The sequence below is a fragment of the Zea mays genome, chromosome 5 (assembly GCF_902167145.1).
Source record: "Zea mays cultivar B73 chromosome 5, Zm-B73-REFERENCE-NAM-5.0, whole genome shotgun sequence".
NCBI lineage: Eukaryota > Viridiplantae > Streptophyta > Magnoliopsida > Poales > Poaceae > Zea > Zea mays.
The window spans coordinates 88,461,974-88,606,152 of NC_050100.1; positions in this window are offsets into that span (position 1 = coordinate 88,461,974).

Sequence of the window (144,179 nt, forward strand, 5' to 3'; positions counted from 1 at the left end):
TAGGGTTATTTAAAAATATATTTTGAAATAGAAAAGAAATAGAAAAAGGGAAACCCTAACCTAGTCGGCCCACTAGGGGCCCATTAAGCCCCACCCGCGCCCTCCTCCCCTTCCCTCCCAACCGCCGCCGCCAGGCACTGCTTGCGCGCACGCCAGCGCATGGAGCCGCCGCCACGCCATGCGCTTGGCACCGCTCGCCACGGCCGCCCCGTGCTCGACCGCACCGACCCGGCTGCCCGCACCCTCGACGCCAACCAAAAATTGTCGTCCCCTTCTCTCTCCCTTCCCCCATTCCTCTCCATTGATGCCATTAGAAACGGCCGACGCCATTAATCCGAGTAATGGAGCCACCGGCGTCTCTCCCTCTCCCCTCGACGTCTCTCCCTCTCCCCTCCCTCTCTCTATAAAGGCCGGCCACGCCATGGAGGTCTCCCTCCCCTACCCGAGCTCTCTCTCACTCCTCGCACTCTATCTCCCTCGCCGTTCATTGCCGGAGCTCGCCATTCATCGCCGGAGCCACGCCATCTTGCCGAGCTCGAGCCCCGCCAACCCCACGCCCCTTCCCCACTCGGCCGACCCCCCTGTCGAGTTCCTCCCTGCACAAGCGAGAACCCAAGGTTGAAGACAACCCAAAAAAATTTGAATTTATTTTTGAAATTATGTTTGAATTAATTTATGAATTTTGTGAATTATCGTTGTAATATTGGGATGATGTGATTTGGCGATTCATGTGTATGTGAATCGTTGAGTATATGTGTATGAATTATTATTAGACATGTTATTTGTGTGCAATGGTTTTGGATTAGAAAGAATGACGAAATTCGGTAGACATGTGGTACAAATACTAAATAAGTGATTTTATAACTAATTCTGTTTAGGATGAATTTTAATGTTTATTTAGAAGTTATAATCAAAAGATTCATTTAGACACTAATATATAATGAAAATTCTTGAGCACGAAATTAGTAGGTGGTGTAGAATTTATCTCGGTGCCAAAATTAGAGGTTAATCATCGGTCTAAGTTATTTATTAGATGTTTTGACTTCTGATTATTATTGATACTATCTTTTAGAAAGAAAAGAGAAAACTAAAAGAATATCACTAGTCGTAATGAAAATAGGTTTTTACTGGCCAAAATAAATGTGTCCATTTGTATAGCCCTTAAATTCTTAAAATTAGTAAAACACTTGTTTATGTCATAATAATCATGAATATGTTATTAAAAAGGTCTAATTAGTGATTTCTATTGATTCTTAGAATATTAATGTTAGAAGAATCATAAATAAGCAATTTTAGCTATACACATAAGTTCTGTTTAGAAATAAAAGGAATAAAATCTATTAGTTTATTATTAGTAATAAAGAAAAAAATTAGCCTTTATTTTTATAAAGAATGTTAATACATATTATACTAGATAAAACTAGTATTATGGCCACCTACTCATAATTTCATCAATAATGACTCGCAGTAATAGTCATAATGAATTAATAAATATTTACGCTTTAAGACGTATTTATGAGTGTGATAAGTGTGATGTATGAATGTGAATGTAATGGTGAATGATTACACTTGTACTGGTGTATGTTTATTTATTTGGCGTAAATATTCTTTTGTATGTGCAATACGCAAATCGATGCTAGAAGAGGACTGTGAGGTAGACGAGCCAAATGCGTTCGAGGACGACCCACAGGAAACTTTCGAGCAAGGCAAGTGGATTCTCCTTCTACATATTCTATTTGTACCCAATTAATGCATATAATAATGTTTACTATTTGGATATATTGCATAATTTGATGGGATATGCCTAATTAAGGATTTCCTAGATTTACCAACAGTATTCCTTGATTACCCTGGGAAAATACTATGCTTTACAAATTTGTGCTACAGCTTAACTTGATGATTTTGATGTCACTCTTTATTTGATATTAATGTTCCAGAAATGAAATTGGCATTATGGTGTTAACCCGATGGTTAAACAAGATTATTTTATATTAATTGGAACATGGAGTGACCACCCAGAATAACAGTGCAACCACGAGTGCTATCATGGCTCTGGCTTTGGTAATTAGCTTTATATGCTTAGTACCTAGCAACCTTACCTGAAATATGGGAAAGAGGGGGAGCGGCAGTGGTGGTAGCTCACGTTAACATGGGGACGTATTCTTGGCTAAGGTACCTCGCCTAGAGGGCCTCCACACCGACTTGGAAACCTTAACAGGTTGCTTTGTATTAAGTGTATTTTGTGAAAGCCTCATAATGGATCCCTAGCTATTCACCCCGGCTGTGTTTACGGGTCCGATCAACCCAGGCTAGATGGGATACATGGCTTATGGGTAAAGTTGTACCACCTCTGCAGAGTGTAAAACTGATATGTCAGTCGTGCTCATGGTTAAGAGCAACCTGGACCCTCACATGATAATTGAACTTAAAGATGGATAATAAATCGAGATCTGATGATATGCCAATGGTTTTCTTAAGTGGTTTCACTTAAGTGTTTTTGTTATACTCTTATACTTTTGTTTAATTGGGATACTTGGGATACACACTTATTAGTAAGACAGGTGTTCCTAATAAAATATTGACTAACTAAAATGCTTACCGCTTAACCTTAGCCTTACCTTGTTAAACTTGCATTAATTTTCCCCCCACTTGCTGAGCCCCGACCATAAGTGAGCTCACCCTTGCTAATATTTTGATCAGAGGGTGATGAAGAAGACCTTGATGGAGATTTTGGTGAATACTGAGTCTAATGATGCGCCAGTCATCTTCCTGTGGGAGATTACCCATGTTATTTCCGCTTTACTTTGATGATACATTTTAAGATACTATTATCTAGATGTTGTAATAAAGACTATTCTACTCTCTTTATGCCTTTATTGTATTGTCTTTTGATATACTACACTTGTGATGTCAACATATGTGTGGAAAATGGATCTTGGCACACATATGCCATGCATTCGGTTTTGCCCCCAGAACCGGGTGTGACAAAGAGCTCAATAACTTCAAGAGAAATGAAGTGTGGAGCCTGGTACCACGTCCAAAGCAAATGTTGTGGGAACCAAGTGGGTGTTCCGCAACAAGCAAGATGAGCACGGTGTGGTGACAAGAAACAAGGCTCGACTTGTGGCAAAAGGTTATGCCCAAGTCGCAAGTTTGAATTTCGAGGAGACTTTTGGTCCTGTAGCTAGGCTCAAGTTAATTCGTATATTATTGGCCTATGCTACTCACCACTCTTTTAAGTTGTTCCAAATGGATGTGAGGAGCGCCTTCTTCAACGAACCAATCAAGGAGGAAGTGTACGTGGAACAACCGCATGGCTTCAAGGATGACAGGTATCCCAACCATGTCGACAAGCTCTCTAAGGTGCTCTATGGACTTAAGCAAGCTCCAAGAGCATGGTATGAATGCCTTAGAGATTTTCTTATTTCTATTGCTTTCAAGGTTGGGAAAGTTGATCCTACTCTTTTTACTACGACTTGTAATGGTGATTTGTTTGTATGCCAAATATATGTCGATGACATAATATTTAATTCTACTAATCAAAAGTCTTATGAAGAGTTTAGCAGGGTAATGATGTAGAAATTTGAGATGTCAATTATGGGCGAGTTGAACTACTTCCTTGGATTTCAAGTAAAGCAAATCAAGGAAGGAACCTTCATCTCCCAAATGAAGTACACTCAAGACTTGCTCAAAAGGTTTGGGATGAAGGACGCAAAGCTCGCTAAGACGCCAATGAAATCGACGGACACTTGGACCTCAACAAGGGAGGTAAGTCCGTTGATCAAAAGGCATGCCGGTCTATGATAGGTTCTTTACTTTATCTTTGTGCAAGTAGACCGGATATAATGCTTAGCATATGCATGTGTGCTAGATTTCAATCTGATCCCAAGGAATGTCATCTTGTGGCTGTGAAGCGAATTCTTAGAAATTTAGTTCATACGCCTTGCTTCGGGATCTAGTATCCAAAGGGGTCTACCTTTGACTTAATCAGATATTTAGATTCCGACTATGCCGGGTGCAAGGTTGATAGGAAGATAACGTCAGGGACTTGTTAGTTTCTAGGAGGGTCACTGGTGTCTTGGAGCTCTAAAAAATAAACATCAGTTGCCCTATCCACTGCTGAGGCCGAGTATGTTGCCACAGGCCAGTGTTGCGCGCAACTTGTTTGGATGAGGCAAACCCTCCAGGACTTTGGCTACAATCTGAGCAAAGTCCTACTCCTATGTGATAATGAGAGTGCCATCCGCTTGGCGGATAATCCTGTTGAACACAGCCGCACTAAGCACATAGACATTCGACATCACTTTCTGAGAGACCACTAGCAAAGGGGAGATATCGATGTTTGCCATATTAGCACTGAGAACCAGCTAGCCGATATCTTCACCAAGCCTTTAGATGAGAAAAGGTTTTGCAGGTTGCGTAGTGAGCTAAATGTCTTAGATTCGTGGAACTTGGATTGATCTTTAGCACACATGTGTTTTATGCCCTTGATCAATGGTCTTTTAAGCATTTCTATCTTTACTTATTGTGGTGCTCAAGTTGTATATGTCATCCCCGGACCTCATAAGTTCTTATGCAAATGGTGGTCTCAACTTGACCCCTTTGAGACTAACGTGTTTGCTTGAGTGACTTTGATACAGTCTCAAAGCTAGTTTGAAAGGGAAAAAGTGGACTTGGACAAAGAAGAGGCTTCCACTGCATTCTGGTATCAATGTATCTTGGTCCAAGTCCCTATCTATGTTTTCTCATTGCCCTTGGTTTTACTTGGAATTTTTGTGAGGCAATGAGGTGAACCAGGACAAATAGTTCTTCTGCTTTGGTGCTTAATGCCAAAGGGGGAGAAATTAAGGCCAAAGCAGCTGGATCAGCTACCACCTATGTATAAGCTTCCACGTACCAGTGTATTTTTCAAAAAAAAATAGTACGAGAATACTTGGTTTTCGATCAACCTGTGTATTTTTCAAAATGTTAGTATGAGAATACTTGGTTCTCGATCAAAACCCTCTTATTGCAAAAAATTGCGCTCTTGTAGGGGAGAAATTTGATTAAGGGAAAAAGGGGGAGTTTTGGTATTTGATCAAATCTAGTCTTCAAAGATGTTTTGATTTTCCAAAACAAGTGTTTTTGACATAAAGATAGAAAAATGAAGTTGTTTTGCGAAAACAAACCAAGTGGTAGCAAAAGTGATCCAAATATGCCAAATCCTATTTAAATTAATTGGTTTTCAATTTGATATCAATTTGCACTCTTTAGCTCACACTTGAAAATGTTGTTGCATTTTGAGTTGCTTTTATTGTCTTGGCATGAATCACTAAAAAGGGGGAGATTGAAAGGGAAATGTGCCCTTGGGCCTTTTCTATTAGGTTTTGGTGATTAGATGCTCAACACATATTGTTTTGTCTAAATATGAGCAAAGAGTTAAAGAGATGCAAATGGAAAAGCAAGGTATAATTCTAGCCTTAGTAAATTGTTTTTGGTATTAACATTATTCTACTAAGTGCTAGGAATCTTCTCAAAGAGAGGGAAATCAAATTGGAGAACTTGCACTAGCCTGCGGTGCACAGGACTGTCCGGTGCCCAGGCAGGCGCCCTGGCGAACTGGCTGCTCTCGGGAAAAGCAAAGGGTGCCGAGGCTAAAATTCACCGAACTGTCCGGTGTGCCAGTCGTGTGGCCAGCCAACGGTCGAGCACGCGATCAGTGGACGACACATGGCTCAACCAACGGTCAGCAGGCAGCACCGGACTATCTGGTGTGCCATGAGAGCAGTGGCTGGCAACGGTCAGCTTCGCCAGAAAAGGAAGGAAATCAGGCATTGTTCACTGTCCGGTGGTGCACCGGACTGTCCGGTGCGCCGATGGACAGAAGGCCATCAAAGTCTACCAAATGGAGCTCCAATGGCTCCTAGCTCCTTTGGGGCTATAAAAGGGACCCCTAGGCACATGGAGCAGAACACCAACCATCCATTGAACATCCTACAACGCCTAGACTTCGCAAGCACGCATTCGATTCATTGTGATTGAGATTTGAGCACGACTTTGAGCTGTGACTTTGTTGCGTTGTTTCGTGTGCTCGTTTCTTGACTTGTGTGCGTGTTGTTGCTACGACTATAATTCTTGTGTGTGTTTCTATTCCCTCCCTTACTCTTGTGGTTCTTGTGATCAATCTTGTAAGGGTGAGAGACTCCAACTTGTGGAGATTCCTCACAAAGGGAATACTTGAGAAAAGGAAGGAAATTGTGGTACTCAAGTTTGATCTTTGAATCACTTGAGAGGGATTGAGTGTGATCCTTGATCGAAGGAGGTCACCACAACGTGGAGTAGGCATTGGCCGAACCACGAGATAAAATCACCGTGTCACTTGTGCAACTTTCTATCATGATTGTTTTCTTCCATAGAGTTCTCACTTATTCACTTGTGTTATTGTTCGTAAGTTTTTAATACATATCCTAAAGGAACAATCAAGTGAAGAGTTCTCTTCTCTCTACTCATATCACCTTGGTTTTGATCCCACTAACATTTTTTATAAACCAAGTTTGTGTTGTTTAGACTTGATTTTTATAGAATCACCTATTCACCCCCTCTGGGTGCTCTCACATATGTCTAAGGACGCCATGGTAGAGGCTTTGGTTCCCACATCTCTAGCGGACCACAATTTCCTTCTTCAGAAAATTCCCTGCATGCCATTAGATTTTATACTCATTCCTTGTGTGCCACTGAGTGGCATATAGGTAATTTTGTGTGTGTATAACATGTGGGGACAGTGGCACACAAGGAATGAGTATATTTTCTGATGGTATAGATGGAATTGCCCCTCTTTGTGGTGATCGCTACCCCCTATCGGCCTGGGGATGTTTTGTGTTTCTCCTAACACTTTTTAGGTGCAACTGCCACAACACTGGTATCCTTCATAGTTTGCTAACCCCCATGTTTTGCTATTTGCTCACTCCGTGTCTTTCTATTGATGTTGGACGAAGGTCTGGAGACCACATGGATCATGGATTCCAGTTATTCACGTTACAAAACCAGAAGTTCTAGATGGTTCTCCAGCCTTGACCCCATGATTGGTAAGGAATACATCACATTCGGGGATAAGTTGATAGGTAAAGTTATCTCTCGTGGCACCATTCGGGTGAATGAGAACTTTGTGCTTACAGATGTTGCTTTGGTTTCTAAATTGCATTTCAATCCGCTTTCTATTTCGCAACTCCTTGAGGACGAATATGAAGTGCGCTTTAAGAGGGGCCTTTCTTGTGTTTTGGATGCTTAGGAGACCTTGTTTGTTGGATCTCCAAATTTGGTCAGGTTTTTCGAGTTGATTTTCCCATTTTCTGCCCCTCTCGATATCTTTTGACAAGATCTTCCTCCATAATTTGGAAATGGCATAGGAGGCTAGGTCATTTGAGCTTTGATCTTTTGTGTTTATTAAGCTCACTTGATCTCATCCAAGGATTGTCCAAATTGAAATTTGAGAAAGATCTTATTTGTCACCCTTGTCGTCATGGCAAGATGGTTGTTGCTTCCCATTCCCCGGTCACCAAAGTGATGACCAAGCAACTGAAAGGGAAATGTGCCCTTGAGCCATTTCTAAGTATTTTGGTGATTAAGTGTCCAACACAAATGATTATGTGTTAATTTATGCCAAATGGTGGACAAAGTGCAAATCAATACAAAGGTATGATTCTAGACTTAGTACATTGGTTTTTGTGTACTAACATATTTGTCTAAGTGCTACAATCGGAGAAAAAGACAAATGGAAAAGACTTGGCTCGAGCAGCCAAGACTCTGCTCAGTCTGGGTGCACCGGACAGTGTCCGGTGCGCCAGGCTGGCTCTGGTGAAAAGGTTGCTCTCGGGAACTAAACAGCGGCGTACGGCTAAAATTCACCGGACTGTCCGGTGAGCCAACGGTCGGTCGCGCAATCCGCGCGTGACGCTTGGCCAAGCCAAACGTCAGAAGGGGGCACCGGACTGTCCGGTGTGCACCGGACTGTGTCCGGTGCGCCAACGGCTCCAAACTTCAACGGTCGGCTACGCCAGAATAGGAAAGGAATCAGCACCGGACAGTGTCCGGTGGTGCACCGGACTGTCCGGTGCACCACCCGACAGAAGGCAAGGATAGCCTTCCCGGATTGCTCTCAACGGCTCCTAGCTGCCTTGGGGCTATAAAAAGGACCCCTAGGCGCATGGAGGAGTACACAAAGCATTCTTTGAGCATCCCTAAGCACCAAGACTCCATTTCCGCGCTTTTGATTCTTTGTGATAGCAACTAGAGCTCCATTTGAGTAGAGAACTCTTCGAGTTGTGTTGCGAGCTCAAGTTGTGACTTGTGTGCGTGTTTGTGCTCTGATTTTGTGTCTTGTGTGTGTTGCTCATCCCATCCTTACTTCCGTGCTTGTTTGTGATTATCAAATTGTAAGGGCGAGAGACTCCAAGTTGTGGACATTCCTCGCAAACGGGATATAGTGAAAGGAAGAGAAACACAGTGGTATTCAAGTGGGTCTTTGGACCGCTTGAAAGGGGTTGAGTGCAACCCTCATCCGTTGGGACGCCACAACGTGGAGTAGGCAAGTGTTGGACTTGGCCGAACCACGGGATAAACCACTATGCCTCTCTGTGTTGATCTCTTTGTGGTTATTGTGTTTCACAAGAACTCCTCTCTCTAGCCACTTGGCTTTATTGCTCTAACACCTAATCAAGTTTGTGGCTTTAAGTTTCAAGTTTTTACAGGATCACCTATTCACCCCCCTCTAGGTGCTCTCAATTGGTATCGGAGTCGTTCTCTTCAAGCAAGGGACTAATCGCCCGAATAGATGGATCCTAAGGGAAAGGGGGTGGTGGTCAACGACAATGAGAAGGAATCCATCTTCAACGAGCCAAGGGACGACAAAGTCAATGACTCCGGCTCGAGTCAAAAGAAGAAGGATGGAAAGAAGAAGAGGCGCATCAGGAAGGTTGTCTACTACGACAGCGACGAATCTTCCTCTTCTCAAAAGGATGACGAATACGAGGAGAAAAAGAAAACGGTTAACTTGAACTTTTCTTTTGATTATTCTCGTATTCCGCATAATTCCAATACTCATTTGCTTTCCATTCCACTTGGTAAACCCCCACACTTTGATGGAGAGGACTACGGATTTTGGAGTCACAAAATGCGTAGCCACTTGTTCTCTCTTCATCCAAGTATATGGGAGATAGTATAAAATGGAATGCAATTTGATAGTTCAGATAATTCTATGTTTATCAATGAACAAATTTATAAAAATGCACAAGCTACTACTGTTCTTTTAGCGTCCTTGTGCAGGGAAGAATACAATAAGGTGAGCGGCTTGGATAATGCCAAGCAAATCTGGGACACCCTCAAGATCTCGCACGAGGGGAACGACGCCACCATGCTCACCAAGATGGAGTTGGTGGAAGGCGAACTAGGAAGGTTCGCCATGATCAGGGAGAGGAGCCAACTCAAACGTACAATAGGCTCAAGACCCTGGTTAACAAGATAAGGAGCTATGGGAGCACGAGATGGACGGACCACGACGTCGTCCGACTTATGCTAAGGTCCTTCACCGTCCTTGATCCTCATCTTGTAAACTCTATTCGTGAGAATCCTAGGTACATCAAGATGACGCCCGAGGAAATACTCGGAAAGTTTGTGAGCGGGCGGATGATGATCAAGGAGGCAAGATATGTTGATGATGCACTGAATGGCCCAATCCACGAGCCTCAAACCATTGCTCTAAAAGCAACAAGTAGCAGGGAGGCGCTACCTAGCAAGGTGGCGCAAGTTGAGGCGGCCGGGCTAAATGAAGATGAAATGGCCCTCATCATCAAGTGCTTCAAGACGGCGCTCAAAGGTCGCAAGGAGCATCCCAACAAGAGCAAGACGAAGGGGAAGCGCTCCTGCTTCAAGTGTGGTAAGGTTGGTCACTTTATTCCTAACTGTCCTAATAATGATAGTGACCAGGATCAAGAAAAGAAAAGGGAAAAGAAGAAGACTTACAAGAAAGCGAAGGGCGAGGCACACCTTAGCAAAGAGTGGGACTCGGATTGCTCTTCATCCGACGACGAAGGACTTGCCGCCTCGGCCTTCAACAAATCATCCCTCTTCCCCAACGAGTATCACACCTGCCTCATGGCAAAGGAAAAGAAGGTATGCACTAGGAATACTACTACATATGCTTCTTCAAGTGATGATGAATCTAGCGATGATGAAATAGACTCTGCAAGTTTATTCAAAGGTTTAAATAGAACTAAAATTGATAAAATCAATGAATTAATTGATGCCTTGAATGACAAGAATAGATTGTTAGAAAAGCAAGAGGATCTTTTGTATGAAGAGCATGATAAATTTGTAGATGTCCAAAAATCTCTTGCTTTAGAAGTTAAAAGGAATGAAATGCTTTCTTATGAATTATCTACTTGCCATGAGACTATTTCTAGTTTAAAAAGTATTAATGATGATTTAAATGCTAAGCTAGAAGTAGCAAATAAATATAATTCTTGTGTAGAACATGTAGTGATTTGCAATAGGTGTAAGGACTTTGATGTTGATGCATGTGTTGAGCACCTTACTTCTATTGCAAAACTAAATGATGAAGTGGCTAGACTTAATGCCCAACTTAAGACTAGCAAAAATGAATTTGATAAACTAAAATTTGCAAGGGATGCCTACACTGTTGGTAGATACCCCTCAATTAAGGATGGGCTTGGCTTCAAGAGGGAAGCCAAGAACTTAACAAGTCATAAGACTCCCATCTCCGTCAAGGAGAAAGGGAAGGCCCCTATGGCTAATAGTGTTCAAAAGAATCATGCTTTCATTTATAGTGATAGAAAATTCTCTAGAAATGCTTATAGGAATTATTCTTATGATGCATATGCTATGCCTGCTTCTAGTTCTTCTATTGTGCATGATATGCCTAGTAAAAATGTTATTCATTATATGCCTAGGAGAAATGTTGATCATGTACCTAGGAAAGCAAGTAATGAACCTTCTACAATTTATCATGATTGCAATGCTTCCTTTGCAATTTGTAGAAAGGATAAGAAAGTGGTTGCTAGGAAATTAGGGGCAAAATGCAAGGGAGATAAAACTTGCATTTGGGTCCCTAAGGCTATTGTCACTAACCTTGTAGGACCCAACAAGAGTTAGGTACCTAAGACCCAAGCCTAAATTGTCTTGCAGGTTTATGCATCCGGGGGCTCAAGCTAGATTATCGACAGCGGATGCACAAACCACATGATGGGGGAGAAGAAGATGTTCACCTCCTACGTCAAGAACAAAGATTCCTAAGATTCAATCATATTTGGTGACGGGAATCAAGGCAAGGTTAAAGGACTAGGAAAGATTGCTATTTCATCCGAGCACTCCATTTCTAATGTGTTTTTAGTTGAGTCGCTCGGGTATAACTTGTTGTCAGTTAGTCAACTTTGTAATATGGGCTATAATTGCTTATTCACAAATGTAGATGTGTCTGTCTTTAGAAGAAGTGATGGTTCATTAGCTTTTAAGGGTGTACTAGACGGCAAACTTTATTTAGTTGATTTTGCAAAAGAGGAGGCCGGTCTAGATGCATGCTTAATTGCTAAGACTAGCATGGGCTGGCTGTGGCATTGCCGTTTAGCACATGTTGGGATGAAGAACCTTCACAAACTTCTAAAGGGAGAACATGTGTTAGGTCTAACAAATGTGACTTTCGAAAAAGATAGACCTTGTGCAGCTTGTCAAGCAGGTAAACAAGTAGGAAATGCTCATCACAGCAAGAATGTAATGACCACATCAAGACCTCTGGAGTTACTTCATATGGACCTCTTCGGACCCGTCGCCTACCTAAGCATAGGAGGAAGTAAGTATGGTCTTGTTATAATTGATGATTTTCCCGCTTCACTTGGGTATTCTTTTTGCAGGATAAAACAGAAACCCAAGGGACCCTCAAGCGCTTCCTAAGGAGAGCTCAAAATGAGTTTGAGCTCAAGGTGAAGAAGATAAGGAGCGACAACGGGTCCGAGTTCAAGAACCTTCAAGTGGAGGAGTACCTTGAGGAGGAAGGAATCAAGCACGAGTTCTCCGCTCCCTACACACCTCAGCAAAATGGTGTGGTACAAAGGAAGAACAGGACGCTCATTGACATGGCAAGGACGATGCTTGGAGAGTTCAAGACCCCCGAGCGGTTTTGGTTGGAAGCTGTGAACACGGCTTGCCACGCCATAAACCGGGTCTACCTTCATCGCCTCCTCAAGAAGACGTCGTACGAACTCCTAACCGGTAACAAACCCAATGTGTCATACTTTCATGTTTTTGGGAGCAAATGTTATATTCTAGTGAAGAAAGGTAGAAATTCTAAGTTTGCTCCCAAAACTGTAGAAGGGTTTTTGTTAGGTTATGACTCAAATACAAAAGCGTATAGAGTCTTCAACAAATCATCGGGTTTGGTTGAAGTCTCTAGCGATGTTGTATTTGATGAGACTAATGGCTCTCCAAAAGAGCAAGTTATTGATCTTGATGATGTAGATGAATAAGATGTTCCAACGACCGCAATACGCACAATGGCAATTGGAGATGTGCGGCCACAGGAACAAAAGGAGCAAGATCAACCTTCTTCCTCAACAATGATGCAACCCCCAACTCAAGACGATGAACAGGTTCATCAAGAAGAGGTGTGTGATCAAGGGGGAGCACAAGATGATCATGTTATGGAGGAAGAAGCACAACATGCCCCTCCGACTCAAGTTCGAGCGACGATTCAAAGGAATCATCCCGTCGACCAGATATTGGGTGATATTAGCAAGGGAGTAACTACTCGCTCTAGATTAGTTAATTTTTGTGAGCATTACTCTTTTGTTTCTTCTATTGAGCCTTTCAGGGTAGAAGAGGCCTTTCTAGATCCGGACTGGGTGTTGGCCATGCAGGAGGAGCTCAACAACTTCAAGAGAAATGAAGTTTGGACACTGGTGCCACGTCCCAAGCAAAACGTTGTGGGAACCAAGTGGGTGTTCCGCAACAAACAGGACGAGCACGGGGTGGTGACAAGGAACAAGGCACGACTTGTGGCAAAAGGTTATGCCCAAGTCGCAGGTTTGGACTTTGAGGAGACTTTTGCTCCTGTGGCTAGGCTAGAGTCAATTCGCATATTGTTAGCCTATGCCGCTCACCATTCTTTCAGGTTGTTCCAAATGGATGTGAAGAGCGCTTTCCTCAACGGGCCAATCAAGGAGGAGGTGTACGTAGAGCAACCCCCTGGCTTTGAGGATGAACGGTACCTCGACCACGTGTGTAAGCTCTCTAAGGCGCTCTATGGACTTAAGCAAGCCCCAAGAGCATGCTATGAATGCCTTAGAGACTTTTTAATTGCTAATTCTTTCAAGGTTGGGAAAGTCGATCCAACTTTATTCACTAAGACTTGTGATGGTGAGTTATTTGTGTGCCAAATTTATGTCGATGACATAATATTTGGTTCTACTAACCAAAAGTCTTGTGAAGAGTTTAGCAGGGTGATGACTCAAAAGTTTGAAATGTCGATGATGGGCGAGTTGAACTACTTCCTTGGGTTCCAAGTGAAGCAACTCAAGGACGACACTTTCATCTCCCAAACAAAGTACACGCAAGACTTGATCAAGCGGTTTGGGATGAAGGACGCTAAGCCCGCAAAGACTCCAATGGAAACTGACGGACACGTCGACCTCAACAAAGGAGGTAAGTCCGTTGATCAAAAAACATACCGGTCTATGATAGGTTCCTTACTTTACTTATGTGCTAGTAGATCGGATATTATGCTTAGTGTATGCATGTGTGCTAGATTTCAATCCGATCCAAGGGAGTGTCACTTAGTGGCCGTGAAGCGAATTCTTAGATATTTAGTCGCTACGCCTTGCTTCGGGATCTGGTATCCAAAGGGGTCTACCTTTGACTTAATTGGATATTTAGACTCCGATTATGCTGGATGTAAGGTTTATAGGAAGAGTACATCAGGGACGTGCCAATTCTTAGGAAGGTCCCTGGTGTCTTGGAGTTCTAAGAAACAAACTTTCGTTGCCCTATCCACCGCTGAGGCCGAGTACTTTGCAGCAGGACAGTGTTGCGCGCAACTACTTTGGATGAGGCAAACCCTCAGGGACTTTGGCTACAATCTGAGCAAAGTCCCACTCCTATGTGATAATGAGAGTGCAATCCGCATGGCGGATAATCCTGTTGAACACAGCCGCACTAAGCACATAGACATCCGGCATCACTTTTTGAGAGACCACCAGCAAAAGGGAGATATCGAAGTGTTTTATGTTAGCACCGAGAACCAGCTAGCCGATATCTTTACCAAGCCTCTAGATGAGTCAACCTTTTGCAGGCTGCATAGTGAGCTAAATGTCTTAGATTCGCGGAACTTGGATTGATATATAGCATACATGTGTTTTATGCCTTTGATCATGTTCCTTTATGCATATTGTTGTTATTTATGGTGTTCAAGTTGTACAAACACTCCCCGGACCACAAAAGTCCATGTGTGAGTGATGCACATATTTAGGGGGAGATGTGCTACAACTTGACCCTTTGAGACTAATCGTGTGCTTGAGTTTACTTGATTTAGTCTCAAAGGTGGATTGAAAGGAAAATGTGAACTTGGATCATGAAAGACTTCCACTTCACTCCGATGAGAGGGTAACTTACTCCAAGTTCATCTCCATACTCTTATTGCCTTTTACTCTTATTTGAAGATTTTGGTGAGGCAATGGGGTTTAAGGGCCAAGATTGATCCCATTTTGGTGCTTGATGCCAAAGGGGGAGAAAATAAGGCCAAAGCAAGAAATGGATCAGCTACCACTTGAGAATTTTGAAAAAGTAGAGTTAGAGCTTTTGTTTTGTCAAAATACTCTAAGTGTCTCTTTTGTCAAAAATTGATCTCTTGTGGGGAGAATGTTTAATTATGGGAAATAGGGGGAGTTTTTGAATCTTTGATCAATTTCTCTTGGAATACCTCTCTCTATGCCTCAACAAGTGAATTTGACTTAGAGATAGGAAATTGAGTTTGATTTGCAAAAACAAACCAAGTGGTGGCAAAGAATGATCCAAATATGCCAAATTTGAATCAAAACAAATTCTTGTTCTCATTTGCATTGATGTTGCACTTCTATATGTTGCTTTTTGTTGTGTTGGCATAAATCACCAAAAAGGGGGAGATTGAAAGGGAAATGTGCCCTTGGGGCATTTCTAAGTATTTTGGTGATTAAGTGTCCAACACAAATGATTATGTGTTAATCTATGCCAAATGGTGGACAAAGTGCAAATCAATACAAAGGTATGATTCTAGACTTAGTACATTGGTTTTTGTGTACTAACATATTTGTCTAAGTGCTAGAATCAGAGAAAAAGACAAATGGAAAAGACTTGGCTCGAGCAGCCAAGACTCTGCTCAGTCTGGGTATACCGGACTGTCCGGTGGTGCACCGGACAGTGTCCAGTGGTGCACTGGACAATGTCCGGTGCGCCAGGCTGGCTCTGGTGAAAAGGCTGCTCTCGGGAACTGAACGGCGGCGTACGGCTAAAATTCACCGGACTGTCCGGTGGTGCACCGGACTGTCCGATGAGCCAACGGTCGGCCAAGCCAACGGTCGGCCGCGCAATCCGCGTGTGATGCGTGGCCAAGCCAAACGTCAGAAGGGGGCACCGGACAGTGTCCGGTGCGCCAACGGCTCCAAATCTTCAACGGTCGGCTGCGCTAGAATAGGAAAGGAATCAGCACCGGACAGTGTCCGGTGGTGCACCGGACTGTCCGGTGCACCACCCGACAGAAGGCAAGGATAGCCTTCCCGGATTGCTCTCAACGGCTCCTAGCTGCCTTGGGGCTATAAAAAGGACCCCTAGGCGCATGGAGGAGTACACCAAGCATTCTTTGAGCATCCCTAAGCACCAAGACTCCATTTCCGCGCTTTTGATTCTTTGTGATAGCAACTAGAGCTCCATTTGAGTAGAGAACTCTTCGAGTTGTGTTGCGAGCTCAAGTTGTGACTTGTGTGCGTGTTTGTGCTCTGATTTTGTGTCTTGTGTGTGTTGCTCATCCCATCCTTACTTCCGTGCTTGTTTGTGATTATCAAATTGTAAGGGCGAGAGACTCCAAGTTGTGGAGATTCCTCGCAAACGGGATATAGTGAAAGGAAGAGAAACACAGTGGTATTCAAGTGGGTCTTTGGACCGCTTGAAAGGGGTTGAGTGCAACCCTCATCCGTTGGGACGCCACAACGTGGAGTAGGCAAGTGTTGGACTTGGCCGAACCACGGGATAAACCACTGTGCCTCTCTGTGTTGATCTCTTTGTGGTTATTGTGTTTCACAAGAACTCCTCTCTCTAGCCACTTGGCTTTATTGCTCTAACACCTAATCAAGTTTGTGGCTTTAAGTTTCAAGTTTTTACAGGATCACCTATTCACCCCCCCTCTAGGTGCTCTTAGCAACCCGATGAGTTGCTTCACATGGACACAGTTGGTATAGCTCATGTTCACTCTATTAGGGGAAGTGGTATATTTTGGTCATTGTTGATGACTTTTCTCGCTATTCTTGGGTGTTCTTCATAGAGGCGAAGGATGAGGCTTTTGCTCATGCTCGAGATATGATTCTTCGGTTGCAAAATGAGTTTACTAAGAATGTCATGAGAGAAATTCACAGTGATAATGGCACATAATTCAAAAACACACATTTTGAAATTTTGTGAAGTAAAAGCACATGAGTTTGTGAAGTTTCTAAAACATAGATGCCACTAGGATGAGTTCATTACAAGGCATGCGAAGAGGGCCAGGACAAGGCATTCATAAATAAAAAAGCATCGGTGAGAAAGAGTACATCCACAAACTAGGGCCTATAGGTTATAAAAAAGTTATGACAAAGTGGACAAAGATGGAACTTGACCTCAAGCAGAGATGTGTCATCCCCAAAAAACTTGAATGATATTAACGCTTAATACATTGGTAACATGGCCACGAGGCAAGTGTCTCTAAAGATGGCAACCTACAGAAGTCATAGGAAAGATAATCAATGATGTCAATAAGACGTCAAAAGGAAAATTGTCCTAGATAGAGAAAAGAATGAGCTAACACTTGCCCACAATAAACTAGAACACCCAAGCTGTGCAAGAGGATACATGAGTTTATCATGGAAGTTCGAATTTGATTAGAACATTAACACCTATAGAAGTTGGCAAAGAAGCAAATTCAATGAGGAGGACAGGGTGCAAAATATTGAGGATGAACTAGTTAGTGCAAAATATTCTATTCCCAATGAGGTTCATCACCAAGTGACAATTAGTGTTAGGTAGCTAATACTCAGTAAGGGTTGATGCCTCCTCCTACCGACATGGTCAACTCGAGAAGCCGATGAAGTAGTTGTGCTTCCACGAAACTCCACCAAAACCAATGATACCCAGTGGATGATATTCAGCATCCAATACCTTGTGAGCTACATATATCCATTATAAACCTTGTCGCTAAAGTGGTTTATGATATGGCTTCTCCACCTCACACGAGGACAACATACCACAATGCCAAAATCCTAAACGAGAAATCAGTTGTTAGCATTAACAAGATATGTAATGGGTATAAAGAGTTCGAGATGGACATATAAAGTGGTGATAATGAAACAATACTTGCATAGGCCTTACATGGTTATATTTTATGTAGAAAAAGTATATTGTAATACTCGATGCCTAGCAATGACAAACTGTTGGTGGGGCTCTCTCACTACCATACTCTCCACATAGAAGGCCTTCACCTGCTCTAGCACCTAGTAAAAGGAGTCCTTCACCTATGGCACCACCTCCTAAAAGGGTAATGCACATAACGCCAAGCCAAACAAAAAGCAAGAGCACAAACAATGACTCATTAGCTAAGTCTACATCAAAGAAGCTAGCATTAGACATGATCGACGAGGAGTTGAATGATGTCGTCGGCGTGGAAAGTGAATGAACATTTCAAGAAGATAATACCCAAGAATGAAGCGCTAATAGCTGCATGCAAAATCCTTATTTGTTAATATGAGTGAGAAAAAAAGAAGCAATATATCTCTCACTATGAGCACATGTTGAGTAAAACACATAAAAATGTCCATAAAAATGTACCATCAGAAGAGCTCGTATGGACATAACAACATGGCAAGTCTCTAGTACGGCCAGAAGAAGTGCAAGAATTATCAACACAGATGCACATATTCCATGATTGGTACATGAACGAGTCAACCATTGTTAGGACATATTTTGGTGTGCTTATATAATAATATCACTTCTATAATGACCTAGCTAGATTCCAAAGATATATTTGAGATATACTAGTGGAATATGCTAGACGTCTCTCTCCTCAGTTGTTGGGTTTTATAAGTGTTTACCATCTCTCTTGTACACGATTGAATAATATATTCAGTGCTACCTTACATTCCCTTACACCTACTTCATTTCATGAAGGATGGAAATCCAAAGATGTCGTAAAGAAACTTTTCAATATCGACTTTATTGACCTAGTGGTTATTCACCAAAAAACTATTACATACTTTCGTGTGGACGTCCTAAACTATTTCTCAAGTTTTTCTATAAGTAACATTATATGCAATACATACTTTTTTCTTACAATTTTATGTTAGTGTCCACTATCTTTTCATAGTTGTACATTTTGTAACTATGTTGTCTAATTTTCTATATTTGTTTATAACATTCTACAACTTTCAATATATACTTCTGGTGATCTCAATGGATCAAGGGTATTATACATATCTTTGACTCTATGAAAAAGCCTATCACATAGTTACAAAAAATAGTGGACATTCTTAATGGGTAATTCTTACCATTCGAACTTAACTCTCTAAACCTTTGAATAATTGAATCATACATGAACCAATGACTTATTATTTTTGTTATGTAGGGCATGGAGGCGGCTATGCAAAAAGTAGTCCAGTCCTAAAGAAATTCTTAAGCTTAGACTCAACTTTCCTGTATGTATGAAGCTTGAACATCTCACATGTTATTTTCCAATTTTGTTCCAGTTTTAGTGTTTGACATTTGTTCCAGTTTTAGTGTTTGACACAAGAAAAGGCAAACAACCTTTGTGGATATTATGTTTGTGAATTTATTCACCTTCATAGGTAACAAGTTAATGGCAAAAGATATCGATGTACATCAATATGGTCTACTAATTAATGTTAATTTCACGATAAGAAAGTGTCTCAGCTTTCAATCTAATATATTAATACTTTTTATTAATCCTTTTGGAAAACAACAACTGATAAAGATGAAGGAAGAACTACTTCCTTTAGAGAAGAACAATTCGTAGTATTCTAGATCGTATCCAAAACTAAGAGTTCTATTATAACGGATGAGATCTTCCGGCCTCATTAGAAGACGTAGATGATGCATATTGAGAATATATAAATGAATATATATTTAGTAGTTAGGAGACTTCATAGTACTTGCTTGTATATTTGTGTATGTTACTATTAATATTCATTTTAATGTACACATATTGTTGTTACTACTTATTTATATATTAATGTACATACATTAACTAATGCACTCATGTATATAGATTTATATATAAATTTATCAATATACACATGTACATATATATTAGTAATTATACCCAAGTACACATATACCATTCATGATTTTGCGGATGGCACCAATTTGCTCGAGGTCATGCTCCATCTTTGTCCACTCCTACATACCTCTTTTATAACTTTTAGGCCCTACTTTGTGAAAGTACCCCATCTTATCATCATTTTATTTATTTATCGATGTCTTGGCCCGAGGCTCTTCGAAAGCCTTGTAACGAAGGAACTCATACTAGTGACTTCTGTACTTTGGAAACTTTACAAAGTTAGGTGTCTTCCCTATTGCTTGAAGCCCTAGTTTAGCCTCATTTTTTGGTTCTAGAATAAGACAATCATTTTTTTCATGATCCATTGTTTAACTCCATCCTTACATCCATTGTTGATTGTGAACTTTTCTTTCACTTCTATCCACAACATTTCCTTCTGCTCTTTAGGGACTATGTGCTCATCAATGATGTTATTCGATTAGGCTATAGGTTGCAATAATAGCTCTATTTGGATGGTGCAAAAAAACATAGTTGAATGCTAGCGTAATCAATGATCACTACCGAAATCCGGTTCTTTGTCGAGTGCCCAGTGGTTTGTCAAATGATTTTCTTCAGACACTTGACAAAGAAGCTCTTTGCCGAGTACCAAACAAAAAACTCTAGACAAAAAACACTTGGTAAAGAGTTTATTTACCGAGTGCTTTTTTACAGTAGGCAAAGAGCTTATTTGTTGATTGATTTTTTTCCAACAGTAGGCAAGAGCTTCTTTGACGAGTGTTTTTTGAAACTAGGCAAAGTAAATTTTCAAGTCATATTTTGAAACAATAAATTAATTAAAATGGAAAAGTTTTCTAGTACAAAGTTGTATAATTCATCATGATGTACAACTTTTGTTTTGGTTATTTCTTCATATGGCAAAGTAAAAGTAAAATTTGTTGACAATATATATATATATATATATTTTAGTTTATGAAACTACAAGAAAGATGTATAAGATTTATGACAATATTAGAACCACCATGTTGAATGAACAAATGATCAAAATAAACTTTGTAGATCTTTAGAAGTTAGAGTTTTGTAGTTTTGCAACTTTTGATTTGAAGTCATTTTGTCAATGAAAACTATGTCTGAATTCAAAAATTTAAAATTAGATTTTTGAAACGATCTCGGATGGAAAAATCAACAAAATGATATTTGTAGGTCTTGAAACATTATGAAATTTTATAGTTGACAACCTTTTTATTTAAAACCATCTTGTCATGCAAACCTATGTTTGAATTTTAAATTATTTTTAAGCAACCTTGTATGAAAAAACCACCAAAATGAAAGTTATAGGCCTCAGAAAATTTATTTAAATTTGTTGTTGACAACTTTTGATTTGAAATCATCTTATCATAGAAAAATATATTTAAATTTTCAAATTTAGAATTCAACTTTTGTAAACAACCTTGGATGAAGAAACTACCAAAATGAAAGTTGTAGATCTCGAAAATTTATGCAAATTTGTAATTGACAATCTTTTCATTTGAGTTTATTTAGTGCCTCAAACAATCAATTTACTCTTAATTTGTTATAATATATGGTGAAGCAAAATGTAATATAGACACAAGTGAGATAGAGGTGGAGTGGTACCTGAGGTCGTGCGTGAGAGGAAGGTAAGAGCACACGGATTTAGCACAAAATGGCCAAAAATAGCAAAAAAAACATTGGCTGGTACATGTGCTTCCTTTGATTAAAAAATGGCTTTGCCGAGTGCTCGATAAAAAACACTCGGAATTTATACATGGCCTACAATTTTTTACTATATATTTTTTTACTAAGTACAACATTTGACAAATGCTTATTGAATATAAAAAGACTTTTGCCGAGTGTCTACGGCAATAGGTAAATTAGGTCGAGTCCTGGTAGTAAGTAATTCCTCTCTAACTTCATAAATAAGTTAGAAACCAGAGTGTTTGGAGCTCAAAAAAAAGTGGAACTGCCTGATTCAGTCACTTTTCATTTTACAGGCCTGAGAGCACGGAGCTACCATGTTTGGTTTAATTGTGGTTTTGAAAACGAAGTTGAAAATAGTCAATCAGAGCAGTCTTAAACAGGCCTTAAAACCTCTAAATCTTCCCTCCATAGATATTGATTCTGTATGACAGAATCAAAGAGAGCACATGTTCAGATCTTGGCTGCAACATCACTTTCCTCTGATATACGCATGTCCATCACTCAACATGTGCAATGCATGCTTACGTCACCGCCAAAGAATTCCCAATAACGGCTCCAAGCCCAAACAAGAACGTAAAGTTTGTGAGAGGTCAAACTGGGGTTCAGTTTCAAGCTCCAGCCCGGGCTGGGGCCCTATTTTAGGAGGAGAGAAAAGTAGCTAGACATGATGAGTAAGAACATTGTAAAGCTCTCATGGGCTACCCCTCCCTGCCATTTTCTTTATCCGCAAGGGAATAGATGCTTCCTTCTTTGACAATTAAGCAAAGATTCTTCTCAAACATTCTCCAAATGCGGTTCATTTGATCTATTGTTATAGCTCTCTCTAGCTATGGCGGCTTTCCTTAAGCAATAAGAAATCGATAAAAAAAAGGATGAAGTATGGAAAATGAGTTACACCTGCTTGCTATATATATGGTCTCAATGGAAAATAATGCAAATATTTTTAACTTAATTTTAATTTCTTATCTGTTCCATGTATACTTATTTTTATTCTGTGAAACATTGAGTGGTAAATTAGGGATGCCAGTGTGTTGAGATCAAACAATTCTAGCTAGATCTAGTGATGAAAAGGTTGAAAACAGATACTTATGTGGATACCAATTTTTTTTGTTTTGTATTGCAAACAAATTTGTATTCTTGTTTTTAGCATTGAGCTTATATAAGATTTATAAAACGTAAACATTAAATTCATCGTATTTTTCTCAAATGATAGATATACAATTTGGATACGAATTCGAATATTTATTCACTTTTTGTTATACAAAGCAAATAATACATAAAACAATTTACAAAATTTTATTTTTATTTGTAATAATGTGCTTGATAACATATAAAAAATCAGCATCAAATTTTATACATATATGTTTTAACATATTAAATTTGTCTGAATAATTTGGATATCCACTTTCATCTCTCTCAAGCTACCATGATCTTGAGTTCGAGACCGGCCGATCTCTAACCTCAGCCATAACAAGTTATATCAAGCTATCTGTCGGGGACCATAATTAGGGGTACCCTCAAGACGCCTAATTCTCAGCTGGTAACCCCCATCAGCATAAAGCTGCAGAGGCCTGATGGGTGCGATTAAGTCAGGGATCAGTCCATACGAGTGACTCGATCACGCTTCACCCGAGCCTAGCCTCGGACTCGGGCAGCCGACCTCGAGGGACTTCCGTCTCGCCCGAGGGCCCCCTTTTAACGGCGGACACATCTCCGGCTCGCCCGAGGCCTTGGCTTCGCTAAGAAGCAACCCTGACTAAATCGCCGCACCGACTGACCGAGTTGCAGGGGCATTTAACGCAAAGGTGGCCTGACACCTCTATCCTGACGCGCGCCCCCCGGCAGAGCCGAAGTGACCGCCGTCACTCCGCTGCTCCACTGACCGGTCTGACAGAAGGACAGCGCCGCCTGCGCCACTCCGACTGCAGTGCCACTCGATAGAGTGAGTCTGACAGGCAGTCAGGCCTCGCCAGGGGCGCCAAAGAGAACTCCGCTCCGCCCGACCCCAGGGCTCGGACTCGGGCTAAGACCCGGAAGACGGTGAACTCCGCTCCGCCCGACCCCAGGGCTCGGACTCGGGCTAAGACCCGGAAGACGGCGAACTCCGCTCCGCCCGACTCCAGGGCTCGGACTCGGGCTAAGACCCGGAAGACGGCGAACTCCGCTCCGCCCGACCCCAGGGCTCGGACTCGGGCTAAGACCCGGAAGACGGCGAACTCCGCTCCGCCCGACCCCAGGGCTCGGACTCGGGCTAAGACCCGGAAGACGGCAAACTCCGCTCCGCCCGACCCCAGGGCTCGGACTCGGGCTAAGACCCGGAAGACGGCGAACTCCGCTCCGCCCGACCCCAGGGCTCGGACTCGGGCTCAGCCCCGGAAGACGACGAACTCCGCCTCGCCCGACCCCAGGGCTCGGACTCCGCCCTGGCCTCTGCCGAATGACTTCCGCCTCGCCCGACCCAGGGGCTCGGACTCGGCCTCGGCAACGGAAGACAGATTCGACCCCAGCTTCGGAGGAGCCCCCACGTCGCCCGGCCTCGGGCGCGGGCCCGCCACGTCAACAGGGAGCGCCATCACCACTCTACCCCGAGCCGACTCGGGCTGCAGAGAACAAGACCGGTGTCCCATCTGACCAGCTCCGCCAGATAGGCAATGATGGCGCCTCCCAAGCTCCATGACGGCGGCAGCTCTCAGCTCTCTTACGAAAGCAGGTGGACGTCAGCAAGGACTCGACCGCTCCGACATCTGTCCTTCCGCCAAGCTCCGTTGCTCCTCCGACAGCCACGACATCACGCCAGCAGGGTGCCAAGATCTCTCCGGCTGCCACATTGGCATGTACTTAGGGCGCTAGCTCTCCCTTCGCTAGACACGTAGCACTCTGCTACACCCCTCATTGTACACCTGGATCCTCTCCTTACGACTATAAAAGGAAGGACCAGGGCCTTCTTAGAGAAGGTTGGCCGCGCGGGACCGAGGACGGGACAGGCGCTCTCTTGGGGCCGCTCGCTTCCCTCACCCGCGTGGACGCTTGTAACCCCCCTACTGCAAGCGCACCTGACCTGGGCGCGGGACGAACACGAAGGCCGCGGGACTTCCACCTCTCTCACGCCCGTCTCCGGCCACCTCGCCTCTCCCCCCTTCGCGCTCGCCCACGCGCTCGACCCATCTGGGCTGGGGCACGCAGCACACTCACTCGTCGGCTTAGGGACCCCCCGGTCTCGAAACGCCGACAGTTGGCGCGCCAGGTAGGGGCCTGCTGCGTGCTGACGAACAGCTTCCCGTCAAGCTCCAGATGGGCAGTCTCGAGCAACCTCTCCGGCCCGGGACAGTGCTCCGTTTCGGGAGTCTTGAGTTCATGTCCTTCGACGGCAGCTACGACATGATACTCCTTCCACCGCCGTGCGACAACGACAATGGCGGCCGACAACCCGCCCGCCGGTGGAGGAACCGACGACATCTCCCCCGCATGGTGGAAGAACAACCTTCGAGCTCGCTCCGTCCTCTCCCCCGCCAACGGAGGAGGAGGCGGGGCAACCAAGGCCAAGCGGGAGGCCGCGCTTCGTAGGCCGTCGAGCGAATCGACGCCCCCGACGCCCCGACGGAAGGCACGCCGGGCGTCGACCTCGCGTTCGAGACGAAGGCAAGCGCCGTCCCCCCGCGACACGCCGATCCCGAGCGAGAAGACGACGCCAGCGCGCTCGCGGAGAGCTTGCAGGACGTCGCCCTTGTACCTGAGATGACGGCGCAACCAGTCCCCGATGTGACTACGTCGCTCCGCGTCGACCAAAAGGTACTGACTAACTCCCATCTTAAGTCATTTCGACTCGGCCTCAACCCGCCTAGAAACCTTGCTTTGACGGGCGCTCTCATTGAGGCGAGTGCAACCCCACTGGGGTTTCATATGCGGTCGCCTTGGGACCGGTTGACGGACGTCTCGACCTACGGGCCCTCTGGGTCCGAGGAAGATGACGATCCCAGCATCTGTTGGGATTTCTCTGGACTTGGCAACCCCAGTGCCATGCGGGACTTCATGACCGCATGTAACTACTGCCTCTCCGACTGTTCCGACGGAAGCCGCAGCCTTGACAACGAGGGCTGCGGCCCAAGCCGCGAATGTTTCCACATCGAGCTAGGGGATCCCTCCTAAGGCAACCATCTCGGCATGCCGGAGGACGGTGATCTTCCTAGGCCGGCGCCTCGCGCCGACATCCCGCGGGAGCTAGCTGTGGTCCCCGTTCCGGCGGGGGGTTACGACCCACAACTCGAGCAAGTCCGCGAGGCGCAGGCCAGGCTCGACGAGGGAACAGGAGCGCTTGAGCCGATCCGTCGGGACGTCGGACGGGTATGGGCGGGCCAACCCCCGGCCGGAGAAATACGTCACCTGCCCCAAGGTCTCCAGCACCGCGTCGCCAACGATGTTAGGGTCAGGCCGCCACCCGCATCTAGTGGGGTCGGTCAGAACCTGGCAGCCGCAGCGATGCTCCTCCGCGCGATGCCGGAACCATCAACTACCGAGGGTCGGCGGATCCAGGGAGAGCTCAAGAATCTCCTGGAAGGCGCTGCGGCCCGACGGGCCGAGAGCACTGCCTCCCGAAGGCAGGAATACCCCTCGGAACCTCATGGCGCGACTTCCCGATTCATGCGGGAAGCCTCGGTCTACACCGGACGCACGCACAACACCGCGCCTGCGGCCCCGGGCCACCTCGGCAACGAGCACCATCGACGCGACCGTCGGGCCCACCTCGACGAAAGGGTGCGCCGAGGCTACCACCCCAGGCGTGGGGGGCGCTATGACAGCGGGGAGGATCGGAGTCCCTCGCCCGAACCGCCCGGTCCGCAGGCCTTCAGTCGGGCCATCCGACGGGCGCCGTTCCCGACCCGGTTCCGACCCCCGACTACTATCACGAAGTACTCGGGGGAAACGAGACCGGAACTGTGGCTCGCGGACTACCGCCTGGCCTGCCAACTGGGTGGAACGGACGACGACAACCTCATCATCCGAAACCTCCCCCTGTTCCTCTCCGACACTGCTCGCGCCTGGTTGGAGCATCTGCCTCCGGGGCAGATCTCCAGCTGGGACGACTTGGTCCGAGCCTTCGCCGGCAATTTCCAGGGCACATACGTGCGCCCCGGGAATTCCTGGGACCTTCGGAGCTGCCGGCAGCAGCCGGGAGAGTCGCTCCGGGACTACATCCGGCGATTCTCGAAGCAGCGCACCGAGCTGCCCAACATCACCAACTCGGATGTCATCGGCGCGTTCCTCGCCGGCACCACCTGCCGCGACCTGGTGAGTAAGTTGGGTCGCAAGACCCCCACCAGGGCGAGCGAGCTGATGGACGTCGCCACCAAGTTCGCCTCTGGCCAGGAGGCGGTCGAGGCTATCTTCCGAAAGGACAAGCAGCCCCAGGGCCGCCCATCGGAAGAGGCTCCTGAGGCGTCTACTCCGCGCGGCGCCAAGAAGAAGGGCAGGAAGAAGTCGCAATCGAAACGCGACGCCACCGACGCGGACCTTGTCGCCGCCGCCGAGTACAAGAACCCTCGGAAGCCCCCCGGAGGTGCAAACCTCTTCGACAAGATGCTCAAGGAGCCATGCCCCTACCATCAGGGGCCCGTCAAGCACACTCTCGAGGAGTGCGCCATGCTCCGGCTCCACTTCCACAGGGTCGGGCCACCCGCGGAGGGTGGCAGGGCCCACGACAACGACAAGAAAGAAGATCACCAAGCAGGAGAATACCCCGAGGTCCGCGACTGCTTCATGATCTACGGTGGGCATGCGGCGAATGCCTCGGCTCGGCATCGCAAGCAAGAGCGCCGGGAGGTCTGCTCGGTGAAGGTGGCGGCGCCAGTCTACCTAGACTGGTCCGACAAGCCCATCACCTTCGACCAGGCTGACCACCCCGACCACGTGCCGAGCCCGGGGAAATACCCGCTCGTCGTCGACCCCATCATCGGCGACGTCAGGCTCACCAAGGTCCTGATGGATGGGGGCAGCTGCCTCAACATCATCTACGCCGAGACCCTCTAGCTCCTGCGCGTCGATCTGTCCTCCGTCCGAGCAGGCGCTGCGCCCTTCCACGGGATCATCCCTGGGAAGCGCGTCCAGCCCCTCGGACAACTCGACCTCCCCGTCTGCTTCGGAACACCCTCCAACTTCCGAAGGGAGACCTTGACGTTCGAGGTGGTCGGGTTCCGAGGAACCTACCACGCGGTACTGGGAAGGCCATGCTACGTGAAGTTCATGGCCGTCCCCAACTACACCTACCTGAAGCTGAAGATGCCGGGCCCCAACGGGGTCATCACCGTCGGCCCCACTTACAAACACGCATTCGAATGCGACGTGGAGTGCGTGGAGTACGCCGAGGCCCTCGCCGAGTCCGAGGCCCTCATCGCCGACCTGGAGAACCTCTCCAAAGAGGTGCCAGATGTGAAGCGTCATGCCGGCAACTTCGAGCCAGCGGAGACGGTTAAGGCTGTCCCACTCGACCCCAGTGGCGACGCCTCCAAGCAGATCCGGATCGGTTCCGGGCTCGACCCCAAATAGGAAGCAGTGCTCGTCGACTTTCTCCGCGCAAACGCCGACGTCTTTGCGTGGAGTCCCTCGGACATGCCCGGCATACCGAGGGATGTCGCCGAGCACTCGCTGGATATTCGGGCCGGAGCCTGACCCGTCAGGCAGCCTCTGCGCCGATTCGACGAGGAGAAGCGCAGAGTGATTGGCGAAGAGATCCACAAGCTGATGGCAGCGGGGTTCATCAAAGAGGTATTCCATCCCGAATGGCTTGCCAACCCTGTGCTTGTGAGGAAGAAAGGGGGGAAATGGCGGATGTGTGTAGACTACACTGGTCTCAACAAAGCATGTCCGAAGGTTCCCTACCCTCTGCCTCGCATCGATCAAATCGTGGATTCCACTGCTGGGTGCGAAACCCTGTCCTTCCTCGATGCCTACTCAGGGTATCACCAAATCCGGATGAAAGAGTCCGACCAGCTCGCGACTTCTTTCATCACGCCGTTCGGCATGTACTGCTATGTCACCATGCCGTTCGGTTTGAGGAATGCGGGCGCGACGTACCAGCGGTGCATGAACCATGTGTTCGGCGAACACATCGGTCGCACAGTCGAGGCCTACGTCGATGACATCGTAGTCAAGACAAGGAAGGCTTCCGACCTCCTCTCCGACCTTGAAGTGACATTCCGATGTCTCAAGGCGAAAGGAGTCAAGCTCAATCCTGAGAAGTGTGTCTTCGGGGTGCCCCGAGGCATGCTCCTGGGGTTCATCGCCTCCGAGCGTGGCATCGAAGCCAACCCGGAGAAGATCGCAGCCATCACCAGCATGGGACCCATCAAGGACTTAAAAGGCGTACAGAGGGTCATGGGATGTCTTGCGGCCCTGAGCCGCTTCATCTCACGCCTCGGCGAAAGAGGTCTGCCTCTGTACCGCCTCTTAAGGAAGGCCGAGTGTTTCGCTTGGACCCTTGAGGCCGAGGAAGCCCTCGGGAACCTGAAGGCGCTCCTTACGAAGGCGCCTGTCTTGGTGCCCTCAGCTGATGGAGAAGCCCTCTTGGTCTACGTCGCCGCAACCACTCAGGTGGTTAGCGCCGCGATTGTGGTCGAGAGGCAAGAGGAAGGGCATGCATTGCCCGTTCAGAGGCCAGTCTACTTCGTCAGCGAAGTACTGTCCGAGACCAAGATCCGCTACCCACAAGTTCCGAAGCTGCTGTATGCTGTGATCCTAACAAGGCGGAAGTTACGACACTACTTCGAGTCGCATCCGGTAACTGTGGTGTCATCCTTCCCCCTGGGGGAGATCATCCAGTGCCGAGAGGCCTCGGGCAGGATCGCAAAGTGGGCGGTGGAAATCATGGGCGAAACAATCTCGTTCGCCCCTCGGAAGGCCATCAAGTCCCAGTTGTTGGCGGACTTCGTGGTCGAATGGGTCGACACCCAGCTGCCGACAGCTCCGATCCAACCGGAGCTCTGGACCATGTTTTTCGACGGGTCGCTGATGAAGACGGGAGCCGGCGCGGGCCTGCTCTTCATCTCGCCCCTCGGGAAGCACCTACGCTACGTGCTACGCCTCCATTTCCCGGCATCCAACAATGTGGCCGATTACGAAGCTCTGGTCAACGGGTTGCGGATCGCCATCGAGCTAGGGGTCAGACGCCTCGACGCCCGCGGTGACTCGCAGCTCGTCATCGACCAAGTCATGAAGAACTCCCACTACCGCGACCCGAAGATGGAGGCCTACTGCGATGAGGTTCGGCGCCTGGAAGACAAGTTCTTCGGGCTCGAGCTCAACCACATCGCTCGGCGCTACAACGAGACTGCAGACGAGCTGGCTAAAATAGCCTCGGGGCGAACGACAGTCCCCCCAGACGTCTTCTCCCGGGATCTGCATCAACCCTCTGTCAAGATCGACGACGCTCCCGAGCCCGAGGCACCCTCGGCACAGCGCGAGGCACCCTCGGCACAGCCCGAGGCACCCTCGGCCCCCGAGGGCGAGGCACTGGACGTCGAGGAAGGGCAGAGCTGGGCCACGCCTGATCAAGATTGGCAGGCCCCGTACCTGCAATATCTCCGCCGAGGAGAGCTACCCCTCGACCAAGCCGAGGCTCGGCGGGTAGCGCGACGCGCCAAGTCGTTCGTCTTACTGGGCGATGAGGAGGAGCTCTACCACCGCAGCCCCTCAGGCGTCCTCCAGCGATGCATCTCCATCGCCAAAGGTCAGGAACTCCTGCAAGAAATACACTCGGGGGCTTGCGGCCATCATGCAGCACCCCGAGCCCTTGTCGGGAATGCTTTCCGGCAAGGCTTCTACTGGCCAACGGCGGTGGCTGACGCCACTAGAATTGTCCGCACCTGCGAAGGGTGCCAATTCTATGCGAAGCAGACCCACCTGCCCGCTCAGGCTCTGCAGACGATACCCATCACCTGGCCCTTCGCTGTGTGGGGTCTGGACCTCGTCGGTCCCTTGCAGAAGGCGCCCGGGGGCTACACGCACCTGCTGGTCGCCATCGACAAATTCTCCAAGTGGATCGAGGTCCGACCCCTGAACAGCATCAGGTCTGAGCAGACGGTGGCGTTTTTCACCAACATCATCCATCGCTTCGGGGTCCCAAACTCCATCATCACCGACAACGGTACCCAGTTCACTGGCAAAAAATTCTTGGATTTCTGCGAAGACCACCACATCCGGGTGGACTGGGCTGCCGTGGCTCATCCCATGACGAATGGGCAAGTAGAGCGTGCCAACGGCATGATTCTACAAGGGCTCAAGCCCCGGATCTACAACGGCCTCAACAAGTTCGGCAAGCGATGGATGAAGGAACTCCCCTCGGTGGTCTGGAGCCTGAGGACAACGCCGAGCCGAGCCACGGGTTTCACGCCGTTCTTCCTGGTCTATGGGGCCGAGGCCATCTTGCCCACTGACCTGGAATACGGCTCCCCGAGGGCGAGGGCCTACAACGAACAAAGCAACCAAGCTAGCCGAGAAGACTCACTGGACCAGCTGGAGGAGGCTCGGGACAAGGCCTTACTACACTCGGCGCGGTACCAGCAGTCCCTGCAACGCTACCACGCCCGAGGGGTCCGGTCCCGAGACCTCCAGGTGGGCGATCTGGTGCTTCGGCTGCGGCAGGACGCCCGAGGGAGGCACAAGCTCACGCCCCCCTGGGAGGGGCCATTCGTCATCGCCAAAGTCCTGAAGCCCGGAACATACAAGCTGGCCAACAATCAAGGCGAGGTCTACGGCAACGCTTGGAACATCAAACAGCTACGTCGCTTCTACCCTTAAGATGTTTTCAAGTTGTTCATATACCTCGCACCCACGCAAAAGTTTAGTCATCAAGGAAGGGTCGGCCTCGCCTCGGCAAAGCCCGACCCTCCCTCGGGGGCTAAAAGGGGGGAGACCCCCTCTGCGTCGAATTTTTCCTCGAAAAAAGATCTCTTTTTAGCAGAATTTCTTTCGTGCTTTTTGACTACTTCGAAAAGCGGATCCTGGAAACGACGGAGTACACGTAAGCAGCCAAGGCTGACCGAGCCGAGGGATTCCTACGCCTCCGGGATACGGATACCTCACTCATCACCTTCTGCGATAAGTAACTCGCGTTCGGATAAAGCGACTCCGTGGACCGGACAAGTCTTCACGTTCGGAAGCTCTTCTGCCAAAGTGGTCCTTCAAGCTTCCTCGACTAAGTCGGAGACAGGGCCTCATGGACGGGTGAAGGTACGCGTAAGCGGCAAGGCCGACCGAGCCGAGGGACTCCTACACCTCCGGGATACGGATACCTCACTCATCACCTTCCGCGAGAAGCAACTCTCGCCCGCACAAACATCCCTGTTACCGACGGAAAGTCCAGATGCTCGGAATAAGGGGAAAAGAGACGCAGCTTTACAAGCGCAGCGAGGGTGTGTTTTCTGGCCTCAACGGCCGCAGAAGGCACGCGCTACAAGACGATCTGATCCTGCAGGCTCGGGTCTTCACGCTGAAGGGGGCCGTAGCACCTTCGGCATCGACGACGTCTTCAGCAAGGTCCGACCCAGCCTCGGACGGCGGCGCGGTCCAGGGACTTCTCCGGGAATCCGGCCCGAGTAGGCGGCTCGGCCGGCTACCCCTGGGGCCTCGGCCAACCATCTTCCAAGGGCGCTAGCCCGACCCGAGGCCTCGGCTGATCGACTCCGGCGTCGGATCCGCTGACGGACAACCCGGCTAGGCTCCGGCCAACTAGGTTCCCATTTTCGAGCCAACTCCACCTCTGTTCGTACTGATATCGCTACCCCTGGCCTCGGCTCGTCGAAGAGCGGCCGAGGGGTCTCTTTAACTAAGCTAGAGGAGCCTCAGACAACAAGGCCGATCGAGCCGAGGGATTCCTACGCCTCCGGGATACGGATACCTCACTCGTCACCTTGACACGGGGCGACTCATGCTTGGTGAAGCGGTACAGATAATAAACAGGCGAGACTTAGTGCTCGAAAATGAGGAAAAAACACGGCTCCGTGCCGAAATTACATACATGTTCAGGCCTCGACAACCACAATGAACAAAAAACCCTGGCAATCGAAATGCCATTACAAACGGGACTCCGGTTCCCCCTCCGCAGGTACGAACAACCCCACTCCGAGGGGGAAGGCCTGCGGAGCAACGGAAGGCCGACGAACGGCGCGCCGTCACCTGCTCCAGCAGCGGCGACGACGATGACTTCTGCTCCGGGGGGCCGAACAGCGGCAACGCTGACCTCAGGGTGGATGCCGCTGCCAGGAGGCCCCCGCCCGTGCCAAAACTCATGAGGCAAGGTCGGGCAGGCCACTCACGTCTGAAGACCGGGCACGCTGCAGCTGCCAGCGCCACGGGCGACACCTGCTCCTCCCCCCATCACTGAGTGAAGGAGCGTGCCGTCGCCCGCGCGGGGGCCGACCCCAACTCGGCACTCTCCCCTCCCCAGCCTTGGTGATGAAAATCCTTGAGGCTGAGGGAGGGGCAGAGGCCGCAGCCCGGCTCGCTTTCCCCCACCATCAGGCCGGAGGTCGCCATCTCAGGTGACCGCCGGTCGAGGGGTGCGGCCGGGCTGCGTGATGAAAATCCTTGAAGCCGAACGATGGCTGAAAGGTACCAACTCCCACGGAGTTGTGTTCCTCCAACGAGGAGGCGGAAATACGGTGGGTACCCCCCATCCGGGGGCTTGGAAGATGGAAAGACACGACGCATGAGGGAGGAAGAAGGCGTGGTCGCCTTCCGAAAGGGGTCGCCCTCCTTTTAAAGGCAACTCTCCCTACGTGCGCCCCCAAACGCCGCGGGCTGAGTCTTCTCCAACACGCTCCAAGGCCCACCCCTGCAACTCGGGGGCTGGGTCCCGCATGTCATGCAGACCGGCTCCGAGCAGAAGAAGCCAAACCGCCGCGCGTGGTGCGCACAACCGCCCAGCGGTTACAAGCGACCCCCCACTTTTGCCCAGACCAACGGGCGGGAGGGGCGGGCAGCCATGCAGGCGGCATGCAACCGCGCCAGGTGGACGCGCTTCTCCGACTTCTGACACGCCAGCTTGGAGGCCCAGGCCCACGCGTCACGCAACCAGCGCGCCAGTTGCTGCATGCAAGCAGCCGCGCCGCCACTTGTGCCACCGTCGCACCTCTTCGGTTGCGGAGCCTATGCCGCGACTTGAGGCGACCCAGCGCACGACCCAGCGGCGCCAGCCTGGCGCGACGGTCAATGCGGCCGAAAGTGGGCCGGCAGTAATGACGATGGCAGGCGGACGGGAGCAGCAGCCACGTCGTCAGCCAGGCTCACGTCCCATCCAGGGACAGCAAGAGAGCCTCCTCCCACGGCGTGAAGACGGTGCGCCCGTGATCCGTTCCTCGAACGGCTCGCGCACGCGCAACGGCCGCCCCGCCAACCACTCGCCCCGTCGCATTAACTCCGCGGCGGGACAGGCGGCACTTCTGGCAGGAGAAGCGGACGACGCTTCGCCTTCGCCGTAATAACCGCGCCAAAAAAGGTACGCCACGTCGTTCGATTTCGTATCCTTTTCCCTTTTTCCTCTTTCTCTATCTCTTGCAACAGGGACCGGGAAAGGGGGATACCCCGAAAAGGATCCTTCCCTGTGAAGGAACCGGGCTCCGAGCCCCCCTACTGATCAGAGGTTCGAAGGCTGGCCCTCCGAAGGGTTCAACAGTCGCCTCAGATCGCGTGGGCCCGACACCCACTACTGGTCAGGGGTTCGAAGGCCGGCCCCCCGAAGGGCTCCATGGCCGCCTCAGGCTACTCGGGCTCCGCGCCCATTACTGATCAGAGGTTCGAAGGCTGGCCCCCGAAGGGTTCACAGTCGCCTCAGACGCCGAGCGAGGGATGACCAGGGGTACGTTCGATACATAACCGAGGCTCGGGCTGCGCTCCCGAGGTACCCTAGGACATTTCCGAGACCAGCGGGAGCGATCTTGTAACGGAATCCCATCGGAGGGAGGCATCGAGCCCTCGGACCCCGTCGCCAGGGGACCGGGTCCGGCAGATCACCCGCAGGTACTTTTGGGCGTGCCTCTGGGCCCCTAGCCGACCCCAACGAACGGGGCACGGACGTCCACTCGGATTACCCGCTTGCAGCTCACCGGAGACACCATGTTCGGTGCCCATCGAGGGTAACATGGCGCACTCCCCCCCTCCTCCTTGCGGAAAGGCGACGTAGGGGCGTATGTAAAAAGTCGAGTCTGTCCCTGATCGTCCTCTCGCCCTGTGCGGAGGCTCGGGGGCTGCTCTCGCAAACCCGACTCCGGCCGAACCGTTGACAGCGTCAACATACCAGCCCGAGAACTTGGGCCCCGACCGTGCACCCGGGCTACGGCCAGTTTGCATGAGGGAACGACCAGACCAGCCGAAGCGTTACGCAAGGCATTAAGACCTCGAAGGAGTGAAACCACTCCTCCGAGGCCTTGGGGGCTACACCCGGCGGGTGCGCTCGCGCGCACCCACCGGAATAAAATGCAACCGAGGAAGGCTGGTCCCCTTGCAAAAAAGTGCGACGAAAGCCTCCAAGCGAGTGCTAACACTCCCTTCGAGGCTCGGGGGCTACTGTCGGGGACCATAATTAGGGGTACCCTCAAGACGCCTAATTCTCAGCTGGTAACCCCCATCAGCATAAAGCTGCAGAGGCCTGATGGGTGCGATTAAGTCAGGGATCAGTCCATACGAGTGACTCGATCACGCTTCACCCGAGCCTAGCCTCGGACTCGGGCAGCCGACCTCGAGGAACTTCCGTCTCGCCCGAGGCCCCCCTTTTAACGGCGGACACATCTCCGGATCGCCCGAGGCCTTGGCTTCGCTAAGAAGCAACCCTGACTAAATCGCCGCACCGACTGACCGAGTTGCAGGGGCATTTAACGCAAAGGTGGCCTGACACCTCTATCCTGACGCGCGCCCCCCGGCAGAGCCGAAGTGACCGCCGTCACTCCGCTGCTCCACTGACCGGTCTGACAGAAGGACAGCGTCGCCTGCGCCACTCCGACTGCAGTGCCACTCGATAGAGTGAGTCTGACAGGCAGTCAGGCCTCGCCAGGGGCGCCAAAGAGAACTCCGCTCCGCCCGACCCCAGGGCTCGGACTCGGGCTAAGACCCGGAAGACGGCGAACTCCGCTCCGCCCGACCCCAGCGCTCGGACTCGGGCTAAGACCCGGAAGACGGCGAACTCCGCTCCGCCCGACCCCAGGGCTCGGACTCAGGCTAAGACCCAGAAGACGGCGAACTCCGCTCCGCCCGACCCCAGGGCTCGGACTCGGGCTAAGACCCGGAAGACGGCGAACTCCGCTCCGCCCGACCCCAGGGCTCGGACTCGGGCTAAGACCCGGAAGACGGCGAACTCCGCTCCGCCCGACCCCAGGGCTCGGACTCGGGCTAAGACCCGGAAGACGGCGAACTCCGCTCCGCCCGACCCCAGGGCTCGGACTCGGGCTAAGACCCGGAAGACGGCGAACTCCGCTCCGCCCAACCCCAGGGCTCGGACTCGGGCTCGGCCCCGGAAGACGACGAACTCCGCCTCGCCCGACCCCAGGGCTCGGACTCCGCCCTGGCCTCTGCCGAACGACTTCCGCCTCGCCCGACCCAGGGGCTCGGACTCGGCCTCGGCAACGGAAGACAGATTCGACCCCAGCTTCGGAGGAGCCCCCACGTCGCCCGGCCTCGGGCGCGGGCCCGCCACGTCAACAGGGAGCGCCATCACCACTCTACCCCGAGCCGACTCGGGCTGCAGAGAACAAGACCGGTGTCCCATCTGACCAGCTCCGCCAGATAGGCAATGATGGCGCCTCCCAAGCTCCATGACGGCGGCGGCTCTCAGCTCTCTTACGGAAGCAGGTGGACGTCAGCAAGGACTCGACCGCTCCGACAGCTGTCCTTCCGCCAAGCTCCGTTGCTCCTCCGACAGCCATGACATCACGCCAGCAGGGTGCCAAGATCTCTCCGGCTGCCACATTGGCATGTACTTAGGGCGCTAGCTCTCCCTCCGCTAGACACGTAGCACTCTGCTACACCCCTCATTGTACACCTGGATCCTCTCCTTACGACTATAAAAGGAAGGACCAGGGCCTTCTTAGAGAAGGTTGGCCGCGCGGGACCGAGGACGGGACAGGCGCTCTCTTGGCGCCGCTCGCTTCCCTCACCCGCGTGGACGCTTGTAACCCCCCTACTGCAAGCGCACCCGACCTGGGCGCGGGACGAACACGAAGGCCGCGGGACTTCCACCTCTCTCACGCCCGTCTCCGGCCACCTCGCCTCTCCCCCCTTCGCGCTCGCCCACGCGCTCGACCCATCTGGGCTGGGGCACGCAGCACACTCACTCGTCGGCTTAGGGACCCCCCGGTCTCGAAACGCCGACACTATCAGTCTATAAGACTTGGTATTTCTACGAACATGCCCATAAATATATAGGCTCAAAGTGAATTGACCTTGCTTATATATGTGAAATGCTAGGTGTATTTATATAACTTTTAGGGTTAGTTTAGAAACTCAAATCCTCTGAGATCCCTGTCTTTTTTTAGGTGAACAACCACACAAGATTTCATTTGATAAGACAATTAGTTATTTATGGGAGCTTTTCTCTCCCTGGTTTGCCCCCTTCTTCCAAACTAGACCTTTATGTATTTTTATGTTTTACTAGTCCAACGCTCATGCCTTGCAAGCACACAATCATATTTTATACCCATAAAAATTAAATTTAATATCAAAGTGAACATACGATTCATATATCAAATATTAAACTGATAAGAGTAAATATTAAACTTTATCTTAGTTAAAAGGTCGAGAAAGTATGCGTTAAAAAGAAGCTCGACTTTTTTATAGCCCATTAGATCGATCGTACTTATTCAGCTAGCGAGGTGATACTATGTGAGAGTCTGTTAATAGACGAGAAGAAAGGAGAGGAACACCCTACATGTTCCATATGTGACGGATGACACACAATGCACGAAATTGTTGATTTAAAAGAGTAGAGAAGTTTAATCGGGCCAAGCCTAAGCTCAATAATGATCTGTATGTTTCCACCTCGCTAGCACTCTTGTAATAAATTACTCTAGTTAAATAAAAAAGGCGCCGAGCTAATATTCATATGTTAACTTTATTACTACTTCATTTATGACATTTTTATTAATGTATTCATATATGGGCTTTAGAAAAAAGTATTAGGTTTCTCTTGAAAAATATGTTTCTATTTTTTAAATGGGGCACAATATTTATTAGATTGAACAAAGCACTATATCATGACCTAAATTCATGGTTAGCAAAGAAATGCTCTACAGACCATGTTTAGTATTATTACAATGCTGATTCTTATTAAGTTAGCAATAGTAGCCTGCCTTTTTGTGTTCTGTCATTCTGCAATCTCAGCCGTCCATTCTACCGTTCTACAATCTCAGCCGTCCAATCCCGCACACCAGTTTTCCGCGCGCAGAAAAAAAATCAAACAGTGGCTGCCTAGGGATCGAACCTTGGATCTATTTTGAGCAGAATGCCTAGCCTTCAACCCTCTAGCCAACATGACTCATGTTGAATTGTGTACAACATCAAATAAAACGTCTTTTGTGTTTAACCCACCGTCCACTCTGTATGCTAACTGAGTCTAGAAAAACATTTATAGCTTGGCCCCTGATCCTTCTGGAATTTGGGACACAGTCCAGGAAATAAAGAAAATAGGGAAAATGAGTTTAGAAATTGATTTTTAGTTTAAATATAATTGCAGAAACCCATTTAATTCATAGAAATTTCATATTAAATCCAAATGAGTTCATTCCAATTTCTATAATTCTATAATATTATTTTTATCACATAATACCTCTGTTTTGTCATGAAAACAACAATAAAATTGATTTCCTAATTAATCCTATATCAAATACATAGAAACTTTGGAAATTCGTAACTTCCCCATTTTAATTCCAAATTGAATCGTTCCAGTTGTGTTAGTCTCGTATGAATATTTACTACGCAGTAACAACATTGATTATACCATGTTTCATACTTTTATAATTAGATATTTATTTATCCTATGTTAATTGGGTTAATCTATGTCTATTGGATTAATTTATTTAATATATTAATATAGTATTCTAACTTTGTGGTTATACGATGTTTGACCATTAGTCTTGCAAACACACATTTACCTTTTTGTTTAAGCAAAAGCGTATGGTGGTACGTGTCCAATGACTAACGATGTACGAGAGAATTTCTTCCGGTATGTGTGAAACGTGCTCTCTAATAATGAGATCATACAAATCATGATATATATCAAAGTCTGCATGATACTGATGGTTGCAATGTAGTGGTGAAACAGATAGATTATAAATAACAAAATTTATGTATGGCCAGAATCACAAATTGATTATGAAACATTTTCTCATAACGGTATAACACATATTTTGTATATAAGTTATCGTAGTATACTGGTATTATATATTCCCGTTGCAACGCACGGGCATTCAGCTATCATGTATAGAAGTCTGCACGGTACTGTTGGTTGCAATGTAGTGATGAAATAGTTAGATTGAAATAACAAAATTTATGTATGGCTAGGATCACAAATTAATTACGAAACATTTTCACATAACAGTATAACACACATTTGTTCATAAGTTATCATGATATTAAATGTTTCCGTTGCAACGCACGGGCACCCACCTATATGTGTTTATGTCTACATCTATGACAGGAAACACATCTACTACATCTCTCTCCAAGCTCACTTGCTACCATTGCACAATGCGTAGTAGTAGATAAGTGTCGGGGACCATAATTAGGGGTACCCTCAAGACGCCTAATTCTCAGCTGGTAACCCCCATCAGCATAAAGCTGCAGAGGCCTGATGGGTGCGATTAAGTCAGGGATCAGTCCATAAGAGTGACTCGATCACGCTTCACCCGAGCCTAGCCTCGGACTCGGGCAGCCGACCTCGAGGGACTTCCGTCTCGCCCGAGGCCCCCCTTTTAACGGCGGACACATCTCCGGCTCGCCCGAGGCCTTGGCCTCGCTAAGAAGCAACCCTGACTAAATCGCCGCACCGACTGACCGAGTTGCAGGGGCATTTAATGCAAAGGTGGCCTGACACCTCTATCCTGACGCGCGCCCCCCGGCAGAGCCGAAGTGACCGCCGTCACTCCGCTGCTCCACTGACCGGTCTGACAGAAGGACAGCGCCGCCTGCGCCACTCCGACTGCAGTGCCACTCGATAGAGTGAGTCTGACAGGCAGTCAGGCCTCGCCAGGGGCGCCAAAGAGAACTCCGCTCCGCCCGACCCCAGGGCTCGGACTGGGGCTAAGACCCGAAAGACGGCGAACTCCGCTCCGCCCGACCCCAGGGCTCGGACTCGGGCTAAGACCCGGAAGACGGCGAACTCCGCTCCGCCCGACCCCAGGGCTCGGACTCGGGCTAAGACCCGGAAGACGGCGAACTCCGCTCCGCCCGACCCCAGGGCTCGGACTCGGGCTAAGACCCGGAAGACGGCGAACTCCGCTCCGCCCGACCCCAGGGCTCGGACTCGCGCTAAGACCCGGAAGACGGCGAACTCCGCTCCGCCCGACCCCAGGGCTCGGACTCGGGCTAAGACCCGGAAGACGGCAAACTCCGCTCCGCCCGACCCCAGGGCTCGGACTCGGGCTCGGCCCCGGAAGACGACGAACTCCGCCTCGCCCGACCCCAGGGCTCGGACTCCGCCCTGGCCTCTGCCGAACGACTTCCGCCTCGCCCGACCCAGGGGCTCGGACTCGGCCTCGGCAACGGAAGACAGATTCGACCCCAGCTTCGGAGGAGCCCCCACGTCGCCCGGCCTCGGGCGCGGGCCCGCCACGTCAACAGGGAGCGCCATCACCACTCTACCCCGAGCCGACTCGGGCCGCAGAGAACAAGACCGGTGTCCCATCTGACTAGCTCCGCCAGATAGGCAATGATGGCGCCTCCCAAGCTCCATGACGGCGGCGGCTCTTAGCTCTCTTACGGAAGCAGGTGGACGTCAGCAAGGACTCGACCGCTCCGACAGCTGTCCTTCCGCCAAAGCTTCGTTGCTCCTCCGACAGCCACGACATCACGCCAGCAGGGTGCCAAGATCTCTCCGGCTGCCACATTGGCATGTACTTAGGGCGCTAGCTCTCCCTCCGCTAGACACGTAGCACTCTGCTACACCCCCCATTGTACACCTGGATCCTCTCCTTACGACTATAAAAGGAAGGACCAGGGCCTTCTTAGAGAAGGTTGGCCGCGCGGGACCGAGGATGGGACAGGCGCTCTCTTGGGGCCGCTCGCTTCCCTCACCCGCGTGGACGCTTGTAACCCCCCTACTGCAAGCGCACCCGACCTGGGCGCGGGACGAACACGAAGGCCGCGGGACTTCCACCTCTCTCACGCCCGTCTCCGGCCACCTCGCCTCTCCCCCCTTCGCGCTCGCCCACGCGCTCGACCCATCTGGGCTGGGGCACGCAGCACACTCACTCGTCGGCTTAGGGACCCCCCGGTCTCGAAATGCCGACAGGGTGCGCGCCAGGTAGGGGCCTGCTGCGTGCTGACGAACAGCTTCCCGTCAAGCTCCAGATGGGCAGTCTCCAGCAACCTCTCCGGCCCGGGACGGTGCTCCGTTTCGGGAGTCTTGAGTTCATGTCCTTCGACGGCAGCTACGACATGATACTCCTTCCACCGCTGTGCGACAACGACAATGGCGGCCGACAACTCGCCCGCCGGCGGCGGAATCGACGACATCTCCCCCGCAGGGTGGAAGAACAACCTTCGAGCTCGCTCCGTCCTCTCCCCCGCCAACGGAGGAGGAGGCGGGGCAACCAAGGCCAAGCGGGAGGCCGCGCTTCGTCGGCCGTCGAGCGAATCGACGCCCCCGACGCCCCGACGGAAGGCACGCCGGGCGTCGACCTCGCGTTCGAGACGAAGGCAAGCGTCGTCCCCCCGCGACACGCCGATCCCGAGCGAGAAGACGACGCCAGCGCGCTCGCGGAGAGCTTGCAGGACGTCGCCCTTGTACCTGAGATGACGGCGCAACCAGTCCCCGATGTGACTACGTCGCTCCGCGTCGACCAAAAGGTACTGACTAACTCCCATCTTACGTCATTTCGACTCGGCCTCAACCCGCCTAGCAACCTTGCTTTGACGGGCGCTCTCATTGAGGCGAGTGCAACCCCACTGGTGTTTCATATGCGGTCGCCTTGGGACCGGTTGACGGACGTCTCGACCTACGGGCCCTCTGGGTCCGAGGAAGATGACGATCCCAGCATCTGTTGGGATTTCTCTGGACTTGGCAACCCCAGTGCCATGCGGGACTTCATGACCGCATGTAACTACTGCCTCTCCGACTGTTCCGACGGAAGCCGCAGCCTTGACAACGAGGGCTGCGGCCCAAGCCGCGAATGTTTCCACATCGAGCTAGGGGATCCCTCCGAAGGCAACCATCTCGGCATGCCGGAGGACGGTGATCTTCCTAGACCGGCGCCTCGCGCCGACATCCCGCGGGAGCTAGCTGTGGTCCCCGTTCCGGCGGGGGGTTACGACCCACAACTCGAGCAAGTCCGCGAGGCGCAGGCCAGGCTCGACGAGGGAACAGGAGCGCTTGAGCCGATCCGTCGGGACGTCGGACGGGTATGGGCGGGCCAACCCCCGGCCGGAGAAATACGTCACCTGCCCCAAGGTCTCCAGCACCGCATCGCCAACGATGTCAGGGTCAGGCCGCCACCCGCATCCAGCGGGGTCGGTCAGAACCTGGCAGCCGCAGCGATGCTCCTCCGCGCGATGCCGGAACCATCAACTACCGAGGGTCGGCGGATCCAGGGAGAGCTCAAGAATCTCCTGGAAGGCGCTGCGGCCCGACGGGCCGAGAGCACTGCCTCCCGAAGGCAGGGATACCCCTTGGAACCTCATGCCGCGACTTCCCGATTCATGCAGGAAGCCTCGGTCTACACCGGGCGCACGCGCAACACCGCGCCTGCGGCCCCGGGCCACCTCGGCAACGAGCACCATCGACGCGACCGTCGGGCCCACCTCGACGAAAGGGTGCGCCGAGGCTACCACCCCAGGCGTGGGGGGCGCTACGACAGCGGGGAGGATCAGAGTCCCTCGCCCGAACCACCCGGTCCGCAGGCCTTCAGTCGGGCCATCCGACGGGCGTCGTTCCCGACCCGGTTCCGACCCCCGACTACTATCACGAAGTACTCGGGGGAAACGAGACCGGAACTGTGGCTCGCGGACTACCGCCTAGCCTACCAACTGGGTGGAACGGACGACGACAACCTCATCATCCGAAACCTCCCCCTGTTCCTCTCCGACACTGCTCGCGCCTGGTTGGAGCATCTGCCTCCGGGGCAGATCTCCAGCTGGGACGACTTGGTCCGAGCCTTCGCCGGCAATTTCCAGGGCACATACGTGCGCCCCGGGAATTCCTGGGACCTTCGAAGCTGCCGGCAGCAGCCGGGAGAGTCGCTCCGGGACTACATCCGGCGATTCTCGAAGCAGCGCACCGAGCTGCCCAACATCACCGACTCGGATGTCATCGGCGCGTTCTTCGCCGGCACCACCTGCCGCGACCTGGTGAGTAAGTTGGGTCGCAAGACCCCCACCAGGGCGAGCGAGCTGATGGACATCGCCACCAAGTTCGCCTCTGGCCAGGAGGCGGTCGAGGCTATCTTCCGAAAGGACAAGCAGCCCCAGGGCCGCCCATCGGAAGAGGCTCCCGAGGCATCTACTCCGCGCGGCACCAAGAAGAAGGGCAAGAAGAAGTCGCAATCGAAACGCGACGCCGCCGACGCGGACCTTGTCGCCGCCGCCGAGTACAAGAACCCTCGGAAGCCCCCCGGAGGTGCAAACCTCTTCGACAAGATGCTCAAGGAGCCGTGCCCCTATCCTCAGGGGCCCGTCAAGCACACTCTCGAAGAGTGCGCCATGCTTCGGCGCCACTTCCACAGGGTCGGGCCACCCACGGAGGGTGGCAGGGCCCACGACGACGACAAGAAGGAAGATCACCAAGCAGGAGAATACCCCGAGGTCCGCGACTGCTTCATGATCTACGGTGGGCATGCGGCGAATGCCTCGGCTCGGCATCGCTAGCAAGAGCGCCGGGAGGTCTGCTCGGTGAAGGTGGCGGCGCCAGTCTACCTAGACTGGTCCGACAAGCCCATCACCTTCGACCAGGCTGACCACCCCGACCACGTGCCGAGCCCGGGGAAATACCCGCTCATCGTCGACCCCGTCATCGGCGACGTCAGGCTCACCAAGGTCCTGATGGATGGGGGCAGCTGCCTCAACATCATCTACGCCGAGACCCTCAAGCTCCTGCGCGTCGATCTGTCCTCCATCCGAGCAGGCGCTGCGCCCTTCCACGGGATCATCCCTGGGAAGCGCGTCCAGCCCCTCGGACAACTCGACCTCCCCGTCTGCTTCGGAACACCCTCCAACTTCCAAAGGGAGACCTTGACGTTCGAGGTGGTCGGGTTCCGAGGAACCTACCACGCGGTACTGGGAAGGCCATGCTACGCGAAGTTCATGGCCGTCCCCAACTACACCTACCTGAAGCTGAAGATGCCGGGCCCCAACGGGGTCATAACCGTCGGCCCCACGTACAAACACGCATTCGAATGCAACGTGGAGTGCGTGGAGTACGCCGAGGCCCTCGCCGAGTCCGAGGCCCTCATCGCCGACCTGGAGAACCTCTCCAAAGAGGTGCCAGATGTGAAGCGTCATGCCGGCAACTTCGAGCCAGCGGAGACGGTTAAGGCCGTCCCACTCGACCCCAGTGGCGACACCTCCGAGCAGATCCGGATCGGTTCCGGGCTCGACCCCAAATAGGAAGCAGTGCTCGTCGACTTTCTCCGCGCAAACGCCGACGTCTTTGCGTAGAGTCCCTCGGACATGCCCGGCATACCGAGGGATGTCGCCGAGCACTCGCTGGATGTTCGGGCCTGAGTCCGACCCGTCAGGCAGCCTCTGCGCCTCGGTCATCAAGGGAGAGTCGGCCTCGCCTCGGCAGAGCCCGACCCTCCCTCGGGGGCTAAAAAGGGGGAACCCCTCTGCGTCAAGATTGGGCGTACTTCTTCGCGTCAAAAATTTTCAATCAAAAAAGGGGCCTCTCGCGTTCTCCCGGCTATGCCAGAAGCAGGGTCTCGGGGAGCGAACGTGGGTACATGTAAATGGCGAGGCCGACTGAGCCGAGGAACTCCTGCGCCTCCGGGTTAAGGATACCTCACTCATCACCTGCCACGAAGAATGACCCAACTCGGGAAGCCACCCTATTATTGACGAGCTAGGACGGACACGCAAATGGGAAGAAAGGAGAGTACGACTTCATGCAAGAAAGACAAAGTGTTCAGGCCTCAGCGGCCGCGGTGAGACGCACATCCAACAAGAAATTGCTCCAACAAGAATTAGGCGCCGCCTTGGGAAGGAGCCGCGCCCTCAGCACCGTCCCCGCCGTCGGTAAGGTCCATCCCGGCCTTCGGTGACGGCACAGGGGGAAGGACCTCCGCCTCAAAGGTGGTCGCCAGCGCCGCGCTCGGACCCGCGGCGACCGCGTCGAGCCGCTGGACTTCTGCCAGGGCAGCTTCGTCTTCGTCAGGAAGACAGTACCCCTCACTAACCCGCTCCAGGTCCACAACGTAGTGGGAAGCGAGCACGGCGAAGGCCCGCCTGACGCCGTGGTGTAGCGCCTCGCGGACTCTGCCACGCGCGTGATCACCCAAGGCTTGAAGGCGGCTTTGAGGGGAGCTTCCTGACGGGACGTCGCCGGAGCCGAGGTTACGATAAACGTCCGAGACGGCCTCGGACATGGCCGCGAGGTCAGCCTCCCTCTGCTCGGCAGCTCCGGCAAGCGCCTCGGCGAGCGCCTTGGCGGACTCGTCAAGGGCGGACTCAAGCTCTGCGAACAACCAGAAGAAAGACCTCAAGCACAAGCAGAGGAAACCGACAAAAACAAGAATCAGGGACGGCCATGGCGTACCTCCGGCTCGGGCACGCTGCTCCGAGGCCGCGACCTGGGCTGCGGCTAGGACGGCCGCGAGGGTCTCAGCCCGGCCTTCGGCCTCGGCAGCTCGGCCCCGAGATTGGTCCCGCTCCTCAACGACCTGGGCGAACTCCAACCGCTGCCGTTGCGCCTCCGCGCGCGCTGCTGCCGCCTCGGCCCTCAGGTCAGCGCAAAGCAACTGGAGGTCCGCAACCTTGGCGTCCTGCTGAGAAAGGCGCGCAGTAGCCCCAGCAAGCGAGGTCCTCAGGGATCGCAGCGAGCCCCAGACATCGGCCTCGCGGCGGATGAATGCTGACTTGGCGGCGCTCCGATCCGTCAGGTCCTGGAGGAAGGAGACAGGGCGTCACGACGAACGCCTCGCTCGCAGAAAGGAAAAGGTATGCCTGAAACCGTTACCTGGAGGATTTTGGGGACATCCCTGCAGAGAACCTCCAGCGACGACCGGAGCGACCCCACCGTTGCTTCAGCACACTCGCGAAGCTCATCCCAGGACTGGTCCTCCCGTTCATCGTCGAGGACGAAGACAGGGTCCGAGGCCTCGCGGGTCCGGAATCGGAGCGACGGGCGCCGGGCCTCGGGGCTTCGCTGCACAGCGATAAGGCTGCCACTCGGCTGGACGGATCGCGCGCCCACACCCACCTCTTCTGAGGCACTGGGCGCCGACGCGTCGGCCATCCTGACGCTGGCAGCAACCGGTCGCTCCCCGACTGGGACGGCGGCGATTTTGGCAGCAACCGGCGCCGGCGTGGCCGGCACGACGGGCAGGCTCGGGGCCACGTCAGCGTCGGTCGCCTCCCCTATCACAATGGCCACCTCGGCAGAAGAGCCAGCCTTGGGAGCCCGCTCCCCAGAGACGGGCGACACCCGAGCCCCCTGCGGCGGAACACCCTACGAAAGGGTCGGCTGAACGACAAGACCCGAGGCGGCGCTGACCGCAGTCCGGTGCCGTCTTGAGGACCTTCCGGGGTGCCAGGTCGGTCTGGCCATGGCTTCGCTTGCTGGATAAAAAAAAAGAAGAGAGAGAAAGAAAGGGAAGATCACAGCCGAGACACACGAATGGGAAGCCAAGACGAAGACGTTCCGAGATACTCACCCACTTCGGGCCATGATCCACCGCGCCTGGGGGGAGCCTTCTTGGATCCCGGCTCCCGGAACAGCCGCCGAGGTCCGCTTCACCGGCACCTTCGGCGCCACCCTCGTTTTGGACGCCCGGGGAGCAGATTGCCCGGGCACAGCCGCGATGACTTGAGGGTCACCCCCATGCGCCACCGGCACGAGCGGCGGCCCCTGGGGAGCAGACGCCCTGATCTGGCCCTCCGGAGCCACCTCAGCTCCTCCGGCTGAGGGGTCAGGTGACTTCTTGGGTCGCCCCCGCGCCTCGGGCCGAGACCCCGACACCCCAACTCCGGGGGCTGACGACGTCTGCCCGCTCAGGGGCTGGCTCGACGACTCCTGGCCACACCCCAAGCCGGGGCTGAGGCCGAGACGGGCGGCCATGTCATCCTCCTCTTCATCGTCGTCGTCGGGCGTCTCTGGCGATGGCTCCCTTGGGAGCCCTTCCCTCTCCTGCTGGCGGCGGCGCTTCTCCAAGGCGTCCCGAGCCCGCCTCCGCTCGCGGGCCCGGGCCTTCTCCGCGTCCTTCTTCTTCTTTTTCTCCTCTGCGGCGACCCACCGCGCTGCTCGATCCACCGCGTCCTCCGGGACCCGTGGCAGGGAGGGCTTGTGCCATCCCACCTCCTAAAAGAAGGGGAGAAAGTAACCCGATCGTAAGAGCCCGGAACAACCCGATGTATGAAGAAGGAGGGGGTGAGTACTCACCAGAGTTACGCACCCCTGGTCGGGGCGCATCCGAAGCTGGGAGTAGGCATGAGGGTCCGGCTTCCCCATCGCAGCCGACACTCGCCATTGGAGGGCGTCGAAGGGATCAGGGGACATTTGCGAGCCCTCCCAGTCAGCCTCCGGAGTCATCTCCCAGAGCGGCAGCCGCCGCTCCGCCAAAGGAAGCACCCTCCGACGATGGATGGCGGCGACCACTCCCGCAGCGGTGAGTCCCCCCTCCCGCAACTCCTTCAGGGCCTGGAGAAGAGGTTCGAGATTCTTCTGTCTCTCGTGCGGGGTCCCGTGGCGCCAGGCGTCGGTGGCGGCGGTGACTACCCGCTGGGAGAATGGTGGGAGCAACTCACCGTCATTCCGGAGGTAGAACCACCGGCGCTGCCACCCCTTGTTCGAGGACGCAAGGATGGCAGGAATGTACTGCGACGCCCGTGACTGCCTCAGCAAGAGAGTGCAGCCGCCGGCCCGCACCGCTACACGAACCCTTCTCTCCCCCGTCGGCAAGGCGAATGGCTCGGCGAGGAAGAGATGGGTCCACAAATCCCAATGGGGAGCGATCCCCAAATAACCTTCGCACACCGCTACGAAGATAGCGGCCTGCGAGATAGAATTGGGGGAGAGGTTGTGCAACTCCACCCCATAGTGGAACAGGATTGCCCGCATGAAGCGGCCAGTCGGCACGCCGAATCCCCGCTCGTGGAAGGAGATGAAGCTCACGACGTACCCCGGCGGTGGGGATGGAGCGACTCCGCCCGTGGGAGGAATCCACTCAGGTCGCTGCCCGTCGGTGAGGGGGCGAAGCAAACCTTCGCCAACCAGCTCCTTCAGATCGCTCGCCGTCACCGTGGAAAATGGCCACGGATCGCGCGGGGAGATGATGGTCACTCGGTCAGCCATCAGCAAGGCGGAAGGGATGGCGGCGCAAGGGGCAGGAAGGGCGTTTTCCTCTCCTCTGGTCAAAGCCTCTCGGGTTGCGAAAACCTAAAGAAAGAGGCAGGAAGCGGAGCGAAGAACCGTCGCCGGGTTCTCTCCCGAGTATATAAAGACCAGGGCGAAACCGTTTCCAGCGCTCCGCCCGGACCGGACGCGGGATTCAAAAGGCGCGATGCAAAATAGCCGTCCCTCGAACGGCTCGCGCACGCGCAACGGCCGCCCTGCCAACCACTCGCCCCGTCGCATTAACTCCGCGGCGGGACAGGCGGCGCTTCTGGCAGGAGAAGCGGACGACGCTTCGCCTTCGCCGTAATAACCGCGCCAAAAAAGGTACGCCACGTCGTTCGATTTCGTATCCTTTTCCCTTTTTCCTCTTTCTCTATCTCTTGCAACAGGGACCGGGAAAGGGGGATACCCCGAAAAGGATCCTTCCCTGTGAAGGAACCGGGCTCCGAGCCCCCCCTACTGATCAGAGGTTCGAAGGCTGGCCCTCCGAAGGGTTCAACAGTCGCCTTAGATCGCGTGGGCCCGACACCCACTACTGGTCAGGGGTTCGAAGGCCGGCCCCCCGAAGGGCTCCATGGCCGCCTCAGACTACTCGGGCTCCGCGGCCATTACTGATCAGAGGTTCGAAGGCTGGCCCCCGAAGGGTTCACAGTCGCCTCAGACGCCGAGCGAGGGATGACCAGGGGTACGTTCGATACATAACCGAGGCTCGGGCTGCGCTCCCAAGGTACCCTAGGACATTTCCGAGACCAGTGGGAGCGATCTTGTAACGGAATCCCATCGGAGGGAGGCATCGAGCCCTCGGACCCCATCGCCAGGGGACCGGGTCCGGCAGATCACCCGCAGGTACTTTTGGGCGTGCCTCTGGGCCCCTAGCCGACCCCCAACGAACGGGGCACGGACGTCCACTCGGATTACCCGCTTGCAGCTCACCGGAGACACCATGTTCGGTGCCCATCGAGGGTAACATGGCGCACTCTCCCCCTCCTCCTTGCGGAAAGGCGACGTAGGGGCGTATGCAAAAAGTCGAGTCTGTCCCTGATCGTCCTCTCGCCCTGTGCGGGGGCTCGGGGTTGCTCTCGCAAACCCGGCTCCGGCCGAACCGTTGACAGCGTCAACATACCAGCCCGAGAACTTGGGCCCCGACCGTGCACCCGGGCTACGGCCAGTTCGCATGAGGGAACGACCAGACCAGCCGAAGCGTTACGCAAGGCATTAAGACCTCGAAGGAGTGAAACCACTCCTCCAAGGCCTCGGGGGCTACACCCGGCGGGTGCGCTCGCGCGCACCCACCGGAATAAAATGCAACCGAGGAAGGCTGGTCCCCTTGCAAAAAAGTGCGACGAAAGCCTCCAAGCGAGTGCTAACACTCCCTTCGAGGCTCGGGGGCTACTGTCGGGGACCATAATTAGGGGTACCCTCAAGACGCCTAATTCTCAGCTGGTAACCCCCATCAGCATAAAGCTGCAGAGGCCTGATGGGTGCGATTAAGTCAGGGATCAGTCCATACGAGTGACTCGATCACGCTTCACCCGAGCCTAGCCTCGGACTCGAGCAGCCGACCTCAAGGGACTTCCGTCTCGCCCGAGGCCCCCCTTTTAACGGCGGACACATCTCCGGCTCGCCCGAGGCCTTGGCTTCGCTAAGAAGCAACCCTGACTAAATCGCCGCACCGACTGACCGAGTTGCAGGGGCATTTAACGCAAAGGTGGCCTGACACCTCTATCCTGACGCGCGCCCCCCGGCAGAGCCGAAGTGACCGCCGTCACTCCGCTGCTCCACTGACCGGTCTGACAGAAGGACAGCGCCGCCTGCGCCACTCCGACTGCAGTGCCACTCGATAGAGTGAGTCTGACAGGCAGTCAGGCCTCGCCAGGGGCGCCAAAGAGAACTCCGCTCCGCCCGACCCCAGGGCTCGGACTCGGGCTAAGACCCGGAAGACGGCGAACTCCGCTCCGCCCGACCCCAGGGCTCGGACTCGAGCTAAGACCCGGAAGACGGCGAACTCCGCTCCGCCCGACCCCAGGGCTCGGACTCGGGCTAAGACCCAGAAGACGGCGAACTCCGCTCCGCCCGACCCCAGGGCTCGGACTCGGGCTAAGACCCGGAAGACGGTGAACTCCGCTCCGCCCGACCCCAGGGCTCGGACTCGGGCTAAGACCCGGAAGACGGCGAACTCCGCTCCGCCCGACCCCAGGGCTCGGACTCGGGCTAAGACCCGGAAGACGGCGAACTCCGCTCCGCCCGACCCCAGGGCTCGGACTCGGGCTCGGCCCCGGAAGACGACGAACTCCGCCTCGCCCGACCCCAGGGCTCGGACTCCGCCCTGGCCTCTGCCGAACGACTTCCGCCTCGCCCGACCCAGGGGCTCGGACTCGGCCTCGGCAACGGAAGACAGATTCGACCCCAGCTTCGGAGGAGCCCCCACGTCGCTCGGCCTCGGGCGCGGGCCCGCCACGTCAACAGGGAGCGCCATCACCACTCTACCCCGAGCCGACTCGGGCCGCAGAGAACAAGACCGGTGTCCCATCTGACCAGCTCCGCCAGATAGGCAATGATGGCGCCTCCCAAGCTCCATGACGGCGGTGGCTCTCAGCTCTCTTACGGAAGCTGGTGGACGTCAGCAAGGACTCGACCGCTCCGACTGCTGTCCTTCCGCCAAAGCTCCGTTGCTCCTCCGACAGCCACGACATCACGCCAGCAGGGTGCCAAGATCTCTCCGGCTACCACATTGGCATGTACTTAGGGCGCTAGCTCTCCCTCCGCTAGACACATAGCACTCTGCTACACCCCCCATTGTACACCTGGATCCTCTCCTTACGACTATAAAAGGAAGGACCAGGGCCTTCTTAGAGAAGGTTGGCCGCGCGGGACCGAGGACGGGACAGGCGCTCTCTTGGGGCCGCTCGCTTCCCTCACCCGCGTGGACGCTTGTAACCCCCCTACTGCAAGCGCACCCGACCTGGGCGCGGGACGAACACGAAGGCCGCAGGACTTCCACCTCTCTCACGCCGTCTCCGGCCACCTCGCCTCTCCCCCCTTCGCGCTCGCCCACGCGCTCGACCCATCTAGGCTGGGGCACGCAGCACACTCACTCGTCGGCTTAGGGACCCCCCGGTCTCGAAACGCCGACAATAAGTATCACCGATATTCTTGAATTATATTTTTGGATGGAGGTAATATTTTTTAAAGAAGAGTTTTGCATGCTATTTCTTTTGTTTGAATAATGCATTATACTTAAATTCCCTTTTTTGCATGTGTGAAATTTTTTTCTTCGTAATATTTTTTTCCATGGATCAGACTTGTGAGTCATTTTCATAAACCAACGCCAAGCATGAATCCATGTTTCCTACTTCAAACCCCGAACAAACTCCATGAGCAGGAGGCATTCGCGTTGTCGTCGCTCATCGATGACGAGAAGAAGCTTGGAGACTGTCAGTTCGACCTCTAAAAGCAGTCTTACGTGGTCGCATGCGCCGCTGTGTACAATAAGCTCCCGCGAAGCCGCCGCTTGGACGCGGTCCAGAGCAGCTGCACCGCGCTGTCCATCGTTAAGCAGGGGGGCCTCATGGTTGTCGCCAACGTCGACGACTCTCGGGTTGTTCTGGACACCGCATCCGACGACGACGCCATCACGCCGTCCAGCTCATCGTCCACCTGAAGCCCAACCTGCCACGTAAGTCGCTACTGACCGGACATGAATTCTTGTGCGCTGGGACGATGGACGTTGCTGATGTTGTGTGAGTGTCCTCGAACATGATGTATGTAGTGGAATAACGCATTCGGTGGTGCAACGGCCAGGGGTACTACCTCGCTGATGAGCCCGGGGTGCACTTCGTTTGGCAGCCCAACCAAGAGTCATCGGTACTCGTCATGTCGCGTGCGTTCGACGACTACTATATCGAGGATTGTGGCGTCATCTTGGCGTCGGAGGTGACACAGAGGAGGATCGACAACAGTGACCAGTTCGTCATCCTCGCCACCGTTAGGGTAGCTTTTGTGCCGGTCTGCCTTTAATTCTCTTCGCAAACACATACACACTTACCTTTTTGTTTAAGCAAGAGCATATGGTGGTGCGTGTCTGATGACTAATGATGTACGAGGGAATTTTTCCGGCATGTGTGGAACGTGCTCGTGCTCTCCAATGATGAGACCATACAAATCGTGGCATATATCGAAGTCTGCATGATACTGATGGTTGCAATGTAGTGGTGAAATAACTAGATTAAAATAACAAAATTTATGTATGGTTAGGATCACAAATTGATTATGAAACATTTTCTCATAACAATATAACACAGATTTTTTATATAAGTTATCGTAGTATACTGGTATTATATATTCCCGTTGCAACGCACGGGCATCCAGCTAGTAATTTATAGAAGGAAGCAAGTAGCAACGTAGGCATTTGGTAAAAGATGTTAACTCACAAAAAATGATTAGCTTTTACAAGCCAAAACAATAATATATATATATATAGATTGTATATTAGGAGCCCTGGGCTTCCAATACCTAAAGGAAGCCCAGGCTAGACAGTGCAATCCGGTCGAGCCGGACCAGGTTCAGACGTCTATAAAAGAAAATCCGTAGTGCTAGGGATCAGTTTTTTACGCCCCATCTCGATTCATTAGCGACGGCGGTTGCCCGACAGCGCGCGCGATGGTGGACCCCGACCAGTGGCTATGGTGGCAGCGGCTCCCCGACCTCGACATGTGGTGGTGGCGGTTACCAGGCCGGCGGTGGCGGCCCCTGATCCAGAGGGCGAGCGGCGGCAGCGCCCTTGTGCGGTGGCGGCGGTTCCCAGACCGGTGGCTGCAACTCCATTACCTCGACGCGCGGTGGCGGAGGTTCCTCGATCCGCAGCGGGACCCTTGTGCGGGCAAGCGGCGGCGTCCCCGAAGCCCCGAGGAGGCGGCACTTCCAAGGCTGGCGAGCAAGCGATGCCCGTCGACGTGCGAGTAGCGATGGAGATGCATGAGGCACGATGTTCGAGCGAGCGACGTCACAGAAGGCGCGAGATGCACGCAGCGATGATCACGCGTGACATCCTCCGATTCGGCGCAGTTTTCTTTTCGATTATTGTGTTTTATGCCTACCACATGTACTATTTACGCTAAAAACTGTACGATTTTATGCTTGAAAACGGAGTTCGTATATCAGTTTACTGCATGCGCATTGGAAAGACAATTCCTTAATTTATGTTGTTCGTAATTTGCGCGCATGCAATGGAAACTCACACGATTTTGCCATAATTTTTGGATCTGTATAAAAATAGAAACCGCATGCATGCGGGGTCCATGTTTTTCGGATCTGTCGTAAAAATAGGATCGTAATAACAACCTACTAGAGCTATCAACCTATCATTGACTCGGTATTTACGCTTATAATTGAGGGATTTTATGCTCAAAACTTAAGGTTTTTATGCTTCACCCGGATATGCGTCCACCAGTGAACAACATGCCAGATTTTTTACGCAGTGTAAGGAATTGCATAAATACCTACACTGTGTAGTATAGTTTGTTTTAATATACATCATAAACTAGTTCTAATTGCATAAATACCTATATTTATGAAGGAAATAAAACATTAAATGCGATTTTTTGTTTTTATGCATGCAATTCATTTCCTTTCATTGCATATTCTTTCCATCATAAATTCGTGTGCATGCAACTGGTAACAGATTTTTACGCAGTATACCCAATTGCATAATTATCTACACAGTGTAGCATATTTAGTATCACTATATATCATAAAATAATAATTACGAGTCTAGCTGCATTGCTGTTGCCGCGATCCTAAATTAATGGAGGAAATAAAGAATTTAAAATAGAAACCGTCACACATATCTTTCCTAAATTTACGCGCATGCAAGGGAACGTGTTTGACTCATGCATGCATTTTGCCATAATTTTTGGATCTGTATAACCGCATGCATGCGGCTGCCATGTTTTTCGGATCTCCCATAAAAATAGGATCGTAATAACAACCTACTAGAGCTATCAACATCTCACATTAGCTCGGTATATACGCTTATAATTGAGGGATTTTATGCTCAAAACTTAAGGTTTTTACGCTCCAACCCGGAGATGCGTCCACCAGTGAACAACATGCCAGATTTTTTACGCAGTGTAACGAATTGCATAAATACCTACACCATGTAGTATAATTTGTATCAGTATATAGCATAAACTAGATTTAATGTGTTTAGCTGCATGGTTGTTGGAGGGATCTTATATTTATGAAGGAAATAAAACATTAAATACAATTTTTTGTTTTTATGCGTGTAATTCATTTTCTTTCATTGCACATTATTTTCATCATAAATTCGTGTGCATGCAGCTGGTAACAGATTTTTACGCAGTATGTCGAATTGCATAATTATTTACACAGTGTAGCATATTTAGTCTCAGTATATATCATAAAATGGTCTTTACGCGTCTAGCTGCATGACTGTTGCAGCGATCCTAAATTTATGGAGGAAATAAAGAGTTTAAAAATAGAAACCGCCGCACATATATTTCCTAAATTTATGCGCATGCATTGGATCGTGTTTGACTCATGCATGCATTCCTTTTTTTTGCGCTAACAGACGTGGGGCAGGTGGCGCATCCAGCAGTCTGGTTGGGCGCGTTGGGTTGAACCAGTTTGAAGGGGTGGTCGGTCTGGACTTTCTTTAACTATTGGAAGTCCAGGGCTCCCATTATATATATATATATATATATATATATATATATATATATATATATATATATATATATATATATATATATAATCGATTTAATGAACACATCAGCATCAACTTCATTCGCTTCATCAAAATGTATTCAACTTTCTAGTGCTTGCTGGTGATCCTACACACTGGAGTGGAAGCATAAAGGTAGCATTCTGTCTTTTTTGAAAACACAGTGTTCATTTATTTCGTTAGGAAAAAAAACAATATTCTGATATGAACAACACGATACAATAGCAGCCTTATTTAAGCATATACTCGTTTCTAGTCGATGTGGATTCTTTGTTAAAGTTACTGAATTCCGGTACTTATCGTTTAGCCTAATAACCTCGTGTTGTCTTTATCATGCGCTTCGATTCAAAACAAAAAAGACAGCACTCTGATAGCAAAAGTCAACTAAACTATTTTAAGGAAAAACTGTCCCTTTTGGAACAAAGGAATATTTCTGATTTTATGATTTTCAGTGTTTCTTTAACTAATTCCTGTGAAATTTCAATACCGTTCCTTTGAAATTCATGTGTTCTAAAGGACCCCTAAAGCATATGGAACCGGTGACATTATTGCTATAGTTTCCAAAATTTTCTTTACATAATATTCACGGATAGGTTTAGAATTGTTATTTAATTAATATATTTCAGTTCTGAACTTAATCCATGTTCATATCAATAAGGAATTCTGAAATACTCCGTATGTTATTGGAAGAAGCTGCTTCTGATCGAGTTTGGTGGGTTATTTGGTGTGTTTGGTTTGTGGAGTCACTCTATGCTTTATTAGGTGATGCATTGTAAGTTTATTCCATCAATTTTGGTGGAATCAACCCATTCCTCGTGTATATACTAATTATTAGCTTATAAGGAATGTGGTGGTGATGGATCAACCAATTCTATTCCACAAACCAAATAAAAAAGTGAGTAGTGAGAAGAAGATGGATCACTTAATTCTTCAAACCAAACATACTCTAAAACTTGCAGATGATCCCACATATATATGAAAAAATAACTAGGAAATCTGTGTCGCAAAGTTAATCTGGTTCGGAGTAAAGCTGGTATTTAACCTTTAGCCCACTGATTCGTTAAGCTAATAAAACGCCTCCACTTGGCATATGATAGCTTACATTTCAAGCACACATTCGGAGATGCCCCCTGGCTAACCACTAACCAGTGACGCTTTTCCTTGATTATTATTTAGTTTGTCAGTTTCTTAGATCTTTTATTAGTAGGATTCCAATCATACAAACCCTAAGTACACTGGCCTAAGATTCTGCGGTCAGGAAACTAACTCAAGTGTAGTAGCAAACAAAACTTTATTTTTCACCGGAATCATTGGTTTATATTTGGTTAATGGAGTAACACGCCATCGTGTGTGCGCCTGTTCGTGCGTGTGTTACTTGTCACCTTAGTTGATGAATTCAATGGTCTATCATCTACGCTTAATTGTGCAGTCAGACTAACCAGACACGCATGTTGATTTAGTCAGATGCATTCGTTCGAGTCCAGACGATGGATGGACTATTGATTTATCACCCTAAGTGACATATGGACTATCTAGTCGTATTAGGGTTTAGGGTGATACGTGGTTAAACATGCATTTACATCGAGTATATAATTATACTTACTTTTATATATACTATTATGATACTATTATAATAATATACAAAAATGTATCATTTTTTGTCACACCAGGATTTAATGGATAAAGTCGATTGTATATCATATGTGCGTCAAATAAGAACATCTCATATAATGACAAAGTGTATAGAGATAAATGTCACAAGTATCATTATTATATAGCGGAAGTCTTATAAAAATAAATGATAACAATATAGCGAACTAATTATTAATCCTTGGCTCCCACAAGCTAACTAGGAAATGCCATCTAGATGAGCTCGTACTTTTCATTGTAAGGCTCCTCTTGGACCACATGTTCTTCTCCTGTGGGGGGTTTATATATCGCAAGTGTGAGCTCACAAAAGATCATAGCTCAACAAGTTGCGGGAAATATTGTGCCTGAACTCACCAAAGGTGGGAGTTCATGTGAAGTGTAAGTCTCACCAACAAATAAGGGTTAAAGCTGAGCATTGCTTTTAATAAGTTGGTCAAGTTTTATTAGCAGTTACTAAATGTAAGTAAATACCAAACCAGAGTAATAATAGATCAAAATTAATAATAAATCCTAATACGATGCAAATGACAAATTGATTTTAATTCCATAAATTAATCATGCGAGAGTCCTGAGCTACTCATGACCGCGAGCACGACTAGTATACCAGTTTTACACTCTGTAGAGGTTGTACCTGTACCCACAAGTCGTGTATCCCGTCTAGCCTGGGTTTGCAAGGCCCTTAGACACTGCCGAGGTGAATGACTACGGATCCACTACGAGGCCTTTACAAAGTTCCACTAGCTTCAGAAAACCTGCTACAGTTTCTAGGAAGATCAATGCAGGAATCCCTCGTCTGACCGTCATCGCAGCAAAATCAAACCGAGAACCTCCCTACACGCCTACTCCCCTACTGCCCTTGTCCCTTTCGGGTAAGGTACTCCTCCACTAGCTTTCCTAGTTAGTCAACCAAGGTCGTCCCATTCCACCCTTGTGGTGGCACGTGTTTCTCAAGTTAAGCTCCATGTCCAATTAACATAGTTGTTGGTGACTTGTTCTCAAAAGCTATAAATTGAGAACAAGGCAACACAAAAACATGTTATTTGTTAATGCCCTTCGTCCTTCGGAACATTATTTCACTAAGGATATAATGATCTTCGGACGAAGGTAATGAAGGACATACCTTCATCATTTCAACATATATATATAAGCATATCAAGGGCGGATGAAGCATGTAAAACATAAGGGATAATGTGAACAAACATATAACATCATCATACACATTTCTTATTATATAATCATAAATGAACAAATGAATAATGACAATATTGAATTACATTTGTACCTTCGGCTTGACAGAAAATTAAAGTACAAGTGTGACGCAAAAATGAGTACAAATCAGCGTGAACAATATGGGGGTACTGTTCATCTATTTATAGCCACGAGACACAGCTCGTGTAAAATTACATCCATGCCCTTCACATTTGCTAATGACTTTAAGGTAGTCCACCGAGGTCTAAATAGCCTTTTCCCTTTTAAGTCGGTTCCCTTTTTTGCCGTTATGCCGAAGCTCCCTTGCGCGTAGCTTCGGCGCTGCGTTAACCTTCGTATTGTTCGTGCTTTTCACACTGTGGTTCTGATTCGAGTCCGAAGGCGCCTGTTCATATATTACACTCGGGAAACATTGTTGAATCATGTTTTTGAGGACCTTCGGAAGACGAAGGCCCCCAACAGTAGCCCCTCGCAATATTAATTTGTTAGAATGACGAATTCAGATTGCGACATGGACGAAGGCCCTAAGCCGAAGGTCCGAAAAAACACCTTCCCTTTGCTAGCATAGCAACAGCCAATGATAGACGGGGCCCTCCAACTTGGAGCGCACTGGGCGTATAAATAGGAACTCACACCGACTGCACTTGATTCACTGCTTGTGCCATTTGCCTTATTTTCTCAATTTTATAATTTGTGCTTACTAGCGCTTGATAGCTCTCAAGCTTTTGAGCTTCGGGTTGAAGGACACATTTTCGTCATTTCCGAAGAGAAGATGTCTCAAGACAAGAAGACAGTTGTTGAGACGAAGCTAACCGAAGAGGAGAAGCTCCTTGAGGAGAAGACTGCTGGATTTGTTAAGTCAATAGCAAAAACAAATACAGAGAAGATTTCTAAAGAGATACTGGAAGGCTTGTCTGAAGATACTGATGATAGCGACATCTATGATGTGGAGAGTGGAGGCGAAGACTCTGAAGATCGACTCTGGCGACCAAGTCATGCAGTCTTCGAGAAATCAACTATCAAATAGAGTCATCTTGATAATATGAGAGGAAGGTATTTTCGAGATATGTCTATTGTGAGGGCTGACGTAGACAGGGCCATTCCTGCTCCCGAAGAAAACGAAGTTGTGATCTTCCGAAGCTTCTTCAAAGCTGGACTTCGGTTCCCGTTGAGCAGATTTGTGGTTGAAGTTTTAAAGGCATACTAGATTTTCCTTCACCAGATCACTCCCGAAGCAGTTATTAGAATGGGGATCTTCGTCTGGGCTGTGAGAAGTCAAGGTCTAGAGCCAAGTGCAAGATGTTTTTGCGGTATGCATGAACTTTCGTATGAGACGAAGGCCTGGTGTAAAGAACAATATCATAACAATTTCGGTTGCTATAGCTTCGTTGCTCGCTCTGGCGCAAGCTACCCAGTGCCAATGTTTTGGAAGAGATGGCCCGGGGCCTGGATGGAAGAGTGGTTTTATGTGAAAAATGATTTGAAGGCGAGAGAAGACATTAAAGAGATCATTATGCGCCCCATCTGGTCCCGCTTCGGTCTCCAAAAGCCGAAGGTAGAAATTGATGAGGCAGCCGGAGCATGCCAAAGGGCCTTCAGCACAGTTTGCTCTTTTATTGGGACAAGAGACTTACTTCAAGAACATATAGCCTATAGGATATGGCCACTTATAGACAGCTGGGAAATGCCGAAAGAAACCATCACTAACCCTAGCGAAGGCGGTCTGGTTCGATTGAAATACACCTTCAGGTTTGGGGACAAGTTTGTCGAACCAGATGATGACTGGCTGAAGTGTATTGAAAATACTAGCGATGAGTTACTTGAAGCATATTCCAAGTTCGAAGATAATGCACTATCTGCGGCCTTCGGGAGCCGAAAAAAGAAAATATTAAATAGGGTTTTTGATGCTATTGGATTTGTGTACCCTGACTATCGCTACCCGCCACGGGGGCAAAAAAGAAAGGGTGCAACTTCTGGAAAGGTTGCTGCTTCGGCTGCTCCAAGCGAGCCTGCGCCGAAGAGTAAAAAGTTGAAGGTCCTTACCCACCGGCCGCGTTATATTGAACCGACCGTGGTACTTGAGCTTGACGAGAAGATTTCTTCAGCTACTGAATCAAAGGAGCCCATTCTTCCTACGCAGAAAACTTAAGAACCGGCTACCATGCCGAAGGCACCCTCAGCCGAGCAAGCTGAGGCAAAGACTGGTAAAGATAAGGCCGAAGAGCCAAAAACTGAAAAAATGATAGGAATTTTAAGCCCTTCGGCGGAAGTAACAGTGCCGAAGATACAAAAAGGTCTTGCGGCAAATCCCAAAAGAAGAAGAATGGCAAATGTACTAGATGTGCTAGAATCAGTAAAGGCTTCAAGCTCTACTCCTTTAGGGAAAATTGTCGAGGCTTCGAAAATACAAATCAAAGCTGAAACAAAACCGGCCGAAGTTGAAACTACTGTGAGCCAGGCTAGTGCCGAAGGTGGGCCTTCAGAGCCTGCTGAGAAAAAACCCTCAGAAATTGAAGAGAAGGCAGCAGAGGAAGAGGCTATAGAACAGACTTTGCTTGAAAAAGTTGCCGCTCCTGCTCCCGAAGCTTTAAAAGAAAGTATTGAATATATCTTCTGTCATGCTTCGGGAAAAAGACTCTCTAAAGAAGAAGAACGAGAAGCTCAACACTATGCCCAGAAGCTGAAATATCCGAAGGGGGCATTAGTGTTTAACGGCAGCGGAGAAGAAGATTTTTTGTACTGTCTCCCTGATAGCAAAGAGATATCTGTTTGCCGGGAGATGGGTAGAAGCTTCGGGTTCCCAACGTTAGAAGATGGCCTCTTAGTACTGTCGAAGGATGAATTGGCCGACAGTTTGGCATATAATATTATAAAGGTGCGAAAATTAATTTTTGTATTTAAAAACGAATTATTTCACTTGTTTATACTTAATACTATACTCCTTTTCCAGGGCTTGATCCTTAGCAATGGCCTCAGGGCACAAAAAAATATCGAAGATGAAGGGTGCACAATGGCTGTGAACAACCTTCATTCAGAGGTGATTGAACTAAGGAACGAAGGCCTTGAAAAAGATAAAATATTAATTTCATTGGTAAACAAGATAAAAGAAGACGAAGCTAGTTCCAAAGTTCAAGCTGAGGCCCAGAAAAGTGAAATTGAAGACCTTCGAAAACAGTTAGCCGAGGCCAAATTAAAATGCGCTGTTGCCGAAGCTGATCGAGATGCCAGCGAATACTAGAAAAATTATTTTGAAAAAACAGTCGCAGAGCTTCGCGCATCCAAAGAAAGATGCTTTGAAAAATCTATGGAGTGTGTGAAAAAGATAAAGGCTAGCTTCGCCAACGTGGGCGCGTACTCAAACGAAGACAACTTCATACGGGGCGACCCTGAGGGCATCATCGAGTGGATCAGTAGTGAAGCCGAAGCTTTTGAGGAGATTTTGAGTGACTGCGGGGACGTCTGTGCATTCTCTGGTGGTAGGGATGTTGCAGCCATTTTGGAGAAGGCAGGTTGCGAACATGTTAAAACATTGGCCCAGGCTGAAGCTGCCTTCTCTGTTGACGATACGAAGGACCCCTCGGCCGAAGCGAGTTTAATAGGCGGAATTTTTTTTACTGATATCTGGGAAAATGGCGGCCGAGGGATGGCTCATGAAATAATGAAGAAGAGCGAAAAAGATATTCATGACGCTCGAGAAGCAACAAAAGAAGCTGAAAAAGCTGCGAAACTCGAAAGACGGATAGATATTACTTAATGGCTTTTAGCTTTGTTGTTTATTTTTGTGACTTCGAACTAATTTATGTCTTCTACCGCAGCTGAACTATCTCCTCCCCCAGAGCCATTTGACCCACTGGCCAACCCAGAGACAAAGAAAGCAATAGAAATTATTAATATGGCCAAAGCTATTGTAGACGAAGTTGTTACCAAACTGCTAACAGAAGCTGCAGAAAAAGTTCTGAAGGAAGAAGAGTAGCTATTGTAAAAACATTTCTAGAATATTAATGTAACATTTGCTTAACTATGTTTGTAATATTTGGTGCTTATAGATTTGAATGTAATATATAAATTGTTCGTAATTCAGTTCTTTGCGATGCATGAAACTTTATGTACATACCGTTTTTGAGCATTCGGCGAAAAACACCTTCCCTTCTTTTCATGCTTCGTAAAGAAGAGTTTTTATGCCTCGTAAGAATCATCCACATTTTGTAAAATCATCAATACTTCGTAAACAATAAATTCCTCTTTCCACATCAGAACTTATGAAGCTGTAATTCTCAGCTTACTTTGTGCCTTGGCATCTTTCCATTTTTTGTAAAGCATTCTCCGAAGATTGGCCTCGTTTCCAATTGATGTCATTGATGTGATATGATGTATGATGTGATGCTATGTGATATGATGCGATGAATGATGCTAATGCCGAAGACACATACCCACGCTGAAACACAATATCTGCGTCCCCTTAGGAACCATCAAAAATCTCTTTGCCGTTTTTTTTCGGCTTCACCGCTTATTTTTCGGTGTAAGTTCTGCATCCCCTTAGGAACGTCTTTTGAACTTCTTCGCCTTCTATTTTGGCGGTGTTCGCGTTGACTTTTCGCGCTTCGATTTATATTTCGGCGGTATTCGCGTTGACTTTTCACGCTTCGCCTTATATTTCGGCAGTATTTGGCTCTGCATTCCCTTTGGAACGACTTTTGAGCAGAAAACTTACACTGTGCTCCCTTAGGAATGACTTTTTGTAGCTTCGGCAACTTACACTGCGCTCCTTAGGAACGACTTTTTGTAGCTTCGGCAACTTACACTGCGCTCCTTAGGAACGACTTTTTGTAGCTTCGGTGAGACTTGCAATGCGATTTTTAACTCTGCATTCCCTTAGGAACGACTTTTGAGCTTCAGTATTCAGCAATTTTTGAGCTTCGTGAGTCTGTGGAGAAGATATATTTCACTATGACAAGAACGAAGCTATTACAAGAAATTAAAAATGGCAAGGAAACTAAGTTTACATCGATCGTTCCTTATTAAAAATAAAATGACAATGAATATAAAAATGCTTCGGAGGTAGGATATCTCTTAATAGATGTGTTTTAATTCTGGCACAGTACTGTTGACTGTGCGGGCTTCGGATTCCTCCCTGAAATCTCGCTGCTGATGGGTCTGTTGGCTCCCTTCTGGTTGCTGGCCCCGTGAATAAGCAGGTTGTAGTAGTGGTGGAGGTGGAAGCTGTGGCCAAGAAGCCTGTGGCTGACTAGTCGAAGCAACCGAAGCTGCAGGATGATTACCCACATATTCTGGTATGTAGGGTGAATGACACGATGTAGTGTGCAGGACCTGCTTCGATTGACTTTACCTAGCTTCGGCTTCTGCGATTTCCTTCTGCTTTTGGATGGTGATTTGGCACATTCTTGTAGTATGACCCTTGTCTTCACCACGAAATAGGCAGTAGATCTTCCTGGGCTGATCCCCATATCTTCCTTCGAAGCCCCTAGCGCCTCTGCCTCTTGGAGCCAGTGGCCGGAAAGAGCTTTGCTGCTGCCCCGAGATTGTGAAGTATATTGTGGCTTCTGCAGCTGACTTCCTCTGTCATCACTCTGAGTGGAGTGAATTGAACTGACATGCCTCGGGTGGATTCTTCCACCGAAGCCCCTGGTCATCTTAGAGAACCTGTAGGCTTCCTCCCTTCTTTGGTGAAAGTCATTGTCAGCCCGGATGTATTCATCCATCTTTTGAAGCAGCTTCTCTAGAGTCTGTGGAGAGTTTCTAGCAAAATACTGGGCAGTGGGTCCTGGACGAAGCCCCTTGATCATGGCCTTGATGACAATTTCATTAGGCACTGTAGGCGCTTGTGCTCTCAGACGCAAGAACCTTCGGACATATGCCTGGAGATACTCCTCATGATCTTGCATGCATTCAAACAGTGCCTGAGCTGTGACTGGCTTCGTCTAGAAGCCTTGGAAACTTGTCACTAGCATATCCTTAAGCTTCTACCATGAAGTAATAGTCCATGGCCGAAGAGAAGAATACCATGTTTGTGCCACATTCTTAACTGCCATGACGAAGGATTTGGCCATGACAGATGCATTACCTCTGTATGAAGATATAGTCGCTTCATAACTCATCAAGAACTGCTTCGGATCTGAATGCCCATCATACATGGGGAGCTGAGGTGGCTTGTATGATGGAGGCCATGGGATAGCTTGCAGTTCTGCTGCCAAGGGAGAAGCATCATCAAAGGTAAAGGTATCATGATTAAAATCATCATACCATCCATCCTCGTTGAATAAGCCTTCTTGGTGAAGCTCCCTATGCTGGGGCCTTCGTTCTTGTTCGTCTTGAGCAAGATGGCGTACTTCTTCAGTAGCTTCATCGATCTGCCTTTGAAGATCAGCTAGTCGGGCCATCTTCTCCTTCTTCCGTTGTACATGCTGATGGATTATCTCCGTGTTTCTGATCTCCTGGTCCAACTCCTTCTCCTGGAGTGTTGGACTGGTGGCCTTTAATTTCTTTTCTGGCTTCGGGCCTCTCGAAGAGAGAGGATCTCCTGATTTGGGTCCAGTGGTTGAAGTGCGGCAGCCCCTAGCGCTGAAGCTTTCTTCGGCGGCATGACGAAGGTCGGTGCTTGTCGAAGGTGGTCGAAAAAAGGGTTCACCAGAGGTGGGCGCCAATGTTGGGGACTTGTTCTCAAATGTTATAAATTGAGAACAAGGCAACACAAAAACAGGTTATTTGTTAATGCCCTTCGTCCTTCGGAACATTATTTCCCTAAGGATATAATGATCTTCGGATGAAGGTCATGAAGGACATACCTTCATCATTTCAACATATATATATATAAGCATATCAAGGGCGGATGAAGCATGTAAAACATAAGGGATAATGTGAACAAACATATAACATCATCATACACATTTCTTATTATATAATCATAAATGAACAAATGAATAATGACAATATTGAATTACATTTGTACCTTCGGCTTGACAGAAAATTAAAGTACAAGTGTGACGCAAAAATGAGTACAAGTCAACGTGAACAGTCGGGGTACTGTTCATCTATTTATAGGCACGGGACACAGCCCGTGTAAAATTACATACATGCCCTTCACATTTGCTAATGACCTTAGGATAGTCCACCGAGGTCTAAATAGCCTTTTCCCTTTTAAGTCGGTTCCCTTTTTTGCTGTTATGCCGAAGCTCCCTTGTGCGTAGCTTCGGCGATGCGTCAACCTTCGTATTGTTCGTGCTTTTCACACTGTGGTTCTGATCCGAGTCCGAAGGTGCCTGTTCATGTATTACACTCGGGAAACATTGTTAAATCATGTTTTTGAGGACCTTCGGAAGATGAAGGCCCCCAACAATAGTAGTCTTATCATGAACAGAAATGGAACAATAATAAAGAATGATCAAGTGTAATAGTTATCTCAACACCCAAAACCACATATAGCAATAGCAAGGACTACCCAAAAGTTCAGAGGTAAACAAGGTTAAAGATAATCGGACTATGGTGGCCTATTGGGTCCCATCAAAATTAAGCCTATGCATGATAAATAATTATAGAGATCATTATTGGGTAAATAAAAGTGGTCAAGGGCACAACTTGCCTTCAATGAGCTCTTGCTCAGCAACTTCTACCTGTTGAACACCTGAATCCTCGGCCACTGACTCGTCTACTCGCCACAATACAAACCAACATGGTATAAGGGAGAAATTAACATCACACCAAACATGAATACAAAATACATAATAATAATCTACGTATCGTAACAAGATCGTAGGAACAAGAATCACCAACTTTTAAGTTATGATTTTCCGAAGGTTTCATGTGTTCGGTACAAAAATAATTAAGTGATCAATTTTAATATAGGTTTCATGCTAAAACAGAGACATTTTTTGATGAACAATATTAATACAAAGTTATAGGAACTGGAATGGATTAAAAATGAGTTAAAATGTATTTTCTAGGAATTAAACAAGTTCTTGGATATAATTTTGCACTAAAAATCCTTTTCTAAATAAATTTCTCTGTTTTACTAGAGGTCTGGACTGCGCACGCTAATAACAGATAACTCAGGGTTTACTACGCAAATGTTTCCAAGACTCAGAGTATCCCGCGCAGGATGGAGGGTTGATTTTAAGAAACAACTGGGCCTCTTTAACAATTTGTTCCAGGCTGAATCGCTATGGATTGATCGCAACCCTCCAATTTAGCTCTGACGCTCCGGATTAGGTAGACACGACCACGAATCGGTACACTGGCAAGGTCGTTGGATCAGAGATCTAGGGTTTACGATCAATGCGCTCGAGATCTAATCGGGACCGCTGATTTCACAACGGACGGCTACCTGCAATTCAACCCAACCGCTCCCCACGATCGAATCCATATCGTCCAATCTCGGATGGACGGCCGTGGGGTCGTCTTCTCCCCCCGATGGCCGAGTGCCCCCACGCAACACAGCCGCGACGGCGACTCGCCAGCGACAACTTAATTTGGCGTCCCAGCCTTCCCAGGCTTGTCTAACAACTTTAAAACGCAGAAGGAATTAATGCAAGTTCGTCGGGGGAGTTCTTACTGACGTTGGTGGCGCACCGAGCTCCGCCCACGGGAACGGGGTACACCGCTACAGTTCTGAGCTCCGGTGAGAAATTGGACAGTGACCCACCCACGATTCATCACGACAGGTTCCTATCCCGATTCGGCGTACACAGGCGATCCCTGCAGGCCCCCCTCAATGGTCGAACGCTGACGCTCTCGCGCAGTGGCTACGCCGGCGCTCCCGACCTTCCCTCTTCCTCACCGTGTTTTTCATTGGGGGCGTGCCTGGCTCTTGGGTCAATTCAAAGGAAGAGGGATACGGGTCTCTAATAGTGCGGCGGGTGCGGACTCAAGAGGGCGAGGTCAAGAACGGGGGAGAGTTTCTCGGGCGGTTAGCTGAGCCGGATTTGCAGGTAGCTCCGCCGCGTGGCGCAACTTTGTCGGGGACGGTTCTGGTTCGCTGGCCCCACACGCCAGGGAAACCGGAGATGGTTGGCCTCGCGGTGACTGCCCAGCTGGCCGACCCACAAGTGTCCCCGCGCACAACCGCGAAGGAAACAGGGTGACCGACTGAAGGGGCCCGCATGTCAGGATCGCGATCCGCGGAGATCGTCTGGGCCGCGGTCACGTGCAAGAGGATCCCGAGTGCTGGCCCATCACAATCCTTCTCTCTTTTCCTTTATTCTTTTATTACTTGTACCCCTTTTTAAGTTTAAATTTCAAGGGTTCAAACCAAATTTGAATCACTATCTTGGATTGCAAAATTCTAAATAAAATTTTAACATAATTATGACTTCCTCTGGTTACCAAAAGTTATTTATCATGATTACTCTTACTATCATTTTTCCTTCTTTTCTTAAATCTCCAAATTGTAGGCCATGTATAAATTCCAAATTTGGGTCATTAATGTTTTTCTATTAACATCATTATTATTATTGTTAAATGCTCAAATAAATAAACTTCAGCATGATGCATAAATTATTCATGTGTCATTTGTTAATTATTCACTTTGACATGTGGGTGTTCACATGTGCTATTAAATAGAGGTCACACAAAGAGGGAGATCAACTCTTTCATATTATTTACAATTGGGTATTACATTTTTTATGTAGTAATACTTGAAGTACATTTAAAATGAGTATATGGACTTATGAAAACAACAACATATAGTTCATGCATGCTTCGCTGATCACCTAAAATCAGCTCTTGCAGCCAGCAAGTTTGTTAGAGGATCTCTCACTAATCATTGCGTACTACATAATCGAAGTAGCAGTAACAATAGCAATAATAATAGTAGCAGCAGTAGCATTACCAGTAGTAGTATCATTAGTAGTAAGAGTAGTAGTGCTGATAAAATTGTAGTAGTAGCGGTAGCAGTAGCAACAATAGTAATAGCAATTGTTGTTGTTGTTGTTGTTGTTGTTGCAGCAGTACGACCAACTTTGGTCATCACGTCCTTGGACAGTGATGATAGGAGGAAGTTAAGGGCATGTTGTTATGCAAAATCCCATCTTTCATATATCGAATTTAGCGTATTGACTTCCTTTTTATCTACCTTGGTGATGAGCTAAGCACCAACATTGTGAATGGTGGCATCGACTTGAACTTTCCGTATGGCGTGGTTCTTTTTGTTGAGCTTCTTTGCGATAGCATGGCCCAAGAGATTTCCAACTCCAAATAAGGTCGCCATGGGAGATTGTTCTACTGAGATTCAATCTTGGCTAGATTACCACATAAAATTTAGAGGTGCAGTAGGGGAACTGTTGTGTTTTATATTGGGTCTCGGTGTATGTGTGTTACTCAATGGCTCGAAGAGCTTTGATCGTGACTTTTACGAAAAGCGATAACTCCAAAAACTAGGCCACGACATATTTGTTATAGATACAAAAACTTCCAACTAACATGCTACAAACTATATCATAGCCTTCGAAAAACTATGTACGATACAATAACATACTCTATACTTATCTTTTAGTCAAATCATGTGTTGCACATGTTGAAATGGTGCAAGACAAGACCCTCATGGGGTTGTACTCAATTATATATAGATGTACATGAGGATGATTTACATAGCAGGTAGAACACTGCTAAGATTAGGAACTGTAACCCATGCCTTTACATGGTAAGTAATAGCACTACAAGGATTAGGGTTATGGTCCTTTCCTACTATATATAACGAAAGTCGCCTAGAGGGGGTCAATAGTTGGAACCTGAAATTTTAACTCAAAAACACAATACTTGATCCAAATATATATCCTTAAGAGTTAGAACAAGAAAGAGTTAGTTCGAGAGAATAGCTAAGTTTAATACTTGCAATTATTGCGATCAAATGATGGTGCATAATATAACTTAGTAACTGTTGGGGACTTGTTCTCAAATGCTATGAGATAAGAACATGACAACACAAAATGTTAATGGTTAAAGACCTTCGTCTTTCGAAGCATTATCTCCCTTAGTATATAATGATCATCAGACGAAGGTCATGAAGGACGTACCTTCATCATTTCAACATATGATAATGAAGGTAGAAGCATATGAAACATGTAAAATAACATGGATAATCATATGACATCATTAGGATATTTTTATTATTTCATCATGAATGGACATGAACAATATTGAATTACATTTATACCTTCGGCTTGACAGAAGGTGAAAATCCAAGTGTAACGTGCGAGTGAATACAAGACAGCGTGAACAGTACAGGGTTACTATTCATCTATTTATAGGCACGGGAAGCAGCCCAGTCGAAATTACATTCATGCCCTTGTTAACTAATTATAAACATGACACAAACTATCATGGACTGATCAGTCTTTTCCTCTTTAAGTCGGTGCAACCCTTCGGCTCGAGGCATGTCGTTATGCCGAAGCTCCCTGGATCGTAGCTTCGGTCTGTACCTTTGTATTGTGTCTGCTTATGTGCCGTCCTGCCGAAGGTGTTTTTGCTTAGAAGACCTTCGGCGAAGAAGCAGGCCCCCAACAGTAGGCCCTTCGCGGTGCTAGATCATTTTTCGTGACGAGCTCGATCCGCAAAAAAATCTCGAAGGCTTCAGAATGCCGAAGGACACAAAAACACCTTCCCTGAGCTCGTTGCCGAGAAACGATTAAAATATTGTCGGGTGATCCACCGCTCAGCGGACACGAGCGATCTGGCGATTCACCTTCCAGGCACCGAGTTGTCCACCGTTCAGCAGGTGCGAGCGATTTGGCGGTTCACCTTCCCACCTGCAGCAATATATAAACAAACAGGTTGGTGTGGAGTTACCACAACATTCATTGCCATTGCACTGTTGTGATGTTAAAAAATTTGACCATAGCCGAAGCTTTTTCACTGCGCTCTCAAGCGAACATCATCATTTAGAGTTAACTTCGTCAAAAAAGAGAGCTTCGTCAGACTGCAAAAAAGAAACATCAACTTCGTAAAAATCGCAAAAAATCCATCAGATGGCTAGAGTACGTTCGACTGCAAGGGTGACTCGTGAAGGAGAGGAGACTGAGGCCACCAAGACAACTCCAATTTCCGAAGTCATGAAATGATTAAGTTTATTTGTGACAGAGGGAACCATTGACGAAGGCGCACCTGCTGTCGAAGCTGAATATCCTGATATTGAAGAAGATGCTGATGAAGAAGAGGAGGATTATAGCGTTTTGATCCCATCAAAACCTAGCCACCTAGATTTCGAGAATCTACTGTGTCTGAAGCCGACGTGCCCATGATGATGAAGCTGGGCTACTTTAGAGAAGCTGAAAGGAAACTTGTTCGTTTTGCCGGAGAAGAAACCACCCCAGTGGTTTTCAAAAGCTTTTTCAGAGCAGGATTACGGTTTCCTCTAAACGAGATGATAGGAGAAGTTTTGAAAAAAATTGAAATTTATCTTCATCAGCTGACCCCTAACGCTATCGTTAGGCTCAACATCTTCATCTGGGCCCTCCGAAGCCAAGAAATGGACCCAGATGCCAAAGCATTTTGCCGAGTGCATGAGTTACACTACCAAACGAAGGCCAGGGCAGACGGTTTACATAAAAATTTTGGTTGCTACAATTTTGCGTATCCCAAGGATACGAAGTCTCCAGTTCTGAGCTATCGCACCAAATGGCCAACCGGCTGGAAAGGTGAATGGTTCTATATCAAGGCTGATGAGAAGAAAAGGGGGAAACTGATGATGATGGTTATGTGCCCGCTATCTCTAAACTTCGGAATGACCCGGCCCCTATGCAACATGCAGCTAGGGTCACCATGCAAACTGGCCACAGTGGAATTCAGGGTGGTGGCTGAACAAATCAGCACCAGAGACCTAGTGCAAGAATACCTGGCCAATAGGACATCTCCAACGTCAAGTGATTGGGGCATGCCGAAGCTAAAGGGAACAAAGAAGAAATATGAACTCGTTCGATAACCTTATCGTTTTAAATTTGAGAAATAGTTCAAGGAGCCTTGCCAAGAATGGCTGGAAATGATTGAAACTATGTGCAATGAAATTTTGGGGAACTACACTAAAAAAAGACCAATTAATGACAGCAGCCTTCGGCACCCGGCCAAAACGAAGGTTAAACCGGGTAATGGACGCTCTAAAATTTGAATACCCTGATTATGAGCGGCTCAACAAGGGTGCCGAAGGGGAAAAAATAAAAAAGGATTGTTAGTGTTTTGAGAAGGCAAGCTGCCAGGATGGTGAAGGAGGATGAGAAGGTTTTAAAAAAGAGAAAATCCTCTCCTGAGCCGAAGGTGGAAGCTTTAAAGAAAATAAAAGCTAAATCCCCAGAGCCGAAGGTGACTGAAGAGGAAGAAGAGACTCCCTCAACACCTCCAATTGCTGAAGTGGCAGAAATTTTAAAGGTAATGACTGAATCTCTACCTATCAAGCTGCTAAGCCCTCTGGGACTGGAACTGACGAAGCTTTTTCAGAAGAAAGAAGAACCTTCGGCTACAAAGAAGGCAGATGGGCTGAAGAAGCGAAGAATTGGTACTGTAATGCAAGCCATTGAAAAGACGCCACCATCGGCCTCGGCGTCTAAGATAGCACCTACTGTAAGCGCCGAGGCCGCTGCCAAAGCAAACATACCGTCTGAAGCTGCAGTTGCCGCCGAAGCTGTCAACTTAGAGAGCACACTATCTGGAATTGATAGATTGCTATTGGATATGCCTACAGAAGAAACAGTTGTAGCTGCAGAACAGGTCATGGCCCCAGTGCCTGACAAAGGAAAGAAAATTGCCGATGCTGCTTCGGAAGAAAAAGATTTCGAGCTTCAGAACCTGATCGGACAAGAACTATCTGAGGCCGAAAAGAAGGAGCTACAGGAATACAACATTTCCTATGGCTACCAGCCAGGAGCCATGCTCTTTGGCGGGATCGATGAAGAGGCCTTGGGATGCGTTCGTGATCGTACTGGGGCGAAGGTAATCGACACTCTATTAAAGAGTGTCGGTTTTTCGAAACTCGAAGCCAATATTAGCAGCTACCGACGACAACATATCGTCGGTAGTTTGTTTTATTCCAACTTTAAGGTAAAATTCTTGTGATGAAGCAAAATTCTGCTTTTTTATTTTTGCGACGAAGCAAGTTTGCTAATGAAGGTTTATTTGTACAGAGTATGCTAGTGAGTAAAGCACTACAAATGCAACAAAACCTTGAGGATAAAAAGAACAAAATTATAATCGAGGGTTTAGAGAGCAAAATCAAAGAATACGAAGCTTCTCTAGAAAAGAAAGATTTCCTACTCCAAGCAGTGGAAGGTTCCCTTGCAGAAGCGCAAGCCGAAAATACTAGATTAAACAGGGAACTTCTGCAAAAATCATAGAGGTTCGATCAGGAGAGAAAAAGCTTGCATACGAAGTACGAGGCCAAAGCTGCCGAGAATACGAAGCTGCAACAATCTTTGAAGGAGCATCGTAACATGTGTCTCAGTTGGAGCCAGCGCTGAAAAGTTTACTCCTTTGGCCGAAAACATATCAAGCACCTTCGGACACATTGAAGGAGAAGTTGAGGCACTTGACGAAGTAATAGCAGGGCATGGGACTTCTGTGCCCTGCTAGCTTCTCGTGGCACAACTACAGCATTTCTGAAGGCTGGTTGTACGCACGCAAAAATTGTAAATAGGCCAAACTTCAGCCTATCTCCATCGGATTTGGTTGACATCCCTAGTAAAGCCTGGAGCATAGGGAGTAGATTTATAACACAGATTTGGGCGAAGGGTGGTCAAGAATTGGCTAGTGATGAGGCCCGAAGCTTGCTTAAGCCAGTACGATACTTATACCTATTGCTTACTCTCTTGTAATTACTTTTTACCTTATACTACTTTGTTGTGTACAGGATGACGATGCCGAAGGTCAATAGTCCGAAGCACATTTCAAAGATTGCTGAAGCTTCTGCATAAAGCTTAGAAACATTTGCATTATCTTTGTAAAAGACATTGTAATTGGGAATCGAACGTTACTTTGTATATTTGTCCATACCTTGTAATATATTTTTTACATTTTCTTCCGTGTGTAAATTGCTTTGATGTGGACGAAACTTGTATCTTTTGAGCCGAAGGCGAAAAACACCTTCCCTTCTTTTTATACACAATGAAGCATATCTTCGTTTCTTCATGCTCATCGAAGCATTATTATCAAAGCTGAAGTATTTGTTTGTGCTTTATGTTATGGTGATGATGATCCTACGAATGTCTACATGAATGTATATGAATGCAATGAATGATGCAATGTAACGTGCAAATGAATGTCCCAAACACACACACGAAGCCATACCCAGACTCTGCATCCCCTTAGGAACGACTTTTGAGTCTTAAGCTCTACATCCCCTTAGGAACGACTTTTGAGCTTCTTCACCTTCTATTTCGGTGGCATTTAAGTTCTGCATCCCCTTAGGAACGACTTTTGAACTTCTTCACCTTCTATTTCAGTGGTATTTGGCTCTGCATTCCTTTTGGAACGACTTTTGAGCAGAAAACTTACTCTGCGCTCCCTTAGGAACGACTTTTGAGCAGAAAACTTACGCTGCGCTCCCTTAGGAACGACTTTTTGCAGCTTCGTCATGCTCTGCATCCCCTTGGGGACGTCTTTTGAGCTTCTCCCTGTTTTCCTTTTGGACTCGATGGTGCATGCTCAGATTTTACATATTACATCTTTTGGGGGATTCTTCCCTCGTAAGGCTAAATAAGTGAAAAATTACAAACTATGGCCCTGTTAAAAACCTTTCTCCCCTCTTGAACGGAAAAGGGTGCCATAGAAAAAAATGAAAAAAGATTACATCATATTACACATAGTATCGCCGAAGCTCATCCGCATTCCAAGATCTGGGAATGTCGTTGCCGTCCATATCCTTCAATCTATAAGAACTGGGCCTTGACAAAGATACTACCAGAAAAGGACCTTCCCACTTCAGTTGCAATTTGCCCACTGTGTCTGGATTGGCCACTCTCCGAAGTACCAGATGTCCTGGCTTGATATTTTTCAATCGAACTTTTCTGTCACGCCATTTTATTGTTTCGGCCTGATATTTATTGATGTGCTCTATAGCATGAAGTCTGGTCCCTTCTATAGTATCTTTTGTTACTTGATAATCATCTTCGTCTTCTGCCGAAGCTATTGTTCTTATTGACCCTGCTTTTGCTTCTTCTGGAGTTATACCTTTGTCACCAAATAAGAGCTTAAAGGGTGTAAATCCTGTTGACCTTGACGCAGTTGTGTTGTGGCTCCACACCACTTTAATCAGCTCGTCTGGCCACTTTCCTCTAGGCTGATTGAAGATTAGCTTCATTATTCCTGTCATTATAATGACATTCGCTCTTTCTACCAGCCCATTTGACTCTGGATGCCTAACTGATGCAAAATGGATCTTCGTACCAATTTGGTCACAAAAATCTTTGAATGCTTCGGCATCAAATTGTGTACCATTGTCAACGGTTATTGCCTTCGGCATACCGAAGCGACAAACAATATTCTGCTAGAAGAATTTTTGGACCGTAACCGAAGTTATTGAGGCCAAGGGCTTCGCCTCAATCCACTTGGAAAAATATTCCACTGCCAATACAACATACTTCAATTTGCCTTGTGCTGGTGGAAGTGGACCCAACAAATCTAGGCCCCATCTTTGCAATGGCCAGGATGGCTGTATTAACTGAGTTAGCGACGAAGGTTGTTTCTAGTCTCTTGCACATTTTTGACATTTTTTGCATTTTTGAACCAGATCTGCTGCATCCGAAGCTGCCTTCGGCCAATAAAATCCTTGTCTAAAAACCTTTCCCAGCAAATGCCTGGATCCGATGTGAGATCCACACAAACCTGTATGTATCTCCTTCATTAACTCTATACCTTCGGTTCTGGATAAATACTTGAGAAGTGGAGAGCAAACTCCATGTTTGTATAGCTCCCCTTCTATTATGACGTATGGTCTTGTCCTTGCTTCCATTCTTTTATTATAAACTTTGTCATTCGAAAGACAATTACCTTGGAGGAAATATATGATTTTAGTCCTCCAATCTTCACTATGTACAGGTGATATTGTGAGCACTGCTCTCTCCATAAGTTCAACCGAAGGTGCTTTGATTGTCTCAAAGAATACTTTCGAAGGTAGAGGGAGCCCCTGTGCTGCTGACTTGGCTAGTAGGTCTGCATGCTCATTTTCCCCTCTTGGAATATTTTTTTACAGAAAAACCTTCGAAAGAGGCCTCCAACCTTCGGACTGTGTCCAAATATTTTTCAAGCTTCGAATCCCTTGCCTTGCTGCTGTTGTCTACATGACCAGAGATAACTTGGGAGTCAGTTTTAAGGATCGCCCTTTTGATTCCCATTGCCTTTATATTTCGAAGCCCCAACAAAAGGGCTTCGTACTCAGCAATGTTATTTGTACAACTAAAATCCAGTCTTGTTGCATAGCATGTTCTGACTTTAGAGGGCGCTACTAGGGCAGCAACGGCAAATGCGCTGAAGGTTCCCCAAGAACCATCACAGAAGACTGTCCAGGCTTCAGTGTCCTTTGTTACTTCTTCCTGAGCCCCTGGCGTCTAATCGGCGATGAAATCTGCTAACGTCTAGGACTGAATTGAGGACCTGTGTACATAGTCTATAGAAAATTCATTGAGCTCGGCAGCCCATTTTCCGATCCTCCCAATAGCTTCTCTATTCCTCATTATGTCTTTCAAAGGTTGCGACGAAGGAACAATTATATGATATGCTTGAAAGTAATGCTGAAGCTTCCTGGAGGCCATCAACACAGCATATAGCACCTTCTCCAATTCTATATAATTTTTCTTTGATAAGCTTAGAACTTCGGAGACAAATATACTGGTGCTTGTTTTTTGACCTGGCCATCTTGCTTCTCCTGTACAAGCGCCACACTGAGTGTAGAGTGAGAGGCTGCTACATATAAGAGCAATGGAGCCCCTAGCGAAGGTGGAGTTAGTGTTGTCAAGTCGATCAAGCATTGCTTTAACTCTTCGAAAGCCCTTTGCTGAGCCGAACCCCACTGAAAAACTTCGGCTGACTTCAATATTTCAAAGAATGGTAGATTCCTTTCCGCTGATCTGGATATAAATCTATTTAACGATGCCAGCCTTCCTGCCAACCGTTGGGCCCCTTTCTTCGTATTTGGCGGCTCCATCCGAAGGATAGCTTCGATTCCCTTCGTTGATACTAGACAACCAAGGAACTTGCCCTTCTTTACTCCAAAAAACACACTTTTCTGGATTTAATTTTAGACCAGCTTGCGTGAAATTGGCAAATGTCTCCTGCAAGTAAGCAATATGATTCTCTTGCTTTGTGCTCTTTACTATGATGTCATCAACATAAGTCAGCACATTCCTGCCTATTTGAGAATGAAGAACCTTGGCTGTCATTCTGCTGAAGCTTCCTCCAGCATTCTTGAGCCCCTCAGGCATCCGAAGGTAGCAATAAGTACCACTAGGAGTTATGAAGCTAGTCTTTGGCTCATCTTCCTTCTTCATCCAAATTTGATGATAGCGTGAGTAGCAATCCAATAAACTCATGAGCTCCGAAGAAGTTGCTGCATCTACAAGGGAGTCTATTCTTGGTAATGGGAACTCATCCTTTGGACATGCTTTGTTGAGATCTGTGAAGTCAATACACATTCTCCATTTGCCATTAGCCTTCTTCACCATAACAGTGTTGGCTAGCCATTCTGGATATGTTACTTCTCTGATAACACCAGCACTGAGAAGTCTCTTTACTTCGTTCCAAGCACCTTCAACTTTATCATCAGACATATTCCGAAGTCTTTGCTTCCTTGGCCTGAAAGATGGATCCGCATTAAGTGAATGCTCGATAACATCTCTGTTGACACCACAAAGATCATTGGCTATCCAAGCGAAGACATCTTTGTTGTTGAACAAAAACCTTATCAAAGTTGTTTCCTGCTCATCAGATAGCTGAGACCCCAGTAGTACCCTTTGATCTGCTATATCTTCACATAAGAGCATAGGCTTCGGCTGATCTGCCGAAGCAGCCTTCTCTCTTTTGTGTTTATATTGTTGACAAGCTTCGGCTCCATCTATGTTGTGTATTGCCTTTGAATCTGTCCAACTCCCTTCAGCCCTTCTAGCAGCTTCTTATCTTCCATGGACAGCAATGGGCCCTTGTTCCGAAGGTATTTTCATGCATAAGTATGCTAGATGAAGTATTGCTTCGAAGGCATTAAGTGTTCCTCGACCAATGATTGCATTGTACGGGTATTCCATGTCAACAATGTCAAAAACAACTTGCTCAGTTCTTGTGTTATGGACATAACCGAAGGTAACAGACATTGTGATTTTGCCAAGTGCCACAATCTGCCGTCCTCCAAAGCCACAAAGTGGGTGTGTAGCATCATGAATCTTGTCCTCTAGTTCTTGCATCTGCCTGAAAGCTTTTGCAAATATAATGTCTACTACGCTGCATGTGTCAACCAGAACATTGTGAACCAAAAATCCCATGATGACACAAGATATGACCATAACATCATTGTGAGTATAGTCTTTTAGCTGAAGATCCTCCTGGGAGAAAGTGATTGGGATGTGGGACCACTTGGACCTGACGAAGGGTCCTTGCACTCTAACAAGCTGCACTCTTCTTTGCGCTTCCTTCTTTTGCTTCTTGTTGGCTAGCTCTGAACATGAACCGCCCGTGATTGGGAGCACCAGCTTCGTAGCCGAAGGTGCTACAACTTGGTTGCTGAACAAAGCCATTAGCTCAATATTGGAAGTGAGTTCACCGGAGGTGGGCGCCAATGTTGGGGACTTGTTCTCAAATGCTATGAGATAAGAACAAGGCAACTCATAATGTTAATGTTTAAAGACCTTTGTCTTTCGAAGCATTATCTCCCTTAGGATATAATGATCTTCAGACGAAGGTAATGAAGGACGTACCTTCATCATTTCAATTTTCAACATATGATAATGAAGGTAGAAACATATGAAACATGTAAAATAACATGGATAATCATATGGCATCATTAGGATATTTTTATTATCTCATCATGAATGTACATGAACAATATTGAATTACATTTATACCTACGGCTTGATAGAAGGTGAAAATCCAGGTGTAACATGCGAATGAATACAAGACAGCGTGAACAGTACAGGGTTACTGTTCATCTATTTATAGGCACAGGACGCAGCCCGGTCGAAATTACATTCATGTCCTTGTTAACTAATTATAAACATGACACAATCTATGATGGGCTGATCAGTCTTTTCCTCTTTAAGTCGGTGCAGCCCTTCGGCTCGAGGCATGTCGTTATGCCGAAGCTCCCTGGATCGTAGCTTCGATTTGTACCTTTGTATTGTGTCTGCTTATGTGTTGTCCTGCCGAAGGTGTTTTTGCTTAGAGGACCTTCGGCGAAGAAGCAGGCCCCCAACAGTAGGCCCTTCGCGGTGCTAGATCGTTTTTCGTGACGAGCTCGATCCGCAAAAAATTCTCGAAGGCTTCGGAATGCCGAAGGTCTGAAAAACACCTTCCCTGAGCTCGTTGCCGAGAAACGATTAAAATATTGTCGGGTGATCCACCGCTCAGCGGACACGAGCGATCTGGCGATTCACCTTCTAGGCGCCGAGTGGTCCACCGTTCAGCGGGTGCGAGCGATTTTGCGGTTCACCTTCCCAACTGCAGCAATATATAAACAGACGAGTTGGTGTGGAGTTACCACAGCATTCATTGTCATTGCACTGTTGTGCTGTTAAAAAATTTGACCATAGCCGAAGCTTTTTCACTGCGCTCTCAAGCGAACATCATCATTTAGAGTTAACTTCATCAAAAAAGAGAGCTTCGTCAGACTGCAAAAAAGAAACATCAACTTCGTAAAAATCGCAAAAAATCCATCAGAACACAACAATTTGAATGATGAAATAAGTAGAACTTAGGGAAGAAAGGAAAAACACAAGCATTAAAACACAACAATTTTATTACTAGAGTTCGGTTTCCAAATGAAACCTAGGTCTGTTGAGGAGCCCACAAAAGATCGAGTGACTCTCAACCCTTTCCTCACTCAAGTGATCCTTAAGATCAACCTTAAGTTCCCTTTCTCTTTTCTCAACTGAGATGGAGTCTCTGCAAGGTGCTCCACAATTTGGAGGCTCTTGCTTACCTTACAATTTCAATGGGAGCTTAGCTCCAAGGCTCAAGATCACAACACACTCTGCAAGCGCACTCTCACAAATTGCTTAAAGCAAGTCTATCGCTAAGCTCACTACTCGATTTGTGGAACTTGAATCATTTGGATGCTGTGATATCCCAGGGGATGGTGATATCCTGGTCCAAGGCTTAATAGAATTAATAGAGTACTCATATCAACAAGGTACATCTTCTTTTTTGGAAGCCTATCTCGAAATAACCTCCAAGTTAAGGGTGCTTGGCTTAGAGAAATTTGGGATGGGTGACCGACCGGTAAGTTTTCTTGGGTGCACGTGATTGAGGACAAAGTGCACACAAAAGACTCGTGTTGGTGTGTGGGTACAATATATGATCCTAGAGAGCTGCCAGGAGTAAGTACCACCAGTCCAGGAGTGGACGGGGTGTTACAAATGCTTGGAGATGATTCTCTAATATATACACTCTTTTGCTCTTAGATACTCAACACACTATTTGGGGTCATATTTATAGGCCTTCAAAGCCCTTAGAACCATGGGAAATCCACTCCCAAAGTTTGTGTGAAAACGTGTGCACTATACCTCTCACTATACCAAGTCTGGTGCTCATCAGACCTCTGATTGTTCCTGCTAGGTAATTGATCATTGGGTAAATGTGTCAGCTTGTTAGTGTGCACTAGACCTAGTCTGGTGCACATCGAACCTACCACGTCATCTGATCATTGGACCTTCCTCTCCGACCGTTTAGTACACTATTGGTCCGGTGTAAAGCGGACCTCGATCTGGTGCACCAACTGATCGATGTTCCAAAAATGAGCTCTCTACGTACTTAGCCTGGAGGGAAGTCTGGTGCACCAACTCTGAATGTCTCGAGCTCTCTACATGTTTGGTCTAGTGACTGATCCGATGCCTAGCGGACCTCCTTATTGTAGTTCTAGTGCATCTACAACCAGCCTGACTTATTCGAACTTGGCACCCTTTCCTTTGTCTTCATTTGGCTAGTGTCTTTGGCACTTCTATGACTCAGAAAAATGTCTATTGAGTCCATCCAAACATTCTAAGTCATAGGTCTTGGTTCAAATCATCCTCTAAATCCATTTGCCCTTTCCCTTCGAGACTTAGGTTCAAATTGTCCCAGTAACTCCATATTCTATCTGAACTTCTTAGCTATTCCAATAGGTTAAAAATGTTTCTAGAGTCACTTAGAACTTATCCATATGGTGAAATGTCCCATAGTCTATTTCTCTCTCAATATGGTATTTTCTTTCATCTTAAGCTATATTTCTTCATTTGATCTTCTCTGATCTTGCTCTTGATTCTCTGATCATCCACTTAGCAAACTAGTTAGTCCAATATGTTGTGATGGTCATCATACACCAAAACAATATAGAAATGGCTTTTAGGCCCATTTCCCTTTCATATAGCCTTCTGCCTTTAACATATATGAAATCAAGTTTAGATTGCTACAAATCATAACAAATAGTGGACCAACCAAAAGGTTTAGTCATGCTATTGGCCACTTGACCTTTGGAGGATATAATCTGCATATCTAATTGGTGAGACGCCTCCAATTCATGAACAAAGTGATAGTCAACTTCCACATGTTTGGTGGGATGAAAATGTGGATTTGCCATGAGTTAGGAAGCCCCAATGTTGTAAAACTAGAGAGTCTGCGGTCATGGTTGTGATATGTCATGTTCTTAATGTAGTACATGCACTCAAATAAGTTCTACAGTAGCATTAGCAAGATCCTTATATTTAAACTTCATACCAGAACATGAGGCAGTTGGGTGTTTGTTAGAACCACAAGAAATGATATTACCATCGAAAAGGATAGTGTAACCATCAGTGCTACGCTGATCATCCATCTTGACGTCCCAACTCGCATCAGAAAAAAGCACTCAGTACCAAGGAATTAGGCTTTGTTATGGAGAACCCTAGATCAAAGGTGAAATGAAGATATTGCAAGATGTGCTTCACCACCACCCAATGAGAGTTAGTTCGTGGTGACATATACTGACAAACTCGATTAGCCAGGAAGGATATGTTAGGAAGTGTGAATGAATAGTACTGGAGAGCAATAACCACACTACGATAGAGTGTAGCATCCTCCAGTCGGCGGTGATCTTGAGATTTTAGGGACCCAGGACGAGATCTAAAATAGAGCCCATTCTAATTATTTTTATATATAACAATATAGGCACTTATATATATCTAAAAATATTTATATAAAACAACAAGTACATAAAAATATACATACTACAGTATTATCTTAAAAAATTCTAACATGTGATCCTGAGATTTTAGGGACCCAGGACAAGATCTAAAATAGAGCCCTTCTAATTATTTTTATATATAACAATATAAGCACTTATATATATAAAAATATTTATATAAAACAACAAGTACATAAAAATATACATATTACTGTATTATCTTAAAAAAATTTCTAACATGTTTAAACACGACCAAGCTATGGGTACATCATAGTTGCCAACTCTTTGACACCTTACTACTGAATTGTTGGACTATATACCAATATTCTAAGTACTATATACATATACCTAGGATTGGTCCCTATGAAATTGGGGCTAGGACGGCTAGCCCTTTGCCCCAACCTCAGGACCGGCACTGCCTCCAGTGAGAGAGTTGTACCATCGTGTAGAAAGAACTTGTTGGTAGACATCATCAGGGTAGTGATTCCTTTAGAATTCTCATGTTGGTGCACAACAGAAGGTCCTTGATTCATCTGCATTGTGTGAGAATCAGTCAAGTAGATGTATGATGAACTTTAATGCCTAAAAATTAAGTCAACTAAGATCCTTCGCTACAAACTCAACTTGAAGTTTTTAGAGGAGGTGACCCATAATCGAAGGTGAGGAGCTAATGATGATAACTGTTAGAACTCGCTAACTCGCGGTCAGTGAAGCTCAAATAGTGGAAAGATAGAAAGTGGTTTGATGCCGAGTAACACAGAGTATTAGGGCAACAATGTTTTTTCCGTCCCCCGCAATGGTGTTGTACGGGGGTATTTATAGGTAATCCAGGGTCGGCCCTGCCCCATAAAAGACAATTATACCCTTGGTTACCTATGTTATCCCCAGAATATTCTCCCTTGAGGGTTATGGCGAGTCATTAAAGCATAATTAATTAAAATCATGGGCTGACCTACTAACAACTCTGCCCGCATAGCGGCTTACAGGTGGGATCATGTTGCATGGGCCAACTATACACGGGCCCCTTGTTACAATTAGTAGTAGGTTACAACACATGGTCTTCGCATTTCAGATGCTGAGTCTTCGGAATTCTCGATGGTCTTCGTTCTGGCCCGTCCAGGCGGAGGGAGCGCCCAAATCTTCACCCGCTCTCTCTCCATAGCGTAGTTCACTCTTTAGCCTTTGCGCTCTCCATTCTTCTCTTGAATCCTCTTTGACATTGTAGCTTCCCGAGCGAGGGGGCGTTGTGCCTTCGCCCCAACATTTACCCTCCGAGGGACCAGTTCGACTAAGTCAGCTGGTGCCGAAGTCTGTCGCAAGATAGCAAAAATGCTGCCCTCGCTCAAAGTGGTCCTGTGAGGGTTTTTGAAATGTGACTGTTGATGAGAGGTTTTACTGTGGGACTGTTGGGTTCCCAAGGCGCTGTCCCTGGCCTATAAAAGGCTGGGCATGGGCTGGAACTTTTGACCCGTTTGAGCGCGCGTTAAAGAAACCCTAGGTCCTTCCTCTTCTTGTTTGCCCTCTTTTTCTCTCTCTCTGCTGGAGACCTGGCTCGCGTCAAGCAGATTGCCCACCGCCGATGATATGTGACCATGTCGTCTTCTTCCTCATTGTTGTTTGTCGCGACCGCGTCCTCGACCACGCTGTCGTATGATAAGATGATTAGTAATTCGGCGGCGGTGGTGGACCTGCAGCACGGACACACGGTCGAATTCAGGATCTCGAGGATATGCTCGAGTCGCGTGCTGGAGATGCAATGGTTGGGTTATTTTCGAAACAGAGTTGGGGGGCTCTAGGAGCTGAAGATGTCCCTGAGCCGGAACGGGAGTTGGTTGTGTTCGAGGCTTTTTTGTTGCTGGTCTTCGTTTGCCAGCATATCGTTTTGTAGTTGAAGTTCTACGGAGGTTTGAGGTGCAAATTCATTAATTGACACCGAATGCTATGGTTGCACTGGCGAAGTATTTGTGGGTCGTGTCCTCATATGTTGGAGAACCGTCTGTTGAGGTCTTCGCAAAAAGTTATTGTCTGCACTAGCAGAAAACGAAGATAGGTGGCTTGATTGCTCAGTTTGGGTCCTGCACCTTCACGTCGAGGACTAGAAAGACTTTGGATGAAGTGATTGAGATTGTTCCATGTGCGAAGAATAAATGGGGTAACTGGTGGGAGTTTTAGTTTTATGTGGCACCTGGCGACGTCGAAGGGTTGCCTAGTTTGCCCCCTGCTATCTTGTGCTCTCATTGTTATGTGGTGTTTCCACAGTTTAAGGTGATGAAAGGCGGTCAGGATGAGCAAGCCCTTCACTACGCAACCCGTCTGAGCAGTGGTCGTGATTTGGTGGAAGAGTTCGTCGCTTGCGGAGTGTGGCATTTGGCGCACGAGTGGGTTTTGGATGAAATTATACCTCGCCAAATGCCAACCCTGGGGGGATAAATTGGTGCGAAGCCCGACCTTTGTCATACACTTGCTCAGGCGAGATGCGGATGCTTTCGTGTGGGAAGTGGAGTTAGAGGCTGTTAAGATTGTCGAAAAATATGCACCGAATACAGAAATGTTAAAAAGCTGGGATATTTGTGGTTCTAACGTGAGGTTGAACCGTGTTTTTGAGATGAATAGTTTGTCATATGGCCCCTACCCAGAGGGGGACTCCATTGACGCTGGTGATGATCGAGGCAAACAAGTGAAACCTCAGCCTCAAGAGGGCACCTCATAGGGGAAGGTCGTGGTTGCAGCCACCCGGAAAAGGAAATTAGACCGGCAAGGTATGGGGGGACAATGAGACTGGTCGAGGGCCTCTAGAATTTTTGTTGAGGAGTTAATGGGGACGTGTGTGGGTCCCTGGGAGGTGATGTCTTCGCCCGAGCTCCGGGAAACTTCTTCGCGCATGCTGAAGGTTACAAGGGTTGATGGCATAGGAATGACCCTATACCTGAGGTCGCTGGCAATGATTGTTTTACATCTCGTTTGGCTCATGATCTGAGAATTTTTCCTTACGAGAGAAATATTGGTGCTGTTGTGTCAGCAGTGATGGAGAAAGATCACCAGGACGCTCAGCGCAAGAAGTGAAAGGCCACCCTTCGGCTGCTGGACCCAAACCGAGAAGCTAAGTTGGCGCGAGCCAGCATGAAGGGCGTCGCCCCGTCTGCGGCAATGCCTCCCCCCGGCGCCTGCTGCCACTGCAAGACTGCCCTCGCCATGGCGCGTGACTGAGATGGCAGTGTCGAGGACAGGTGGGGCAGGCCAGGAGTTGTCAATGGATGACTACCTAGTGGGTGGTGTTACCATGTTTGATGCCCAGACTGGGCTGCTGCCTGTTGTTGAGTTGGTTTACTTGATTCTTCTTAGGCGGGTGATTCCATTTTTCTAACTTAGTTTTGATGTAGGGGCGGAGGCTAGGCAGCTAGCGGTGGTACCGTCGACTGTGCCTGTTGGCCTGACGGGTACAGCGAAGGGCGACACAGGGACCTCGCAGGACCCGTGGTCGAAATTTTGCATCGTTGCTGGAGGCGGAGGCGAGCTTGCCTCGGCTGCCGCTGCTACTAGCATAGTTGCCTCTACCGTACAACAACTGTGATTTGTGAGTTTTTGTATTTATTTGTTCATATATATATATACTAGTTAGATGCGCATGCGTTGCAACGGTATACTAAAATATTCAACAAAACATTAGTGCATAATTATTAAAAAAACAAGTGGCCTCAATATCTCACAAATTGTTGTCTCACTGATTGATAAGCAAACTTAGGCATTGTTTGGACAGCTAGACATCAAAGTATTGGACGATGGTTCGGTCAAAGCAAAGGATGATAGAATGATAACTGTCACATGGTCTTGGAAGTAGTTCCTTTCGATTCCTTCGGGTTTCTGTTAGGACTCCAGCTAATAGCATGTTCCTGCTAAAAGATGTTAGCAATTTGAATTATACTTTACAGCAAAAAATGTTTAGTCAAATTGCTTAATTTTGTTAATTTGCAGAAACTTAGAAGTTAGTGTATGGTATTCAACATAGAATCATGGCTTGTCATCTAAAAACATATAAAGTGCCTTTCAGTGAAAAGTAGTGATGATAATTTAGGATGTAATTAAAGGGGGGAAATGAAGACGATCATGGTGCAGTTCAGACTTTCACAGCAGTATTATGCAAAGTATGGAAAAGAACACTATGCGGCACCAATCCAGGGTACATTCTATTGGAGCATACTACTCTGAACAAGATTTTTTTAGGACAGAACAGGCAGTGTAGCCATGAGAGCATATTCCTAAATTTCTGATGCATTGTGGATACTTGACTGGAAAAAAATCAATCATCGCATACTTGATTGGATACTTAAAACCAAGAAAATGGCATCAATCCAACTAAAATACATAATCGAATAGACCACGAGTAGTGTGGATGGTAATTAAAGGCAATACTACCAGAATGGAGTTTTCATGTTACCATGACAGAAACAAACGTCAATTAAAGTTGTGCTAGACTCTTAATAGAGTAGTATAGGTATGTGCCTATGCGATGTCACGAGAATAAAAATTTAGTATCAAACATAGATACAAAACGATAAACATCATTATGATATACAAAATATGTGTGGCAAAATATCACTGTAAAACTAATATTATATTGGAGATATAAATACGTCGATCCAAATATATTGAACTGATGCCTAAAGAATCAATATAGAATGTTTAATGATAGACAAATTTATCGACAACATGTAAGTAATGATGTGCAGATTCACTGTTTTGATGAGGAGATGTTAAGGAGCTTTATAAAATAATATCTGTTACGTTGTCTATTGTTCACATCAATGTGTTGATGTGCAAAAGCTCACAATTGAAGTGCATTCAGGCCCTTCGTTAGCACATCATTGTGCTCGGGTTTCCCAACTAATATACGAATATACCCTTTCAGTTCCTTCTTGTCATAGTGGCGGATCATCACCCCCATCTTTGCATGGTCTTCCTGATTTTTGTGTAAGTAACGTTTCAAATTACATACTCTTGCAAACATTCTTGCATTTTTCAAGAAAAAGTGAAAAACAAGCAGTAATGTTTTCTGACCTTAAATCATAATAGAAGTGATTGATATCTCAAAGGAATAAGAAGGAAATGTATATATGCAACAATAAAGAAAACAAACGTTTATTTATTTATTGCATCCTTTCCTAATGTGGCCTCACAGAGAATGAAGTTAGAGTGACTGGGGAATGGATTCAGGAATGGAATTCCTTTGAGAAGATCAAACAACCTATCATGTATCATAATTAGGGGTACCGAGATTATGCCCTTAAATACGTTTAACACCTAACTACCCAAAAAGTCATAAGACACGTTCCCTAAGGACAAGCGAGGATGAATCACGATTCGCCCGAGACCCTGCTCGACGGTCGCTCAAAACTCCGCCTCGCCTGAACCTGTCCTCAGGAGAAGGCAGCACTCGGGGAAATCCTTGTCTCGCCTGAGGTCCCCTCTTCATGGAATGGCGGCTTCCGCCTCGCCCGAGCCTGTCTCGGATTGGAGGATAGCCCCGAGCGTAGCCTCAATCAAAGGTCACGGGAAGCGTGGATACATGCACATTTAATGTGACGATTCGAATACCTACCCCACATGACGTCGTAGTCAAACAGGGAGCGATGGGACCACGGTCCCATCCACTTTCACCAACTACGATGATGCACGCCCAGAAATAACGGCCACTATTCCCACATGCCGACTACTTTGCTCAAACAAACTTCGGATGGGACGTGCGCACTTCTAAGCATGGTCTCACCCTTGGGAGGGAACTCCGCCTTGCTCAAAGTCAGCCTCAGCCTCGGGAGAAAGTTCTGTCTCGCCCGAGCTTGGCTTTGGCCAACTGCCCCGGCAACAACTCCTCACGATTCGTAGGAGGCTACTCCGACGACTGAACTAACCCCTCCTTGTACGACTACATGCCCTGAGGCAGGCTCGACCTAGGCCTTGGGAGGAACCTCCATCTCGCTCGAGCCTAGCCTCGGCGTAGATAACATCGACCAAAGGACGCCACCAACTCCTCCATGAAGGCTGCTGACAACGGGATGGCTACATGACCGACGTCAAGTTTGCTTTACGCCATACGGGGACAATTGCCATGCGCTTTTTACCATACTTATCACTGTTTCAACAACTACGACTCGGACAACACCTCCATTAGATATGCTCAGGTACGCATCCGAGCCCTAGATCCTAGACACACACCACTAATTCACTCGTTGGTAAGACCCTTGGGTCAAACACCGACACAACCTCTCCCTCTCTTGTACCAGTAATTTTTCCAGTCATCCGTTGACCAAGGTTCAATAAATGCACTCAAATAAAAGGAATGTGATCCCCCACTTGCAGATTGGATCCTAAAGGCTATACTACTATATAAAATGTAGAACATGTGTGCATCAGTCAGTGCCAAAACTACAAACTCATCAAGAGTGGGACGAAAATAGTTTGATCCTAGTCAAGTAATTGGTGTTTGCAACAATTGGATTCACAAACCTTTTCAAGGGGCATAATCACATTGATATATGATCAGAAGTATGTGCCCTATTGCCCAAGCAGATGAAAAAAGAAACAGTAAATGCAAAGTTTGACATCCTATTGTGAAAAACTACCAAGATATAAACCATTTGGGTAAGAACTTACATATACTGAAGATGCTCCACTTGCGAATGGTTCCATTTTCTGTCTTGAGTGGCACACAAATGATATTGCAGTGCTTAGTGCCGAGGACCTTCTCAAGATGTTGGCCACAAGTGGTGCCAGTTGCATCAAGGAGCAACCTGGTCACCTGCGTAAAAAATCAAATAAGGCTCCTTATGGCACCAATTTAGCCGCTACATTTTCCTTTTACCATATTAGGCATCACACTTAAAATAAGGATCTTTGGCATCATGTCAAGACCATACTGCTTGATCCTCAGTAGCATCTCATTGTCCATAGCACACACTTGACCCAAAATGTAGACAACCTGCCGGTGAAATATAGATCGATCAGACCAAGTTCAATGTTTTAACTATGTGTTCGTGTTTGAGTGGCTAAGGAGTGTACTTGACCTCTAGTATCAGGGCAACCCAAGACAAACTTTGCACCTGTTTTGTGCAATCACAAGAACACTAATACATGCTTCAATTGCTTTAATGCATGGAAATGAGTCAAAAACATTCATTACCTATGGTGAAATTTAGTATATGGGGTATTAGCTTTTAAGGTGGACATGTGCTCCGTGCCTCCATAGCCTTCTTCAGAGCACCTTGCAGAGCACTGAGACTCTAGATTCTGTTGTTGTAGAAACCATAGAACCTCACATTTCCAGCAAGTTTGAAGCAACTTACAACTACCACAATAGGAATGTGTGGACAAATAGTTTAAGGTGTCATTGTTGTTAAAAAAAGTCATGCGGGAATATTCTTGTTCAATACCAACAACACAAAACGTCCACTTTTTTTGTTTCCCACACCTTCTTCAAAAATTTCATCAATATAAAAGCTCAAAACTCCCATAGGTGAATATCTTCCTACCTTGAGATGACAGTGGAGCACACATGAGAATTTGTTAGCCCTTGTATTTAGAGCCTGAACTTTGATCTCTGATGACTGATAACATTTATAGCCTCAACATCACCTTTTGATCTATTGGAACTGCAGAACACCTAGTAGACCTCTTCATCCTAATATGTCACAAAGCAATTCTAAGTTAATGTAGGCAGAAACAAAATATTGCTTAATTTGTTTTATATAAAAATAAAGAAAGCATAGTATAAGAATGAAAAAATTGATCACCTTTACATCAAATGGAAGGTTCCTCAATCCCAACAAACACAGTTTTCTTTCTGTCATATAGAGGTCCTTCTCCTCGAAGTTTCTTTATGAGGGGCATGCCATATCAACACGAATGTGATTGTCACCGAACGAAAATGTTACAAGATTTATAAAGAACAAAAAGATATATTAACAAACGCACATAAGTTTGTAAAGTATCAGTTTATGAATACATCACGTTTTGAGCTGTATGAGCGCGTGCAGACTGTTCATCCTCAAAGCCAATTCAGCAGGATCTCCTTTGTCACCACTGAATCTTGAGTGGAGGTTAAGGTGGACGAGGCACTTGCGTGTCTACCGCACGATGTCGACGGGCATCCGTGGGTTGGTCTTGAAGAGGCCCTTCATCGTGGCCCCGTCATCCGCCGCCGCCGCAGTGGCTATCAGGCGCGACGGGGATGGCAAGGTGAGTCACTTCTGCCCCGCCGACCGAACAAGAAGCAGCCATGCAGAGACGACACGGGGTCGCCGCACGGGACCGTGGTCGACGGCTGGGGGGAGGCTACACACGTGGCTGTCAGGATGGGGACCGTGAGGGTGCAGTTGAGGTTGACGCCATGACGGCAGCGAGGAATGGAGTGAGTGGCGCATGACAAAGAGGTTTGGATGAGAAGTTAGGGGCGTGGAACTCCGATCATCGTGGACACGGACGCAGCACAGGGGGAGCACGGGCAAGATGCGGGCGCGCCTTCCATCGATCGAGCGCCTGTCATGCGTGGGCGAGGATTGTGGTGGCGGTGTCGCACGGGGGCGAGGTTGTCATGCGTGACCGCCAAAACATTGATGTGAGCAAAATGATATCTGTTTTTGGTGCTCCTCGCTGGATTCCTGATGGCGGCGCTAGGGTTTTGGCGGATTTTGTGAGGAGCGAGGGGGGCGGGGTCGACAGCGTGGGGTGGAGTGAGCACTGAGCGGTGCCGGTGTTGTGGGACACGGGAGGGGCACGGAGTGGGGTTCTAGGGGAAGGGTCGGGATGACCTGATGGAGCTCGTGACGGACGTCGCAGTGGACAGGGGGCGGGGGCGCCGGACGCGGAGGCGATTGTCACGGGGGGAGGCGCGCGGGGGCAGGCGGGGGCGCACTCGGGTGCAGAGAGGAGCGCGGGGGCAGGCGGGGGCGGCAGCCGGGGTGGAGGGAGGGAGGGTCACGGAGGGGATCACGGACGAGGGTGGGATGAACGGGGCGGTGTGCTGGCGGTCGTTGATGGCGCTCCCCATCGTGGGAGGCAGGGTGGGCGAGGTCGACGGCGAGATGGATGGGAGCGGGGTCGGCGTGGGATGCAGGGAAGGAAGTGGGCGCGGTTGAGGGCGGGATGCAGGAAGATGGCGTGGGCGGGGGCGCGGAATTGCAGGAAGGAAGACGGCGCGGCGTGGGGGCTGGAGCGGGGGCACGGTGAGGTTGGTGGACGCCCTCGCTCCAGCCTTAAGGTATAGTAGAGATGTATATTTTTGTTTTGTTGTGCTGAGTTTGGATATTTGATGTCAGGTGATGGCCTTCGCCGAGCAGGTTGCGTCGGGGGCGCTGACCTCACAGTTTGTTTCCGAGAGGAAACGACTCGAGGGTAGGATTGAGCACCTTCGAACGCAGCACACCAAGGCGATTAGAGATAAGTCAGCGGCCGAAAATAAGAGACGAAACCTCCTCTATAAAGTGATAGCGCTAGAGAAGGAAAAGGGAGATCTCGGCCACCGACTTAACGATGAAAAAAAGGATGCGGAGAACACCCTTGTGGAGGCTCAGGCGACCCGCGCGGCGGCTCAGGCTGCCCGCAAACGTGCTGCTGACTTGGAGCTGGAGCTGAAGAATATGCACGACCACCACGAGAGGACGGTATCTTCCAGCCATGTTGGGGTTGACCGGGCGCACACACTTTTTGTGGATGCGTACCATGACCTTGGCACACAGACCGCCCCTTTCGACAAATCGGGGGAGGAGGTGGGGACCCGCTTTCTGGGGTGGTTGCAAGATGAGCTAGAGTCCCTCCCGTCTATTGTGACAGGTCTCATGTCCTATGCGTCTCTCATGATTTGCGAAGGGGCTGTGAATGCTTTGTCCCGTGAGGGATGCATGCATTTCGAGGTCTTCGACCGAGCCAACGAAGACTTCGATCATGGCATGTTCCAGATTGAAGATGGCGTGCTGAAGCACACTGCTGGGGCGCTTTATGATAGGATGTGGGGCCCTCACGGCCGCGACATCGTCCAGGAGAGGTCGGACCGAGCGCTGGCATATGTATGTTATGGGTTTGGCGAGGGGTGTTGTGTGTGTTCGTTGTTTCAAACTTTATTGTGTTGTCTTCGCAGGCGATGAACAAAGAAGATGTGGAGGACCTCGCCGGCCTTGAATGCTCGGTGGCCCGGAAGGATGCTTCAGCGGAGGCGAGAGCCGAAGAGCAAGCTATGTTCCAAGGAGGTGGCGCTGAGGGTCCTGCAACGGCAGATGCTTCGGCGCTGGTTGCAAGAGTGTAATAGGGAATAGATTGATAATGTTCGTTTTGTGTGGTACTGAAGATCGGTTACTGCACAGGTTTCGACGTCGGGGCCTATGTAAGCAAACCCTGATGATGACACGATTGATGATATTTTGAAGGATGGAAATGCGGTGTTTCTTAGTAGTGACGCGTCTGGGGAATCTCATGTTGGTTCATGGTCTTTCGAGGGTGGAAAGTTGGGGAGCCCTTTTTCTTGGATAGATGATGAATCCTCGGAGGATGAATTAGATTATTTTGTGGCGTTTGATTTAGCTGTGGTGGAGTCTCCGTTGAGGGTCGCCCCCTGTGAAGAGCGGGTGACTTCGGTCGGTGCAATCCTAGGTGGGCCACGGGGGCAAAAAAAGATGGGGGGTGTTGGGGACTTGTTCTCAAATGCTATGCGTTAAGAACAAGGCAACACGAAACGTTAATAATTAAAGACCTTCGTCCTTCGAAGTATTATCTCCCTTAGGATATAATGATCTTCAGATGAAGGTTATGAAGGACGTACCTTGATCATCTCAATATATAATAATGAAAGTAGAAGCATATGAAACATGGAAAATAACATGAATAATCATATGACATCTTTAGAATATTTTTATTATGTCATCATGAATAAACATGAACAATATTGAATTACATTTATACCTTCGTCTTGACAGAAGGTGAAAATCCAAGTGTGACGTGCGAGTGAATACAAGTCAGCGTGAACAGTACAGTGTTACTGTTCACCTATTTATAGGCACATGACACAGCCTATGTAAAATTACATCCATGCACTTTATATTTAATGTTGACTTAAGGACAATCTATCGAGGACTAGATAGCCTTTTCCTCTTTAAGTCGGTTTCATTTTCCGCCGCTAAGCCGAAGCTTCTCTACACGTAGCTTCGGAACTGGTTCAGCCTTCCTCCAGACCATGCTTTTTATATCGTGTACAGCTTTATGCCGAGGCCGAAGGTCCCTGTGAATGTATCATACTTAGAAAACATGTTAGTTGTGTTTTTGAGGACCTTCGGAAGACGAAGGCCCCCAACAGTAGCCCCTCGCAGTATTAATTTGATATAATAATAAATTCAGACTGCGATGTGAACGAAGGTCTTAAGCCGAAGGTCCGAAAAAACACCTTCCCTTCGCTAGAATAGCAAAAGTCAATGACAAATGGGGGCCGCCAAGTTGTTAAGTGAAAGTCGCCTAGAGGGGGGGTGAATAGGGCGAAACTGAAATTTACAAAGTTAATCACAACTACAAGTCGGGTTAGCTTTAGAAATATAATCAAGTCCGCGAGAGAGGGTGCAAAACAAATCGCAAGCAAATAAAGAGTGTGACACACGGATTTGTTTTACCGAGGTTCGGTTCTTGCAAAACTACTCCCCGTTGAGGAGGCCACAAAGGCCGGGTCTTTTTCAACCCCTTCCCTCTCTCAAACTGTCCCTCAGACCGAGTGAGCTTTCTCTTCTCAAATCAACCGGGAACAAAACTTCCCCGCAAGGACCACCACACAATTGGTGTCTCTTGCCTTGGTTACAATTGAGTTTTGATCACAAGAAAGAATGAGAAAGAAGAAAGCGATCCAAGCGCAAGAGCTCAAAAGAACACAACAAATCACTCTCACTTAACACTAAAGCTTTTGTGGAATTGGGAGAGGATTTGATCACTTGGGTGTGTCTTGTATTGAATGCCTAGCTCTTGTAAGTGGTTGGAAGGTTGAAAACTTGGATGACTTGAATGTGGGGTGGTTGAGGGTATTTATAGCCCCAACCACCAAACTAGCCGTTTGGTGGAGGCTACTGTCTCATGGCGCACCGGACAGTCAGGTGCGCCACCGGACACTGTCCGGTGCGCCAGCCACGTCACTAGGCCGTTGGGTTCCGACCGTTGGAGCTCTGACGTGTGGGCCCGTCTGGCTGTCCGGTGGTGCACCGAACAAGTCCTATAGACTGTCCGGTGTGCCACCCGCGCGTGCTCTGCTCCTCTGCGTGCGCTGGCGCGCATTAAATGCGTTGCAGTCGACCGTTGGCGCGAAGTAGCCGTTGCTCCGCTGGCTCACCGGACAGTCCGGTGTGCACCGGACATGTCCGGTGAATTATAGCGGAGCGGAAATCCGAAGCTGGTGAGTTCAAAGTCACTCTCCCCTGGAGCACCGGACACTGTCCGGTGTGCACCGGACATGTCCGGTGAATTATAGCGAAGCACCTCTGAAAATTCCCGAAGGTGCGAAGTTTGGCTTGGAGTCCCTGGTGCACCGGACACTGTCCGGTGGCACACCGGACAGTCCGGTGCGCCAGACCAGGGTGCCTTCGGTTATCCCTTGCTCTTTTGGTTGAACCCATTTCTTGGTCTTTTTATTGGCTGAGTGTGAACCTTTGGCACCTGTATAACTTATAGACTAGAGCAAACTAGTTAGTCCAATTATTTGTGTTGGGCAATTCAACCACCAAAATCAATTAGGAAACTAGGTGTAAGCCTAATTCCCTTTCAATCTCCCCCTTTTTGGTGATTGATGCCAACACAAACCAAAGCAAATATAGAAATGCATAATTGAACTAGTTTGCATAAGGTAAGTGCAAAGGTTACTTAGAATCGAGCCAATATAAATTCTTATAGGATATGCATGGATTGTTTCTTTCTTTCATATTTTGGACCATGCTTGCACCACATGTTTTGTTTTGCAAATTCTTTTGTAAATTCTTTTCAAAGCCCTTTTGCAAATAGTCAAAGGTAAATGAATAAGATTTTGTAAAGCATTTTCAAGATTTGAAATTTTCTCTCCTTGTTTCAAATGCTTTTCCTTTGACTAAACAAAACTCCCCCTAAATGAGATCCTCCTCTTAGTGTTCAAGAGGGTTTTGATTTTGAAAATACTACTCTCTCTCCTTTTTTTGAACATAAGGAGATACCAAATTTGAAAATCATACCAATTGAAAAACTCTTTCTAAAATTAGTACCAATTGAAAAACCAAAATTTTGAAAATTGGTGGTGGTGGTGCGGTCCTTTTGCTTTGGGCTCATACTTTCTCCCCCTTTGGCATGAATCGCCAAAAACGGATACTTGAAAGAGATATAAGCCCTTTTCTAACTACTTTATCCCCTTTGGCAAATAAAACATGAGTGAAGATTATACCAAAGACGGAGATATGCTCGGAGCGACGGCGAAGGATGAGTTACGGAGTGGAAGCCTTTGTCTTCGCCGAAGACTCCAATTCCCTTTCAATACTCCTATGACTTTGTTTGAAATTCACTTGAAAACACATTAGTCATAGCATATGAAAGAGACATGATCAAAGGTATATTTATAAGCTATGTATGCAAGACATCAAAAGAAATTCCTAGAATCAAGAATATTTAGCTCATGCCTAAGTTTGTTAAAAGTTTGTTCATCTAGTGGCTTGGTAAAGATATCGGCTAATTGATCTTTAGTATTAATATATGAAATCTTGATATCTCCCTTTTGTTGGTGATCCCTTAGAAAATGATACCGAATGGCTATGTGTTTAGTGCGGCTATGCTCAACGGGATTATCTGCCATGCGGATTGCACTCTCATTATCACATAGAAGAGGAACTTTGGTTAATTTGTAACCATAGTCCCTAAGGGTTTGCCTCATCCAAAGCAGTTGCGCGCAACAATGTCCTGCGGCAATGTACTCGGCTTCAGCGGTAGAAAGAGCGACGGAATTTTGCTTCTTTGAAGCCCAAGACACCAAGGATCTTCCCAAGAACTGGCAAGTCCCCGATGTGCTCTTTCTATTAATTTTACACCCCGCCTAATCGGCATCCGAATAACCAATTAAATCAAATGTGGATCCCCGAGGGTACCAAAGCCCAAACTTAGGAGTATAAACTAAATATCTCAATATTTGTTTTACGGCCGTACAGTGAGCTTCCTTAGGGTCGGCTTGGAATCTTGCACACATGCATACGGAAAGCATAATGTCCGGTCGAGATGCACATAAATATAGTAAAGAGCCTATCATCGACCGGTATTACCTTTTGATCGACGGATTTACCTCCCGTGTCAAGGTCGAGATGCCCATTGGTTCCCATGGGTGTCTTGATGGGCTTGGCATTCTTCATCCCAAATTTGGTTAGAATGTCTTGAGTATACTTCGTTTGGCTTATGAAGGTGCCCTCTTGGAGTTGCTTCACTTGAAATCCTAGGAAATACTTCAACTCCCCCATCATAGACATCTCGAATTTTTGTGTCATGATCCTACTAAACTCTTCACATGTAGATTCGTTAGTAGACCCAAATATAATATCATCAACATAAATTTGGCATACAAACAAATCATTTTCAAGTGTTTTGGTAAAGAGTATAGGATCGGCCTTTCCGACTTTGAATCCATTAGTGATAAGGAAATCTCTAAGGCATTCATACTATGCTCTTGGGGCTTGCTTGAGCCCATAAAGCGCCTTAGAGAGTTTATACACATGGTTAGTGTACTCACTATCTTCAAAGCCGGGAGGTTGCTCAACGTAGACCTCTTCCTTGATTGGTCCATTGAGGAAGGCACTCTTCACGTCCATTTGATAAAGCTTGAAGCCATGGTAAGTAGCATATGCCAATAATATACGAATTGACTCAAGCCTAGCTACGGGTGCATAGGTTTCACCGAAATCCAAACCTTCGACTTGGGAGTATCCCTTGGCCACAAGTCGAGCTTTGTTCCTTGTCACCACACCATGTTCATCTTGCTTGTTGCGGAAGACCCACTTGGTTCCTACAACATTTTGATTAGGACGTGGAACTAAATGCCATACCTCGTTCCTAGTGAAGTTGTTGAGCTCCTCCTGCATCGCCACCACCCAATCCGAATCTTGAAGTGCCTCCTCTACCCTGTGTGGCTCAATAGAGGAAACGAAAGAGTAATGCTCACAAAAATGTGCAACACGAGATCTAGTGGTTACCCCCTTATGAATGTCGCCGAGGATGGTGTCGACGGGGTGATCTCGTTGGATTGCTTGGTGGACTCTTGGGTGTGGCGGTCTTGCTTCTTCATCCTCCTTGTCTTGATCATTTGCATCTCCCCCTTGATCATTGCTGTCATCTTGAGGTGGCTCATTTGCTTGATCTTCTCCTTCATCAACTTGAGCTTCATCCTCATTCTGAGTTGGCGGAGATGCTTGCGTGGAGGAGGATGTTCCTTAGAGCGATGCACGGAGCCTCTTCATTACCTATCTCATCAAGATCAACTTGCTCTACTTGAGAGCCGTTAGTCTCATCAAACACAACGTCACAAGAAACTTCAACTTGTCCAGAGGACTTGTTAAAGACTCTATATGCCCTTGTGTTTGAATCATATCCTAGTAAAAAGCCTTCTACAGTCTTAGGAGCAAATTTAGATTTTCTACCTCTTTTAATAAGAATAAAGCATTTGCTACCAAAGACTCTAAAATATGAAATGTTGGGCTTTTTACCGGTTAGGAGTTTGTATGACGTCTTCTTGAGGATTCGGTGTAGATATAACCGGTTGATGGCGTAGCAGGCAGTGTTGACCGCCTCGGCCCAAAACCGATCCGAAGTCTTGAACTCATCAAGCATGGTTCTTGCCATGTCCAATAGAGTTCTATTCTTCCTCTCCACTACACCATTTTGTTGTGGGGTGTAGGGAGAAGAGAACTCATGCTTGATGCCCTCCTCCTCAAGGAAGCCTTCAATTTGAGAGTTCTTGAACTCCGTCCCATTATCGCTTCTAATTTTCTTTATCCTTAAGCCGAACTCATTTTGAGCCCGTCTTAAGAATCCCTTTAATGTTTCTTGGGTATGAGATTTTTCCTGTAAAAAGAATACCCAAGTGAAGCGAGAATAATCATCCATAATAACTAGACAGTACTTACTCCCGCCGATGCTTATGTAAGCAATCAGGTCGAATAAATCCATGTGGAGTAGCTCAAGCGGCCTGTCGATCGTCATGATGTTCTTGTGTGGATGATGAGTGCCAACATGCTTCCCTGCTTGGCATGCGCTACAAATCATGTCTTTCTCAAAATAAACATTTGTTAATCCTAAAATGTGTTCTCCCTTTAGAAGCTTATGAAGATTCTTCATCCCAACATGGGCTAGTCGGTGATGCCAGAGCCAACCCATGTTAGTCTTAGCAATTAAGCAAGTATCGAGTTCAGCTCTATCAAAATCTACCAAGTATAGCTTACCCTCTAACACTCCCTTAAATGCTACTGAATCATCACTTCTTCTAAAGACAGTGACACCTACATCAGTAAAAAGACAATTGTAGCCCATTTGACATAATTGAGATACGGAAAGCAAATTGTAATCTAATGAATCAACAAGAAAACATTGGAAATGGAATGGTCAGGTGAAATAGCAATTTTACCTAAACCTTTGACCAAACCTTGATTTCCATCCCCGAATGTGATAGCTCGTTGGGGATCTTGGTTTTTCTCGTAGGAGGAGAACATCTTCTTCTCCCCTGTCATGTGGTTTGTGCACCCGCTATCGATGATCCAACTTGAGCCCCCTGATGCATAAACCTACAAAACAAGTTTAGTTCTTGACTTTAGGTACCCAAATGGTTTTGGGTCCTTTGGCATTAGACACAAGAACTTTGGGTACCCAAACACAAGTCTTTGACCCCTTGTGCTTGCCCCCAACATACTTGGCAACTACCTTGCCGGATTTGTTAGTTAAAACATATGATGCATCAAAAGTTTTAAAAGAAATACCATGATCATTTGATGCACTAGGAGTTTTCTTCTTAGGCAACATAGCACGGGTTGGTTGCCTAGAACTAGATGTCTCACCCTTATATATAAAAGCATGGTTAGGGCCAGAGTGAGACTTCCTAGAGTGAATTCTCCTAATTTTCCTCTCGGGATAACCGGCAGGGTACAAAATGTAACCCTCGTTATCCTAAGGCATGGGAGCCTTGCCCTTAACAAAGTTGGACAATTTCTTAGGAGGGGCATTAAGTTTGACATTGTCTCCCTGTTGGAAGCCAATGCCATCCTTGATGCCAGGGCGTCTCCCACTATAAAGCATACTACGAGCAAATTTAAATTTTTCATTCTCAAGTTCATGCTCGGCAATTTTAGCATCTAATTTTACTATATGATCATTTTGTTGTTTGATTAATACCATATGATCATGAATAGCATTAATATCGACATCTCTACATCTAGTGCAAATAGAAGTGTGTTCAACGGTAGATGTAGAGGGTTTGTTAGATTTTAATTCTACAACCTTAGCATGCAATATATCATTTTTACTTCTAAGGTCGGAAATGGAAGCATAGCAAACATCTAATTCTTTAGCCTTAGCAAGTAATTTTTCATTCTCAATCCTAAGGCTAGCAAGAGAAATGTTTAACTCTTCAATCTTAGCAAGCAAATCATTATTATCATTTCTAAGATTGGGAGTTGAAACATTACAAACATTTGAATCAACCTTAGCATTTAAACTAGCATTTTCATTTCTAAGGTTGTCAATGGTTTCATGGCAGGTGCTTAGCTCACTAGACAATTTTTCACACTTTTCAACTTCTAGATCATAAGCATTTTTAACCTTAACATGCTTTTTGTTTTCCTTGATTAGGAAGTCCTCTTGGGAGTCCAAGAGATCATCCTTTTCATGGATAGCACTAATAAGTTCATTTAGTTTTTCCTTTTGTTGCATGTTTAGGTTGGCAAAAAGGGTACGTAAATTATCTTCCTCATCACTAGCATTATCATCACTAGAGGATTCATATCTAGTGGAGGATTTAGATTTAACCTTCTTCTTTTTGCCGTCCTTTGCCATGAGGCACTTGTGGCCGACGTTGGGGAAGAGGAGTCCCTTGGTGATGGCGATGTTGGCGGCGTCCTCGTCGGAGGAGGAGTCGCTAGAGCTTTCGTCGGAGTCCCACTCGCGACAAACATGGGCATCGCCGCCCTTCTTCTTGTAGTACCTCTTCTTCTCCTTTCTTCTCCCCTTCTTGTCGTCGCCCCTGTCACTGTCACTTGATAATGGACATTTAGCTATAAAGTGACCGGGCTTACCACACTTGTAGCAAACCTTCTTGGAGCGGGGCTTGTAGTCTTTCCCCCTCCTTTGCTTGAGGATTTGGCGAAAGCTCTTGATGACGAGCGCCATTACCTCATTGTCGAGCTTTGAGGCATCGATTGGTTGTCTACTCGATGTAGACTCCTCCTTCTTCTCCTCCGTTGCCTTGAATGCAACCGGTTGTGCCTCGGATGTGGAGGGATCATCTAGCTCATTGATTTTCTTTGAGCCCTTGATCATATACTCAAAGCTCACAAAATTCCCGATTACTTCCTCGGGAGTCATTAGTGTATATCTAGGATTACCACGAATTAATTGAACTTGAGTGGGGTTAAGGAAAATAAGAGATCTAAGAATAACCTTAACCATCTCGTGGTCATCCCACTTTTTGCTCCCGAGGTTGCGCACTTGGTTCACCAAGGTTTTGAGTCGATTGTACATGTCTTGTGGCTCTTCTCCTTTGCGAAGCCGGAAGCGACCGAGCTCCCCCTCGATCGTCTCCCGCTTGGTGATCTTGGTTAGCTCATCTCCCTCGTGCGCAGTCTTGAGGACGTCCCAAACTTCCTTGGCGCTCTTAAGTCCTTGCACCTTGTTATACTCTTCTCGACTTAGAGAGGCGAGGACTATAGTTGTCGCTTGGGAGTTGAAGTGCTCGATTTGAGCCGCCTCGTCCTCATCATAATCCTCATCCCCTACGGATGGTACCTGTACACCAAACTCAACGACATCCCATATACTTTTGTGGAGTGAGGTTAGATGAAATCGCATTAAATCACTCCACCTAGCATAATCTTCACCATCAAATGTTGGTGGTTTGCCTAATGGGATGGAAAGTAAAGGTGTATGTCTAGGAGTGCGAGGATAGCGTAAGGGGATCTTACTAAACTTCTTGCGCTCATAGCGCTTAGAAGTTACGGAGAGCGCGTCGGAGCCGGAGGTGGAAGGTGATGAAGTGTCGGTCTCGTAGTAGACCACCTTCCTCATCTTCTTTATCTTGTCGCCACTCCGATGCGACTTGTGGGAAGAGGCTTTCTTCTCCTTCCCCTTTCCCTTTTTGCGGGACTCTTCCGATGAAGCCTTCCCGTGGCTTGTAGTGGGCTTTTCGCCGGTCTCCATCTCCTTCTTGGCGTGATCTCCCAACATCACTTCGAGTGGTTAGGCTCTAATGAAGCACCGTGCTCTGATACCAATTGAAAGTCGCCTAGAGGGGGGGTGAATAGGGCGAAACTGAAATTTACAAAGTTAATCACAACTACAAGTCGGGTTAGCTTTAGAAATATAATCAAGTCCGCGAGAGAGGGTGCAAAACAAATCGCAAGCAAATAAAGAGTGTGACACATGGATTTGTTTTACCGAGGTACGGTTCTTGCAAACCTACTCCCCGTTGAGGAGGCCACAAAGGCCGGGTCTTTTTCAACCCCTTCCCTCTCTCAAACGGTCCCTCGGACCGAGTGAGCTTTCTCTTCTCAAATCAACCGGGAACAAAACTTCCCCGCAAGGACCACCACACAATTGGTGTCTCTTGCCTTGGTTACAATTGAGTTTTGATCACAAGAAAGAATGAGACAGAAGAAAGCGATCCAAGCGCAAGAGCTCAAAAGAACACAACAAATCACTCTCACTTAACACTAAAGCTTTTGTGGAATTGGGAGAGGATTTGATCACTTGGGTGTGTCTTGTATTGAATGCCTAGCTCTTGTAAGTGGTTGGAAGGTTGAAAACTTGGATGACTTGAATGTGGGGTGGTTGGGGGTATTTATAGCCCCAACCACCAAACTAGCCGTTTGGTGGAGGCTGCTGTCTCATGGCGCACCGGACAGTCCGGTGCGCCACCGGACACTGTCCGGTGCGCCAGCCACGTCACCAGGCCGTTGGGTTCCGACCGTTGGAGCTCTGACATGTGGGCCCGCCTGGCTGTCCGGTGGTGCACCGGACAAGTCCTGTAGACTGTCTGGTGTGCCACCCGCGCGTGCTCTGCTCCTCTACGCGCTGGCGCGCATTAAATGCGTTGCAGTCGACCGTTGGCGCGAAGTAGTCGTTGCTCCGCTGGCTCACCGGACAGTCCGGTGTGCACCGGACATGTCCGGTGAATTATAGCGGAGCGGAAATCCGAAGCTGGCGAGTTCAGAGTCGCTCTCCCCTGGAGCATCAGACACTGTCCGGTGTGCACCGGACATGTCCGGTGTGCACCGGACATGTCCGGTGAATTATAGCGAAGCGCCTCTGAAAATTCCCGAAGGTGCAAAGTTTGGCTTGGAGTCCCTGGTGCACCGGACACTGTCCGGTGGTGCACCGGACAGTCCGGTGCGCCAGACCAGGGTGCCTTCGGTTATCCCTTGCACTTTTGGTTGAACCCATTTCTTGGTCTTTTTATTGGCTGAGTGTGAACCTTTGGCACCTGTATAACTTATAGACTAGAGCAAACTAGTTAGTCCAATTATTTGTGTTGGGCAATTCAACCATCAAAATCAATTAGGAAACTAGGTGTAAGCCTAATTCCCTTTCATTAAGCGCTAGGCGTATAAATAAGAACCCACGCGACAGCATTTGATACGCCATTTCTGCTGTTTACGTTATTTTCTCAAATTTTAACTCTTGCTTACCAGCTCTTGCTTGATTTTCGAGCTTCGGTTAAGGACGTGCTTACTCCATGTCTGAGGAGAAGAAGATGACAGAGGAAAAGATGACTGAGGAGAAAAAGCTTACTGAGGAGAAGAAGCTATATGAAGAGAAGAAAGTTGCAGATCCTTTTATTGCTAGGTTTTATGAGTCTATGGCAAAAACGAATACAGAGAAAATTACTAAAGAGATAATGGAGGGTTTGTCTGAAGATTCTGATGACAGTGATAGCTATGATGTGGAGAGTGGAGATGAAGATTCTGAGGACCGGCCCTAGCGGCCAAGCCATACCATCTTCGAAAAATCGACCATCAAACATAGTCATATTGACGCCATGAGAGGGAGATATTTTCGTGACATGTCCACTGTCAGGGTTGGAGGAGACAACACTGCCCCTGCACCTGAGGAGAATCAAATTGTTATTTACCGAAGCTTCTTGAAAGCAGGCCTTCGGTTTCTGCTGAGCAAATTTGTGGTTGAAGTGTTAAAGATATTCCAAATCTTTCTTCATCAGATTACCCCCGAAGCTATAATTAGGATGGGGATGTTTGTCTGGGCTGTAAGGAGCCAGGGGCTGGAGCCGAGCACGAAGTGCTTCTGCAATATGCACGAGCTATTATATGAGACGAAGGCTACCGGCAAAGAACAATACCACAACAACTTCGGTTGTTACGGGTTCATTGCCCGCTCTAATGCAAGCTACCTGGTGCCAACATACCGGAAAAGATGGCCCGAGGCCTGGATGGAGGAGTGGTTTTATTTTAAAAATGATCTGATTGAAATAAAGGATATCAAAGAAATTATCCAGCGCCCCATCTGGTCTCGCTTCGGCCTCCGAAGGCCGAAGGTGGCTATTAAAGGTGACGTCAAAGCATGCCAGAAGGCCTTTAGCAATGTTTGTGCCTTCATTGGTACAAGAGATATAGTCCAAGAGCACATAGCCTATAGGGTGTGGCCACTTGTGGAGAGCTAGGATATGCCGAAGGAGACTACTGCCTTATCCAGTGAAAGTGGCCTAGTTCGATTGAAATATACATTCAGATTTAGAGAGAAGTTTGACGAACCAAATGATGATTGGTTGAAATGCATTGAAGCTACCAGTGATGAGCTACTTGGGACATATTCTAAGGCCGAAGATGATGCCTTGTCCGCAGCCTTCGGGAGCCGGGGGAAGAAAAGATTAAATAGGGTGTTTGATGCAATTGGCTTCGTATACCCTGATTATCACTACCCACTACGAAGACAAGGGAAGAAGAGAAAAATTGTCGCTTCAGTCACCACTGCTGTGTCGAAGGGCAAGAAAATAAAGGTTCTGACCCATCGGTCGCGATATATTGAACCGGCCGTAGTGCCCGAATTTGGCGAAGGGACTTCTTCAACTGCCGAAGCAAAACAAGCTACTCCCAACGTGCAGAGCGCTATAGAATCGATCGTAGTGCCGAAGGTGCCTATAGTCGGGCCAGCCGAAGCCAAGGATGATACGACCGAAGAGCCAAAAGTAGAAAAAACAATAAAAAGCCAGAAATTATGAGCCCACCAGCAGGGGCGGAATTACCGAAAGTGCAAAAAGCTCCTGCCGCAACTCCCAAAAGGAGGATAGCCAGCATGCTAGACGCTGTCCTGGAGACCACAAAGGCCTTGAGCCCTGCTCCTACCAAAAAGCTGCTGAAGCTATCATAGTCCAGGCCGGAGCCAAAGCTATCAAAGTCCAGGCCAGAGCCAAAGCTGGGCCTTCAGTGCCCATTGAGACGAAGCCTACCTCGCATGAGGATAAAACCGAGCAACAAACTTCGGATACCGGCAAAGCAGCACAGGAGATCGCAACAGAAAAAGCTGAAGCTCCTGCTACCGAAGCTCTGTCTGAAGATATTAATTACATTATTCAACATGCTTCAGGAAAGAGATTATCCGAAGAAGAAGTCTTGGAAGCCAAACATTACGCCCAGAAACTAAAATATCCAGAGGGGACCTTGGTGTTTAATGGCACACACGAAGACGATTTCCTGTACTGTCTCCCAGATAATAAAGAAATATCCGTTTGCCGAGAGATAGCCAAGAGTATGGGATTTCCGAAACTTGAGGAAGGCCTTTCGGCCATGTCGAAGGATGATCTTGTAGACAGCCTTGCATACAATAGTATAAAGGTACATAAGCTGTTAACTTTAAAGTTGGAAATGAAGTATCTCATTGTCATGATTAATTCTTTCTTTTTCTTGCAGGGCCTAATTCTTAGTAATGCCTTGAGGGCACAAAAAAATGTCGAAGACAAAGGTTGCACAATAGCTCTCATCAACCTTCGCTCAGAGGTAATTGAGGTAAGACACGAAGGTTTGGAGAAAGATAAGATTTTGATTTCATTGGTGAGTAAAATGAAAGAAGACGAAGCTAAATACAATGCTTAGGCCGAAGCCCAAAAAGTCGAGGTTGAACAACTTCGGAAAAAACTCGACGAGGCTAATGAAAACTATGAGAATTGTAAAAGCTAGCAAAGAGATCAGTGAATGGACACAATCTAGGCTAGAGAAATATATTGAGGAGCTCCACGAATCCAAGGAAAGATGCTTAAAAAAATCCTTGGATTGCGTGAAAAATTTGAAAAATAGCTTTCCAAAGGTAGGTGCCTACTCCTATGAGGAGAACTTCATTCGAGGCGATCCCAAAGGTGTCATTGAGTGGATAAGCGGGGAAGCCAAAGCTTTTGAGGAAATTTTGAATGACCGCGACGATATTTGTGCTTTCTTCGACGCTCGGGGAGTCGCAGCTATTCTAGAGAAGGCTGGATGTGAACACGTAAAAGCTGCAGCTCAAGCCAAAGCCGCCTTCTCCTTAAACGATACGAAGGACCCTTCAGCCGAAGCAACTTTAATGGGCGGAACGTTTTATTCTGATATCTGGGTAAACGGTGGCCAAGAATTAGCCCACAAAATTATAAAAAAGAATGAAAAAGACACCCATGACGCCCGAGAAGAAGCTAGGCGAACTGAAGAGGCTGCTGAGCGCGAAAGGCGCATAGGTATTGTTTTTTGAATTTTAACTTTGGTACTTGCTTTGTGTCTTCGAACTAATAACTTATCTATTACAGCTGAGCTATCACCGCTGCTGGAGCCATACAATCCTCTGGTTGATCCGGAAATGAAGGAAGCATTGGACGTTATGAGCCATGCAAATTCTATTATCGACAAAGTTGTCGACAAATTATTAAACGAAGCTACAAAAAAGAACCTTAGTGAAGAGTAGACTTTGATGTAATAATACTTTGTAACGTTATTGTAAAAATACTTTGTGACATTTGGTGTATGAAACAATTGATTAGACATGTAAATTATTGTAATATATTTATTTACGATGCGTGAAATTTACACACATACCGTTTTTGAGCCTTCGGCAAAAAAACACCTTCCCTTCTTCTCATGCTTCGTAAAGAAAGAGATCCCTTCTATAGCAAGTCTGATAAAACTGTATTTCCTGAAGCTTACTTCGTGCCTCAGCACATTTTCATTTTGACGAAGCATTTGCCGAAGATTGGCTTCGTATTCAATTCTTGTGTCGTCAATGCAATATGATGTATGATGTAATGTTATGCGAAATGATATGGTGATATGATGCAAAATGATGAGAATGCCGAAGACACACACCCACGCGCCCACACTGGAATACACAAGACTCTGCATCCCCTTAGGAACGTCTTTTGAGTCCTTAAGCTCTACATCCCCTTAGGAACGACTTTTGAGCTTCTTCACCTTCTATTTTGGTGGCATTTAAGCTCTGCATCCCCTTAGCAACAACTTTTGAGCTTCTTCACCTTATATTTCGGTGGTATTTGGCTCTGCATCCCCCTTAGGAACGACTTTTAAGCAGAAAACTTACGCTGCGCTCCCTTAGGAACAACTTTTGCAACTTTGGATTGTAATTTTTTGGCTCTGTATTCCCTTAGGAACTATTTTTGAGCAGAAAACTTACATTGCGCTCTCTTAAGAACGGCTTTTGAAGCTTCAGATCATAATTTTTGGCCCTGCATTCCCCTAGGAACGACTTTTGAGCTTCAAAATTTACTTCATTCCCTTAGAGACGTCTTTAGAGCTTCGTAAATCCATGAGGAAGATATATTTCACTCTGGTGTAGGCACAATTATTACAAGAAATTGAAATTACGTTCTTCATTACTTATTTTTCACACAGAAAATAAAATGGCATAAAAGATAAAGGTACATCAAAAGTAGGATATTTCTGAGTATATATGCTTCGACTCTGGTACAGTGCTGTTGACTGTACGAGCTTCGGACTCCTCCCTGAAATCGCGCTGTTGTTGGGCGTGTTGATGCCCTTCTGGCTACTGGCTTCGGGTATGAGTAGGTGGCATTGGTGGTGGTAGTGGGAGCTGAGGTCAGGAAGCTTGTGAATGACTCGCCGAAGCAACAGAAGCTGCAGGTTTATTGCCCACGTATTCTAGTATATAGGGAGAATAGCACGAAGTAGTGTGTAAAACCTGCTTCGGCTGATTCTGTTGCGCTTCTGCTTCGGCAATCTCTTTTTGCTTCTAGATGGTGACCTGACATGTTCTTGTAGTGTGGCCCTTGTCCTCACCATAGAATAAGCAGTAGAGTTTCCTTGGCTGATCCCCATATCTTCCTCCGAAGCCCCTGCCACCTCTGCCCCTTAGAGCTGGTGGCCTGAAAGAGCTATGCTGCTGCCCTGAAGACTGTGAGCTTTGTTGTGGCCTCTGAAACTGGCTTCTTCTGTCACCACTCTGACTGGAGTTGTGGATTGATCTGACACGCCTAGGGTGGATTCGTCCTCCGAAGCTTCTAGTCATTTCAGAAAACCTATAAGCGTCCTCCCTTCTTTGGCGAAAATCATTATCGGCCCGAATGTACTCATCCATTTTCTGAAGCAACTTCTCCAGAGTCTGAAGGGGTTTCCTGGTGAAGTATTGAGCCGTAGGTCCTGGCCAAAGACCCTTGATCATGGCCTCAATGACGATTTCATTGGGCACTATGGGCGCTTGTGCTCTCAGACGCAAGAACCTTCGGACATACGCCTGGAGGTATTCTTCGTGGTCTTGCGTGCACTGAAACAAAGCTTGAGTAGTAACCGGCTTCGTCTGAAACCCTTGGAAACCGGTGATCAACATGTCCTTCAGCTTCTGCCATGATGTGATTGTTCCTAGCCGAAGAGAGGAGTACCAGGTTTGCGCAACATTCTTGACTGCTGTGACGAAGGATTTCGCCATGACTGTGGTATTGCCCCCATATGAAGATATGGTTGCTTCGTAGCTCATCAGAAACTGCTTCGGATCTGAGTGCCCATCATACATGGGGAGTTGGGTGGCTTGTATGATGGGGGCCATGGGGTAGCCTGTAGTTCTGCTGATAGAGGAGAAGCATCATCAAAAGCAAAATTTCCATGATGGAAATCATCATACCACTCATCATCATCATAGGAATTGTCATGACGAAGCTCTTTGTGTTGAGGTCGTCGGTCCTGGTCATCTTGAGTGGGATGACGCATTTCCTCAGCAGCTTCGTCGATCTTCTTCTGTAGATCAGAGAGGCGAAGCATCTTCTCCTTCTTCCTCTGGACCTGTTGATGGATGGCTTTGAGGTCCCTTATTTCTTGGTCCAGCTCTTCCTCCTGAGGCGTTGGACTTGTAGCCTTCCTTTTTTGAGTTCTGGCTTCACGCAGTGTTTTCTAGTTGACGTCTAGTGCCTGCACTACAGCCCCTAATCCTGAAGAAGCTTTCTTCGGTGGCATGATGAAGGTCACGTCTTGCCAAAGGTGGTCGAATGAGTTCACCGGAGGTGGGCGCCAATGTTGGGGACTTGTTCTCAAATGCTATGAGTTAAGAACAAGGAACACGAAATGTTAATAATTAAAGACCTTTGTCCTTCAAAGCATTATCTCCCTTCGGATATAATGATCTTCAGACAAAGGTTATGAAGGACGTACCTTCATCATCTCAATATATAATAACGGAAGTAGAAGCATATGAAACATGGAAAATAACATGAATAATCATATGACATATTTAGAATATTTTTATTATATCATCATGAATAAACATGAACAATATTGAATTACATTTATACCTTCATCTTGACAGAAGGTGAAAATCCAAGTGTGACGTGCGAGTGAATACAAGTCAGCGTGAACAGTATAGTGTTACTGTTCACCTATTTATAGACATAGGACGCAGCCTGTGTAAAATTACATCCATGCCCTTTATATTTACTATTGACTTAAGGACAATCTATCGAGGACTAGATAGCCTTTTCCTCTTTAAGTCGGTTTCATTTTCTGCTGCTAAGCCGATGCTTCTCTACGCGTTGCTTCGGAACTGGTTCAACCTTCTCCCAGACCATGCTTTTCATATCGTGTACAACTTTATTCTGAGGCCGAAGGTCCCTGTGAATGTATCATACTTGGAAAACATGTTAGTTGTGTTTTTGAGGACCTTCGGAAGACGAAGGCCCCCAACAGGGGGTATCGAACAAAGCATCGGAGAGTCTTCGCGAGATGTTAGAAGGCATTGTCAAATGGGCATGGAGAGGTTGCATCTTCGGATCAGACCATGGCTGGATCAGGGGGCTCATCGCGACTTACTGGCGCCAACGTCCGGGTCGTGTATCGGGGAAGGGGATCTGCAGGACCTTTTTGATGGGGAAGAGTTGAGGTTGATGTTGTTTAATTTCTAAGAAGTTGGTCTTATCCTAAAAGAAGAACCAATGAAATAATCAGTGTGGCCATCGCCGTTCTTTGGCGACGATAATCAAAAATGCTGCCGCTCCCCCCTTCGCCAAAGGACGGCTATGGGGACATCTATGAGGGGTGAATATCTTGTGTATAGTGTACACCTTGTAGTTGTAACATAACGTGTCTTTCATTTGTTGTGTTTTGCGCTGAATTGCACCTAGTAGCGTCTTCGTGTACTTTATATTGATCTGTTGGTGGTCTTCTGTGACGATTTCACTTTTTGTAATGCTCCTAGTGTGAATCCAGCTGCACCCTTAGGCAACTTTTGCATGTATAGAGATATGCGTCTCATAGACGACTTCGCACCCTTTTAGTGTTGTTACACACTTGTTGTGCTGATCTCGCTACACCCTTTGGTGGCTTTTGCTCGGATGAAAATGTGCGTCTTATAGACGACTTTTCGCACCCTTTGATTGTTATTACGCACTAGTTGTGCTGATCCAGCTGCACCCTTAGGCAGCTTTTGCTCGGATGAAAATATGAGTCCTGTAGATGACTTCGTACTTATGATACACCAGCTGCGTCCTTAGGCGACTTCTACTTGGACTTTGCTTGTCGCACGTAATGGCTGCCGAGGCTTGCCGTTGTGGTGACTATTTTGGATTCGAATGCCGAAGACCGACTCTACAATCTTTTTCGACATCCGCGGTCGATGCCGCTTTCATTTTTTGGGGGATTTTTGCGGTGATTTATTACATGGCTCCGCCTCATTAAAAACCTCACCCCTTGCGAGGAAAAGAGTTCGGGCCCGACTGAAAGTCTATGCGAAAATTACAAAGGCGCGAAGGCCTTGGCACTAGACAAATTTTTTTTGTAAGTTGTCTACATTCCATGAATGCTCTAGGTCTTCGCCTAAGGGTGATAGTGTTGTCATGCCATGCCTTCGTTTGCGTTTGGTATTTGTTCAATGCTTCCAGGGCAAGAACACGATCTCCATCGATAAGGTCCTTGGAGGTTGACTCATCGACATCGGGAGTAGCTATGGAGTTTGCTCGTGGAGATCCATGCTACAGCTCTTGTGACATCATTGCTTCGGATCCATACATCAAGCAAAAAGGTGTGAACCCAGTAGCTCTGGATTCTATTGTGTTCAGCGCCCATATGACTTCGGGAAGTTGGTCTGCCCATTTGCCTTTCTTGTCTTCGAGTAGCCTTTTCTTGATGGTGCTGAAAATCTTACTGTTGGCACATTCAACTACACCATTGGATTGTGGGTGGTAGACAGATGCGAACACTGCCTTCGTGTCGATGGAGTTGCAAATTTCCTGGAAATCTTGGTTGTCGAATTGCTTTCCATTGTCGATCGTTAGCTCTGATGGGACCCCGAACCGACAAACAATGTTCTACCAGAAGAATTTTTGCGTTGTCTTTGACGTTATTGTCGATACATCTCTGGCTTCAATCCACTTGGTGAGGTATTCAATGGCAACGTGTCACACCCGGCTTTAAGGAACAAAGCCAGGTGCATCTCATACATGCGCCAAGAAGACAACATATATAATAACAGAGTGTATAGAGATAAATGTCATAAAACATGAGAGTATTTATTACATAGCGGAAGACTTATTACAAAATAAAAGAATAAACATAAAACGAACTAAGGATCGTTGGCGCCAATGTCAACTGAGAAACGCCACCTAGATCAGATCATACTCCTCGCCTTGTGGCTCCTCCTGAACCACCTGCTCTTCTCCTGTGGGGGGGTGTGAGACAGCAAGGGTGAGCTCACACATGATCATCGCTCAACAAGTTGTGGGGAATAATGTGACATGAACTCACCAAAGGTGGGAGCTCATGGAGTGTAAGGCTTATCAAAGAGAATGGTTAAAGCTGAGCATTGCTTTTAATGTTGGTCAAACTTTTATTAGCAATTACTAGATGTAAGTAAATACCAAACCATAATAAAATAACAGAACAAAATTAATAATAAACCCATGCATATGCAAATGACAAAATTGAATTTAAGTTCCATAATTTAATCATCAGAGAGTCCTGAGCCGCTCATGACCGTGAGCTCGGCTAGTATACCAGTTTTACACTCTGCAGAGGTTGTACCCTTTACCCACAAGTCATGTTACCCATCTGCCAAGGGGTCGCGACTCCCATACACCTCTACCTAGGAAGCGCGGCAGGGCAACACTACGAGGCCTTTACAAAGTTCCACTAGCTTCCGAAAACCCGCTACAGTTTATAGGAAGTTCCAATGCAGGGTTCTTGTCTGACCGCCATCGCAGCAAAATCAACCAAGGACCTCCCTACACTGACCACTCCCCTACTGCCCTTGCCCCTTTTGGGTAAGGTAGTCTTCCACTAGCTTTCCTAATTAGTCAGCCAAGGGCGTCCCATTAAACCCTTGTGGTGGCACGTGGTTCTCAAGTTAAGCTCTATGTTCCAATTAACATTAATGAACTTGACATGAACATAAATAGAATAACAAGAATAATTGGAACATAGATATAATAACTGATTATCCCAAAACCATGTAAAGCAATAGCAAACTACCCAAGTGATTCAGGGGTAAACAAGGTAATGAGATAAACAATCTAGGGTGACCTATTGGGTCCCATCAAAATTAACCTATGCATGGATAAGTGATATTAAAGAACATTATTAGGTAAAAAGTGGTCAAGGGCACAACTTGCCTTCAATGAGCTCCTGCTCAGCTACTTCAACCTGCTGCTCACCAGGATCCTCGGTCACGGGCTCTTCTACTCGTCACAATACAAACAAGCACAGTGCATATAGAGAAATTAACATTACACCAAACATATAAATAAAATACACAGTAATAATCTACACATTAAAATAAAATTCTAGGAACAGGAATCATAATTTTTGGAGTTATAGAATTTAAGTTATGGATTTTCAAAGGTTTTATGTGTTTAAAATAGGATTAAGTGTGGGATTAATTTTCTTACTGTTGTCATGATAAAACAGAGACACTAAGTGTTAGAGAATAAAATTACTAAATTTTTGGAACTGGAATGGAGTAATTTGGAGTTCATATGCATTCTCAAGTTCTAGGGTTTATTTTTATATTAAAAATCCAATTTCCTATTCATTTAATCAATTTAAAACAGTACTGGACTGGGCCTCAATTTCAGTTAAGCACAGGGGGCTTGGGGTAAGTCGTCCTAGACACAGAGAACAGTCCCCCAACGGACGGCGGGTTGATTTTAATAAAACAGAGGGTCTCTTTTGACTATTGTGCCCGCGAAGGGGTATGGTTGGATGTGAGCCGTTGGATCAGAGTGAACGGTGACGATTAGATTACAGTAGTAATGAATCGGTAAATGAATCCGACCGTCGGATCGAACACCAGCGCTCTGGATTTAAAATAACGTTGATCAACCATCGACCGCACGATTCCGATCTAACGGCTCCTACCCGAAGTGGCGAACGGGTACGCAGATTCCAATATCCGCCGTAGGAAACTGATCCAACGGCGCAGAGTGCCCCTCTCTACTCCGACGAAGGAGCGCGACGGCGCACGAGCCCGCGGCCGCGGTGGCCATGGCCGACAATCACCTGTGCCCGATTTCGAGCCGCAAACTTCGATTCGAACCGGAATATGCGTAATTCTAATGATGGTGAACATTATAGATGATTCAATACCGGGGATTGGAGTGCCGAAGGACGCGGTTCACGGGATGGAGCGGACGCGGGCGGATCTCGCGCTCCGGTGAGAAATTCCGCAACCACCAGCGGCGCTTTCGTCGCGAGAACGCACTGCTCAGCTCCGGTGTGTCGAGACGGACCCCCCGGTGTCCACCGAACGTCGAGCGCGAGCGTAGCTGAGTAGCGGCGTGGGCGGGGATGGCGGCGGATTTCTCCCTTCCGCGAACGCAGCAATGGCGGCGGCGGTGGTGCGTTTCCGGGGAAAAAGGAGCTCGCGCGAGACTAAGGCAGGGCATGGATGGATCACGGAAGCGCGTTGCCAGGTCATTTATCTCTGGGCGCGGTCAATCGCATCAGCGACATTCACGGCGAACGCGGCGGGGTCATGGCGGTCTTTCTGTTGCGTGGAGTCCGTGGGGAGGAGATGGAGCTGACGAAGTGGGCCCACTCGGCAGCGAGAATGTGCAAGCGCTGGTTAGTCCGACGCAGGGGCCCCAACGTCAGCGTCCGAGTAAAGGGAACGCAAGCGCAGAGCGGATGACAAGACGGGCCCGCGGTGTCGGCGCCGATCCCTGAAGCTGGGCTGTGCGGCATGGATTCAGAAGTGGGCCGAAAGCTGGTCTGCGGCCCAGGTAAGCTTCTTTCCCTTTTTCTTTTATGTTTTATTTTCTATTTTCCCCATTATTTTACCAATTCAAATTTAAATCCTAATTTGAATTCAAACTTGTGACAGATTTATACTTAGATTACATGGCGCCATAAAGAAGTTGCAAATTTGGAGATTTATTTATATATCATTTATATTCTTATATCATTTCTCTCTTTCTTCCTCTTATTTTAAATTCTTGAATTTCCCTTTGATTCTTAAATTCTACTTTGGACTTGGGTATATTTCACATTATTCTATATTGTCACAAAATGCACACAAGATAAAATTCCAGCATGATGCATATTTTTGTGGCTTTTATGGTATTAATTACTTGTTTTTTTCTTTTTACATAGGGTGTTCACATGTGATGATGCATAAAGGTCAACTCACATAAAGAGAAATTGTTTCTCTATTGGTATTATTTCTAGCAATTTACAAAGTGGGTGTTACAAATCCTACCCCCCTTAAAAATAATCTCGCCCTCGAGATTTAGGAAGATCTAGGGAAAAGATGGGGAAAATCTATGCGAAGCTCTTCTTCTCTTTCCCAAGTTGCTTCATCTTCACCATGGTGACTCCATTGCACTTTGCACATCTTTATCACCTTATTTCTTGTAACTTGAGTCAATGTGTCAAGAATCTTGATCGAATACTCCGTGTAAGTCAAATCACCTTGAACACTGAGCTCTTCCATGGGTAACTGTTCCTCAGGGACACGGAGACACTTCTTCAGTTGAGATACATGGAACACATTATGCACATCCGATAGACTATCCGGTAACTCGAGTTGATAGGCCATCTCTCCAACTCGCCTTAAAAACTCATAATGGTCCCCCATAGCGAGGGGACAATTTTCCCTTGACTTTGACTCTCCTCATTCCATGAAGTGGTGACACCTTGAGGTACACATGATCACCTTCTTCAAATTACAGTGGTCTTCTACTATTATCAGTGTAGCTCTTTTGTCTGGTCTGAGCTGCCCTCAAATTCTCCCGAATTATACGGACTTGTTCTTCTGCTTCTTGAATCAGTTCAGGCCGAAAGAACTGTCTCTCTTCAGTCTGATCCCAATGTAAAGGAGTCCTGCACTTCCTCCCATATAAAGCTTCAAAAGGTGACATCTTTAGACTGGTCTGGTAACTATTATTGTATGAGAATTCAGCATACGGTAGACTTTTATCCCAACTTCCTCCATGCTGAAGTGCACAAGCTCTCAACATATCTTCCAATACTTGATTAGTCCTTTCAGTCTGTCCATTAGTCTGAGGGTGATAAGCTGTACTAAAATTCAACTTCGTACTCATGTTCTCATGAAAGCTTCTCCAAAATCGTGAGGTAAACTGCGAACCTCGATCAGACACGATCTTCTTTGGTACTCCATGCAAACACACAATCCGAGCCACATATAACTCTACTAGCTGAGAACCTTTATAAGTAGTCTTCACCGGAATAAAGTGAGCCACTTTAGTCAATCTATCCACAATCACCCATATAGCATCATATCCTTTCTGGGTGCGAGGCAACCCAGTAATGAAATCCATACCAATCTCTTCCCATTTCCACTCGGGTATCTTCAGTGGGTGCAATAGTCCAGCTGGCCTCTAGTGTTCAGCCTTAACTCTTTGACATACATCGCACATAGCCACATGTGCAGCCACATCTCTCTTCAATCCATATCACCAATACTTCCGCTTCAAATCCTGATACATCTTAGTACTGCCAGGATGAATAGAATAATCCGAGTCATGGGCCTCCTTCAATATAGTCTCACGAAGGCTTTCAATATCAGGAACACACATCCTGTCCTTGAACCATACAATGCCTTGTTCATCTTCCATGAATTTCCGGAACTCGACCTTCAGTAATCAGATCCTTAATCTCTTTTATTTTAGCATCGTCAATTTGTCCTTTGCGGATCTATTGCTCCAAAGTAGGTTCCACATCAATAGTAACTCCTTCAGTATGAGCAGCTATCCCCAGGTTAAGTCTCCTGAAATCCTCAACAATCTCATCGGGTAGCTGGGCAAAAATAGCTGAATGAACATGCTCCTTTCGACTCAAGGCATCTGCAACCAAATTTGCCTTGCCCGGGTGATAGTGAATCTCCAAATCATAATCCTTAATAAGCTCCAACCAACGGCGTTGCCTAAGGTTGAGATCCTTCTGAGTGAATATACACTTCAAACTCTTATGATCCGTATATACTTGGCACTTGGTCCCCATGATATAATGTCTCCAAATCTTAAGCGCATGCACAACGGCTGCCAATTCCAAGTCATGTGTGGGGTAGTTTAACTCATGTTTCCGCAACTGACGAGAAGCATAAGCAATCACATGTCCTTCTTGCATGAGCACGCATCCCAAGCCTTGGCCACATGCATCACAATAAATATCAAATCCCTTCTGTAGGTCTGGCATAACCAACACTGGTGGAGACATCAACCTCTTCTTTAATTGATCAAAGTTTTCTTGGCACTTCTCGTCCCACTTAAATTCTCTGTCCTTCTCCAGAAGCGAGGTCATAGGCTTATCAATCTTAGAAAATCCTTCAATAAATCTCCGATAATATCCTGCTAGTCCCAAGAAACTCCGAATCTCAGTAACTGTAGTGGGTACTCTTGAAAGGGAAATGTGCCCTTGGGCCATTTCTAAGTATTTTGGTGGTTTAGTGCCCAACACAAGTGCCTAAGTGTAAAAAGGTGGACAAAGTACAAATCAAGGATAAAGGTATGTTTCTCAAACTTAGTACAGTGTTTTATGGACTAATGTATTGTGTCTAAGTGCTGGAAACAGGAAAAATCCAATTGAAAATGTCTTGGCTCGAGCAGCCAAGACTCTGCTCAGTCTGGGAACACCGGACTGTCCGGTGGTGCACCGGACAGTGTCCGGTGCGCCAAGCTGGCTCGAGCGAAGTGGCCGCTCTCGGGAATTCACCGGCGACGTACGACTATAATTCACCGGACTGTCCGGTGAGCCAACGGTCGGCCGCGCAATCTGCGCGGGACAAGTGGCCGAGCCAACGGCTAGAAGGGGGCACCGGACTGTCCGGTGTGCACCGGACATGTCCGGTGCGCCAACAGCTCTCAGGCTGCCAACGGTCGACTGCGCCATTTTTGGAAGGAAATCGGGCACCGGACAGTGTCCGGTGTGCACCGGACTGTCCGGTGCACTAGTCGGCAGAAGGCAAGATCAGCCTTCCTAGAATGCTCTCAACGGCTCCTAGCTGCCTTGGGGCTATAAAAGGGACCCCTAGGCGCATGGAGGAGTACACCAAGCATTCCTACAACATTCCTAAGCACCAAGACATCGATTCCGCGCCTTTGATTCTTCGCGATAGCAATTAGAGCTCTTGTTGAGTGGTGAACTCATTGAGTTGTGTTGTGAGCTCTCGTTGCGACTTGTGTGCGTGGTGTTGCTGTGATTTCTTGTCTTGAGTGCGTTGCTAATCCCTCCCTTGCTCTGTGCTTCTTTGTGAATTTCAAGTGTAAGGGCGAGAGGCTCCAAGTTGTGGAGATTCCTCGCAAACGGGATTGAGAAAAGCAAGCAAAACACCGTGGTATTCAAGTGGGTCTTTGGACCGCTTGAGAGGGGTTGATTGCAACCCTCGTCCGTTGGGACGCCACAACGTGGAGTAGGCAAGCGTTGGTCTTGGCCGAACCACGGGATAACCACCGTGCCATCTCTGTGATTGATCTTGTTGGTTATTGTGTTTTGTTGAAGATTCCTCTCTAGCCACTTGGCGGTTATTGTGCTAACACTTAACCAAGTTTTTGTGGCCTAAGTTTTTAAGTGTTACAGGATCACCTATTAACCCCCCCTCTAGGTGCTCTCAATTGGTATCAGAGCCGTTCTCTTCACAAAGGGACTAACCGCCCGAAGAGATGGATCCTAAGGGGAAGGGAATCGTGATCAACGACAAAGAGAAGGAATCCTTCGTCAACGAGCCGAAGGATGACAAGCCTACAGACTCCGGCTCGGGCCATAGACGGAAAGATGGGAAGAAGAAGAAGACGAGGCACATCAACGAGATCGTCTACTACGACGACAGCGATGAGTCTACTTCTTCCCAAAAGGACGATGACCACAACGACTACGAGAGAAGGAAACCGGTCAATTCTATCTTTTCTTTTGACTACTCTCGTATTCCTCAAAGTACAAATGCTCATTTATTATCTATTCGTCTTGGTAAACCTCCTCATTTTGATGGAGAGGACTACGGATTTTGGAGTCACAAAATGCGTAGTCACTTGTTCTCTCTCCATCCTAGTATATGGGAGATTGTAGAGAGTGGAATGCACTTTGATAGTTCGGATAGTCCCATGTTCATTAATGAGCAAATTCATAAGAATGCACAAGCTACTACTGTTCTTCTAGCTTCATTGTGCAGGGATGAATACCACAAAGTGAGCGGCTTGGATAACGCCAAGCAGATCTGGGACACCCTCAAGATTTCGCATGAGGGGAACGACGTCACCTTGCTCACCAAGATGGAGTTGGTGGAGGGCGAGCTTGGACGATTCGCGATGATAAGGGGCGAGGAGCCGACATAAACATACAACCGGCTCAAGACCCTTATCAACAAAATAAGGAGCTACAGAAGCACGCGATGGACGGACCACGACGTCGTCCGACTGATGCTAAGGTCCTTTACCGTTCTTGATCCTCATTTGGTGAATAATATTCGTGAGAATCCCAGGTACACCAAAATGTCGCCCGAAGAAGTCCTTGGAAAATTCGTAAGCGGGCGAATGATGATCAAGGAGGCGAGGTACGTGGACGACGCATTGAATGGTCCAATCACCGAGCCTCAACCCCTTGCTCTTAAGGCAACAAGAAGCAAGGAGGCGCTACCTAGCAAGGTGGCACAAATTGAGGCGGCCGGACTCAATGATGAAGAGATGGCCCTCATCATCAAGAGATTCAAGACGGCACTAAAAGGTCGCAAGGGGCAGCCAAGCAAGACCAAGACAAAGGGGAAGCGCTCATGCTTCAAATGTGGTAAGCTTGGTCATTTTATTGCTAACTGTCCCGACAATGATAGTGACCAGGATCAAGGGAACAAGAGGGAGAAGAAGAAGAACTACAAGAAGGCAAAGGGCGAGGCACACCTTGGCAAGGAGTGGGATTCGGATTGCTCCTCGTCCGACTCCGACAATGAAGGACTCGCCGCCACCGCCTTAAACAAGTCGTCCCTCTTCCCCAACGAGCGTCACACATGCCTTATGGCAAGGGAGAAAAAGGTATGTACTCGAGACTCTACCTATGCTTCTTCAAGTGAGGACGAATCTAGTGATGAGGATGAAATAGATTATTCATGTTTATTTAAGGGCCTAGATAGAACCAAGGTAGATAAAATTAATGAATTGATTGATGCCTTGAATGATAAGAATAGGCTTTTAGAAAAACAAGAAGATTTGTTGTATGAAGAACATGACAAATTTATAGAAGCACAAAAATCTTATGCTTTAGAAGTTAAAAGAAATGAAATGCTTTCATGTGAATTATCCTCTTGCCATGAGACAATTTCTAGCTTAAGGAGCATGAATGATTATTTGAATGCTAAGTTAGAAATAGCTAGTAAATCAACAACTTGTGTGGAAAATGTTGTTATTTACAATAGATGTAAAGATTTTGATATTGATGCTTGTAGTGAACACCTAGTTTCAATTTCTAGATTAAATGATGAAGTAGCTAGTCTTAATGCCCAACTTAAGACTAGCAAAAGTGATTTCGATAAGCTAAAATTTGCAAGGGATGCCTACACGATTGGTAGACATCCCTCAATTAAGGATGGACTTGGCTTCAAGAGGGAAGCCAAGGACTTAACAAGCCATAAGGCTCCCATCTCCACCAAGGAGAAAGGGAAGGCCCCTATGGCTAGTAATGCTAAAAAGAACCATGCTTTTATGTATCATTACAAGAGACAATATAGAAATGCTTATAGGAGTTATAATGCATATGATGCTTTTGATTCTCATGCCATGTTTGCTTCTAGTTCTTCCTATGTGCATGATAGAAATGTTGGTAGGAGAAATGTTGTTCATAATATGCCTAGGAAAAATGTTGTCAATGTTCCTAGAAAAGTTATGAATGGTCCCTCTACAATTTATCATGCTCTAAATGCTTCCTTTGCTATTTGTAGAAAGGATAGGAAGATAGTTGCTAGGAAATTAGGGGCAAAATGCAAGGGTGATAAAACTTGCATTTGGGTCCCTAAGGAAATTGTGACTAACCTTGTAGGACCCAACAAGAGTTGGGTACCTAAGACCCAAGCCTAAATTTGCCTTGCAGGTTTATGCATCCGGGGGTTCAAGCTGGATTATCGACAGCGGATGCACAAACCATATGACGGGGGAGAAGAAAATGTTCACCTCCTACGTCAAGAATAAGGATTCCCAAGATTCAATTATATTCGGTGATGGGAACCAAGGCAAGGTGAAAGGTTTAGGCAAGATTGCAATATCGAATGAGCACTCTATCTTTAATGTGTTTTTAGTTGAGTCTCTTGGATATAATTTACTATCTGTTAGTCAATTATGTAATATGGGATATAATTGTCTATTTACAAATGTAGATGTGTCTGTCTTTAGAATATGTGATGGTTCACTAGCTTTTAAGGGTGTACTAGAAGGCAAACTTTATTTAGTTGATTTTGCAAAAGAGGAGGCCGGTCTAGATGCATGCTTAATTGCTAAGACTAGCATGGGCTGGATGTGGCATCGCCGCTTAGCACATGTGGGGATGAAGAACCTTCACAAGCTTCTAAAGGGAGAACACGTGATAGGTTTGACTAACGTGCAATTCGAAAAAGATAGACCTTGTGCAGCTTGTCAAGCAGGTAAACAAGTGGGAGGAGCACATCACAACAAGAATGTGATGACCACTTAAAGACCTCTGGAGCTACTACATATGGACCTCTTCGGACCCGTCGCCTATCTGAGCATAGGAGGAAGTAAGTATGGTCTAGTTATTGTTGATGACTTTTCCCGCTTCACTTGGGTGTTCTTTTTGCAGGATAAGTCTGAAACCCAAGAGACCCTCAAGCGCTTCCTAAGGAGAGCTCAAAATGAGTTTGAGCTCAAGGTGAAGAAGATAAGGAGTGACAATGGGTCCGAATTCAAGAATCTTCAAGTGGAAGAGTTCCTTGAGGAGGAGGGAATCAAGCACGAGTTCTCCGCTCCCTACACACCTCAGCAAAATGGTGTGGTAGAGAGGAAGAACAGGACGCTCATAGATATGGCGAGGACTATGCTTGGAGAATTCAAGACCCCAGAGCGTTTTTGGTCGGAAGCCGTGAACACGGCTTGCCACGCCTTCAATAGGGTCTACCTTCACCGCCTCCTCAAGAAGACTTCATATGAGCTGCTGACTGGTAACAAACCCAATGTATCTTATTTTCGTGTATTTGGGAGCAAGTGTTATATTCTTGTGAAGAAAGGTAGAACCTCTAAATTTGCTCCCAAAGCTGTAGAAGGGTTTTTATTAGGTTATGATTCAAATACAAAGGCGTATAGGGTCTTCAACAAATCATCGGGTTTGGTTGAAGTCTCTAGCGACGTTGTATTTGATGAGACTAATGGCTCTCCAAGAGAGCAAGTTGTTGATCTTGATGATGTAGATGAAGAAGACGTTCCAACGGCCGCGATACGCACCATGGCGATTGGAGATGTACGACCTCAGGAACAATTGGAGCAAAATCAACCATCTTCCTCAACTATGGTGCATCCCCCAACCCAAGATGACGAACAGGTACCTCAAGTGGAGGCGCATGATCAAGGGGGAGCACAGGATGATCAAGTTGAAGAGGAAGAAGCACCTCAGGCACCTCCAACCCAAGTTCGAGCGACGATCCAAAGGGATCATCTCGTTGACCAAATATTGGGTGATATTAGCAAGGGAGTAACTACTCGCTCGAGATTAGTTAATTTTTGTGAGCATTACTCCTTTGTCTCTTCTATTGAGCCTTTCAGGGTAGAAGAGGCCTTGCTAGATCCGGACTGGGTGTTGGCCATGCAGGAGGAACTCAACAACTTCAAGCGCAATGAAGTTTGGACACTGGTGCCTCGTCCCAAGCAAAATGTTGTGGGAACCAAGTGGGTGTTCCACAACAAACAGGACGAGCACGGGGTGGTGACAAGGAACAAGGCTCGGCTTGTGGCAAAAGGTTATGCCCAAGTCGTAGGTTTGGACTTTGAGGAAACTTTTGCTCCTGTGGCTAGGCTAGAATCAATTCGTATCTTGCTAGCATATGCCACTCACCATTCTTTCAGGTTGTACCAAATGGATGTGAAGAGCGCTTTCCTCTACGGGCCGATCAAGGAGGAGGTGTACGTGGAGCAACCCCCTGGCTTCGAGGATGAACGGTACCCCGACCACGTGTGTAAGCTCTCTAAGGCGCTTTATGGACTTAAGCAAGCCCCAAGAGCATGGTATGAATGCCTTAGAGACTTTTTAATTGCTAATGCTTTCAAGGTTGGGAAAGCCGATCCAACTCTTTTTACTAAGACTTTTGATGGTGATCTTTTTGTGTGCCAAATTTATGTCGATGACATAATATTTGGTTCTACTAATCAAAAGTCTTGTGAAGAGTTTAGCAGGGTTATGACGCAGAAATTCGAGATGTCGATGATGGGCGAGTTGAACTACTTCCTTGGGTTCCAAGTGAAGCAACTCAAGGACGGTACTTTCATCTCCCAAACGAAGTACACGCAAGACTTGCTAAAGCGGTTTGGGATGAAGGACGCCAAGCCCGCAAAGACACCGATGGGAACTGACGGACACACCGACCTCAACAAAGGAGGTATGTCCGTTGATCAAAAAGCATACCGGTCCATGATAGGTTCTTTGCTCTATTTATGTGCTAGTAGACCGGATATTATGCTTAGCGTATGCATGTGTGCTAGATTTCAATCCGATCCTAAGGAGTGTCACTTAGTGGCTGTGAAGCGAATTCTTCGATATTTAGTCGCTACGCCTTGCTTCGGGATCTGGTATCCAAAGGGGTCTAACTTTGACTTGATTGGGTACTCAGATTCCGACTATGCTGGATGTAAGGTCGATAGGAAGAGTACATCGGGGACGTGCCAATTCTTAGGAAGGTCCCTGGTGTCATGGAATTCTAAGAAACAAACTTCTGTTGCCCTATCCACCGCTGAGGCCGAGTATGTTGCCGTAGGACAGTGTTGCGCGCAACTACTTTGGATGAGGCAAACCCTCAGGGACTTTGGCTACAATCTGAGCAAAGTCCCACTCCTATGTGATAATGAGAGTGCTATCCGAATAGTAGAAAATCCTGTTGAGCACAGCCGCACAAAGCACATTGACATCCGGCATCACTTTTTGAGAGACCACCAGCAAAAGGGAGATATCGAAGTGTTTCATGTTAGCACTGAGAACCAGCTAGCCGATATCTTTACCAAGCCTCTAGATGAGAAGACCTTTGCAGGCTGCGTAGTGAGCTAAATGTCTTAGATTCGCGGAACTTGGATTGAATTGTAGCATACATGTGTTTATGCCTTTGATCATGTTCATTCTGCATTCTGTTGCTTATTGTGGTGCTCAAGTTGTACAAACACTCCCTGGACCTCACAAGTCCTTTTTGAAAGTGATGCACATATTTAGGGGGAGCTGTGCTACAACTTGACCCTTTGAGACTAACCATATGCTTGAGTTTGCTTGTTTTAGTCTCAAAGGAGGTTTGAAATGGAAAAGGTGGACTTGGACCATGAAAGACTTCCACTGCACTCCGATGAGAGGGTAACTTATTCCAAGTTCATCTCATGCACTCTTATTGCCTTTGTGTTCTTATTTGAAGATTTTGGTGAGGCAATGGGGTTAAAGGGCCAAGATTGATCCCGTTTTGGTGCTTGATGCCAAAGGGGGACAAAATAAAGGCCAAAGCGATAAATGGATCAGCTACCACTTGAGAGAGTTTGAAAATAGTAGAATAGAGCTTTTGGTTTGTCAAGACTTAGTGTCTCTCTTATCGGAAGTTGGCTTCTTGTGGGGAGAAGTGTTGATTATGGGAAAAAGGGGAGTTTTTGAAATCTTGAATCAATTTCTCTTGGAATGACTCTCTTTATGTCTTAACATGTGTGTTTGACTTAGAGATAGAAATTTGAGTTTGATTTGCAAAAACAAACCAAGTGGTGGCAAAGAGTGATCCATATATGTCAAATTTGAATCAAAACAATTTGAGTTCTTATTTGAATTGATTTTGTATTTGTTCTACTTGCTTTATATTGTGTTGGCATAAATCACCAAAAAGGGGGAGATTGAAAGGGAAATGTGCCCTTGGGCCATTTCTAAGTATTTTGGTGGTTTAGTGCCCAACACAAGTGCCTAAGTGTAAAAAGGTGGACAAAGTACAAATCAAGGATAAAGGTATGTTTCTCAGACTTAGTACAGTGTTTTATGGACTAATGTATTGTGTCTAAGTGCTGGAAACAGGAAAAATCCAATTGAAAATGTCTTGGCTCGAGCAGCCAAGACTCTGCTCAGTCTGGGAACACCGGACTGTCCGGTGGTGCACCGGACAGTGTCCGGTGGTGCACCGGACAATGTCTGGTGCGCCAAGCTGGCTCGAGCGAAGTGGCCGCTCTCGGGAATACACCGGACTGTCCGGTGTGCACCGGACTGTCTGGTGAGCCAACGGTCGGCCGGGCCAACGGTCGGCCGCGCAATCTGCGCGGGACACGTGGCCGAGCCAACGACTAGAAGGGGGCACCAGACATGTCCGGTGCGCCAACAGCTCTCAGGCTGCCAACGGTCGACAGCGCCATTTTTGGAAGGAAATCGGGCACCGGACTGTCCGGTGCGCCAGTCGGCAGAAGGCAAGATCAGCCTTCCTAGAATGCTCTCAACGGCTCCTAGCTGCCTTGGGGCTATAAAAGGGACCCCTAGGCGCGTGGAGGAGTACACCAAGCATTCCTACAACATTCCTAAGCACCAAGACATCGATTCCGCGCCTTTGATTCTTTGCGATAGCAATTAGAGGTCTTGTTGAGTGGTGAACTCATTGAGTTGTGTTGTGAGCTCTCGTTGCGACTTGTGTGCGTGGTGTTGCTGTGATTTCTTGTCTTGAGTGCGTTGCTAATCCCTCCCTTGCTCTGTGCTTCTTTGTGAATTTCAAGTGTAAGGGCGAGAGGCTCCAAGTTGTGGAGATTCCTCACAAACGGGATTGAGAAAAGCAAGCAAAACACCGTGGTATTCAAGTGGATCTTTGGACCGCTTGAGAGGGGTTGATTGCAACCCTCGTCCTTTGGGACGCCACAACGTGGAGTAGGCAAGCATTGGTCTTGGCCGAACCACGGGATAACCACCGTGCCATCTCTGTGATTGATCTTGTTGGTTATTGTGTTTTGTTGAAGATTCCTCTCTAGCCACTTGGCGGTTATTGTGCTAACACTTAACCAAGTTTTTGTGGCCTAAGTTTTTAAGTGTTACAAGATCAGCTATTCACCCCCCTCTAGGTGCTCTCAACTCTCCACTCCATTATCTCCTTAACCTTAGCAGGATCCACTGATATTCTGCCATTAGAAATGATATGTCCAAGAAATGGCACCTCGCCAATCCAAAACTTGCACTTGCTAAACTTGGCGTAGAGTTGATTATCTTGTAGCTTCTGTAGCACCAATCTCAGATGTCCCTCATGATCACTATCACTCTTGGAATAGATAAGAATATCGTCGATGAATACCATGACGAATCTATCCAGATCATGAACACCTTATTCTTCAGATCCATAAAATAGGCTGGTGCATTAGTTAGTCCAAATGACACAACAGTGAACTCATATGATCCATATCGGGTCGAGCAATCCGTCTTGGGAATAACTGATGGCCTAATCTTCATTTGGTGATAACCCGATTGGAGATCAACCTTCGAGAATACCCTTGCACCTCTCATCTGATCAAATAAATCCTTAATGCAGGGTAACAGATACTTGTTCTTCACAGTGACATCATTAAGGGTCCTATAATCCACGCATATCCCTTGCGATCCTTCTTTCTTCTGTACAAATAGAACCGGCGCTCCCCATGGTGAAGAATTCGGACGAATGTACCCAGCCTCTTGTAATTCCATTAATTGCTTCTTAAGTTCCTTTAGTTCTTCTACGGACATCTTGTATGGTCGTTTGAAAGTAGGGGCAGTCTTAGGTAAGAGATCAATGACAAACTCAGCTTCCCTATATGGTGGCATCCCTGGTAACTCTTCTGGGAAGACATCCGAAAAATCTCTAACCACACGGATGTTGACACCAACAAACTTCCCATCTACTAAGAATGCCGCTATTCTGGTGGCGGTAGTTACTGCAATTCCAACTTCAAATCTTTCTCCTTTGGAACTGGTGAGTTCTATGGTTCCTTTAGCACAGTGTATAAACTGCCTTTGCCTTTCTTAACCATGACATACCAAGGATCACGTCTATAGTGCTCTCTTCTAACACTATAGGGGTAGTCCATCTGGGTTAGAAATACAGGGTAAGAAAGGAAGAATTGTAGATAAGGCAAGTAATTACGAGGAATGTCACTGCGGGGGATTTACTAACTAAGTAGATTAGTGTGTCACCTACTAAAGTTAATTCATTACCTTATGGTGGTACATGCTAAGATGCCCATATATAATATTTCAATCAATCAAAGAAGCAAATCAGACATTTATCATCAGAACAATCAACCAACATTTTTAATAGAGAAAATAATTTTTAATTTCTTTTTTTTGGTCTCCTATCTCTTAAAAAGGTTATAAATGTAGGATTCCAAGGTGTGAAATCCTTCTTGTCTTGGAGTAGGAAAGATAAGAATGATCAGAGTGGAACAGTAAAAGGTGAGACAGGGTCAAGATAAGTATAGAAAGAATTAGAGTAAGACAAGTATAGAATGAATCAGAATAAGGTAAGTAGATAAGGTTTTTGTCCATTGCTATCTAGGTTTCGTCCTACAGTCAACATTTCCTCTGATACCACTTCTATCACACCCGGCTTTAAGGAACAAAGCCAGGTGCATCTCATACATGCGCCAAGAAGACAACATATATAATAACAGAGTGTATAGAGATAAATGTCATAAAACATGAGAGTATTTATTACATAGCGGAAGACTTATTACAAAATAAAAGAATAAACATAAAACGAACTAAGGATCGTTGGCGCCAATGTCAACTGAGAAACGCCACCTAGATCAGATCATACTCCTCGCCTTGTGGCTCCTCCTGAACCACCTGCTCTTCTCCTGTGGGGGGTGTGAGACAGCAAGGGTGAGCTCAGACATGATCATCGCTCAACAAGTTGTGGGGAATAATGTGACATGAACTCACCAAAGGTGGGAGCTCATGGAGTGTAAGGCTTATCAAAGAGAATGGTTAAAGCTGAGCATTGCTTTTAATGTTGGTCAAACTTTTATTAGCAATTACTAGATGTAAGTAAATACCAAACCATAATAAAATAACAGAACAAAATTAATAATAAACCCATGCATATGCAAATGACAAAATTGAATTTAAGTTCCATAATTTAATCATCAGAGAGTCCTGAGCCGCTCATGACCGTGAGCTCGGCTAGTATACCAGTTTTACACTCTGTAGAGGTTGTACCCTTTACCCACAAGTCATGTTACCCATCTGCCAAGGGGTCGCGACTCCCATACACCTCTACCTAGGAAGCGCGGCAGGGCAACACTATGAGGCCTTTACAAAGTTCCACTAGCTTTCGAAAACCCGCTACAGTTTATAGGAAGTTCCAATGCAGGGTTCTTGTCTGACCGCCATCGCAGCAAAATCAACCAAGGACCTCCCTACACTGACCACTCCCCTACTGCCCTTGCCCCTTTCGGGTAAGGTAGTCTTCCACTAGCTTTCCTAATTAGTCAGCCAAGGGCGTCCCATTAAACCCTTGTGGTGGCACGTGGTTCTCAAGTTAAGCTCTATGTTCCAATTAACATTAATGAACTTGACATGAACATAAATAGAATAACAAGAATAATTGGAACATAGATATAATAACTGATTATCCCAAAACCATGTAAAGCAATAGCAAACTACCCAAGTGATTCAGGGGTAAACAAGGTAATGAGATAAACAATCTAGGGTGACCTATTGGGTCCCATCAAAATTAACCTATGCATGGATAAGTGATATTAAAGAACATTATTAGGTAAAAAGTGGTCAAGGGCACAACTTGCCTTCAATGAGCTCCTGCTCAGCTACTTCAACCTGCTGCTCACCAGGATCCTCGGTCACGGGCTCTTCTACTCGTCACAATACAAACAAGCACAGTGCATATAGAGAAATTAACATTACACCAAACATATAAATAAAATACACAGTAATAATCTACACATTAAAATAAAATTCTAGGAACATGAATCATAATTTTTGGAGTTATAGAATTTAAGTTATGGATTTTCAAAGGTTTTATGTGTTTAAAATAGGATTAAGTGTGGGATTAATTTTCTTACTGTTGTCATGATAAAACAGAGACACTAAGTGTTAGAGAATAAAATTACTAAATTTTTGGAACTGGAATGGAGTAATTTGGAGTTCATATGCATTCTCAAGTTCTAGGGTTTATTTTTATATTAAAAATCCAATTTCCTATTCATTTAATCAATTTAAAACAGTACTGGACTGGGCCTCAATTTCAGTTAAGCACAGGGGGCTCGGGGTAAGTCGTCCTAGACACAGAGAACAGTCCCCCAACGGACGGCGGGTTGATTTTAATAAAACAGAGGGTCTCTTTTGACTATTGTGCCCGCGAAGGGGTATGGTTGGATGTGAGCCGTTGGATCAGAGTGAACGGTGACAATTAGATTACAGTAGTAATGAATCGGTAAATGAATCCGACCGTCGGATCGAACACCAGCGCTCTGGATTTAAAATAACGTTGATCGACCATCGACCGCACGATTCCGATCTAACGGCTCCTACCCGAAGTGGCGAACGGGTATGCAGATTCCAATCTCCACCGTAGGAAACCGATCCAACGGCGCAGAGTGCCCCTCTCTACTCCGACGAAGGAGCGCGGCGGCGCACGAGCCCGCGGCGGCGGTGGCCATGGCCGACAATCACCTGTGCCCGATTTCGAGCCGCAAACTTCGATTCGAACCGGAATACGCGTAATTCTAATGATGGTGAACATTATAGATGATTCAATACCGGGGATTGGAGTGCCGAAGGACGCGGTTCACGGGATGGAGCGGAGGCGGGACGGATCTCGCGCTCCGGTGAGAAATTCCGCAACCACCAGCGGCGCTTTCGTCGCGAGAACGCCCAGCTCAGCTCCGGTGTGTCGAGACGGACCCCCCGGTGTCCACCGAACGTCGAGCGCAAGCGTAGCTGAGTAGCGGCGTGGGCGGGGATGGCGGCGGATTTCTCCCTTCCGCGAACGCAGCAATGGCGGCGGCGGTGGTGCGTTTCCGGGGCAAAAGGAGCTCGCGCGAGACTAAGGCAGGGCAGGGATGGATCACGGAAGCGCGTTGCCAGGTCATTTATCTCCTGGCGTGGTCAATCGCATCAGCGACATTCACGGCGAACGCGGCGGGGTCATGGCGGTCTTTCTGTTGCATGGAGTCCGTGGGTAGGAGATCGAGCTGACGAAGTGGGCCCACTCGGCAGCGAGAATGTGCAAGCGCTGGTCAGTCCGACGCAGGGGCCCCAACGTCAGCGTCCGAGTAAAGGGAACGCAAGCGCAGAGCGGATGACAAGCGGGCCCGCGGTGTCGGCGCCGATCCCTGAAGCTGGGCTGTGCGGCATGGATTCAGAAGTGGGCCGAAAGCTGGTCTGCGGCCCAGGTAAGCTTCTTTCCCTTTTTCTTTTATGTTTTATTTTCTATTTTCCCCATTATTTTACCAATTCAAATTTAAATCCTAATTTGAATTCAAACTTGTGACAGATTTATACTTAGATTACATGGCGCCATAAAGAAGTTGCAAATTTGGAGATTTATTTATATATCATTTATATTTTTATATCATTTCTCTCTTTCTTCCTCTTATTTTAAATTCTTGAATTTCCCTTTGATTCTTAAATTCTACTTTGGACTTGGGTATATTTCACATTATTCTATATTGTCACAAAATGCACACAAGATAAAATTCCAGCATGATGCATATTTTTGTGGCTTTTATGGTATTAATTACTTGTTTTTTTCTTTTTACATAGGGTGTTCACATGTGATGATGCATAAAGGTCAACTCACATAAAGAGAAATTGTTTCTCTATTGGTATTATTTCTAGCAATTTACAAAGTGGGTGTTACACAACGAAGGTGAATTTTAGGTTGCCTTGAGGTGTGGGCAGTGGCCCAACGATGTCTAGTCCCCAACGTTGTAGTGGCCAGGTATGTGCAATAAGCTTTGTGAACTATGAAGGGGTGCCCATTCGAGGTGAGAATTTCTAGCATGCTTCGCACGAATGGGTCACCCGGTTGGCCGTGCACACAATTGCCAGCCAATAGAAACCTTGACGTATGACTTTGGCAGCCAGGGCCCTTGGTCCCGAATGTGATCCACATATACCCCTGTGGACTTCACGGAGAAGCTCTATGCCTTCGGCTTCAGTTATGCATTTCAACATGGGTTGGCTTATCCCCTTCTTGTAGAGATGTCCGTCGACTATAGCGAAGTCTTTGTGTAAAAACATTGGTGTTACGAGAACTAAAACTTTGGCATGGCATCATATGCATTGGCATTTCATTATGTATGAAACACCTAGGATGCATCCACTAGGCTAAAATTTCAACACAAACATGTGATGTGATGCTCTGACTTGGTAAAGGGGATTCTTAACCCTAGATTAGAGTATCTATCATTAAGGATTAGAGACCTATGGCCTTGAGAGATGAGCACTAAGGTATGATCTCAACAAGTTGGTAGAAATGTTCAAGAAAGGTTAAGCTTAGAGAGATTAAGTGCCATATGTACACTATAACACTCAAAACCCTAATTTGGAACCCTAAAACCATAAATAGTGCCCTATAGGGTGATTTCAATTTATATGCACTTTTAGTCAAAAATGTATACATCAAAGTGATAGAATAACAAAAGTTAAGCAACTTTCATGTTTGGGGACTTTCATGTTTTGTTGTGGAAACAGTGTCAAAAGGACAAATTCAAGCCTCTATATCTCTTGATCTATGAGGAGTTCGTCATGAGTCACCACAACAAAGTTGTAGAGCTACTATAGTAGTTTAAGTTTGATTAAGTGACTTAGCCCAAGAATGGTACAAAAATTTGAGTAAAATGCCCTAGAAGTTGGGCTGTCAGTCAGGTCTTATACTGAAAGCAGACTGACACTGGTTTTTGATCGACTTTGGAACCTGATTATGCTTGATCTAGTGGGTAACTGCTCAAGATCCTTATGACAAAGTTGAAGCTAGTTTATAGGATAATAACTTTGATGTAATATGTGACGGAACCTCCCGAGTTATTAGGCCCACCTACAGTTGTCCTTGTCCAACGGGCCTCGGACAACCCTGTAGATGCACATAATCACTCGACAAGTTCGGTATCTGTATCCTTTACCTTTCCCAAGAGCGTTTCACCCGTCACGCAGATATTAAAACACATCGGAGGAACGAATAAGCGGAAGTGGATTACAATAACTTAATTTACATTCATTAAAATACAGAAGGAGTATTAGAGTTATTACAACCGAAGGTATAAGAGTGCATGAGTATTATTATTACAAACTTGGGAGGCAAAAACCCCTCCCACATAAAATTATATTGTTTTTCAAAAGGAAGGACCACGTCCTTCCGCAACCATGTTACTGTTGAGGCTGATCCTTGGGCACCACGTCCTTGGGCACCACCTTAGTGCAAAAACAGCAGAAGTCTGCTGTTTCATCACCTACAACAACATGGGTTCGAAAACCGTGAGTACGAAGTGTACTTTCGCAAGTCTTACCCGTCAAAATAAAAGACTCTCAAGGATATGCTGGCTTAAGGGAGTCAAGGTAAGGCTTAACCAAGAATCAAGACTCTGTTTTGCAAAAATGCTTACTAATAGTGGATCCTTAAAAATCCAGTTTTATTAGCAAGTTAAGTCATTACCTGTCACTAGAGTTATTTCTACCCTAGTTCAAGCACTTGACCTATACTAGCCCTCCTTTTATCAACCCTTCTTGTTTACTCGAATGCTACGTGTAAGTCAGTGACCAAGTCTTCATGTCCGAGAAGTAACAGCGATCCGAATTGATTAATACCCAGTTGGGGATCTCCAATCACACGACATATGTAGCACTTAACCCTTGCATATGTCAACTCGCCACCGGGGTTCTTAAGACCAGATCGGGTTCACGCCAACCAAGAGCATAGATACACCACCGTCCAGCCTCTTGCCACGGAGGGTACACGCTACTCTCGCCATCTCTCCACTTCCATTGCGTGTTGGCCTTTCTAGTATTAGTCTGCCCGAGGCAGTGCTTACCCATGATGAGGCATGTGACCAGTTAAAAGGTCCTCGATCATCAGGCCTACATCGAGACGGTCCTTAATCGACTCAGACGGAGACAATACGCCGAGACTCTCTTCTCATGCAAGTCACCAGCCTGGTCTCAGCTTTTTCATTGCAAACCCAAAGTTTCGTACCTAGCAGAGGTACATCTTTTCTGATGTTGAACCCATCATGGCCATGATGGATCCACCATCAAGTTTTATTTTTGAAAACATCCCATCCACTGTGAAGCATCACCTTTTATTAAAAACAAAACATTTGTTTTTCTAAAGCAGGACTAAGCATAAGAAAATCTTTTTAAGAAAAATAGGTAATCAAGGAATGGTAAGCAGTTCCAAGGGAGGAAATGCATCAATTGGTTTAACACCCAACTCCTATCACCTAATGCATCATTCAAGTGATAAAGAGTTTGAAATAGTAAGGAGGTGGCAAATGCACTGGGGCTTGCCTTGTGTTGTAGGAGAGTCGGGCTCTATTCCACAAATATCAAAATAGAAACAGTTCCTGGCAGGTGGATTTTCTGCTGATGGAGTAGTCTCTTCCTCTTCAACAGTCACTTCTTCCTCGTTCTCTATATATAACCATATATAACCATAAATGCTCATGTGATGCTTATGAAATGCAATAATAGAGAAACTACACTAAGTTGTATCTTGAATACAACTTTCCTTCATGGTGCTCCAGGGAAACTAGGGTTTTTCAGAGTCAATATTTTAGTAGGATTAGACATTTTTACCCTAAGGAACTAGGGTTTTGGGTTTGCGAAACAAACAATGTCCAAAACATATCAAATTTTACCCATGGGTTCTAAGTACCAAAGTAAGTTCACACAAAAAGTTTTATGATTTTTGGGGCTATTAACTAATTCCTAAAAATCCAGAGGTATAGGTTTAAGCTCTTTTAAATACTAATTAATTCCTTATTTGGATTAAAAATCCTAGAACTATTTTTATTAAATACTAGAGAAATCTAGGAGTCCAACAAAATTAGTTTCATATTTTTATCATTTTTCTATAATTTTGTATGGATTTGCTAATTCTGGTAGAAAAAGAAAAAGGAAAATCATCAACAGTGATGGGATCAATTTAGCCCGAGCCAGCCCAATACAGGCAGAACGCGCCCGCGCGCGTCTTTGCACAGAGAAAACCTGGTTGTTCGAACAACTCGTAAAGACTCCTCCCTACTGTTTCTCTATCTCACTGACATCTCCAGTAAGACCCCTCCCCTTTCTATTTCTTCGCAAGGTGAGGTCCCCGACCGAGGACGGCGGAGCAATGGCTCTGGCGAGCCTGTACCGGCCAAGATACGCAATGACCGGCGCTCTGGAGTGGTTGACACCTAATTCGACCCCTAATATCCATTTCCCCTCAACCAATTTCAAGGTTCTAGCCCCTAATCTCTCTGCCCAAGGTGACAGCGCGATCAACGGATACCCCGAAGCGTTCCTGGTGATCCTATGTGTTCTAGCTCAATTGGCCGGGTCGAGAAGCATCACAAGCACACAAGGATGCTAAAACAAGAACAAGGAGGGCATGATCGGACCTGTGAAGGGCTGATCGCAGCGAGCTCACACACGTGGTGTTCTTGACCGATTTGGGAGAAATCTCAAATTAGGGCGTGCTGGTGGACGATCTAGGGCACGGGTTGGTGTATTGGGTGCGTGACTACCTAGCGGAGTCGATGGCACGCTCAATTTATAGGACCCGAGGGCGGTGGCCTGTGAATTTGAGATGGTGCGGTGGCGGCCGGAGAGAGGGACTGAGTCACTGGCGCGGTGACCGTGGCTGTTACCGTGGCAAGACCTTAGGCAATAGAAGGGTTGTGTATTGTGATCAATTGCGACGTGGTAAAATGGCTGATGGTGTGGCATAACCGTGAGGAACGATGGCACGGCAGTGAGGGTCGTGCGGCCACGTCGCCAGTAAGTGGATGAGCGACAGAGTGGCTACTGTGCTCCAAGTTCATCCACGACGGGATCTTTTCACCCGGGGATCGTTATCTGCGTTTAACTGGGCGTGAATCGTGGCGCCGACGTGAATCTGAGCGCAAGATCACCGGCGGCGAGGGGGGGCTGAACCTGAGATATTTCTGCGGCACTGTACCATCAGAACCCCATTTAGTCAGTCTGACAGGGTCATTTGCAGGGCACTAATCTCTTATTTCTATGTAGCAACTTGTAAATCTCTCTGAAACAATGTTGTAGCTCTACAAACCAGCTACAAATCTACTATAGAGACCTGACTCATTTACCCACTCCTTTGGGCTTGAATCGAATCTAAAGTTGAGCAGATCTCACTGTTAGTAGAAATTCAGTCTATAAGGGTGACTGACAGCAATACTTTGAGTCCATTTAACTCCAACTTTTGTACAACACTTGTGTCTGATGACTTAAACAAACTTATACCCCTTTAATAGCTCTATAATCTTGATGTGTTGTCCTATGGCAAATTCTTTATGAATTGGGAGATATAAAGCTCCAAAGTTGACCCATTTCAACTGAATTCAGACTTAGTCATATGGTTTATGGGTTTCCCATTTTGCAAATAAGTCCAAATCCCACAATTTGACTTGTAAATCCTCAAATATGAGAAACACATAATTTGTGGTGTTCTAATACTTTAGTATTTGCACTTTGGTCCAAAAGTGCACCAATTTTACACTTAGCCCCCTAGGGTTCTAGTTTAGGGTTTTTCAGGGGTCTTTTCAGAGTTTTTAGCACTTCAGGGTTTTGGTGTTACTAAAGTCCTTCAAATGTGATATCTTATGATCATGTCTCATGTCTTTTGAGGTTTTCACATATTTGGGCTTCACTTATGTCCATAAGCTCTGATCTGAGGTTAAGCACTTTACCCTAGGGTTAACCACACATCTGGTCACATCAGTACAACTTATTTGAAATTTTTACCAAGTGAATGCACTCTAGGTGTAACAAACACATGACATGCCCATGCACATGATGTTATGCTCAAGTTTTAGTGACAGTAACACCAGAGGTGTTACATCCTTCCCCCATAAAGAATCTCGTCTCGAGATTTAAAGTCCTAGGGCAAGTAGTGGAAAAGGAAACACGTCATATTTTTATTTCCTTATTTCTTGTACAAGGCAGGGGGTGGTATGGGTCTATTCCATTCTTACAAATAAGTGTACATATCTCACAAATTACATGAAGCTAAAAAGCTAGGGAAACTCTTTTCTAAAAAGTCTTGGGTTTCCCATGTAGCTTCATCTTTCGTATGTTGGTTCCATTGTATCTTATAAAATTTGAGAACTCTTCTTCGGGTGACTCTGTCCTTTTGATCTAGGACTCGAATGGGATATTCTTAATATGTCAAGTCTGGTTCCAAGGTAACATCCATCACATAAATGGTTCGATCTGTAACCCGGTGACACTTCTTTAATTGGTATACATGGAACACATTGTGCACTGCAGACAATGTTTTGGGTAGTTGGAGTCGGTACGCCACCGGTCCACACCTTTCAAGAATAGGAAACGGACCAATGTACCAGGGTGCAAGCTTTCCTTTTACACCGAAACGAGATACACCCTTCATTGGTGATACTTTCAGGTAAACATAATCTTTAACTTGAAAGTACAAGGGTTGGCGTCGTTTGTCTGCATAACTCTTTTGTCGAGCTTGTGCTTCTTTCAAATTATGTATAATTCGTTGAACTTTTTCTTCCATTTCTTTAACCATATCAGGCCTGAAAAACCACCTTTCCCCTGGTTCAGACCAATTCAATGGAGTACGACACCGTCGTCCATACAAAGCTTCAAAGGGTGCCATCTTGATGCTCTCTTGATAGCTGTTGTTATATGAAAACTGTGCCAATGGTAAGGATTCATCCCATTTTTGTGGGAACTCCAGAATGCATGCCCACAACATGTCTTCAAGTATTTGGTTCACTCTCTTAGTCTGTCCAATTGTTTGGGGATGATAGGCCGAATTGTGGAGCAACTTAGTACACAGGGACTTATGTAGCTCTTCCCAAAACTTGGATACAAATTGTGGTCCGCGGTTCGACACTATAGTGTTTGGAATTCCGTGCAAACTGAGTATACGGACAATATATAACTGGGCATAGGTGAGGACCGGATAGGATGTCTTGACCGATAGAAAATGGGCTATTTTTGTAAGTCGATCAACTATAACCCTGATAGAATCAAACCTTTTACTGTCCTGGGTAATCCCACAATGAAGTCCATGCTAATGTCCTCCCATTTCGACGTTGGGATGGGCAAAGATTGCAGTGGACCAGCAGCCTTCATGTGTATGGCTTTGACACGTCTACAGGTGTCACATCTCGCCACATAGCGTGCAATTTCGATCTTCATTTTTGTCCACCAATAATGTTGCTTTAAATCTTGATACATCTTAGTGCTTCCGGGATGAATGGAGTATCGACTAAGATGAGCTTCATTCAAGATTTGCTGGCGGACCTCATCATTCTTGGGTACAACTATGCAGTTATTAAACCATACTATGCCTTGGTCATCCTTTCTAAAACAGTTTGCTTTACCGGCTTTTATTTTCACATGAATATGTCGCATACCCTTATCACTTCTTCGGGCATCAATAATCCTTTGCAGAAGAATTGACTCAAGCTTCAATTGGTTCATGGTTCCATGTTGAATCATTCCCAGGTTTAATTCCTCCATTTCTTGACACAATGTGGTGTTAGAGGTCCTTGCTGTAAGACAATGGCAAGAAGCCTTGCGACTTAGTGCATCAGCCACCATGTTGGCTTTGCGTGGGTGATAGTGAATTTCTAATTCATAATCCTTAATCAGCTCAAGCAATCTCCTCTATCTCATGTTTAGTTCTGACTGGGTAAAAATATACTTCAAACTTTTATGATCTGTATATATATGGCAGATATTCCCCAGCAGATAATGACGCCATATTTTAAGGGCATGAACCACAACATCCAATTCTAAATCATGAGTTGGATAATGTTCCTCATGCCGGTGCAACTGTCTTGAAGCATATGCTATAACTTGGCCCTCCTGCAATTCTAAATCATGAGTTGGATAATGTTCCACATGCCGGTGCAACTATCTTGAAGCATATGCTATAACTTGGCCCTCCTGCATTAATACACATCCGAGACCACTGCCTGGTGTGTCACAGTATACATCAAAAGGCTTTTCAATGTCCGGTTGAGCCAATACCGGAGCAGTGGTCAACAATACCTTCAACTGCTCAAAAGGCTTCGTTGCTTCTTGAGGACCAGTTAAATTTTGTATCATTCTTCAATAGACTTGTGATTGGCCTCAGAATCTTGGAGAAATCTAGGATGAACCTGCGGTAATAGCCAGCCAGTCCAAGGAAACTTCGAACTTGATGTACAGTGGTTGGTGGTTTCCACTCTAGAATATCTTTGACCTTGCTGGGATCAACCGCAATCCCATTTGTAGACAATACATGTCCCAAAAATTGGATTTCCTCCAGCCAAAACGTGCACTTGCTGAATTTAGCATATAATTGATGTTCCCTTAAGCGCGTTAATACAATATGTAGATGCTGAGCATGCTCCTCTTCATTCTTGGAATAAATCAGGATATCGTCAATGAAGACCACCACAAATTTGTCCAACTCAGGCATAAACACCGAGTTCATTAAATATGTGAAGTGGGCAGGAGCATTTGTCAAGCCGAAGGACATAACCAGATATTCGAATAATCCATACCGCGTAGTAAATGTGGTCTTGGGTATATCTTCGGGTCGAATACGAATCTAATGATAGCCCGACCTGAGGTCAATTTTGGAGAATACCCGTGCTCCAGTAAGTTGATCGAACAAAATATCGATCGGGGAAGGGGGTACTTGCTCTTGGTTGTGACCTCATTAAGGGGTCTGTAGTCCATGCACATTCGAAGTGTTTGATCCTTCTTCTTGACAAAGATTGCAGGACATCCCCAAGGTGATGTGGGCCGAATGAATCCCTTCTCAAGCAAGTCTTGTAATTGAGTCTTGAGCTCCGCCAATTCATTTGGTGGCATCAGGTACGATCTTCTAGAGATAGGAGCTATACCGGGCTTCAGTTCGTTCACAAACTCTACATCCCTTTCTGAAGGTAATCCAGGCAGATCTCCAAGAAATACATCCGGGAATTCACATACTACCGGAATATCCTGGATTTCGGGTATAATAGCTTCATAGACCTGTCCAAATGGTTTGGCTGGAATAGCTACAGGGATGGACAGGAGAACCTCTTCATGGCCAATGCTTAACTTGATAGTCCTTAGGTCAGTGTTGAGTATAGCTTTATGCTGGGCTAACCAATTCATGCCCAGAACCACGTCTATATATTGGCCCTTTAAGACAATCATATTGGTGGGAAAATCCCGTTCAGCCAATGTTACTGGCACATGGAAGGCTACTTCCTTAGTAAATATTTGTCCCCCAGGCGAATGAATAATAAACCCTTCCCTTGATTCAGTGCAAGGAATGCAATATTTTTCCACAAATTTCTTGCTTATGAATGTATGCGAAGCACCAGAATCAAAGAGAATGACTGCTAGGTGATTGGCCACAAGGAACATACCCATCATTACCGGCTCTCCTTCCGGTGTAGTGGCCACTTGCGTGTAATAAATTCGCCTAGTCTTCTTCACATTTTTGCCCGCTGAATTATTTGCCATGTTCCCTTTGCCTTGATTTGAGCTCCCCGGGTTCTGCTGATTGTTGGACTTATTCTGCCTCGGATATGGGCAGTCTTTGATAAAATGACCAGACTTCCCACAGTTGAAGCAGTCAGTTGAGGAACTAGGGAGGGCAGGGAAACGAGCACCAGGAGCACTCGGCTGATTTGTAGAAGTGGGGGCAGTGGCAGGGCGAATGAAAACAGACTGTTTGAATGGGTAGGAGGGTGGACGAGGCGAAGAACGATTCTGATTGAAAGATCGGATTACCAACCTTGTTCGCTTCTCAGGTCCCTGATTGGACCTGTCACCTCCAAATCCCTTGGATTTTCCTTGGCCTGCATTCTTGGCTTCTACTGCCAGCGCCATGCTGACAACCCTACTGTATGTAAGATCTAGGCAGGTGGCCATTTTCCTTTGGAGCCGATCGTTGAGTCCTCTCATAAAATAATTCATCTTTTTCAGGTCAGTGTTTACTTGATCAATCGCATATTGGGATAAATGGTTAAACTTGTTGAGATACTGCATCACAGTATCCCCTCCTTGTTTTAGTCGAATGGATTCCTCTTGTTTCATGTGAAGCACTCCTTCTGAAATATAGTGCTCACGGAATGCCCCAAGTGACCTGATGCCCGCCTTGTTGAATCGCCACAAAATTTCCCCACCAGGTACTGGCAGGACCTCTTAGTTGTTGGGCGGCGATCAACGGCTTCTGTGTTTCGGTGCAGCGGATTAATCAGAACTTCTGCTCTATTACCCTGATCCACTCATTGGCTTCAAGAGGATCTTCAGCTTTAACAAAGAGTGGGGGACGCGTTTCAGTGAAGTCCGGGTATGAAGTTTCACGCGGTCCTTGGGGAGGAGCCCTTCTGCCTTGCTGCTGGAATTGGTTACCCGCCATCTCGCTTAAAAAGCAGGTATTATCGGCAGTCGTGTTGACCAAGGCAGCGATAGCCTCGGCCAGCGTTGGTGGTACATGCGGTGGATTTGGAGTATCTTCCCGACCACGGGAAGTACCCGCATCGTCCTGCGCACGAGTCCTTGATGGCATCTGAAGCAAAGAAACATTTGGGAAAAATATAACATGCCGATACACACCATCATTTTACATTACCAAGATGTAATGATACAGACTCAAGTGTACAACATGACTTCATTATTTATTTTACATAAGTATATTTTCTAAACTATACTAGTCTAGACTTCGTCGTCCTTGGTTTCTTCATTTCCTGCCATGGGAGTCCGATCATCAGCCAGGTTCATGGAAGGAGGAGGCCTAAAAAGGTCTAGCTCTTCATCGGTTCCTTCACCTGCTGTCCTTGATGGACCGACTCCCATTGCAACAGGGTCGGTAGGTACGTCCAGGTGCAGTCGCGAATATAGTACATGCACTTCCTCATGTAGAGTATTGCAGTATACCTGCAAGTTGTCAAGGGCCGCACTAAGCTCGGTCACACGAGCACGAGCTTTGGCTTCCTGATCCCAAGCAACCGAACGTGAGTTGACGGCCCAATCGACCGCCATATCTCGTTCAACAAGCTCGTCTTGCAGGCGTCTGACGTCAGCTGCCAACTCATTTATACGCTGACCATCTTCTGCCACACCCTGTTTCGGTGACGTAACTCCGTCCGAAGCTGTTTCACTTGGGCCTCCAAGTCTCTGATTGGATCGTTGTTGCCGCTGCTGCTCCCTTCATGTCTTGGAGCCAACTGATGACGAGGCACGCCAATGGGTCCAGTCGACTTACGCGCGATTTTCCTCGTATGCGACATATCTCCATAAGGGGGAAAATTTATTAGTGTGGTTTTTAAACATGATGCATGCATAATTACGGAATCAACTTTCGTTGATTCCCAACCTCCTATATATTGCACTCTATTACCTGGTATTACAAGATGAGTATTGAAAGAAATTTTCTTGGATAAGTATTGAAAATTCTTTTTGAAATGCTTCATAATATCTGAAGGGATGGGCTTCGCTCCGATACCAGCTGTGACGGAACCTCCTGAGTTATTAGGCCCACCTAAAGTTGTCCTTGTCCAATAGGCCTCAGACAACCCTGTAGATGCATATAATCACTCGACAAGTTCGGTATCTATATCCTTTACCTTTCCCAAGAGCGTTTCACCCGTCACGCAGATATTACAACACATCAGAGGAACGAGCGGAAGCAGATTACAATAACTTAATTTACATTCATTAAAATACAGAAGGAGTATTAGAGTTATTACAACCGAGGGTATAAGAGTGCATGAGTATTATTATTACAAACTTGGGAGGCAAAAACCCCTCCCACATAAAAGTATATTGTTTTTCAAAAGGAAGGACCACGTCCTTCCGCAACCACGTTACTCTTGAGGCTCATCCTTGGGCACCACCTTAGTGCAAAAACAACAGAAGTCTACTGTTTCATCACCTACAACAACATGGGTTCGAAAACCCTGAGTACGAAGTGTACTTTCGCAAGTCTTACTCGTCAAAATAAAAGACTCTCAAGGATATGCTGGCTTAAGGGAGTCAAGGTAAGGCTTAACCAAGAATCAAGACTCTGTTTTGCAAAAATGCTTACTAATAGTGGATCCTTAAAAATTCAGTTTTATTAGCAAGTTAAGTCATTACCTGTCACTAGAGTTCTTTCTACCCTAGTTCAAGTACTTGACCTATACTAGCCCTCCTTTTATCAACCCTTCTTGTTTACTGGAATGCTACGTGTAAGTCAGTGACCAAGTCTTCATGTCCGAGAAGTAACGGCGATCTGAATCGATTAATACCCAGGTGGGGATCTCCAATCACACGGCATATGTAGCACTTAACCCTTGCATATGTCAACTCGCCACCGGGGTTCTTAAGACCAGACCGGGTTCACGCCAACCGAGAGCACAGATACACCATCGTCCAGCCTCTTGCCACGGAGGGTACACGCTACACTCGCCATCTCTCCACTCCCATTGCGTGTTGGCCTTTCTGGTATTAGTCTGCCCGAGGCAAAGCTTACCCATGATGAGGCATGTGACTAGTTAAAAGGTCCTCGATCATCAGGCCTACATCGAGACGGTCCTTAATCGACTCAGACGGAGCACTACACCGAGACTCTCTTCTCGTGCAAGTCACCCGCCTGGTCTCAGCTTTATCATTTCAAACCCAAAGTTTGGTACCTGGCAGAGGTACATCTTTTCCGATGTTGAACCCATCATGGCCATGATGGATCCACCATCAAGTTTTATTTTTGAAAACATCCCATCCACTGTGAAGCATCACCTTTTGTTAAAAACAAAACATTTGTTTTTCTAAAGCAGGACTAAGCATAAGAAAATCTTTTTAAGAAAAATAGGTAATCAAGGAATGGTAAGCAGTTCCAAGGGAGGAAATGCATCAATTGGTTTAACACACAACTCCTATCACTGAATGCATCATTCAAGTGATAAAGAGTTTGAAATAGCAAGGAGGTGGCAAATACACTGGGGCTTGCCTTGTGTTGTAGGACAGTCGGGCTCTGTTCTACAAATATCAAAATAGAAACAGCTCCAGGGAAACTAGGGTTTTTCAGAGTCAATATTTTAGTAGGATTAGACATTTTTACCCTAAGGAACTAGGGTTTTGGGTTTGAGAAACAAACAATGTCCAAAACATATCAAATTTTACCCATGGATTCTAAGTACCAAAGTAAGTTCACCCAAAAAGTTTTATGATTTTTGGGGCTATTAAATAATTCCTAAAATTCCAGAGGTATAGGTTTAAGCTCTTTTAAATACTAATTAATTCCTTGTTTGGATTAAAAATCCTAGAACTATTTTTATTAAATACTAGAGAAACCTGGGAGTCCAACAAATTTAGTTTCATATTTTTATCATTTTTCTATAATTTTCTATGGATTTCCTAATTCTGGTAGAAAAAGAAAAAGGAAAAGCATCAACAGTGATGGGCTCAATTTAGCCCGAGCCAGCCCAATACAGGCAGGACGCGCGCGCCCGCGCTGGCGTCTTTGCACAAAGACCCCTGGCTGTTCGAACAAATCGTAAAGACTCCTCCCTACTGTTTCTCTGTCTCACTGACATCTCCAGTAAGACCCTTCCCCTTTCTATTTCTTCGCAAGGTGAGGTCCCCGACCGAGGACAGCGGAGCAGCAGCTCCGGTGAGCCTGTACCGGCCAAGATACGCAATGACCGGCGCTCTAGAGTGGTTAACACCTAATTCGACCCCTAATAACCATTTCCTCTCAACCAATTTCAACGTTCTAGCCCCTAATCTCTCTGCCCACGGTGACAGAGCGATCAACGGATACCCCAAAGCGTTCCCGGTGATCCTATGTGTTCTAGCTCAATTGGCCGGGTCGAGAAGCATCACAAGCACACAAGGATGCTAAAACAAGAACAAGGAGGGCGTGATAGGACCTGTGAAGGGCTGAACGTGGCGAGCTCACACACGCGGTGTTCTTGACCGATTTTGGGGAAATCTCAAATTGGGGCACGCTGGTGGACGATCTGGGGCACGGGTTGGTGTATTGGGTGTGTGACTACCTAGCGGAGCCGCTGGCACGCTCAATTTATAGGACCCGAGGGAGGTGGCCCATGAATTTGAGATGGCGCGGTGGTGGCCGGAGAGAGGGACTGAATCACTGGCGCGGTGACCGTGGCTGTTACCGTGGCAAGGCCTTAGGCAATAGAAGGGCTGTGTATTGTGATCAATTGCGACGTGATAAGATGGCTGACGGCGTGGCATAACCACGAGGAACGATGGCACGACGGTGAGGGTCGCGTGGCCATGTCGCCGGTAAGTGGATGAGCGACAGAGTGGCTACTGTGCTCCAAGTTCATCCACGGCGGAATCTTTTCACCCGGGGATCGTTATCTCCGTTTAACTGGGCGTGAATCGCGGCGCCGGCGTGAATCCGAGCGCAAGATCATCAACGGCGAGGGGGGGCTGAACCTGAGATATTTCTACGGCATTGTACCATCAGAACCCCATTGAGTCAGTCTGACAAGGTCATTTGTAGGGCACTAATCTCTGATTTCTATGTAGCAACTTGTTAATCTATCTCTAACAAAGTTGTAGCTCTACAAACCAGCTACAAATATACTATAGAGACCTGACTCATTTACCCACTCCTTTGGGCTTGAATCGAATCTAAAGTTGAGCAGATCTCAGTGTAAGTAGAAATTCAGTATATAAGGGTGACTGACAGCAATACTTTGAGTCCATTTAACTCCAACTTTTGTACAACACTTGTGTCTGATGACTTAAACAAAGTTATACCCCTTTAATAGCTCTATAATCTTGATGTGTTGACCTAGGGCAAATTATTTATGATTTGGGAGATATAAAGCTCCAAAGTTGACCCATTTCAAATGAATTCAGACTTAGTCACATATGGTTTATGGGTTGCCCATTTTGCAAATAAGTCCAAATCCCACAATTTGACTTGTAAATCCTCAAATATGAGCAACACATAATTTGTGGTGTTCTAATACTTTGGTATTTGCACTTTGGTCCAAAAGTGCACCAATTTTACACTTAGCCCCCTACGGTTCTAGTTTAGGGTTTTTGAGGGGTCTTTTAAGAGTTTTTAGCACTTCAGGGTTTTGGTGTCGCCAAAGTCCTTCAAATGTGATATCTTATGATCATGTCTCATGTCTTTTGAGGTTTTCACATATTTGGGCTTCACTTATGTCCATAAGCTCTGATCTGAGGTTAAGCACTTTACCTTAGGGTTAACCACACATCAGGTCACATCAATACAACTTATTTGAAATTTTTACCTAGTAAATGCACTCTAGGTGTAACAAACACATGACATGCCCATGCACATGATGTTATGCTCAAGTTTTAGTGACAGTAACACCAGAGGTGTTACATAATCGGATTAGTGACTCATCACATGGAAATCGAAGAAAAATGCCCCTGAAGTTGCTCTGTCAGACGAGCTGAATGAGATCGCCATGGTACAGTAAATTGAAAAGATCTGAGATGTAGTGCACCTCGCTGCCCACGATCTCCGCGTGATGATTCGAGCCAGTCGCTGAGATTCATGCTCGGTTCGAGTGGGATATTACCGCGAGGATGAAAAGATCAGAGGAGGATTGGATCAGGCCGGTCTCACCGTACCCACTTGCCCGACGACGTGGCCGCTTGACCACCGTCGTCATGCCACCGTTTACCTCGATCGTGCCACGCCATACGCCATCGTACTACATCGTAGTAAGTCATGGTGGACAGCCATT